This window comes from Alexandromys fortis, unplaced genomic scaffold, assembly GCF_014885135.2.
Source record: "Alexandromys fortis isolate MF-2015 unplaced genomic scaffold, M_Fortis_MF-2015_v1.1 scaffold_2_1_26212458, whole genome shotgun sequence".
In the NCBI taxonomy this organism is placed as follows: domain Eukaryota; kingdom Metazoa; phylum Chordata; class Mammalia; order Rodentia; family Cricetidae; genus Alexandromys; species Alexandromys fortis.
The window spans coordinates 2,265,668-2,407,473 of record NW_026067930.1 but is presented as its reverse complement, the minus strand read 5'-3'; the positions used below and the strand labels follow the sequence as shown (position 1 = coordinate 2,407,473).

General features: G+C 53.6%; 1 protein-coding gene across 2 annotated transcripts; it reads left to right on the top strand.

Annotated features, from left to right (window-relative positions):
• Positions 1 to 69,590: 69,590 nt before the first annotated feature.
• Adgrb1 (adhesion G protein-coupled receptor B1) lies at positions 69,591 to 139,539 on the top strand. Of its 2 annotated transcripts, XM_050145326.1 has the most exons (31): positions 69,591 to 69,720; positions 81,506 to 82,516; positions 91,193 to 91,354; positions 92,072 to 92,182; positions 92,578 to 92,742; positions 92,837 to 93,001; positions 93,230 to 93,427; positions 93,951 to 94,115; positions 94,217 to 94,318; positions 95,697 to 95,803; positions 95,953 to 96,147; positions 96,764 to 96,832; positions 97,396 to 97,504; positions 99,882 to 100,025; positions 100,540 to 100,615; positions 100,805 to 100,907; positions 102,213 to 102,256; positions 114,458 to 114,599; positions 120,298 to 120,401; positions 121,948 to 122,050; positions 122,670 to 122,820; positions 123,488 to 123,557; positions 124,751 to 124,817; positions 126,483 to 126,568; positions 131,223 to 131,394; positions 132,924 to 133,019; positions 134,376 to 134,415; positions 136,721 to 137,421; positions 138,106 to 138,141; positions 138,308 to 138,415; positions 138,764 to 139,539. In XM_050145326.1, the coding sequence occupies exons 2-31, from the start codon at positions 81,733 to 81,735 to the stop codon at positions 138,959 to 138,961; spliced, it is 4,773 nt and encodes a 1,590-aa protein (XP_050001283.1). In that variant the 5' UTR covers positions 69,591 to 69,720; positions 81,506 to 81,732; the 3' UTR covers positions 138,962 to 139,539. The 2 variants fall into 2 exon arrangements, with proteins under 2 accessions (XP_050001283.1, XP_050001282.1); XM_050145325.1 differs by lacking the exons at positions 69,591 to 69,720; positions 81,506 to 82,516; positions 91,193 to 91,354; ... (3 more) ...; positions 93,230 to 93,427; positions 93,951 to 94,115 and having other exon boundaries at positions 94,285 to 94,318; positions 134,376 to 134,430.
• Positions 139,540 to 141,806: the final 2,267 nt, after the last annotated feature.

Here is a 141,806-nt window from a genome sequence, read left to right as displayed (position 1 = left end):
CACAGCGATCCTGAGAGCCCAGAGCCTGCCTCAGCAAGTGGCCTCTGAGCAGCATTGCCTGCACTGTCCTCAGAGACATGTGGAGATGTCAGCAGATGAGACAAAAGAGAGAAACGGGCTCAAATGAGACTGACCAACTAACCAGGAGCAGACAGCAGTGACAAGGGACAATGGGGGGACACTCGGGGGCTGCTACATCACTCTATCTCTTTTGTGTATGTAGAAGTTACCATAACTATAAAGCTAAGAAGCAAACATTAAATACACTAAATTAAGGAAGACTTTCAGATTTTGCTTTACACACACACACACACACACACACACACACACACACACAAGAAACTAAATACATGTGTATACCAGCAACAGATACTTGGGAAAAAATTAATGTTCAGAAACCTACCACTGATAACAGCAAAAAAAGGTTTTATGCTGTTTTTTAAAATTAAGATACAATGTATAAGATCTTTATGAAAAACTGCAGGGGGCTTTATTGAAAGACAGAAGACTCCACTAATACAAAGGCTGAAGACAGAATGATAAGAACATTGTTTTCCCCCATGCTCACCCAGTGTATATACAGTCCCAATCAGACCACCGATGGCCTGAGAAGGAGACTCTAGGAAGCACCCACCCTTCTCCGGGCCAAAGTGGCTCTGTGTACCTTTGTGAGGTTTAGCAACAGGAGCTGTGATGGCAGGAAACAAAATGTCACCTAATGTCTCTGGGGTGTGGAGAGAGCAGAGTGGACTCAGCTAGCCCACAGCAGAACTGAGGACCGGGACAGCTAACGCACGACAGCTGAGCATCACACTAACCAGCATCAGAACAGGCATGGAAGCAGCAAATCAGACCGATGTGGTAGCCGATCCCATTCCATAAAGCCCCAAAGCAGGTCAAACCCAGCAGGATGTCATTATGGAAACAAACACAGGAAAATCAAACTAAGAAAAAAAGGCAAGCAAGGAGAAATGGAATTCAGGACCAGAAATGAAAGAACTGAGCTGGAAAAGGCCAAGTGATGACAGGGTGTGCATGTCACCCGTTTTTAAACCAGGAGCACGAACTGTGAGCATCTAAAGAGCGCACACTGCATAAATGTACCATCTATACACTCAGCATCCCCCAAACACAGTAACCTAACACCCCTGAAATCCAGCTCTCTCTCTATCCTGCTTAAGCCTTCACCTGCTGCCTGGTTTCGTGGAAGGAAGCGGGGGACCTGGTGCTGGCCCTGTGCCTTTCCTCCCAAGTATCCCCTAGTTGCCCCCTCCAAGTGTCTGCTCCCTCCCACCCAGTCAGCTCAGCCTTTGTCTCTGGTTCTCAGCATGCATACAGGTGGCCATCTCAAAAAGTCTCCCAACAGAATAGTCCTTAGGTCCTGGGTTCACCTGTTTCCTCTGTTTAGGCCCCAGCACCTAGAGCCCAGCCTAGAATACAGAAGGACCCAGCATCTCTTTTTGATAGTAGCAGTATCATGAAGAGGGGGCATGCAGCAACTGATGTCTTCCCTGACACAATGCACACCCTAGCACAGCCAAGGTAGAGCCCAGCCACCCTTAGATAGGGAGGTGCAAAGGAAGCAGACTAACCCAACTGGGGGTCCTCACCTAGCTGCAGAGAGCCTAGGGAAAGCTGAGGAGAGAGGATCCCTCAACCCAGAAGGGCCCTGAGCTCAGTGGAGCAGGTGGGACCCCTACTTTGCAGCAGCTACTAGACTGAGTCCAAACAGACCCCAAATTCAGTGTCCTCCCTGCTCCAAGACAGGAAGTCTCCTCTAATCAGGGGCTGGGCCAGATGGGGGAACTGCAGCTATAACACAGCCTCATATAGGCCCCAGATGGAGCAGGGTACCTTCCAGGCCAGACCTGTAACAGGGGAAGATGGCAGGAAAGGCAGGGAACTCAATGAAGCTCAAACTCAGATACCTACAGTGGGATCCTAGCTCTGCAGATAACAATCCCAGAGAGTGGCTTATCACCCAAGAACCTAGGTGTCCCCCGCTTTATGCTATGCAAAGCACAGCTGCTCCAACCAAGATCATCCACCCCTCAGCCATATCCCCAAACACCTAGAACATTCCAGGAGGGTGGCAGTGGAACATGTTCCATGCCTTATAGGAATGACAACTCCTAGTCCCCTCCCCCATACAGAGCAGCCCCCATCCATCCTCTCCCAGGATAGCCACCCTGGCCTCAGCAGTCACGGGAGCTGATCACTCCCTGATGAAGAGCACTCACTGCCACTGTGGGGACCAGCCATGATAAGCCAAGTATGGGCAGGTCACCCAAAGGAGGTTCTTTACTTCCAACCATTATCACCTGCCAGAGTAAAACTCGGCCATCAATAAATTTAATAAGAGGCCTGAGTCTTCAGTAGTTTACCCTGAGGCAATACCTAGTTGCAAAAAGAACCACAAACTGAGATTACCTGGCATCACCCAGAGCAGACTATTCAAAGGAAATGCCTAGTATTCCAACCTCTGTAGATAGGACCACCTGCCGGCACACCCCACCAAGACACCCCTAGACAAATGTCAGCCAATCAGGGTTTCTAAACCTCAGAAACTCCTCATCCCCACCTTTACTACTATAGAAATCCAATTCTAACTGAGCTCGGGGCTCTCCGGTTATTCCAATACGTTGGACATGCAGAGAAACTGAGTTTGCAAACTTGATTAAAATAAAGGCTCTTTGCTTTTACATATGGGACTCGGTCTCCTTGTTGGCTTTTGTGGGGACTTCGCGGATTTGGGCAGAACACTACCACCTTCCAGCCTCTGGGTGCCCCCTGTGCCATTACCTAGGGTCTAGTAGCCTTTTCTTGAGGGTTCTTTAAAAGGGTCATGGCTCCCCAGGCCACCTCTGTTAGTGATGGATTCATAAGATCTTCTGGAGGGCAGGAAGCCTCCTTGGTGGATTGGAAAAACAAAATCCCAGAGGGACAGGGAGTGAGAAGAGGCAGGAATGGAGTTCAGGTTCAGGGCTCAGAGCACAAGCCTATCCAAGCCCATCTGACACCTCTGCACCCACTCTTAGGACCACCCCAGGCTTCTCACCAACCCCAGACCAGTGGCCTCCACCAAATGGCCACTGTAGAGGGCTGTTTGCTTGTGCCTGTGAACAAGAGAGAACAGTGAAAAAGGACCAAGAAGAGGGTGCCCCATTTTCTCTCTCAAAAACACGCTGGCCTCCTCTAGAAAGAACACAGAGAGGGAAGGGCTGGAGAGTTGGTTCGGCAACAAAGGGGGCTTGCTGCTTTTCCAGTACCCAGCACTCACATCAGGCAACTCACAACTGCCTATAACTCCAGCTCCAGAGGATCCAACGCCCTCTTCTGTCCTTCATAGGTACTGCACTTGCATGTACAAACACATACACACAATAAAAAATAAAAAAAGACCTTAAAAAAAAGTTTTAATTTTAGCCATTCTGACAGGTGTAAGATGGTATCTTAAAGTTGTCTTGATTTGCATTTGCCTGATCGCTAAGGAAGTTGAGCATGACCTTAAGTGTCTTTTGGCCATTTGAACTTCTTCTGTTGAGAATTCTCTGTTCAGCTCAGTGCCCCATTTAATAATTGGGTTGATTAGCCTTTTACGGTCTAGTTTCTTGAGTTCTTTATATATTTTGGAGATCAGACCTTTGTCAGTTGCAGGGTTGGTGAAGATCTTCTCCCAGTCAGTGGGTTGCCTTTTTGTCTTAGTGACAGTGTCCTTTGCTTTACAGAAGCTTCTCAGTCTCAGGAGGTCCCATTTATTCAATGAGGCCCTTAATGTCTGTGCTGCTGGGGTTATACGTAGGAAGTGGTCTCCTGTGCCCATGTGTTGTAGAGTACGTCCCACTTTCTCTTCTATCAGGTTCAGTGTGTTCGGACTGATATTGAGGTCTTTAAAACCGGACTTGCTGAACATAGCGGACATTGAGGACTACTGAGAACTCAAGAACAATGGCAATGGGTTTTTGATCCTACTGCACGTACTGGCTTTATGGGAGCCTAGGCAGTTTGGATGCTCACCTTACTAGACCTGGATGGAGGTGGGTGGTCCTTGGACTTCCCACAGGGCAGGGAACCCTGACTGCTCTTTGGGCTGACAAGGGAGGGGCACTTGATTGGGGGAGGGAAATGGGAGGCGATGGCGGGAAGAGACAGAAATCTTTAATAAATAAATAATAAAAAGTTTTTTTTTTAAAAAGACACAGAGGAGCCAGTAAGATGGCTGGACAGGTAAAGTTGTTTGTTATATTGAGTTCAATCACTGGAACACACGTGGTAGAAAGAACCAACTCCTGCAAACTGACCCCCACATGAACTCTGTGGCTCATCCCCCCCCCCCAATATATACAAAATAAAAAATGTAAAAACAAAAAAATGCCCACAGTGGGAGCCCTGCTCTCCTTGCTCCTTGCCCCTGCAGGCCCTCCCAGCTCACACAGGCTCCCCCAGGTCCTCACGGGCTCCCCCATTCCATCCACTACACACATGGGCCTGCGCTCAGGGTTAGACAGGAGAAGCTCCAACCATCTCAGTTTCCGGACCCCAGCACACAGCTGCGAATCAGAAACCCTGGAAGCTCCAATTTGTGCAATTCTACCAATAGGATTTACTGTTAGGAACTAAAACAGACTTCTTTTCAATTGCATATTAGTTTATTTTGAAGTCAATAACAATAAGCCCATCGCTGTTAACACATACAGCATATTCATATGTAAAATAACATCTTCCCAACAAAGCTACTGTGACAATAGTAGGACATTGCCCTTCAGGTAGCTTCCCCATAGGCTGTGCAGGCACTCACACCTGCTTCCAGGGCAGGCTGCATGGCTCACAGCTGCAGCCCAGGAAGAAAGCCGGCCCCACAGTGAAGACAGTTGGCAGAGGAAGGCCTTGGGGGGCTCCTGAACACTCAGGAATCCTCTCACTGTGGGCCCCTTAAAGCCTTGTATCCTGGGACCTAAATGAAGTTGTCATTAGGTGTCCCTTCACTTTCTAGATGCTTCTGGAGAAGGGACAGAAAATAACTTCAATGGAAGAAGGTGGTAGAGATCTGTTGGTATAAGGGACAAGGAACCAGAGGGCCCAACAGCTCTAAGTGTCCATGGAGCAGAGTGGTCCCCTTGGCAGGACTGCATCAGGAGAGCCCCTGACATGGGAGACCCAGAAGTGGAACAGAAAGGACCTCACTAGAGAAAGCAGGAATCACAGCAGGTAGCAGTCTGCAGTCAGTGCACTTTGCAAGTGCAGGCAACTGAACTTGGCCTTTCACAGGCTCGGCCTCTCAGCTCTGATGGGCAGGTATGGACATGGAAGTTCAAAGGAAGGATGGCCTGTCTGTCGTAGAATATTGCTTTAAGATGTGTTACTTTAGTTTATGCTGCATTTATTTAACTCTGTGACGCTGTGCTTCTTAGCCTGTCTAAAACATCTGATGGTCTAATAAAGAGCTGAACGGCCCAATAGGGAGGCAGGAGTAGGATAGGTGGAGCTGGCAGGCAGAGAGAATAAATAGAAGGAGAAATCTGGATGAGAAGAAGCAATAAAAGAACAAGGGGGGGGGTAACATTGGGGCCAGCCATCCAGCCACCCAGTCACCCAGCCACCCAGCCACCCAGCCACCCGGCCAGCCTCAGAGCAAGAGTGAAAGGCACACAGAAGAAAAGGAAAAAGCCCAGAGGCAAAAGGTAGTTGGGATAACTAAAGTTAAGAAAAGCTGGCTAGAAAAAAGGCAAGCTAAAGCTGAGCATTTATAAGAAAGAATAAGAGTCCGTGAGTAATTTATTTGGGAACTGGGTGGTGGGCTCCCCCCAAAACACAAAAGAGTAAAACATCACACAAGGTTTTGGGTCCAGGCACTCTGGTTCCTGCACCCAGCCCTATTATGTCACACAAGAGGAAGAGACAGGTCTGGGGGTCTGGCTACTACATTTAGTCCTACTGTGTCAGGCCCCAGAAGAATGCACCAGGGCCCTTTAGCCCCATGAGATTAGTGGCAGATTCCATCCAATGGCTAATGAAAGGCTGGCTCAGACTGCCAGAATCCACATAGAGGTGACAGAAAACCAGAGCAACGACTGTGACTAAGCAGGGTGAACACTTGCTGACCAGGTCCTGCAGAAGCTTCTGGAGAGAGATTGCAAAGATGAAAGATGGCGGGACCCTTGAGTGGCAGGAACTTAAGACAGAGAGAACTGGAGGAGAGACTCAAGGCGAGGACCTGAGAAGAACATAAAACCTATACACACAGAGGCCATTACAAACTCTGGGCAGGGCCAGAAATGAGGCAGAAGACGGAGGAGACAGATGCCTGTGCCTCCGCATGCTGTGTGTTGTTATGTACGCCTTCGCCTTCACCGTGTGCGAGCATGCTTGCGAGGGAGCGGCTGTGGGAGTGCGCATGCCTGTGAGAGGCGCAAAGACCGGAGTTCTCATCTCGCAAGTCAATAAATAACGTCTAAGTGATTTTTAAAAAACTCAAGTAGCAATACAGCACATCATTTGGAGAAAAGATAATATCAAAGAGAAAGAAGCTCCTCTGGGGAGGCAGCAGAGAGGCACTGGGGATTACGCTGCTCTTAATTAATCTTGTAGAACTCGTTTACTCCCTAAATTCTCTGCATGTATAACTTTAAAGTATTAAGCTGCTTGTGTAAGATTCCAACAAAACAGCAGCCAGACAAATGTGTCTGGAAAGAGTGGAGGCTGCACAGACATAAGGAGCCAGGAGCCAGGTGGGGAGCCAGGTGGGAGACCAAGGCCCCTGGTCCTTGAGAAACGTAGTCTGCTCAGGGTAGCTGTGTGGACCCATCCCACAGACTGGCCCAGCACATCTACTGTGCACAGGAACCATGTTGATAATGTTCCCTGGCCTCAGAGAGAGCTGGGTTGAGGGTTGGAAGAGTACAGGTAATCCAGGAAACTGGCTGTTGGCGGAAGAGTAGGGGACTGGTCAGACTTCCACAGGTGCTGTGACCTCCTCCACCAGGAAGGAAAGAGTCATGCACACCACACAGGGAGGACAGCTGACTGGACACAGAGTGGAAACGGTCAGAGAAATCACCTAAGGGAGAAGCCACAGAAGAGAGTAATGAGCCAACCCAGGTCCAAACAGGAAAGCCAGGAGAAGCAGAAACAGTCGCCATCTAAGACTGCAGAGCGCAGGGCAGTCTGGCAGGTTCCTGGGGAGGCACAGCAAGCAAAGGTCCATGAGCAGCAGATTGCCTGTTATAGGAGCAGATGAACCTTTAGAGGAAAATGAGAAGGTGACTGAACCTCAGACAGGCCCTCTATGCCAAAGCTAGGGCCTCTGTGGTCTGAACCTAGGTGGGATGGCTGGGAGAAGCAAGGGCTGTCTAGGAGGGTGCAGGCTAAGGCATATGCACGAGCTGTGAGAGGAAGTTCCCCGGCTCAGATTCACTATTTCATTTTGCTGTACTGAACTTGTTTGCTCAGAGGCTGAGAGGAAGGCCAGCAGGTGACAGGAACACAGCGAACTGAGGTGCTGCAACAAAAAGCTGATCTAAGAACTGGAAATATCCTCTACCTCCTCGTCAGCCATTTCTGGGCTTCAGGTGGATACTAGGACCTAGCAGATGCATACCTGTCTTAGTCTCTATTGCTGTGACAAAACATCATGGCCAAAAAGCAAGTTGGGGAGGAGAGTGTTTATTTGGCTTATACTTCCACATTGCTGTTCATGACTGAAGGAAATCCAGACAGGGACTCAAGCGGGACAGGAACCTGAAGGCACAAGCTGATACAGAGCCCATGGAGGAGTGCTGCTTACTGGCTTGCTGCCGCTGGCTTGCTCAGCCTGATGTCTTATAGGGCTCATGACCACCAGCCCAGGGATGGCACCACCCACCATGGGCTGAGACCTCTCACGTTTATCACTAAAGAGAAAATGCCTTACAGCTGGATCTCATGGAGGCTCCTTCCTGTCTGATGACGATAACTTGTGTCACAGAACCAGTCAGTACAATGCCCATCTCTGGAAGACAGCAAGATGCAGGGCACTCTCTTGCACCAAGCAAAATCACAGGCATGCTATAGCTTTTGTACTAAACTTAAGCCCTCTACCACCCCAAAGTCAACCAACATGGTTCAGGTCTATAGTCTGACTGGCCCAGAGCCTCTCGCTGAGGTCTGCAGGCACCAGTGCCCTCAGTGGCCTCTGGAAGTGGGACCACTGCATCCTGAGTGCCTCCTGTACCCTCGTCTGCTTTCTGTGGTCCCACCCATCAGCACCCAGACTGTCTTCCACCCAGTGCCTCTGCCCACACTGTGTCCTCAGCTTCCTCCCTGTCTCTGATCATTACCCTGCAACCAGCCTGCCCACACTCCTGCCATGCCTCACCTCAGAATCCCACGTGGGCCCTCATCTATCAGGCATCTCTGTATTCTAGAATTTGAGTCCTGCTGCTGGGCAGTACACTGCCCTCCTTGGATAAACTGGGTGTCATCTAGAGTCACCCCTCCTAGAGTCAGCCCCATTCCAGTGCCTCAGCCAACCGCCCTGTGCAGTGGTCTCGACTGGGGACCACTTCTGCCATAGTTCAAAGATGAGCCAATGCTTGTCCATCCCAGAATCATCCCTGATCCTTTACGAGGTAAGTAGCAGTATGGGAACAAGGTGGAAGCCGTGATCTTAGAAGCTGGGCACGGTTCATGTCACAGGGTACCCTCAAACTCTACAAGGCCAGTACTCACATGAGTCCTATTTACAGAGAAACCAGGAAAGTCCAGATGCAGAGAAAACATACCTGGATCCGCGCCTAGGAAGAGGGGACTGGAGATCAAACCCATGGGCCTACTTGCTTCTGCTCTAATAAGTTACCTTACCTATATTAGTGATCGTAATTCTCATAGCTCCCTTGTAAGAAACACAGGCTCTCCTTAAAGAGAGGCTAAGGTTCATCTTGTCCACAGTCAGCAGGCCAGCCAGTACAGAGCTTAGAACATGGCAAAAGGCCCCAGACTCACTGTAGCATGCAGCCTTTGTTCAAGCAAGCACACTGCCCATCACAGACACAGTGACCACCAGGAGGGTAAGTTTGCACCTCCTGCTCTAGCAAACTCCAGCAGGACTTGAGACACCAGAGTCTCTTGAAGCCAAAGGGAGTGAAGTGAAGCGCTGTGACATAAACACAAGGCAGAGGCCAATGGGGGAACATAGCCACCAGGGTACCAGGAACTCAGCTAAGGTAGGGAGGAATCCAGGCTTCAGGACTGATTCTGGGTCTCACTGAGACCTGTCTCTCTTCCCCAAGTGCCATGATACATTTGGTGGCTCATGGTGCTAAATGTTCAGGAACTTGTAATGTGCCTAAGGCCTCCAGAGGGTGGCGGGCCAGAACTGAGGACTGGCCACAGGCAAGAGATGTGGCAGGAGCCAAGGGTGGAGGACAAAGGGGCTAAGTACCCAGAGGATGGGCAGGAGGGGATGGGCCAAGCGTGTGGGCATCCAGGGGCCCCTGGGAGAGTGGTAAGGTCAGAGTGGGCAATGATGAACTGGAATAAAAGCTCAACAGAGACCACAGACCCGTTCACAGCCCAGGCAGGCGGAAGCTGGCAGCAGGGCCTGGAAGGCGGGGAGGGCGGAAGTTGCTAGGCTGCTGTGCCAAGAATGGCCCAAGCCCTGAGGTTGCCCCAGTGAGGCTAAAGAGAAACCACGGAGACAATGTTCACTTACTCCCTGGGAGGCCTCCTACCACACGGCTTCTATGACTGCCGCCAAGGCCAGCTACCAGCCCCTCCAGCCTTGGTTCTCCAGGCTGGCGCCACCTCTTCCCAGGGACCCCAAACCCCTGCCAGCCTAAAGGAAGTCATCTGTCCTTGCACTGCCCAGATCCTGTTTACTGGGTGCCAGAGGAAGTGGGGGTGCCAGGGAACGCCCACCTCAGGCCTGCTGCTGCCCTAGGAGCCCAGCCCTAATCCAAGACAAAGCGCTCAAGCCCAGGGACAGTGACACCCCAGCCAACAGACTGCCACCTGCCAGCACTCCCATCCACAGTACCAGGCTAGGGTCCCAGGGTCTGGACCCTAGGCCAGGCTCTGACTTCAGTTTCCATGACCTGGCTTCCAGCCCTTCCAGGACCCATTCCCATGAAGAACCTCCCAACTGGGGCTACCCTTCTCAGCAGCTGACAAGGAACATAATCTCTATGAGGGGGCTCCCCAGAATGGACCCTACCTCTTCACTGAGCTGGGAGGCCCCCTAGTACATAGGGTTTGCCACATCCCCAGAAGGGATGTCACATCTCCAGTTCTAGGTTTTGTCTCTTGTCAGTGAGTAGTGACCTCCCTCCTAGGACTGGAGGAAGAACTCACCCACATTGCACAGGGGCAGGGAGTCACAGCAGAAAAGGACAACCTGGTTTACCGTCCCCTTGGGGGACCTCATCTTCAGGGACAAGCAGAGAATGGCACTACAGTTGTCACACAGATGGGTTGTTGCTAACTGAAACATCCCATAGGGAAGGCACAGCTGAGGGCAGACACTCCCGAGAACTTAAGCCATGGCTCATTGGGTGACCCCTGAGGACCCACACCAATTCCGTATCAGGCCTCTGTGGACATGGCTTATGCAAAGGGTCTATGTATGCACCTGCCATGGGTCCTGTCCTTCAACACTGTGTCCCTGGCACAGGTCAGGTGTAGTTCACATCAGTGGTCTTCATGGTGCTTGTCCTCCCCTTATACTTCAGGCACAAATGGAATTTAGTCTCCTGGAAGCTCAGCTTGGACAGCCTGAAGGGACAATACCTCTACCTTCACCTTTATCCTAACTGCCTCATAAGGAGTTCCAAAGTCATTGCCAAGACAAGAGAAAGAAGTTTAAGGAATGGGACCAGAGTGAGCATCAAGGCCAGAATCAGTAGCTGGGCCAGTGCCACCATTACTGCAGATGGTCTGCACCCCTGGGTCCTGCTGTACACACAGGGGAGACACACACTGCATCCGAGCCCTGAAAGTCTTTCTTTCAAAGTTGATACTGGCAGAGAAAATTATTTTCTAGGCAAAATGAAACTGAAAAGTTAGAGAAGAAAACTTAATGAGGTTTGTCAGAGCCCCAGCATCTATAGCTCAAAGGCCAGTTATGCAGAGCACCTCCACAGGCAGCCATGCCAAGGCTCACTGGCACAGCTCTCCACTTGCTACCACAGACCATCCCACGCCCTACCCACGGTCCTGAAGTTCGCTACAGGAGAGAGCTGACAGCCACACAGTGGGGAACCCCACTAGCTCCTCAAGCAAAACCTGCTATTCCGACTTTCCTGCGGCCTCTATGGAGCCTGCTGATAACACCATGCATCCTGCACTGCCCAAGATGCTTCCAGGCCCTCTGGACTTCTCTGCACAGTGCCTTCCCGGGGCTCAGCCTAAGGAGGAGGAATACAGTTCCAGCCCAGGAGTAGAAATTTCAGACAAGGTTCCCATTTGGACAATGTCTCAGTCAATCCCCAGAACCTGTTCCCCTTTTGCAAAATGGTAGTCAGAGGGGCTAACACAGGGTAGCCATCTATACCAACAAAATAAAGTATGAGATTCAGTCTGTCCCCACACAGAAGCTCCAGGCATTGACCACCCCCAACTTCATGTTCCAGCCCTTACCCAGTCATGATCCCAAGCAGTTCACAATCCCAAGCAATCTCCCAGCTGCCACCTTGTGACGGTGTTGCTGCCTCCCCTGGGTCTGCTAGAAGTGAAGAAATGGTTGGCAGGACTCTCCTGCACTCTCTTCCACCCTGGTATGCTATGGTGCAAGCAGGGAGTCATGAGAGCCCAGGCTGCACTGCTTCCCCAGGGAAGGCCTGGATGCCTGGTACCTTCCTCCTAGGATGGTCCACATAAATGATGAACTAACTCCCGAGCAGCCTCCTAAGCCAGGAAGAGGTCATGACTCAGGCCTTGCCAGAGCCTCCAAGCTGTGACTAATGCGATCTGGACCCCCACCTCCCTCCATTAGCCAATGTCTCCTCAGCTATGATTGCATTTTGGGGGACATGAAGCCACACAAAGAGATCTTATAAAAAGACCAAAAACCTCACACAGGACTAGGTGACCTGCCATAGTCACCAGCTCAACCACAGGCTATAACTTGAATCCACTCATGCTTACTCCTGAGACTGCATTGTAATGTGGGAAAATGTCTACTCTAGAGTCAAAGGAGTCTTGGAGGGCAGCAGATGTGCCGCATGAGGCAAGTGCAGGGGCAGCGGCACCCATATATACATTCTCCAACGCTATTCAAAGCCCAGTGTCGCAGGTAAGGAAAGGGGATCTAGGGAAGAAAAGTGCAGAGTCACAGAGATGGAAGGGACCTGGGACAAGGTCCCAGTATATCACACAGTGGCATAGGCTGCAGTGTCTCCTCCACTCCCTGCAGCCCACATCAGTGTTTTCTACAACAGACTTGAAGGTCTCCAGCGCACCAAACAGTGACCCAGAAGCTACACGGAAAGAGAACGTTCTCTCCCTTGCCACATCACTCTGGCCAAGGTCTTGCTCATTTCCAGGTGAGGAACTCAGCACCTAGAGGGACTGGCATGCATTCACCGTGTCTAGTAGGCACAGAGAAATGCAGGCACGGGCTATGGGAGTTACATGTGCACCCCCCACACACATGGCTGCACACTCACTTATAAAGCTGTGCCAACACAGCCACTTCCAAAGCTTTAACCAGCACATCCATCTCAACTCCTACATGTTGTTCTTCAATAAAAGAATAAGAGGAATAGAAACTCCTGAGAGAAGTGACCGATTCCAGGGCTGCAGTGGAAAAGGAAAAGAAGTCCTAAACTTCCCTCATAGGAGCAGAAAGAGGGGGCTTAGACAAGGTCAGGGCATCTCAGGAGGACATGAGGGCTCAATCAGGGAGAACAGATAGCATGAAAATAAATAATGGCGAAGTTCTGGCTTTCCACAACTGTAACAAAATGCTTGAGTGAAGCAAACTAAAGGATTGATATGGGATTTCTTTCTACTCATGGTTTCAGAGGTGTCATATATGGTCACGTGGTGCCGTTATTTCTGGGGAAGAGAGTGTACAGGAACAACTCATGGTGTAAGTAGAGAGAAGAGTGGTCATGCGATATACACTTCCCATGCACCCAGTAACCCTTCCTCCATCTCCTAGTAACGCCGTCCACGTCTGAGTCCACCTACAAACTCGTCTACTTGTATGGTGACAGGTCTCAGGGGCCCAGCTGCTTCCCCAAGTGACTCTCCTCTGAGGGCTGCTGCACTAGGGACCAAGCCGTCAGCACATGAACACATATGGAAAACATTAATCCACCGGAGCCAGCAAGAATTCTAACTGATGAGGTGGGTACGGGCAGGAGGAAAAGAAGTCTAACTCACTGACCAAGACTTACAAAGAAAGAACCAAGAACACCTGAGGAGGAGATCCGCTAACGGCTGTGGCGAAAGGCAGAGCTATCGTGATCATGAAGGCACCCGCCTTGGCAGGAACGTCCCTTGAGCATGAAAGCCAAGGAGAGAAAATCTGCACAAACAGGACACTTACAAGGTTTCAAAATGCGTTCACCAGGTTATCTTTCCTTTAAAGCATCAGGGAGCCATCCAGACATGCACTTGAGAGACAGACAGGAGCATTGCTAGGCCTGGCCTTCACGTCAAGACTCCATCCCAGTAGGCTTGGGGCTTCGAAAATGCCACCAACCTTAGAAACAGGAGCAAACTGGCAGCAGCAAGAGTGTACACTCAGGGATTTACTAAACCAAGAAGCCCCTCCCACCTAAACTATTTATTAAACAATCCTCGGGAGAAAATAAAAACTACAGAGGGAAGAGAGGTGATCGCCCCCCACAAGGCACTAAGGTCAAGCAGGTGGGCAGGTGGCCTGAGGGTAACTGCTGGCCCATGGCCTGGAGCATGCAGGGCACCCACGGGTGTTAGGAAAAAGCAAAGAAGGCCCCCTGAGCCCCTGGGAAGGGGGCAGGAAGTCTTTGTGGGAGGAGGGGCAGAAGATACCACTCCACAACTCAGAAAGGAAGGAACTGCTAAAAATAATGACAATGAAAATACTACATTTAGAAATCAGTAAGACAGATTTAAAGAAGGAATCAGGGGAAATGGCTAGCTCTAAACAACATATAAAACGTTTGGAAAAAGTGAGAACAGATGAACTCATTTTTAGCTCAAAAGGTTAGAAAAAGAACAATGAAATAATTCAAAAATAGCCACAAGGAAAGAAATAATGCAAATAAAAGCAAAAACCAATGAGGCAGAAAATAGAAAACATGGGACCTAATTAATAAATCAAAATGTTGTTTTCTAAAAAAAAAAATTAACAGAGAGACAACCACCAACTAACTTAATCATGAAAACAGGCAAGGGCTAGGATTTGGCTATGTTGGTAACATGCTTAGCATCACAAGGCCCAGGGTTTGACCCCCCAGAACTATGTAAAGTTGGGTTCAAGGACCCACACCTACAGTCCTGGCACTCAGGAGATGAAGGCAGAAGAATCAGGAGCTCAAGATCACTCTTAGTTATGCAGCAAGTTCAAGACCAGCTAGGGCTACAAAAGACCCTGGCTCAAAACAAGAAGAACTGAGAGAAGCACAAGCATGCCACGTAGAAGCCAAAAGAGAACACAACACAGAAACGTGGAATTGGGAGCCCCGAACTCGAGCAAATGGGTCACAAGGTCCAGAAGGAATGGGAGTGCAGTAGGCAAGATGCTTACCCTGGGACCCACTGAAGATCAAAGTTTTTGCCAGGGAAAGGATAGGAAAATGATCAAGACTTGCCCTGAGAAGGGACTCTGGGACAATGTTTCTAGGACGCAGCCAGCTTCTTACTGCTCATGGCTTCTCATGGCTCCAGACCACTAGGAACAAAAAGTTCTGAGTGTGTGGGATTTTATGAACTATTTTTAATTCTTTGAAACGTTTGTTTTATGTGTTTGGGAATGGAAGAAGATGGCACACACACACACACAACAGTACACCAAACAACTTGCAAGAGTCAGTTCTGTCCCCAGGGATTGAGCTCGGGTCATCAGTGTTGCAACAAGTTCCTTTACCCACTGAGCCACCTCACTGGGCCTGGTTCTGTTTTATGACACAATGACATAAACATGGGATAAACGGTCCAAAAGAAAAAGAAAATCACAAATAAGTATAACTATCAATTGGGAAACCATAAGTTAAATACTAAGAAACAAGATTCAAAGACTTGTTGGTTGAAATTTTTTCTAGGAATGCACAGTTGGATCAGCACTTGGAAATCCATCCAGGTGATGTCATCCCTTCTTAATGGGCCTACACGAGAGTGCCCATGGGGTTCTCCACGAATGCCACAAATGTACACACAAAACACTCATTCCTAGTCAAGGAACCAAGAAGCCATCTTAAGTGATAAATATCTGTCCCCCTTTAAACAAGCACCTCATCTAACAGGGAGATACCAGGCACAGCTCCCAAAGCTTGGGAAGACAAATGGATTTCTATACGGTCCAAGAGCCTCTGGGTGGACCAGCCAGAGCTGCAGAGGTGAGGAAGAAAGAAGACTCACATAGATAAAATGAAGCTCAGTGTCTGCAAGTAGCAGCACAGTTTGGGTGAAACCCTAGAGACACAAAGTTAACATCCAAACACCAAGATGTAAAATTAATATGCTGAAACCAACAGCCAGGACTGGAGAGGTGACTCAATGGCTGAGAATCTTTAACTGGGGTTCATTCAGTTCGCAGTCCTCACGTTACACATTTCACAACCACCTGAAATCCAGCTCCATGAAATCAAAAACCCTCTTCTGGCCCCCACCCAGCACCTGTCTAGCCTCTCACAGACACACAGGCAAGCACATAAATAAAATGACAATAAATCTTAAAGGAAAGGAAAAAGCCTTCGCGCACAAATTGCCAGCTAGAGGAGGGAACGAAGGAATCCCCACTCCAGCAGGCTCAGCAGTGGACCCACGAGGAAGTGCAGCACGAGACTGGAAAGGAAGCCCAAACATAGCTCCACAGAGACACACTCTAGTCTTTGGACGCAACAGCTCTGTTTCTCAAAGACACTGATTCTCCCACCACACCGAGGGAGTGCGCCAGCAGCATCTTTCTGGAGCTAGACAAATTGACAGGGAAGTTCATGTGGGAAAACAAATGCATGAGAACATACAGGAAGACACCAAACAAACAGAAAGGCCTAGAACTGGCAGACTTGAGTAGATCCTAGAGCAGAGTGCTGGCACATGCCACCGCGTGGGTGGATCCTGAATGCCTTCCACAGCCAGGCACCAACAGCTCTGCGCTGTGCAGTTCTGCCTGCATGAAATGTCCACAGCATGCAAACCCAAGACACAGAGAGGAGCTGGAGGAGGGCACGGAGAGGCTGCTAACCAAGATGGAGAATGTTCTAGATTTCAGTAGTAGCGACGGGTGCGCCATTCTACGAACAAGTCAAACCCACTAAACTGTACATTTGAAAGGGGTGAGCGTTAGGTATGTGGATGACATGACAATGGCAGTGTTATTAAAAGTGCTAGAAAGCCCCTGTAATTAAAATGCCGCGCATGGAAAACACAAACAGACCAGGGAATAGGGAGGGTCTAAAAATAGGTCCCTGCAACTGTGGAACCGCAGTGCGAGATAAACGAAGCACCCAGGATCAAAGACGAGCTTTCCCTAAGCGGTTCTGGGACATCTGGCCAGCCATGTGGAAAAATAAAAATCGATTCACGCCTCACATAATAAAAAGGAGTATCTTCCAAATGGATCGCGGTTGTCATGGTGGGAAGCGAAGCAGCGAAAGTGCAAGCGCGAAAAGAAAGCATTCCTGTGGGAAAGGGGAAGTGTCCCAAGAAGAGGCCCCAAGAGGAGAGACGGGGCACAGATAGCCACTTAAGGAGTAAGCACAGTCCAGGCACAGGGAGCAGCGCTCCGGGCAGAAGCTCTGAGCTATGTAAGCCACAGATAAACAACATAACAGCGCCAACGTGAGAGCACACAGAGACTGGGCAAGCAGGAAGACAAGGTTGTTGGTCTTTCAAAGAATGCTCATGGGTATTACACAAAACTGAGGCTAAAGGACACGACCAAACATCCACATTACCGTGAACTGGAGATGTGCAGTTCAGAGCCAAAGAAGGCTCCACCCTTGCTGGTCACACAGGAAGCTCAAGAGTCACCCTTACCCAACAAGATGAAAAGCCACGCGCCACTGTCATTTTCTAAGCATTGTCAGAACCTGTAGTCCATGGAGCAGCCTGGGGACACAGCCACACCACCCTCCTTTTCATGAGCAGATGGAGCAGAACCCCTAGGGTGCAGGGACAAGGACTGCTGTAGCCTTGTCGAAGTGAGGTTCCCTCTCCCCTACAATGCCAAAGCTGGGCTAGTGATCTGAAGGCATCATCCGCTGATCACTGGAAAAAGAGGACACCCATAGACACCAGACAATAAGAGCAAGGAATGTCCCCCTGCCCTGGAAAGAAAGCAGGAGGCCTTTGCGGGGACAGGGAGGGGAGATCGCCCCACAACACCAACAAGAGCCATAGTACAACTGGACGGCCACAGTGAAGGTTCCAGAAAAGTCCACAACCAGACCAGACCTGCCATGACCAAAGCTGCAATGGGACCACCAGGATCACGAGCACGGATAGCCAGGCAAAGCAGAAAGTAGAGAGCGGGGCAAGAGGGTGGAAGGAGAATACCCACCTCTGAGGCTGAGGCCCCCAGGAAAGCTATCACCAATATGCCCGCCCCAAGCACAAGGTGAATTCAGAAGAATATGAATCTGGGGGAGGCTGAGGAGAGACACTGCAGCAACACAGCAAGCCACCCTTCCAGCAGGACTCAGTCCCATACAACAGCCAAGCAAATAGGATGTGTCCATCTCTGAGCACGAATCCTGCTGACCTCTGACACCCGGTACACAGTCAAAGTGAACCGAAGCAATCCAGCTCCATGAGACAGTCGAGAGCATGGGGCCAACTAGAGCTCGATCTCAGACTAAGAACCTAACATGACCAGGACACATCACGGGCTCTAAGGGGGCAGACCACGTACTGGAGCCATGGGAAACTGCACAGAGAAATGAGAACTCAGAACCATGAAGGTTGGAAGTAATAAACACCAGCAGCAGAAAGTTAGAGGCCTTGAGGAGCTGGTCAGCAGGTTGACAAAGCTAGGCGACAAGGTGCTAGATCCCCTACAGAAAAGCACGCGGACAGAGAGAAGGTGACCAGGCAGGCGGACAGATGGCCGTTAGAGCTCCCAGACAACAGGGGCCCCAATAATACTTACATGGGTAAAAGAAGCGAGGAAAGAGTAAGAAATAATAATTAGACAGGTACATAAATAATAAAAACATTCAAAAGTTGTAAAGGCCTGGAAGTGGACAGAGAAGAGGTCTTCATGACCCTGTCAATCAGAAACACAAGTGGGAGTAACAGCAGACTTGCCTGTTAGACAGTGGTGGTGGGGCTCTCTAAGGAGGTGAGACAAGGATGCCAACCCAGAACCCTATTCCATCCATCGACAACACTCCAAAGAACCCAAGGGGAGCAAAAGTATTGACTAAGCACTTCCAGAATAGTGTCCTCACTGCAAGCGTCAGGCACAAGACGGGGCCATGGCGGAATGCTGCTCCTAGTGAGCACATAGGAATGTCACTGTCACCGTCAGAATCTAGGGGTAGCCAAAGGATGAGGTGACACTGTTCCTAGCAATCACAAGCACTGTGAGTCTACCGACTTAGATAAAGTCAACAACAAACCCTCTCGAAGACACCAGGACAAGCTTACCCAAGAACGAGAGGGCAAACAGCGCCGCCTGCCAGGCTATAAATCTACTGCAGTCACTGGACACTTGGAGCAGTGCTTTTGCTTATCTGGGATGGTAGGTAGGCACTGTAGTCTCCTCACTGGCAGTGCCACCATCAGGGTGACAAGAGTGGGACTGGGGATATAGTTCACTGGTAGAATGCTAGCCCAGTATCAGGTGCTGGGCTCAGTCACAGTGCTGAAGGGACAAGGGGAGCAGGCAGGAGGAGACAAAGACAGTGGGACTTTCTTTGTTCAGGACTGGGCAGCTGTGAGTGCCGAGAAACCACCTAAGTGGAAATGCAGAATTGGAGCCCAGGGATAGGTCCACACTGATGGACACTCAGGAGGATGGGTGCCAACAGGGCCTCTAGAACAGATGCTGGGCAGGCAGGGCAGCAGTGGCCAGGGAGGGGGCTCGGCAGTGGCTCACTGCAGCCTTAGCTGCCACCATGGGCACCTGGCTCCACGGCTGGGGGTTCCTCTGCGACTGTCTTTAGAGTAGATAAGAAAAACAAAAGTGAGCATCAGGAGGGAGAAGAGGAAAGCTGGGAGGACAGTGGGGCACCCTCCAACTGGCAGTATGTGAGCCACTCCACGGGCTCCATTCTGGTCCTGTCTGTATCTCGCTTTCCCTCTGAACCCTCTCCCCACTCTTCCCCCCTCCCCACCACACCCCATCAGGCTGCCTCTGCACCCTGCTCCCAAATCCCTCGTAGACTTGGGAAGACAGGGCAGTGGGACAGTTCCCAGGACTTGCCAATGAGCACATGAACCTAGTCCAGTGCTGAGCCCAAATCCCTTGGGAAGCAAACCAGCTGGTCTTTGAAGACACCATAGGGCAGAGACCTGGCCTGAGGCCATGGGAGCTGGCTCAGGCCTGGCCACCTTCAAAGGACAGCTGGGATGGTCTTAAAGGCACATGAGGTCACAACCTATACCAGCTGGGCCTCATCCACAAGGGTGGAAGTGGTGGAACAGACTTTCCATCTACCTCCACCTGGCTCAGGAAACCAGGACCCGGGCTCTAAAACAAAGGTTCTTATGTGTCACATACTACACATTTACATTACAATTCCTAACAGGAGAAAGATTACAATAGCAATGAAAGTAATTTTATTGTTGGGGATCACACAACATGAGGAACGGTATTAAAGGGTCACAGCATAGGAAAGCTGAGAACCACTGATCTAAAACCACTGGGCAGAACACTGGGAGGGGCTAGCTGCTCTCTTCCAGGGACTCCTGCCTACCACTCCACAGCCCTCCCTGGTCTCCTAAATGAAGTCCCCCACATATACCCAGGCACAGCATGAACACAGTCTGAATTGGTGGGCAGCCTGAGAGCCCTCCAAACAGTGGCCTATCATATGGGGTCCAAGACTACCACACATTGTCCCAACAGCAAAGAAACCCTAGCCCTGTTCTCTGGAATTACCATTCCAGGCTGGGCAGTGATGGCACACACCTTTAATCCCAGCTCTTGGGAGGTACAGGCAGGCAGATCTCTGTGAGTTTGAGGCTAGCCTGGTCTACAAGAGCTAGTTCCAGAACAGGCTCCAAAGCTACAGAGAAACCATGTCTCGAAAAACCAAATAAATAAATAAATAAAGTGACCATCCCACCAGACCCCCACCACAGCCCCAAAGGATGAAGACTGGGCAGGAGGCAATAGTCAGTCCAAGAAGGGACTTGGCACCAAAACCTGGCCCAGAATCACCCAGGCATCTGTGAATCCAGGGGCTGGAAGATAAAAACCTAGGTGATGGCAGGAGTTGGCTCAGCACACAGTATCTGAAGCAGAGCAATGACAGACCTTACCATCCAAAGTTATCTAGGAAAGGAAAAAGGGTGTACACCCACAAGATCAAAACAGAGACAAGGTGCCTGGTTTGCAGTCGGTGCTGCAGCATTGGGGAGGCTGGTCTCCAGCAGTTCCTGCTTTCCCTCGGGAAGCCCAGAACCTGAGAGCAACTCCGGTACTCAAAGACTGTCCCCAAAGTCACATGCTGAAACTCTTGCTAAAAGTCAGGGGTGAATCAAAAGACTAAAGACTCACAGAAGTCCCGACTTACAGATAAACTGCTTTAGAAGTGGGGGAATCCATGAAACTGAGATTCCTGCAGAGTTCTCTCACATGTGAACAGTTTGTGATGGGAACGGAGGGACCTAAGAAGTCAGAAACTAGAAGGTGGCAGGGCCAAGACAGAAGGAAGGATCCTTGGGCACTAAGGCCTAAGGATGTATCCTGAGACCTCTATATTTATATGTACATGCGCGTGCATGTGCGTGTACACACACACACCAATGCTATTGCTGGGCTAATCTACATTTGGCAAAATCCAGTGGACCTCGGGCAAGGTTACTGAACACCAATAGTTCCTGTACTTTTTCCTCCGATGGGGCCATAAGCTGGCTGGAGAGAGGAAACCCAAATTTACGAGAGCCACACATCACAGTTACAGCAGAGGGGTAGCTCTCCCCCACCAAAAGTGGCTTGTGAACATCTGAACATTCATAGCCTCACAGATAAGGACTGGAGAGTAGCCAAGAGCAGGGGAGCAAAAGGGGACACCACAGCAGCCTGTGGGTGACAGAGAGGGGCATGCCCCTAACCTTACACAGGCAAAAGTGAGACTGGCAGGGGACAAGACAGGTCCAGGGCGCACAGGGTTCAGCCCGCTGAGCAGTCTTCAAGGCGCTGCCTGGTTAAGTTACAGTGTGCATGGACCCATCTCACAAGCCTTTGACCATAAACTGGCAAATCAAGTCACTCAACAGAAACACAGATTACAATCCCACCAGCACCCACAGCACCCACCTACCAGTCAGCCTCACACACAGAGATACCCAGGCAAAGTAGCCAAAGTCCCACAGAAGCCTGCTTCCTGCCCATGCCACTGGCTCCTCATCCAGTCCTAGCCGACATCCCAGAGCAGGCTGCAATACTGAAGAGCTGTGGAGGCAGAAACGGAAGCAGGGAGGAGGAAATGGATGGCTGGGATAGAGAATCTAATACCAAGAGGTGGGCAGCAGCAGGAGGGCAGGTCTGCCATGGCTTACCCCACCCCAGGTCACAGTCTTCTCTGAGTAACCTGCCTATTCATTGTGGCCCACGTGGAAATCGCTGGTCCCAATGGAGGTGGCAGCGGTTGAGGCTGCAGAGACAGCCAGGTCTGAACCCACAGTCTGTCTTGACTAACAGGCAACCTGGAGAAAGTGCCCTCACCTCTCCTCGTCACCACACTACATGAACCCACATGTATGGAGTTCTTAGAAGAAGGCAGGACATGACATGCCTCCCACAGAGGGACATAGGTACCTTGTCTCCTATTCCTCTCAAGAGGAACCAGAACCCAGAGGGCAACATAGTGCCCAGTAGCTCTGGCCTCAGATTCACAGAGAAACCAACTCCCAGGACAATGGTCTGAGAACGGGAGCCCTGAGAAGTAACTAGATTAGAGAATGGTGTCAGTATGGGATTAGTTCTGAGTACCAGATTGCTTGCTTCTTTCTGCCTCTACTGTGTAGAGACACAGCTGTCACTGCAGCCAGGGGTGGGGCACCCAACCCTGAAGGCACCTGACTTAGACACCAAGCAGAAAGGGTTGCCCTACTCAGCCTGGCCACACTTCCGGCAGATTTCCACACAGCCTCAAGCAAACAGCAACAGTGACCCAGACGAATGTTGCCGACTGTTGTTGCTGGCAGAGCATAGCGCCCTACACGCCGGCAGCAATGCACGGGCCAGGCCTCCCGACTCTTCTGCTGCCTTCCCGCCCCAGCTCCGCTCCTAGCCAAAGGAGAAAAAGCAGCCCAACCTCCAAGTCCACATCTCCACTGCACCTCCACCCACCCCTCATCACTCCTCATTCAGATTCAAAGCCCAGAGGAGACTCCAGTGAGTAGACTGGGGAAATGGCAGCCCATTCTCCACTCATAATTTACATCCAGGTGAGTTCCAGATGGATGAAATGGTGAAATACTTGAAAGGTAATTGTAAAATAAATCATTAAGAAAACCCAAAGAAACTACTCAGGTGTGAAAACAGTGCTGCATGTGCATGCGCGCTCATGCACACACACACACACACACACACACACACACACACACACAGGGAGAGGAGAGAGGGAGATATTTGATTTAATTCTATAAACCAAAATACAATCTATGAAAAGGCAAAAGATAAAGTAAAAGTATTTGCAATGATATGATGATTACACACACTGGAGCAAGGAAGGGAGCAGGCATGGCCAGGGGCCCACAGACCAGCAGGAAGGGACAAGTCGCAGCCATCTCTGCCTATCTGCCAGGGCAGTGGATGGCCCCAGCAGACCATCAGCTGAGGTCTTGCTGCCCTCCTACCTCACTCAAGACTTCTGCACCAAGAAATCCTAGAGGACATCAACAGAAGTCAGAGCACTGAAAAAAGTGAGGAGCAGCCAGGCAGGGTGGTGAGCAACTGCCATCCCAGCACGTGGACTGAGGAGGGGGATCAAGACTTTAGGGCCAGCCTTGCGTGACATAGAGTTCCGCGTCAGCCTAGGCGACATAGTTAACAGGAGAAAGTGAGAAGCTGGTAATAACCTACAGAAATCCACATTAAGCCACATACCCACATTAAACCCAGCAACCTCACATCGTGAGAGATTCACTTAGAAAAGGGATATCTGTTCAGAGGACATCAGAGTGAGAACAGAGGCAGAGGAACATCAGTCGCCCCAAAAGAAGCCCAAGGAGCTTGTGTCTGGCCTGCGGGTACATGATGGGGTCAGCATGCCACAGAATCATCTAGTAGCCTCTAATAAAGATCACCTGCCCTGCCAGGCACACTGGCATTCAACAAGAGAGTTGTAAACATGCCTCTCTGTTCAGAACAGCGCTGACATGACCACTCAGCCCAGACATCCATGAGAGAGGAGACAGATTAGGAGGGAGTGCATTGGCCCCAGAGCCGCAGGCAGGTCTCATAAGTGTCCTGAAGCAACAGCGCAGAACTAAAAACACTTACCATGCTAGACGTAGAAAGAAACTGATGGACTCTGTGATGTGAATTGCAGGAAAAGGCCAAGACAGGTCAGCTCCACACAGGGAAAGGCCAGCAGGGGCACAGAGGTGTTCTAGGCATCAGCTCATGTTCACAGGTGCACCAAAACCACACAGTTGCCACAACTCAGCATGCTGAGCACCAGAGAGCACAGTGTCTTCTCAATGCACTGGCAAAACTGCCCCGTCCAAGGCAACCAGAAGGAAATGGGTTCCAGTGCCAACAAGGAGCTGACAGACACCCTCATGGAGCAAGCCTTACGACTCCCAGTCCAGAACTGACAAGTGCACAGAGCTGACCATGGCTGCCAGGCTGACCAGGGAGTATGATTAGAGTGCACGCTTGTGGACAAAAGGCTTCACTCTGGGGTGCTGGGACTGTTCCTGAGTTAGAAGGTAGTGATAGCCACCATCTTAGAGTACTAGAAACACAGAAGCAGGTGCTCTAAGAGGGATCTCATGGGTGTGTAAATCAGACCTCAGAGCTCTGACACACCATCCAGAGTGGCTGTGATGTAGGACAGGCAGGGGAAGGACACAGACTACAGGAGGATGCTTCCTTGGAATACTGCCCCTCATTCAGGACCCTGACCCCAAAGAGGTACCCAGATGTTGCTCCAGAGATGCTCCAAATTCTCTGCAGCTACACGTATCACTCTCTACAATCAGGAATGGGGTGAGGAAAACTCAAACACAGGCTAGGCTGTTACTGTATGCCCAGGACCTGCAACAGCAGCACACAGCACTTGGCAGTACCCATGGACCAGTAGATGGTCCCAAGTCATCCTGATTCTGCAAACAAGCTACTAGGTTTCCAAACCTGGGATGGCAGCTACTAAGAGCAACTGTCACACACACACACACACACACACACACACACACACACACACACACACACACGCTGTGCTCTTCTACCTTCCTCCTCCATCCTTGCCTCAGCAGACACACTCGGAGCTCATTTCTACTACCCAGAGCATGGGCTGACAGGGCTCACACACTCGGGTGAGGCTTCACCTGAAGGAAAGTTTCCACCTACCCCTAGACAGCTGGTAAAGCCCTGGATCCACAGGCCCTGGATCAAGTCACAAGTGAGTCAGTCAGGAGGCAGCCTGAGCCCTGGAAAATCCTGACTCCTTCACTCCTAGACTCCAAGGCCCTTGGTCTTGCCCCTTCCTTCATCCGTAACAAGCAAAGAGTAGTGTCTGATTCCAGGGTGGCTACGGAGCCCATCGCTTCATCTTACACCTCATTTTCTATAGCTCTGTGGAAGTGTTAGTGTGTTTTATTTTCTCATCTGCAGACCTGTGGGAGTATGTTGGTGTGGGCAAGTGTGTTCGTGCTTCTGAGTACTAGGACAAACACTTTGCATCAGGTTAAGTGTGCCACCAAGGCTAGAAAGTGGAGTGTCCTCTTTTGTCATCTCCAGTGTGTTCTGCATCTTGTCCCTGTGATCTAGAAGCTCCCAGTGGAGAGTGGGTAGGAGTAGGTGCATGGAGCACTAAGTTTCCTCCCTACTAGGCAGTGGTACAGGGGTTGCCCAAACCTGGGAGGGCAGGAGTGAACAGCCTGTCCTCCCCCAGGGACCACAAGGCTCTGCCTGGGCCTCATGCACCTACAGAGGTTCTTTTCACAATGATCTTGTTGGGTCAAAGTGGGTATCCCCAGAGGCTGACTGTAGCCATCAACCTGCAGCTGGGACCATCCTAGCATGGGGAAGCAGGTGGCTGAATGTGGTCCATAGGGATTGTGGCACTGGAAGTCTGCTGCCAGCCTCTGCCCGCTCTTCTCTCTGGCCAGGGATAGCTGCAGGCATGTCCCCCTGCAGGAGAAAGGGGTTTTCAAGGGTTTGGAGGTGCCTGACTCATGTTGGGCCCAGAGTGCAAGTTTGAGTGGGCCTCCCTGCCTTGGGAATTCTGGAAGGAATTATGTGGATGCATTCATTTAGGAGCTATGAGCCATTTTCCTTTCCTGGTCTTCCTGACCCATGTGCTCCATGGCAAGTTATCCCCTTGACACCTGTCTCCCTTGTCAGTGGCTTCAAGCATGAATAAGTCACATCTGGATTGTGGAATGCTATTCCTGGCTGTGAAGAGCAGGGTGGGACCTTCAAAGCTGGAAGGAGGGGTTGTAGACAGTGGCAAGGGAATCGACCTATGTTATAGCCATGGAGACACTCACTCTCTAGCACGATGCTGTCTCTGAGCTTGATGTGCTCTTAAGTCCATTGCACAGATGGCAGGAAGCTCTTGGGATGAAGTCCTGCCCCTGCCCACGTCCAAGGTCACATTCTGGGGCAGGAGGACATTGTTCCTCTCTGAGGCTCTACCCTGAAATTGCAAAGCTGATGTTGGTACTTGGCTGGCAGCTCAGGGATAACACCACAGTGGACCAGGCTAGGTATTGATGTAGAGAGGCTGTGACCACCTTAGGTTGTGAACAGCTCACGCTTGGACACTGTCGTGGGATGGACCTGAGGAGACAGCACCAGCTGAACAACAGGCCCAAGGCCCTAGGATATCAGCAGTGTGGTCCAGCCTGGCTCTTAGACAGACCAACCAGAAAGGGGAAACTGAAGCCACAGATGTCACACTATGGGGTGTGAGGGTAGAGGTGAAACTCTGGGGGATGCTTATGTGTCTGGGCTTCATATCATGAATCATAGAGACTAATGGAAATGAGTCCATGCCAGGAAATGTTCCAGAAGCTGTTAAGAAGACAACCCTAAGGGTAAAAGGAGAGGGGGGAGGAAGAGAGGAGAGCAGAGAAAAATATATAGCTCAATAAAAACAATAAAAAAGAAGACAACCCTAGGCCATGTGTTCCCTCCCTTCATCAATACAAACCACAAGTCCACACCCTGCTCTACATGCCTACAGCCTAAGCCCTTCCAGCTCCCCAACCCAGGCTAGCCCCACTTCAGAAAGTAGTCACCAGGTGATGGCCCCTGCTCAGGGCCATCTCTGCAAGCCACCCACACATGGGAAGGTCCTGCCTGTCTTGCACAGAAATAGCAATGCAGCAACAAGCTGCATGGCAGATACCAACAGGAGGGGGAAGAAAAGAAAGACTGGGAAGAAAGTTTTAGAATAGAGAGAGTGATTACCACCAGGGGATAAGGATATGGACTTACTTCATTCACTTATGAATGTTCTATAAGGAAGAAGTTCTACTTTGAAGGAATTGAGATGACGTCCTCCCTTTTTAGTATATGGGGGAGGGGTGCACAAATGCATGTGGGTACAATCTGTTTGTGGGTGAGCATGCATGCATATGTGCATGCACTGAGTCCAGAGGATTACATGGAGTGTTGTTCCTCAGAATTCATCATCTGCCTTGTGGTTGTGGTTGTTGAGGCAGGGTCTTTCTGGTCTGGGGCTCATCAGGAAGACTACAATGGCTAACTAGAAAGCCCCAAGGTTCCTCCCATCTTTACCTCCCCAGCACTTGAATTACGGACGCCTACTATATTCCCCAGTATGTTTTAAACGGATTGTAGGGACCCAATTCAGGCCCTCATGTTTGTATAGCAAGCACTTTACCAGTTTAGCTCTCTTTGCAGCCCCCTCTTTTAAAAACTAAAGGGTAAAAATGTGTCAACACTTTCCAGTGTGCTTCCTTCCCACTCTCACACCCATACACATGTGTACATACATACACCAGCCCAGCCAGCACCTAGGACCTGGCTCTGCCTCACATGTAAGCATTGCAATCTTGAAAGCCCTAATGCACCCAGGCTCAGCCTGTTCGGGCCCAGCCTGAGCATCTGCCAACACCCCAGTGCCTATTGCTCATGTTGCACACAGGAGACGCTGAGTCAGAGCACAGCTCACGCTAGCCCCATACCTTGGATGTGGAGTCCTCCAATTGGGGAGCAGACCATTTCCCATGCCTCTGGTACCGGATACTCCACAAACAAAGGTCGCATGCCCTGAGGCGCAATGCCATGGTAGAACGGGAGGCATATCCACACCCAGCTCCTGGCCCTCTGCAGCCTCCCGATCATGTGCATGCACAAGCAAGTGTGCCTGTATGTGCAACGGAGAGCCAGAGAAGGGCCCTGATGGGGGAGCTACAATTACATGAATCAGTGTTGTTATAGCAACTTCAACCCTGCGTCAAACAGAATGCAGCCAGGCACCCCCAGGCACCTTGCAATGACGCCTAGAATCAGAGGCAGAGAAGCTGGATCACCACCATTGTGAAAGGGTGGTCAAAATGCCAGCAGTGTGCACCCCTCTCCCTCCACCTCCACCTGCCAAGGCTGTCGTCATCACGGCTCCCTCCCTCCTACCCTGAGAAGTACCACAAGAGACCAGGCATCTGTTCCAGCTCTGCCCACAGCCCAGCTGCCTGCCACAGCTACCCAGTCCCTTCTCACTAGGATGGCAGCTGCCGAGAAGCGACAGTGCCTACATCACAAAGGCACGGGCAGAGAGCCCCACTAATACCGCTGGCAAGTAAGAGGGTTGGGATAGGGGTGAAAGGACCATGGGGAAGAGGGAAGTGTGGCCCTCATTCCCTTGGGCACATCCCACTCATGGGGACAACCTATTCCTTAACCACGCAGCCCAGCCTACCAGGAGAATATTCAGAGCCAGTGGGCTATAAGCCTATAGCCACCATGTAAACCTCAGCCCTGAGCAGATGGAGAATCCATGTCACCATATCCCAGCCTACAAGCCTGACCAGCTAGGCCATCTAGCTGGAAAGAGGCCAAGATGGAAACCAGATCCGGGCCCCTCTCCCGCCAAGCTGCACTGGCACTGCACAGGCTTTGGCTAAGTCTTGGAGAATCCTCCGCCATGGAGCTTGAAGCCTGCAAGGCTAGAGCAAGTGTCTGAGTATGCCAGATCCAGATTCCCATGAGGTCAGCAAAGCTGGGCACAAGTTCAGCTTGGTAAGCTATGGCCTGATGGGAAGGCTGCTGTGCACCTGCCATGCCCAAAACCACTCTTAAGGTCTGGAGTGGGACTCCTGAGAGAGGCAGTGTGCCATCTGCATGAGGCTCAGAGGAGGTTCCAACCAACTGCCCACAGCGACATTGGCTCAGAGCCAGAACCTTCTCGGCAGACTTGGCCAGCTCCTGAAGCTTCACAAGGGAAATGCTGGGACAGGGAGACACTGGGATAGGGGGCCAGCCTGGGAGTCCACGGGAGGCTCACAGAGGGTACCAGAGCCCTGGTGCACACTCCACCAGGAGTTCAGAGAAATCCAGACAAAAGACGTGGAAATAAGGACAATTTGGAGAATTTTAGAGACTCTCAAGTTGAGGAGACACTGGTCTTCCCTAGGTTGAAGGGCACACTCTTAGGAAGACAGGACAGCTCATGCACGAGGAAAGCATTTGGAGAAAGGTGCGAGGGGCAGGCTCAGTACCAACAGCATGTCAAGTCATGCACCTTCTGCCTGAGAGAAAGGCTCCCTTCACTTCCAGAGCCTATGTCCCCTTCCATAAAAGGCAAACGGCAGAACTGCTCTGTTCCCTCCAGATGAGGCAACAGTACTGGAGAGCCTGCTTCATCATCATCCATATGACATCCGCCCCTCACACGGCCCGGCTCTCTCCTCTCTTCTCTCTTCTCCCATCGCCCGCAACCTATCAAGAACTCCCGAGACTTTCCAGATCCTGAAAGCATGCCTCAGCCAGCAGATACCAAACAGTAGAACAGAGCAGGGAAAGAGACATCAGGCCAGCTCTGTCCCTATGTCATTCACTCAATGGCCTTCAGGAAGGAGGCCTCAGACCAGTGGCAGCCAACTGCAGGCACCCTCACCAGCCGCTATCCAAGGTTCTGAAAACATCAGGCCTTGAACAACACGCTGGCCTTGTGGCTCTTGCAGCCTGACTGTACCACCTCCACCTCAGGTTCAAGCTCAGCTTCTTTCCTCCCCACAGCCATCACATGGGGACAAGAGTGTAGGTGAGCCTTTGCTAAGCACTTCCGGTGCAGCCTTCAGGACAGGCATGTGAATTCTAAAAGTCAGTAATTCGGGTCATTAAAGAGACACTGATGACAAGTATAAGCCCCTCTGTACATTAGCACGTCTTGCCCCAGGTCCCTCTCGAAACCAAGTGAAAACAATGAGAAAGCCCCTGAACTAACAAAGAAAAACTTTACAAATCCAAACGTCACGTTTATAGAAAACAGGAAACAAAATCTGCAGGCCCCAAGTCAAATGAGAACTCCTACCAGAATGTGGAGAGGGTAAAGTCCTTCTGTGGTGTGGAGAGGGGCATGCCTGTGGGGCCTCCAGGATGGAGTTTGGGGGTGACTGGGAAGCAGCAGGACCACAGAGGAATGGAGCAGCTAGAGGACCTCAAGGCTGAAACAAGGTAGAGGAACATGGCAGAGCCACAGAGACACAATGGGAAGCTTTGGGGCTAGAGGAGGGGGCATCAGGACTGTAGGAGCAACCCTGGTAAGAGTACAGCTTGACCCTCCACCCCTCACTCTGCACCACCCCCTCACTCTGCAGCCCTGCGCCATCTCTAAGACACCGACCTAACAGCAACTGGGCAGCTGTGTAGCAGCAAAGCCTCCTGAGAAGTTGTTGGGCCTGAGCAGCACCTAGAAGGGCCCTGGCAGAGCTTCCTGCCATGCCCACACTGCTCTGGAAAGAGGCTTACAAAGAACTGACCCAGAACAGAAACAATGCTTTCCAAAATAAATGTAAACCAAAGAGCAACTAACAAGACTTCGGATTTCTAGATTTTAAAATCTTCCCAAAGCTTTGGTCATCCAAACAGTGTGGCACTGACCTAAAAACTGACACACAGACCCAGAAAACTTAAAACAGGGAGCCCAAGAGTGAACTCCCACGTGGATGGCTGTGTGATCCTCAGCAAGGGTGTCGAAGGCATCCCACAGGAAGGGACAGATGGTGCTGGAAAAGCACACATCCACACACAGAATGCGACTGGGCTCTTACACCTTGAACCACTGCACAAACTAGCCCAAAATGTGTCATGGAACTAAATGTACATGCTAAAATTATAAGACAACACTGGGGGGACTTCATGACATTGAATTTGGCAATGGTTTCCTAACGATGACACCAAAAGCACAGAAAACAAAAGGAAAACATAGACAGATGGAACTCTATCAAGACTAAGAATGTGTGCTTCAAAGTGCATCACCAACAGGGAAGAGGCAACTCCCCACGCAGGAGAAAATGTCGGCAAAAATGTACCCTTGAGGGCTGACTACACAGAATACACTGTTTTAAACTCAACCAAAAAAATAAACCCTATTTTTAAAAGTATTACAAATATAATGACTAGAGAAGTGAAGAAAATGAGGTGAAAAGAACAAAATTAAACCACTTCTACAGGGAAGAGAATGAGGCGGACATCTCCAGAGTAACCTCTAAAGTCAGGCAGCAGCGAGTGACACCCCCATGATGAGCAGCAACTGGGGACTCCAACCCAACTACACTGTCCCTCTGCTGCCATTGGAACCTGCAGTATTTGGGGACCCTGGTTCCCAGGAGCCTTCTTGTTGCGGGAGGTCCTTCCGCCCCTCCAACCAATAGCTGCTGTGATACCAGCCCATTGGGGCGTGGTCTCTCTCCCTTTAAAAAAAGCAGCTACTTCCTCTGCTCTCTCTCTCTTCACTTCCTGCTCCGCCGGCGACTAGACTTCCTTCCTGGTTGCGCAGAGGGCTGTTGTCTGGGACTGTGATCTGTAAGTTTTTTCCTCTTTTAATCATAATTCCAAACTGGTGTGGCATTGTTCGTGACTTACGCCTTCACCTTCTTAAGAAATGCTCTAAACAAGCTGTCCCCATTACTTATCTGTCTAGTGGCAGCAGGGGCAGGAGAGACACACCCCCAGCTGTCACCATTTATTAATGTCTAAGGCAGATGGGAGAGCTGTCCCCATGACTTATCTGTCCCTCCCACCTCAGGTGGGAGAGCTGGCCTTGAGGTCATAAGAAAAGGTCTCTGCCCCCATCAGCTACAGCACTCAGGAGAGTGTCCCCCACACCTCAACTGGGCAACACAGTAGTGCTGGCCCTGAAGGCATAAGTGAGGGAGAACTGGTCCTGCCCCTTGTTCATCTCTACAAGGGTGAACTAGCTAGGGCAATGCTGGATAACTTACCTTGGTGGCGAAGACAGGGGAGAGCTGGTGGTCTGACCAACCCTGCAACTAACCAGGCCCAGAACCAGGGTTATATGTTAGCCCACCCCATCTATAATCTGCTAGAGAACAGGTAGCCGGGGCAGGAGGGTGGACCTGAGGACCCAAAGTTACAGGATCTCCATGACACAGGGCAGCACCAGGATGTCCCGGAAGAATCCCAGGGAGGGCCCTGGGTTGATAGTGTAGCAGAGACCAGGGGCTTCAAAGCAAACCTTAAATTTTATTTTGTTTTATTCGGGGAAAGAGGGGAGGTTGCAGAGACAAAAGGCAGATGTGAGGGGATGGGGGATGGGTGGGATTGAGCATGATACGAAAGACACAAAGAATAAATAAAAAAGGAAGTTAAAATCCCTTTAGGATAAGGGATAATCAAGGAGTGCTGGGCTTGGTCACCTGGAGATGTGAGCATAGCATGCAGGTTGGGTTACAGTGACAGAGCAGGACACAGATAAGGCAGTGCCCCGCTTAGGAGAAGCAATGGATAAAAGCCAAGAGGACATGAGCAAAGAAGAGGGGAAGAGCCATTAGCTCACTGGCTCATCATCAAGGACGGAGTCAAAGGATGTATTTAAAGCTGACAGTTCACTAGCAGAAATACGAGGCGATTTCACAGTACAAAGGCAGACAGACAAAATACTACTGTTGACTAGAACCGAGTGCTGGGAGGAAAAGGAGAAAGCAGGCTAATGTGATAATCACCCACGGAAGGTGTGCGGGCTCCCCGCTGCTGCCATCCCACAATTATCACAAACTCAGCTGCTTCAAACACCACATCAGCCAGGTCACTGGGCTACATTCCTCCCGAAAGTCCTGGGAAAGGAGCCAGAGCTTCTCCAGCCCTGCGGCTGGGGGATAGCTGGCAGGGGCCAGAGTGTTCCCACCACACTTCCCCCAGGCAATGACAGTCGTGGCCTCTCAGCCAGACATACAGACAGACAGAGGCTATGAGGGTCTGCCCGGCCTTAAACAGCTGTTTACAGTTAACACTGCAGGCCTCTCTCAGAGATCAGAAAGCAAGACAGTGCAGACAGACCACCCCTCCTTCTTCAGGAACAGAGGCAGAAGGGCACATGCAGCTTACAGGTAAGGGAGGGAACTAAGTGGTTGTGCACATCCAGCCTCTGTAAGCTGGAATCTAACCTTTCTTCCACGCCCTGGCAGAACCTCAAAGAAACAGACACCACAATGGGCCACAAGGGAACCTCCTGAGAACCGAACATGCCGAGAACAACCAACAGGCTCGGCTGTGTGCTATTAAATCCAGAACAAGGGCACAAGCTGGAAACCAAACCCTGTACTCAGGCACCTCCACAACCCATGGACCCAAAGGGGAAAGACTCAAACCGCAGAGTTCTAGGGGGTTGTTGAGAGAAACAACTGTGGCCAGATAAGCCAGCACCGGTGAGGCCAAGCTGGAGATCACAGACCGGCTAAAAGAGGCTGGTGCCAGTCTAGACCCCAGACCAGGAAAACCAGAATCACCATCCTCTGCAGTCACCACCCCACCTCAGTCCCAGACTCTCTCATTAGCACCCTGGCTGTGGCAGGAGGGGAGGCAGCCCGGGGAAGGGAGCCAGACTCAGAAATGAGCTGAACTCCTCATTAGTTGGTGTCTCTAACAGTCTGTGCTAAAAGGATACCCAAGCCAGGAAGGGGCTGCTGGGCTGTGTGTTTATTAATGTCGGGAGACAAATTCTGGACTTCCGACTTAAAAATGTGTCCCTTTTCAAAGACTAGCTTAGAATGGACGATGAAGCAGAGTGCAGTCAAAGCAAGCTGGGGCAGGCGAGGCACTGCACCCTTCTCCTCCTCACCAGTTTTCCAGCACAGACTCCCTGTAGCTCTCGATGCCAGCAAGCCCCTAAGCATAGCCCTGAAAGCCCCCAACTCTCCCAGGATACCGTCATACCCCCGTCAGCATCCCACATTCCACTGGTACAGGCTCTCCTGAACCCCTCCGACTGTACCCAGGATCTTGCACACGTACAGGATAAACACACAGGCACACACAGACAGACCATATGCCCTAAGCATGGCATCAGTCCCACAACCTCTGGTGATGAATGACCCTGAAACCACACCTCCCCAGCCCTAGTTACCATACCAGAAAGCTCATTCATGGAAATAAGATGGGCCCTAGCCTTCCCCTCTCCATCAGATATACCTGCTTGTGGTCCCTAAACTTTTACTACACTCATCCTAAGAATGTCCTCACAGGGCAGAAGGCCAGTGCAATATATCTATATAGTCACTATATATAATCATTGCCATTATCAACACCATCTCTAGTTCATGGGCCCCTTCCAGCCTTTCAGTATGTTGTTTCTTCCTATTTGGACTCCCCAAAAAACAGAGGAGGGTACTAGGGTACATGCAGAGGGGCAGAACAATTAGCAGACTTGTCCTCAGAGTCAGAACGCTGAGGCTCAGGAAGGGCAGTCATCACAGCCCTATGAGAGTGTGGTAACTTACTCAAACACAGGAAGTGTGCAGACCTGCAGTGTTTAAGGGAGCTAACAGATCCAGGCAGATGCCCAGTGGTCAACAGACAGGAGACAACAGACTATGTAGGGACAAATGACAGTGATGATGACCACTTAATGGCCACAGTGATGATGTAATCCACCTAAAGGCAGGCCATGCCCCTAGCCACCGGGACAGAAGACAGAGCTGGTTGTCTGGAGCCGGAACTGGAAAATGGGACAACTCAGAAGATGGTTCAGAAGAGAGCTGCCCCATTGCCTAAGGACTGCATTTCCCTACTGCACAGTCCCCTTTTCACCCTTCAGAACTGTCCTCTGACCCTCGAATGCTGTCTCAAAAGGCTGGAGGTTCTGCATCTCTGGGATGGGCATGATGAGCCCCTGGAAGCTGTGATCAGGTCAACGGTATGAGAGGGCAAGGTTGGGAGCTCTGGAAAGTGACACGGTTAACACCTCACAGCTAAGGAGCTGCAATGTTGGGCTCACACCAACATGTGGAATAAGTGAGGCCTGGGATCCATCCTTGTCTCAGGGGAAATCAGAGGCAGAAAACAAGACAATCTTCCATCGATCCAGTGGAAGAAAATCATAAAGGTTTATTGGGCCAGAGCACTTGGCCAGGGTCTCTCAGGGCCAGCGTGACTGCTTGGCCCTGCTTGCTCATTTCCAGTCAGGAAGGACCGCTGTTTCCAGGAGCCAGCGCACAGCCCAGGGTTGCCAGGATAATGAGCAGCCCCTGCCACGAGTCCAGGAAGGACCCAGCTGCCCCAGATCCACTAAAGGATACATGGGGCTTCTGCACCAAGGGGAGTCTGGACACACAGCATGGAGCCCTGGAACAGACCAACCTGGACCTTGCAGCTCCAGCCACGAGACCCTGTATTCAGTCCCCTCCAGCGAATCTCAGCAACATTCAACAGGCCTTTCTTGAAAAGCACTGACAGTAACTGCCAAGTCCAGGCCTCCCTTCCTGCCCAAGCTTCCCGGGCCACTCCCCATGTACTCTGTGAGGAAGACAGACTGCAGACAGCCCCTCTCTCTTGAACACCAGGTCAAAGCCTCCCACAAGGGCCTGACCACTTCATAGCCCCACAGAAAACTATTCTTCTGTGGCATGGCCCCTTTAGTCAAGGTTCTGTTGGACCCCTGTCCCAGTGGGCAATCTACACCAGGAAACCATCTACCTGCCTACCTGCAGCAGCCACCAACTCAACTCAAGTCTAACAGGTTGCTCCCATGCCCCCAGGTGTGCTCGGTATGAAACCAAGTGAAGCATTATCTCCACCCACCCTGAACTCAGAATGCCTGGGGCTGATGGGAAAATCTGAGAGCTGGGACAAAGTATGGCAGTCTGAAGTGACAGGCACCAGAGGGCAGACTTATCTGACAGGGCACCTTGAACAACGGCCTCAGCTACTCAGGTGAGGTACTCTAGACATGAAAAGTCTCTGGAAAACTCAAGATGCCTGGCTTGTTGGCAGGTGCCACCTGCTATGCCAGGAGCCCTGGTCAAGACAATTCTGCAGAAGGGAGTTCAGCACAGCACTCACAGAAAGCATGGAGAAGTAAGAACAGTTCAAGTTCACAGTCACCTCTGTCACAACCTCTGCTTCCTCAGCAAACACTGGCCAGGAACCCATAGATTCCCTGACCACAGGCCAAAGATGGCTGCAAGGGGGGGTGGCAAGCAGGGAGGCACAAAAATGACTGCAATTGGATGTCGGTGACTTGAGTCTGGACGCGAGTTTTCCTCTCCTAAGAATGTAAACTGTATCTCCTCCCTGCCTGCCTTGGCACCCTGAAGGAGGCAGGAGCAGAATATTCCATGTATAGAGTGCAAACCCAAAGAGAGTAAACAGCGAACAAGTGAAGGCGGTGTGTCCTGGAGAAGACAGCAGTGGCCACGCCTCCAGCCCTTCTGTTCTCCAGTCCCCCATTCACAGATCCAGCGACTGCCTAGGCGCCAAGCAGTGCTGAGCATGTCCACACACAGAGGAATCTGATGTCTACCTTCAGACTAAGAAGCTCAGTGTTACTGGTGAGCACAAAGTCAGAACTCGAGGGGCATAATGAACCACAGCTGGACTGAGCCACGGGCGCTATTCCACTCACAAGACAGATCTCCTAGCCCCAAGCCCACCCACCACATGTGCCCTGGAAAGAGAAGCAACAGAAGCCTATGCATAACACAGCAATGCACTCTTCCCTAACAATGCAGAAGGACAGACTCCCCCAACAACCTCAGGACTCTGTGTGCCTGGGGTCCAGTGGGAGGCATCCCAGAACCTCACAACAGGAGACTAACCCAGTTCCTCTTTCTGGGACCCAGGCTCTTCGCCTCTGAGATGAAATCACAACAGACCCTCTCCCCAGAGTACCCTTAGCAGCGCTTGGCCCCCAGCTGCTGGGTAGGTGTGGCTGGTATGACCAGTGTTACTCCTGCAGGATGCTCTCATCCCTACAATAACCAACCTGTGCCCTATACCTGGACCTAACTCAAATCCCACAGCATGGGAAGGTCCCTCTTCAGGGATCTCATCACATTACCTGAGGTCATAGGTCAGTCCTCAGCTCCCTGCTTGGAGCTTCCCATAGTGTATGCTTCAACATCTATTCTTCCCCTCCGTGCCTTCTCCTCCTACGGCCTACTCCTTTATCCAAACTTGTCATTTGCCCACTCCGCTTTAGGTGCTTTGCTGGGCGTTGAAGGACAAGCAAGGCAAAGGTGCCTACACCATAGACTCTCAAGAGCATGAAGTAGTGAAGGACATTGCAAATGAGAAGCATAAAATCTACATATAAGTGAGCAAAGACACAGGGTGTGCAGGAAACAAGGACCTGTGCACATGAAATAAAAACCAAAATTACCCTTGCTTCAATCCAGATGCAGAGCTTCAACTACAGGGATTTATGGAAGGGGCATAATGGCATCTGTCTGCCCCCAGACACAGAGATTGGGCCTAGACTGTTGTCCCAGCATCTGCACATGACCATACAGGAAATACCCGGGGAAACTCGACTGGGCCACAGGCTGTTGGATGTGAATGCCAGCTAGCATTAGTCAGGGACACAAGTGACCCAGCTAAAACTCAACCTCCTGCAGGAAATCTCCTGACCTTTAATAGGCCTCCCCCAGTCATCTGGAGTCACGACGTGCTCCTGACCTCCCAGATCCTCGGTCCCAGTACCTGGTGCAGGAGATTCCCACCACAAGCTTACAGTGGATGAAGCTGTATGACTGGAAAGTACAATGTTGCCCCTGGACCTTCACCATTAACAGTTTTTATACCTGCACCTCCACCCTATGAGTGCAGCCACCATGCAGGTACATGCCATGCAGCAGTCCCAGTCCCTGCCTCACAGACACAAAAGGTAACACAGAGAGCAAGCAATGGCAGCATGCAAATATCTGGTGCCGGGAAGAAAAGGGGGGGCAGGAAATGCCCAGAGAGGGGTCAGGAAGTGACTGTGAGCCACTTGGCATCAGGCCAGGGCCTAAAAGAAAGGCAGGCAGGCATGCAGAGGTAGAAAGAAGGGGTGCCAGGGTGTGAGTGGAATGGCGTATGGCAGGATGATGGATAGGGGAGCTGGGACCCAGGGCTCTTCCGAGGAAGATTGCAAAGGTCCCCCTACCTGTACTGTCCAACCTGCTGTGTGGCTCCGAGGCTATTTTAGTTACAGGTGACTAGTGACCGCCACCCTGGACATCTAAATCAAAGCTTCTCAGTGGAGAGAAGGGTGGGACGGGAGTCTACAAACAACAGGTGGCCCCGGCTGGGGAATTCCGCGGGGATACTGCGGATTCAGACCACCTGGAAGCCCCAAAAGGATCCTGCTGAGGCACCGTGTACAATTTGAAGAACAGAATAATAAAGAGAGGCACACAGGATCGTGCTCTCCAGTAAAGGTTCAAGAGCTGATCTCAGAATCTCGGGGAACGCCTCTTGCAGCTAACAAGTGAGTTCGCGGACGCTGCAGATGCAGTGTAGTCCTCTAGAGTGGGTAGCGAGGACTTCAGTCAGACTTGGAGAGACTCTGCCGCCAGGACCGCCCTCGCCCACGCGGTGCCCAAGGCAGTCACCCTAGCCCCGCATCCGGGATACAGGTCCTCTCATCTCGTGCTGAGCACCAGGGTTCCAAAGTCGGACACTCTGGTTCTGCACCCGGCCCCGCCCACTCGGGAAACTCCAGGCTCCGCCCCGCCCTCTCCCAAGGCCGCCACCTCACCTGTGTCACCTGCTACCACCTCAGGGACGCTCTCAGGGAGGCGAACCTCAGGCGGGCACCCAAACATCACGTGACAAAGAAACCGGCCAATGGTGCGCGGCCCCCTGCACGCCGCCTGGCGGACTGCGAGTCCCAGTGTGCCCTGCGCGGGGGTTGGAGTTGGGGGGAATCGATGCGACGGCGGCTGGTCTGGCCAAAAGATGCTGGCGGGGAGTTTATTCTGCCTCAGAGCCAACAAAATTGAGCGTGAAGCGAGAGAAGAAAGCTGGACCCGGCCTCAGTCGCGCCTAGTCGGGAAGACTAGGTTGCCGGGTGCCTGAGCTTGAATTTCCCGCGGGGATGCAGATCAGGAATTGGAGGAAGAGTGTAGTTGAAGAACCTCTAGCAAGGACTATGCATGGGAGCTGCCTATTGATTCGGGGTGGCCCCTTGGGGACCCTACCTGGATGGCACTGAGCTTCCTGAAGGTTCCCCTCCATTCCCCAGTGGATACACAGGAGGATACTCGCAGACGTGGGAGAAGCGTGGGCCAGGAAGTGTCACCAGCCGATCACCTCTGACGAGCCCCACAGATGAGCCCAGATCATGCGGGGGCAACAGAAGACCATGATTTGCCCTGGCCCTTGCTAATCACGTGATCCTACCTAGCGGCTCCTTCTTTGAGCCCATTCCCCAGCAAGGTCAAACGCCTGCTGGCACCAGCTGCACAGACTGCTGAGCTCCCAGCCACTGAGCACGCCCCCTGCAACTTCAGATGATGGGGAGATCCCTGGACAAGTAGAATCGGGTCTATGACCATACACCAAAACTTCCTGTGAAGGGTCTGTGTGTAGCTGGGCGCCAGTCTGTAAAATTCAGTGTCGGCTGAGATTTCTAGCTAAAGTTTGTAATGTGTGTGCAGGGGGTTAAGCCTGTGAATAGGGCGTGCGTGTGAGCACCAGGTTGTTGTTTGTGAACCCGACTGTGTACCTGTGAGGTGTGTGAGCCAGTGCTTTATGTAGGAACCCAAACACCAGCATGTGTTCTGGACACTGAAGTTCTAGTGTGTACGTACACTGTGAACAGGTGTGCAAGCAGACAGTGGAACGAACCTGCACACCAGAGATGGGAGTTCCTGCTGTGCTGGGGCTGAGCATGGGTTCTAGGTCACACCGGGTTAAGTTTGTGTCGAGGCGCATGTGTGGAAAGGGTTGTTCATGGAACTGTTATGTATGAAGAGGGCAGAGGATACTGGGTGGACCAGACTGTGCTGTGCACATGCCCAGCTTGCCTGTGCTGGGCTTCACTCAGGCACTTGGGAGGAAGGGTCACCAAGGGTCAAGACCTGTGTGAGGGTTGGCTGGCCACCCTAGTCCTGCTTCTCTTGTCTCTTCCAGAGTGGGGAAGAGGAAGGAGAGGGCTGGTTGTGTGGTTCAGTGGTTCAAGCCTGGGTTCCATCCCCAACAGCACAGAGAAAGAGGAAAATGAAGTATGCTTTCCACAGGGTGACCCCTCCAGGATGGCTTCCTCCCTTACACCATAGGCTATGTGGTTTCTGGAGGCTGTGGAAGAGTCCCTCTTGGCCAGGAACTACCAGAAGGACTCAATGCTTTCTCTCAAGTCTAGGATAAGGCTATCTTGCCTCTTACAGGGAGACAGGGTGCTCACTCCTATAGACAGAGCATAGCAGAGAAGGGAACAGGAGGGACGGAGGCAGGCTGCCCAATACCTGGGAAGTAGGCTCAGGATCAGAGCTTGCTTGGACAGGTTGGCACATGGTCTCCAGTAGGTCTGGATTTCATTCCCCTGAACACAGACACTACGGAGTGAGTGCCTGAGACTGGACTCTACTACTTGGGAGTCAAGGTTGACTCCTGGCACCCCATATTTAGGACGACAGGTTGGGATAGCTCCAAGACCTTTGGAGAGACCCTGGGTTCAGCAATTTCAGCTTCCTAAGAGGCTCATGAAGACTCCAGCAGACACCTAGAAGCCACATGGATGGCCCTAGCCTAGACTACATCTCCAAACCTAAAAGAATTGGCTGCTCAGTAAGGGTCTCATCTCTTGTTGTCTCTTCAGTGTGCACCCCCTAACAGCACAAGGTGTCTGAGCCTCTCACTCTGTCCCCTCAACAGCCTTCATTCTCTTATTAAATCATTTCAGACCCCCCCCCCTTAGCCTCCGACCAATAGAACCCTAATTTTTCTCAGTACAGAGAGGCACTCAGATCAGTTGGCCGTATGACTCAGTCATGGCTAGGAGTGACAACAGAGCAAAGAGTCTCCAAATCCTTCAAAAGGCCAGGTAGCTGGCTAGCCCACCTCACTGCCTCTTTTCTCCAGCCTAAAAAGTGGACACAGCAATCATTCTGCCAAGGACTGAACAGTCACAGGTTAGGGCCATGGAGTAAGGCCATCACCTTGTCAGACTCAGCCAACACCTTTGTCCCAACCCTACCTGACAGTGCCTTCCCACCCAGTGTTCTGTCTCCACACCCACTTGGGCACCAGCCCTAGCAGCCGTTACTGTGTCCCTCCAAGTTGTATAAGAGCCTACCCTCTTCTAGCATAGAACTGACCCTATGGCCTTCTGACCCCGAAGTGAAGCTCCTATGTAGTGGCCCCTAGTGTGTGAGTATTTTTTATAGTGTGTTTGCTGAATGAATATATAATAGATCAAAGTGACTGAGCAAGAAGGATGGAGATCTTCTAGAACAGTCTCAAGAAAACAGACCAGAAGCAGGGAAAGGGCTGCAAGACCACAGAACTCCACCCCACCCCACCCAAGTAGAAGTACAAGTCCCCAAGGACTGAATGCCTCCTAGATGGCCAGCCACTTCCATGCCCCAGGGTTCTCCTGCCTTCAGCAGCTGCACTCACTGTTCGTCTGAACAAGAGCCCAGCTACTCTTTCTCCATCCTGACATTTGTTTCTGAATGAAGAGCAGATAGGCAAGGGCTGAGAGTGCTGGGGGCACAGGCCTGGGACCCAAACACCCTCATCTTGTCAGTTCTGTGAAGCCTGTGGGGGGACCAGGATGTGCATGAAAACAGAACCATCAGGTATCTTGGGCTCCTCGAGTGCTGTAGGAAGAAGATAACCCAGGCTAAACCTCAACTAGATGTGCCCCTGTACCCTTTATGGGACGCTCTCGGGATCTGCTACCCATAGTAGCAGGTAGTAGGAGAGGCTGTCCCGGTGTCGGTGACACCACTAACCACGGGACTCTGCTCTCTGTCTACCAAGAAACCATGGGAATTACACAGAAAAGAAGCCACTGGTTAGCACAGGGTGCAGACCCAGGACAGATAGGACGGTAACAGGCAGATAGATCCTAGAGCTGGGCCTCAACAGTCACTCTGTGACTATTCTGTTCCCTACCCTAGACAGTCAGGCCGGGCTGATGTTTGGTGACAAGTCAGAAGGTACGAAGCTTAGCCTAGAGCACCAAACAGTCCTGAGTCTTAGGCAAGGGCACTCCTCGCATCCCTATCCTTGAAGGAAAGAATTTTTGGTCTTTATTCTGTTCCTCAGTGGGAAAGGTAGAGGAGGCTATCCTGACTGGGCCCCGGTCCCCTTGCTGAGTGTCCCACATAGACTTGAGACGCAGAGACATTGCTCATTCCTGCAAAACCAACTCCAGGGTCTCAAGGACAAGGCCATACACTGTACTTCTAGGGTCTGGAGGCTTCTGCCATCTGTGATCCTATCCCTGTGAAGGCAGAAGGCTCCTGAATAGGCCCACACTCAAAATATCTGTGCTGTAGGCAGAATAGGCAGAATCTTCAGGCAAAAGGCCATGAACGAGGGTAGTGCTAAGGAGTTCCCAGCACCAACCTGGCAAGGCTGTAGGGATTCTCAGCCTGTCTCTGTTCAGTGAGCCCATGCAGGAAGACCAAGTTTTCGCTTCTCCCAGACCACAATGCTAGGGCCCAGCCTTGACATCTCCACCTCACCCTCGGCTGCTTCTCCTTGACCCGGAGCACCTCTTCAGTGTTTGCAAAAATCTAATATATCATTGAACCTTGCTGGCGTTCCAGGCCCCATCCTCCCCAGGTGCATGGCCACAGCAGGATCACACATTTGCAGAGAGGAGGGAAGTTGCTTGCAGGTCCTTCAGTGGAATCAAGGAAGAACCTGCCTCTGCTGACTTTATTTTGGAGGTCAGAGCCCAGATCTTGGGTGTGCTGCAGAGTGGCTGCCCTGCTAGATCTTCAGGAGACTGGTAGCCTTCTGGACAAGAAACCTTAGAAGCCCCTCCTTTTGGCATTGAAGTTTTCCAGTTGGAGACCTGCATCTCCAGCTCCCCACCCAACAGTGTGAAGAGAGCTTGGGGTGGCAGGAAGGAGGCTGAGAAGCCTCATGGACAGAGGCTTGAAGTGGACTCCAGCCACAGCATCGTCATGACAACAGACAAGTGGCCCAGTCTTAGCTCTGATGTGACCAGTTGGTTTCATTGCCCAGCCCAGCCTGGCCTGAGGAGAGCAGTGGCCACTCTCGTTTTTCAATACTGTGCAGCTGTGGGCAGTTGCTGCTCTCGCGGGGCCTCAGCTCCATGCAGGAGAATCACATACTTGAGAGCAGCATGGACAGATGCTTCCAAGGAGCCCGGGACAGTGGTGAGTGCCACACGGGATTGGCTCTTAGTTTTCGTGACTCCCGTCTCATCCCACACCCTTAACAGGCCTTTGAGTTTGCCTGAGGGACCATTTTCCACCCATGCCATGATGGCAGTGTGGGGCCTTTCCATCTACAATGTGGGCTAAGGCCCTCTTCAGGTAGCCTGATGGTGTCACCTCCTCATTCCTTTGGATTTTGACCGTAGCTCCAGACTCCAGTCTCGCTGCCCATTCACTTACTTGGCAGGTGTCTGTCTGCAAGCTGCAAGCCATCATCAAAGCCCTAACCTGTTCTCAAGCAGGCACTACAATGAGGGCTGTGTTGCATACACCCAGACATGTGCTTTCCGTGTCTCAGGCAAAAGAGCCAGGACCCTGAATCTCCGGCACAGAAAAACGGGCTCCTATGTGGTTTGCTCCATAATAGATGGCAAGGAACAGGTGTAGACTGCCCGCCAGGGAAAGCACAAGGATCAGGGCTGAGTACCTAACACCCCCATGATGTCTGCTTCAAGTCTGCTCAACAGCCTCCCCCGACACCACCCCCACGACAGTGGGCCAGCACCAGGGCGGGAGGCGTTGGGAGTATTGACGGTATCGGGCGATCGTCGCTGTATTTATAGGGTTTGGAGGAGATAAAAATAAAGTGAGGAGGAGCCCGCTGAGTCACAGCAGCCTTTGCAGTGTGGTCTCTGCTTCTCGCCTGATGCTGAGCCTTGGCCAGGGTGTGCGAGAGCACAGGAAAATGAGACCGGCTGGTGCATCTCGGTAGTGATGGGTTCCGTGGGTGCCTGTAGCGAGCACCCCACCAAGCCCCGAGCCAGGTCTCCGCAACCACAACTTCTACTTCTTAGTTTCAAGGTCCGGATCAGTGGGAAGCCCCATAAGGCACTGTCTAGAAAGTGAGCAGGGTCAGTGCTCAGTGTGACCAGGGTTAGGGCTCAGGTTCTGGCTAGGGTAGAGCTCAATTAGTGGCCAAGGATAAGGCTTAACTTGGCCCACGAGTAGGAGACACAGCTACAGCACTGAGCCCCATGTGGGGTCACGCCTCAGGTTCTGTTCCTGTAGCCTGTCCAGCCTTGAAGTGTCCCCTCTACACACTCTCACAGTGTGCAAGGGTTTGTTGCCCGTGCCACCAGGTTGTTAGGAGAACTTGGTGCACTGCCAGGGAGCTGTGCCATCATGAGATGTGTCTTAACCTGTGAGGCCTACCCTGTTATTTTCCCCATGGGGCCTTGCTCTCTTCCTGTGCCCAGAACCCTGCTGCCTAGTGGCTCCAGCTATAAGGTGATCAGAGTCTCTACTGGAGCTGCCTCGTGGGAGTGCTCAGAAGCCCCTGCTTCTGGCTCCCATCCTGTCCCCTCCTTGGCTTCAGAATTTAAAGTGTCTTCACAGGGATTGCTGATTCCCGTCAGGCTGAGGCACCTTCCCAAAATATAAGTGTTTTCAGCTCTCAGCCTCAGTGGATCCCTTGATGGACAAGATCTGTGACAAAAGGAATCTCCTTGCTAGCCATAGGACAGCCCCACCCAAGAAGAGCTAGTGTCCTGAACCTGCCCAAATGGATCCCAGACTACAGGACTGGGTTCCCAGGATCCTCTCAGGTTTAGAGAGACCTCAGGACCCCAGCACTAGCCTTTCAGGGTCTCCTCTGCCTTTCCAGCATCTCCAATGAGCCACCAGTAAACTATGCCCTCAGCACTTGCTTTCACAACTAAGAAAAGTCTCCATGTCATTATTTGGGAGCTGGCTGGTAGACATAAAAAGACACTTCCTGATAGGAGCCCTTTTTCTGTGCTAGCCCCTTTAGTGGGCTCTTTCCTAGCCTATTCAGGCTGCCAAGAGATCTCACTGCTAAAGCAAGCAAGATGATACCAAGATAAAGACGCTTGCTGCTTAGCAATCTGAGTTCAATCCTTGGGACCAATGTAATGGACAGAGAGAAATGACTTCACTTTGGACTCCACACATACACCTGTAGGCATACTACTCCACCACCCCAAAATAAGAGAAAAATGAAGAGAGAGAGAGAGAGAGAGAGAGAGAGAGAGAGAGAGAGAGAGAGAGAGAGAGAACTGTTTGTTTTACATCTTTCTGTAAGACATTCATCACTTTGAAATAAGAAGAAAGGAGGGAAGGAAGGCAAAATTCATAGACAGATGCTTCACCAAAGGGGATATTGGTGAAGTGTTCAGCAACATCAGTCATTGAGACTTGTAGATACCAGCCACAATCAGAAACCATCTCACACATTTAGAAAGGCTGAAATGAAAACAACTGAGCTGTCGGCACCCACGTTTGCATGGGAAGGCAGAACGGCCCAGTCACTCGGGATGGTTTGGTGGTTTCTCGCCACACAGTTAGATTGCAGTGCCCAGGAATCCCACTTGAGGCACTTCCCTGCACGAAATGACATCTGTGTTCGCAGAAACGCACACAGGGACCTTCACAGTGCCTTTGTCTGCAGTAGCTTGAGCCTAGGACTGCCAGCAACTCCTCTCTGCAGGTGGGTGGCTGAGCAGACAGCAGCGCATCTGCGCAGGGCCCCAGTGTAGAAGTGCATCAGTGGCAGAGAAGCTGGCCTCCATGCATGAACAAGGTGGTGGCTGTCAGTGGACTAGGAAGTCATCTCAGAAGGTGGCCCTCTGCATCATTTTGGTTGGCAGTCTCAGAGAGACAAACCTAGCCCAGGAGAACAAAGGAGTAGCTGCCAGGTTGGGAAAGCAATGGCAGGGAGGGTCGGATGTGACAGAGGTCTCTGTTGTCCTGACTAGGCTTGCCATGATATATAAAAGTACAAGGAAGCCCATCGAACCCCACGTTAGGGTTTGCATGTGAGGTATCCCTCAGGAAGGCTCATGTGTTAAAGGTTTGGTCCCCAGTTGGGGGTGTTGTTGAAAACTTGCTGTATCAAAAGGGTACTAGCCTAGCAACAGGTTAACCCATCAGAGAACTTGTAACCCAACTTGAGGATAGGTTACCTCCTGTGTCCCAAGTCAGGTCCAGCCACCTGTGCTCAGTAGCAAATTAAAAGAGTCTAATTCAAAGTGGAAGGCGGGAAAGGGAATATTTATTGAGTGTGGCCATATCAGGAAGGGAAACAAAGAAATCCCGGGAACACTCCAAGTCCATCTTCTGGGTCCTGAAGTGAGAACTAAGGACATGCACATCTAAGCAGTCCTGGTCATGGTGTGGTCCTGCCCACCATTGGCCCATCCTTGTCTGGGCTTCTGTCTCATCATGTCAGGTGGTCTGGGAAGCTTTTAGAACTATTAGATCTTTTCCCAGGGAACAAGTTCCCATCCAGCTGCCACCCTTCCCTTCTCAGGAGAGATTCCTGGAGAAAATCCCAATTCTTTGGGGACCCTTCTTTCATTGGCTTGGTAGTCAGATTAAGAGACACGAGCGTCTCTTCTGAACATCTTCATTTCTAACAAGCTGGCCGTGGTGGCACACACTAATCCCAGCACTTGGGAAACAGAGGCAGAGGCAGGTGGGATCTCTATGAGTTCCAGGACAGCCATGGCTCTATAGAGAGACCTTGTCTCAAAACAAGCAAAACCAGAATTATCTTCATTTCTGTCCTGCCAGTGACAAACTAAGAGCTGAATGAACCATTAGGAGGACCATTAGGAGGCCATGTTTTGTCCTTGACCCCTTCCTACCTGCCTCCATCTGCCTTGCCTGCCCCACCCAGTCACCACTACCACCACACACTCCACACCACCATGATGCTCTGCCATGGAAGCAGCGCTCACCGAAGCCTCTGTAAGCAAAATCCTTCTTCCCTTAAGTTGTTTTCTAAGGCATTTGGTTACAGCCATAAAAAAAAATGTATAACAAGGCCCACAGGGAAATCAAATAGTTTCAACTGCCGAAGTCGCTAGCCTCAGACGAGGGAAGCCCCAGAGAATCTGGAGCATTCCTAGGGGGTGCTAAGGGAGTCCTGGGGTTCTAATTGTTCCGGCACCATGGATGCTGACACCACCTGTTCCCTACCATGATGCTCTCAGCCTCCACCTCTGCACCCTCCCAGGTTACCCTGACTTCTCTATGGTCATGAGACTGGATTTCTTCCCAAGGATTCTGACCTACACATACCTTGAGGTGAGTGAGTGTTGCCAGGCCTCATAGATGAACCCGGCAGGCAGCCAGAGGGTGGGGTTGTAGAACAGCACCTGACTGGAGCTTGAGCCCGGTATTGGCCCCATCTGTTATGCTACGTCTCTCCTCTCCTAGGCCAGTCCTCCACCCGCTATCTACTCTGACCCCATCAGGGCACTGTGGATGCTCAGGGTCACTGAGGAAGCATAGGGTCACTTAGGATTGAATTTGGGGTCACTGTAGGAGGTCACAGAGGGCTGAGGAAGGGCCAGTGAGAATGGTAGGAGCTGAAAACCAAGGCAGGAGTCCCTCTGTCATTGGTCACTGGAGGTGGCTTTTTTTTTTTTTCACGTGCGGCTCCTGTCTGCCAGGGGCCATGTGTAGAAGGCTAACTAGGTTGTGCTAAAATCCCTCAGGTGCTACAGTTGAAGACTTGCTAATTAGTTAAATGACACTTCAGCGCCACCATTTGTGGCCAGTGAGTGTGAATGGCCCTGCTACTTCCAGGCATCTGGGACAGCACCCAGGGATCTAGGGCGAGACAGAGGGCAGGAGTGTGCAATGTGGGTGACCACAGACTCGGGGTAGGAGGAGCTGTTCTTGTCCCTTCCTGTCAGCTTCATGGTCACTTGGCAGGCAGCTGGTCCGTCCTGCATGGTTTGTGCACCCTGCCTGCTGTAGGCCACTGTCCCTTCCTCTAAACAATCTGCCTTGTACCATAATTGAAGGACAGCCACTGACATATCTGCTAGTCACAGCCTGGGCCAAATGCAGGTTTTTTTTTCATCCAGGCACTCTCTGCCTGCTGCTCCCATACAGAGCAGTTGCCCTGACCATGAATGTCCACAGAAACCTCGAGACTCCACAGTGACCCTGAGCATCTACTGTGACACTGACCTCCTACAATGACCTCAACCTCAAGTGTCTGCCGTGACCCCAAGCATCCTTGGCAACCCCTAATGTCTGTAGCAACCCAAACACCCATGGTGACCTTGAGCTCCTTCAGTGCTCCTGAGTGTCCATCTTCAGTGACCCCATGCATCCATAGTGACCTTGAGCTCCTTCAGTGCTCCTGAGTGTCTATCTTCAGTGACTCCAAGCATCCACAGTGACTATTAGCATCCTCAGCATGAGTTTCACATCCTCATGTCCCTGGGATGCTCACTGCCCTCTGCCCTGCATCCAGTCTTATTTCTACCTCAACAGACTGGGTTGACAGAGATAAAAGGTGTTCAGGTCACCCAGAATCTGCCACTCTTAGCAGATACTAATAAGGGTGCCAAGACCCAACTGCAAGCTGAAGCTCTTCACTAAGGCCTCCCTGTGTGCAAGAACTGTTCCAACTTACTGTCTGAAGGCCCTCCTTGTCAGAGACAAAACTTGGGTAAGAAACTTCTAGAATGAATCCACTGCCTCCCAGCCTGCCTTATGGCTGACCAGTGAAAATGGGAGGTAAACTTCAAAAGCAGTATGAGCCTTTTCTTGTCCCTGCTGCTTCCTGATGGTCAGAGGAGACATGGGACAGCTGGAGCTCCAGAAGCCTTGGTGAGCCATGAGGCACGAGGCACAGGATGAGTAAAGGCCACGGGGAGCTTGGGAAAGTCAAGGTCACTGAAGTCAGTCTGCTCCAGGAAGGGCACCATCATGAGAACAAGTCAAATCATGCAGATGATGCAGACCCAGGAGAGCCACCAAGTGACAGAGATCCAGCACTGAAGTCTCTGTTTTCTCTGCCAGTCTGTTCCCTTGCTGGTGAGCCCCCTTGTCCTGTGTTTCCCGTCACAGGCCAAAGACACATGTGTCTTGCTCAGTGGTCCTGTCATCATGGAGGGACCTGAGGAGGGAAAGGAGCCTTGACACACAGGGTTGACTTTCTACAGAGGAGAAATGCCAGGTGGATGGCAGCGGGGGCCTCCATGCAGTGGGGCAAGGCTTGGCCAGGCAGATCCTGGGCATGTCCCCAGTCCCAGTGGGATCTAGTGTGACTGTACAGCCTGGAACCGAGCTGAGTACCTGGCAGCCCCAGGGTCCCAAGCCAGGGCACCTTGCTCGTCCCATTTGGCTCGATTTTATATCCTCAGGTAGCAGCTGGCTTGCTCCCACCCTGAAGCTGTGAGTGACACACAATGGCCCTTTTAAGTCTTAGGACTGCTACTTTTGCCTCCAGCCTCTCTGGATATACACATGCTAAGCTCACACAAAAAGGGTACACAGAACCATGGCACATAATACATATCAATGAGTATGTATATGACACATGTGTACACTATATGCATGCCGTGTGTTTATACATGTGTGGTGTGGATAGACACACACATTGATGTGTGTGTATACAATAGGGTGCATGTACATTCATGAGTAGCACTTCACGGGTTTGTACATAGTTGAGGATGTGCATACATTGAGCCCACATTTAAATGTGGTGCACATACACAGGGTACATATGAAGCCACATGGCAGCGCACCCCTCACATTCATCAGGAATTGAAGCCCTGGGGCATGAGATGGAGACAGACTAACTGACATGGAAGCTAAGGCCAGCAGCAACAGTTGTGGCTCCTGCCTTGAGCTCCAGCTATTATACCATCTCAGCTTTTCTCCTGCCTCCCTCTCAGGCTTTAGGAAGACCAGAGGTCACTTGGGGTAGATGAGGGTAAGTGGGTATGTGTCCTCGGTTCACAGTGCTGCCCAGCCCGTACCCCATCCACTCCTGAGGAGATGCCCTACTCGTGTGTCTGAGTCTGACCCAAGACATCCAGAGCCCCTGAGTGGATGTGTAGAGAGTGGGATGGACCACAGGCATTCCTGAGATCTTGCATTAGCCTAACTCTCTTGTCAACGTCCTAGAGATTCTGGTACGGTAGCCCGTCCAGATCTTGAATATCTCTATCTGGCTCTAAAAGAAATCAGTTGGGTCCTTCCAGAGCCCAAGGAGACCTCAGGCCGAGTGTGGGTCTCTGTGAAAAGACCTCTCCAACGTAACTCAGACCATCTTGGACAGGTCATTTCCCAGCAACCCCACTACTCAGGTCACCTGACACTCAAGGGACAACAGTGCTGGGTCAGGGGCGAGGGTTAAATCAAGCAACCTCAGTTCAGTCTAAGAGATCAGAATACTCCAGGTTCCCATGGCTGCCCTTCCTCCACAACCAAGAACAGGGGAAGGGGATGGGTGGATTCACCTCTTGTACTGTTCCTTTCTTTAGTGACAGTGGCCTTCCCCACCTTCTAAGGGTTGGGGAGCTGCTGTTCTTCACGCCATCTAAATCTGGGACCCACAGGTCTCCACCATCACAGGCACTAAAGAGGTCAGCCCAGGGGGCTGAGTTATACAAGCTGAGCCCAAATTCCTGACCCACATCTCCTGCCTGTCCCTTCTGGCTTCATACAGGGTATGATGCTAAGTTGCAGGGCATGTGTGGGTGGGTGAGACTGTGTCTTTGTCCCCAAGGGCACGCATGCCCTGACATGCTGTCCTTACAGACTTTATCCTTCATACCAGGCCCTTGGTGCTCTGGGAACAACACAGAGCTTTGCTTGCCCCCCAAAGTCCTATATACAACCCTCCATGCCACCTCCCAAATGAGTCAGCCCGCCACATCCCCACCACCCACAGATCCTTGGATTCATCCCTAAATGTGACTTACTGACTGAGAGTGAGACCTTGGGGGAAGAGATTCTCAGAGAACTGCGTGAACTCTGACCTTGAAAGGTTACCACTGGAACTGGCTGGACAGCACAGCGTAGTGGCTCTTCCCATGGCTGTTTCGCCTTGGATACGTGTCTGTGCCTGTCACTGTAGGTCCCTCACTGTGACTGGGCACTCCCCAACAGCCCAGCCACCTCCCTTTTCTAATTGTCTAGCTCTAGTACCAGCTGGAATCAGGGAACACCAGCACTGAAGAAGTCTTTCTTTCTGTTCTCCTCCAGCACCGCAGCAGACCACTGGCCGTAGCATGGTCTCCCCTCCTCTGTGTCTCCCTCTTGGCCTCCATGAGCATCATCAGCCACCACATTCATCCTTGGCCTTGAACTCACCTGCCTGCAGCTAGCCTTGAAGTTCTTGGGGCCTGTGATGACCCTATCTAGGTGGGACTTGGCCTCCCAGCTCCAGGGCTGCAGGTGGAGATGCACAGGTTGGCTCTACAAGCAGCTAGCTCCCCCTTGCTCATTTGCTAAATAAACAGTAATAGAGATGCTCAGGCTGGCTGGGTTGGGCTTTGTGGACTGTTTATTTTTTTTCCTCTTTGCTTTGAATTTCTTTTTTTTTCCCTCCCTCTAAATTGCGTGGTGCGGGGAATTTATAATTCGCCCCCCTCGCTCCCATTCCGGCTCTCTTCTGCTGCTAATTATCTAATTTGTAATATTCCATCTATCCTCCCTTTCATCTCCCTCCAAACACCCCGACCTGTTCAGATAAATATGTATTTTTAATTTCAAGGCGCCTAATTCAATCTGGCAGACAGCAAACCTCACTCTCCAATGGGCCCCTCTAAGTATAAGTTGCAGCCCCCGTCTCCAGGCCCACTCTCCTGCTGTTCTGCCAATGGAGACAAGCAGAGAAAAGTCTGAGATCATGGGCCTGAGCAGATGGTTTCTGGCCTGAGCCCTGGGCCCCAGCTGGTCTGTTCTTTCCTTCCTTCTTGTATCCAGGTTCCAGTTTGGGGAGGCAAGAAGCACCTTCTGTGAATGTACCAAAGCACTGTAATAGAGTAGACCAGACTCAGTCTATTCAGACAATAGAATGTCCTACTAACCGTCTTCCCACCACTCCTGGTTTCCTCTGTAGGCTGGACCCAGGGGACTGTTCCTCATACTATCCCAGAGCTCACTGCTGACAGTCATACCCTCCCTAGAGACCATGCCCTTCCTGCCACACACACACACACACACACACACACACACACACACACACACAGAGAGAGAGAGAGAGAGAGAGAGAGAGAGAGAGAGAGAGAGAGAGAGAGAGAGATCCATCCTCGGACATGATGTGAGCTCCAATACACAGGCTGGAGAATTGGAGTTCCCGGCCTGCCTCCCAGTCACCCGCCACCCAGCCTACTTAGGAACAAGGATACCTGTAGGGACAAGGAAGCTGAAACTCCCATCCTGTGTCACCTGATCGAGTCTGGCTTGAGGGGGCTTCTCTAGGGGAGACCTCAGACTCCACCTGCCACACACCTGAAGCCACCTTACCTAATGGATGACATAAACCCCCCAACTAGGTGAGGGCTCACCTTTAAGTGAAGTCTCTGATGACTGGGCTTTGCATTCCTGAACTCTTCATTTGGCCAGTTCATTTTCCTCCTCTGGGGTATGTCTGGCCAAGTGAGAGCTACTCTGGAAGTTCAGAAATGAGGCATGGAAGATGGCAGTCATCCAACATCTCCGAGTCCCAAGGGCTTGGCCTGGGGAGAATGGGAGCATCCTTCTCTCTGAATGAACAGGGCTACTGTCTCAATTGATGTACATCAGTACATCTTACATCAGGCTACACCTATGCCAGGCCCAGACCTCCACTTTTTCCTGTACAGCATGGACATTAGGGTCTGCTTACGTGACCCTGCTTCCCCCTCAGCTTCTGAGACCAGTAGAAATATCAGATGAGCATAAACAGATAAAAAGGGCAGCAAGGTGCATGTCCACACCCTCTGGCAGAATTGTCTAAAATAGAATACAGCAATTGCCAGACGTGGAATGCTACTCACATGCCCTCCTGATGGAGTGTCGGCAATCTCCACAAATTCAAGGGGCACAAACCCTTACACCCAACACTTTTGTGTGCCAAAGAATCCCAGTGTGGATGAGGGGTGGGTGAGGATGTGGTACTGTGAGCTCTAGGGAGAGAAGCAGATGTGGAACTTGGCGACAGAGATTCATCCATCCTTAATGCACCATATATGATAATTGACTATGTTTGTGGGGGAACTGGTGGTGTTGAATGTGTAAGAATGGCATCAGGGACTGAGCTGGGTGAACGGATTGGCATGCTTTCTCACAATGGAGTACAATTTGGCCACAAGAATGAATAAGCATAGAGCCATAACTTTGCTGGGAATATATCTTCCTATAAAGCAGATACTACAAAAGGGCCAGGTGGAAAGAATGTGATCTTGATGCCTATGACCATGATTCTTAGGAACTTGAGAGCTCATCCTTGTGTTCATACATACCAAGATGCAGCTTAAGGAAGATGCAAAGGAGACAAGGAATGTTCCAGAGCCTTAGTCAAGGCGACAGGAAGAGAGACTTGAACGCCTTAAACCCTTAGACTGGAATGAAAAGTGGGAGGTGGGCTGTGCAACTCACTTGCTTTTCCATGGAGTTGAAATACCATGTGAGCTTCAAAAGATAGTTTGTACTCAGTGGTCCAGAATTGTGAGAATTTCCTACCTGGGGAGACAAATGTCTACTCCCTCCTTATAAGGCTCCAACAACAAACCGAAGTACAGTTTCATCCAAATTTACCCTTGAGTTTATTGGGCTTTCTTACAAAGTGTGGGTGAGAGGATGCTTGCAGATGCCTGGGTGATACTAAAGCAGGCACACTGTAAAGTCTTCACCGAGTATGGATGATGGGTACCCATAGCCACATAGATGGAACCCCTTCTCAATTCCCTGGCCTATAGACTCGAAAATCTCTGCAGATTCAGGCCACCAGCAGTTAGGGAAGAACTGCATGAAAACAGCTCAGAACAACTGGAACTTGAGGTGAAGGTCCAACGCGCCTGCCTTCTTCTGTGAGGGAATGTTAGCAGTCAGTAAGCCGGGTGGGAATAGACCCTTAGCAAGCAGGCACATCTTTACAAACGGGTGAAGATGGTGGCTGTTTCGACTAAAGGATTGCATTCGGCAGCACCCAACACACTCCTGAGTCTTGGCAGGTGGGTATATGCCCTGAAGAGGAAGATGTTCCTGGGATCCTAAAGTGTCTTACCACCTAACAATGGGAAACCTAGAAGCACATCTTCCTAGACTTGGTGTGAAGGACTCATAAGATTATACACAGGGATGTCCTATTTCTCCATCACAGCCCCTTGAAAGGACAACAACTTTAACAACCTTGTCTCCCTCCATGTGCTGCCTACTTACAGAAGAATTTGGGTACCTCAAGCTCAACAAGACCCTGCTGCATCCAAGTATCTCTCTCTCTCTCTCTCTCTCTCTCTCTCTCTCTCTCTCTCTCTCTCTCTCTCTCTCTCTCTCTCCCTCTCTCTCTCCCTCTCTCCTTCCCTCCTTCCCTTCCTTCCTCCCTTCCTCCTTTGTGGAGTCATAAGGTAAGGCAGCACCCATCTGGGTCCTTCAGATATGCAAAGCGTTGAAGACATGTGAGATATTGTGGGTGGGCAGGAGCCTGAAGGGCAGGGATTCAGGAGACATGTATGATCCAGGCCATCCTCTCACCTGCATGCCTGTTCACGTGCATACATGAATGTATGTGTGAGCTGTTTTGTGCACCTTTGCATGCTCGTATACATGTGCATCCTTCTCTAGGCTGTGGAGTTTCAGTTCAGAATGAGCCAAGTACAGGCAGATGTCCAGAGGCTCTGAGGACCCGCGGAGCCCAGCTCAGCTGCTTGGGCTCGGTTTTATTTAAGGACAGATAAGAGAAGAAAGGACCCGGCTCTGTGTCATAGCTGAAGAGTGGTGGCTGCGGAAGAGTGGAGCACCATGAGGGCTTGGGTTGGCATGACTAACCCCTGCCTGGTGATATCTGTTCTTATTCATGTGTCAACTACTCTATGGTTGTTGAATCAGATGACCTTGGACCCAGATCTGTGCCAAGGGCTGTGATAAATGCAGAAGTAAGGGCATTCCTGTCCAACTAGGGGTCTGCCAAGGGTCATGTGAGATTAGCACTGAGCAGGGGCCATCAGACTGGGGAAGAATATGCTGAGGTAGCCACAAGTAGAATGACAAAGGCATATAGGAGAGCATCAGACTCCCTGTCTGAGCTCCCTGGGTCACGCAAAGCAGGAAGGGTCATTGTTTTTAACATTTTTGAAAGCAATGTCATCACCAGCACCACTATTACTGTGACTATCACTACCATCCATCACCACCATCATCACCACTACCATCAGAACCACAGTATCACTGTGATCGCCACACTGTCACCATGATTACCACTATCATCACAAACACCACCACCACCAACAACAACAATACCACCTCCACCACCTTGTTCCCCAGAAAACTATGAACAGAGAACTATATAGACCTTCTGGGGGTCTGTATGGCCTACTTGGCAGCTTGGTCTAGAAGGACACAAGAGGGTTGCCAGGCTAGCTGATTCTCGTGTGACCTTGAGCACTGCTTTGCTATTTCTAAACCTCAATTTTCCCACTTTTAATAGGAAATTATTCTTCCTGACTTTGCTACTTTCCATGTTGTTCTGAGAGTGAAATAACTGGAATTGTCTGGATGTGTTCTGTGAGCTCTAACGTGGCACGCAAATGCTCCGTATTTTCACCCTCCCAGGGGAAGGCCTTCCCCAGCCACACCTTTCCCCAGCCCCTTCTAGCAGCCACTCGCTTGTCTGTCTTCGGAGGCTGTGGTTCCAGGAATCAAATTCAGAAGCGGAAAGATTGATTCTGCCTTTGACTGGAATGCAAACAGTATGCAAATGAAGGTGCAAACTCTCTGCAGTCCTTTGGGAGACCAGCGTGGTCTTCTGGCATTGGCTGTGCTGCCTCTGGTAGAATGTCTGTGAGGAACTGAGTTGGAGAAGTTGTAGGAGGAAGGAAAGGGCTTTGAAACCTTGGTACTTGGCTCATCAGCTGTCTTCACAGATGTCCAAGCTGCTCTTCATTGTCTCCAGTGCCCTCCTCCTCCTCTTCTTTCTTCCCACCTCTCTCCTCACCCAACCCTGTCCATTTTCTGCCCTCTTCCATCTCCAGCCCTTGCCAATGTCCTGAAAGGTCTTGCATTTTCTATGCCAGTGGGAGCTCTGACATGGGGGAAACTGAGGTGGTGCCACCCCATTATTCCACTCACAGTCCCACCCACAACCCCACCTCCAACTTTAAAGTCATGTGGAGATATAGAGGCCAAGACCACATGCCTCAGAGGGAAAAGGAGCCCTCCTCCCAAGACATGGGGGCACAGGGAGACGGTGACTTGCCCTGGAAGAACGCATGGTGGGGAAGACACTTTAGCTGGGTTGGGCCTGGTGGCTGGTGCCTCTCTGGAGCCTGCCCTTCCTCACAGCATGCGTAGCTTAGGGCAGGACACCTTTCAGATTTATTTCTTCTTTTTCTCCTTTTTAAAAACAAGATCTCTATGTGCCCAGGACTTGATTTTATGATCCTCCTTCCCCAGTCTCACAAATACTGGCTTTACAGGTCTGTGCCAGCATACCTAGATCCTGTATGTATGTATGTATGTGTGTATAGTGTGTGTTTATGTGTGTGTGTATTATGTATATATATACATAATGTGTATATGTGCTTGTGTGTGTGTGTGTGTGTGTGTGTGTGTGTGTGTGTGCAGAGCCTGTGAAGGCTAGAAGAGAATCTTGAGTCTACTGAGATTAGAATTGCAAGTAGTTATGAGCTTTTTGATATGGGCTCTACAAAAGCAAGAAGCACTCTTAACTGCTGAGCTATTTCCCCAGACCCCTGTATTTTGCTTTGTTTTGTTTTTAATAGATCTTTTTCTAGAGTAATTTTAACTTCCAGCAATTTTGGTCTGGCAGGACAGGGTCCCACCTGCTCCCTTTGTCCCTTGTCCTTTAACTTTCCTTACTTTTTAAAATTATGCTCTCTCACTTTAAAATATTATTTAATTTTATGTGTATGTGTGTGTCCCTGAGTGCCCTATGTGTGTGCAATACCCACAGAGCCCAGAAGAGGACCTTGCATCCCCTGGAACTAGAGTTCAAAGTGGCTGTAAGTTGCTATGTGGGTAAGTTGCTATGTGTGAGTTGCTGGGAGTCGAACCTGGGTTTTCTGTAACAGCAGTAAGTGCCTTAGCTGCTGAGCCATTCTCTCCAGCCCCTGTTATTTATATCTTATATTTGCGCAGTTCATCCAATATGATTCGCCATGAATACATGAATCAGGGTTCACAGTGGATCTGGGCCTCCTAGGTCTGGACACATAGACAAGGACTTCTTGTCTATTATAATGTCACATGGAACAGTCTCAGTAGCCTGTTGTGATCCCCTAGTCATCCCTTCCTGCCCCAGACCCTGGCAGTGACTGATCTTTGCACTGTCTCCATAGTGTTCCCTTTTCTATAACACTGAAGGGTTAAGATGGCACCGTCAGAAACCTTCGCATCAGCTTCCTTCACTTCACTTGGCATTTGCATGTAAGGCTCCTCCAGGTCCTCTCATGGCTTCGCAGGCCCTTCTCGGTGCTGAATACTATCCCATTATCCCCATCAGCAGCGTCTGCTCACTTCCCTACCACAGGACATCTTGGTAGCTTCTGAGTCTGAGCCATGATGGTTAAAGCTGCTATAAACATCTGTGTCCAGGTCAGTGTGAATGTAAGTTTCCAAGTCCTGTGGTGTATACCAAGGAGCACAGTCGCTGGGTAGTAAGGAGGTTCAGCTCTGTAGCAAACTGCCAGGTCTTCCTAGTAATTTTTCCCCTCTGCCGTCATCACATCCCGGGCAACACTCAGCAGCGGTGTTCCCAAAGGCGGACCTTGTCACAGATTCACTGTCTATCCTTCAGTTCTTTAGCTTGCATTTCCCAAGGGCATTGGCTTGACAGAGACTTTCCCACCCCTTCTCAAGGCCAGGTCTCCTAAGTACTGTTTTGCAACTTGCTGGGTAGACCAGGCTGCTCTTAGAACTCATGGTGATCCTCCTGCCCCTACCTTCTTAGTGTTGGGCTGCATTACGTCCAACTGACAGCTGCTTCTGTTGTTGTTGCTTTAGTGGTTTTTCCTTGTTGTTTTTTGGATGTGTGTTGCTGCTTTGATTGGTTTTTTTTTCTTATTTTCCAGCTGTATGCTTTTTTTTTCAATCTCTGAAAACTTGCTCGTTCTTAAATTATTTTCTTACTCTTGAGTGTAAGAGGTGGCTATGTCATCCTTATGTCCCCAGCAGATCTTATCAAAGATGTCTTCCCCTCCCCCGAGTCTGTGACTTCCTTCATTCTCTCTTAACCCTGTGGCTTTGGCAAAACAGTTTTAATTTTTTTAATTTTTTTATTTGATTATTCTGGGTTACATAAGACCATTGTCATGCAACCATATAATAAACTCTGAGCCTGGTACCCTCCCCTGTGTACACCTCCTCCTTCCCTTTAGGACTCTTTGTTCCCAAGACAATTTTGCTTCTACCTCCTTTGCCATCTATACGTATACGACTTTTTTGAATTTATAAAGTCTAAGACCCACGGATGAGAGGCACAGTTGCCTGAAACCGACTTCCTTCATTTGTTATTGCTGGCTCCAGTGGCTTCTAGTTTCCTACGAACAGCATAGCTTCCTTCTTCTCTGTGGCTGAAAGGAAGTTCCTCATGTGTGTGGATCACATTTTCACTCCACTCCTCTGCTGACGGATAGTGAGGCCGGTTCTGTAACTTGGCTGTTGTGGTTATTGCTACAATCAACACTGACATGCAAGTGTCTCTCTGACATGTTGCCTTGGAGCCCTTTGGGCAGATGCCCAGGAGTGGTGTCCCTGAGTCACACAGTAGATCTACTTTTAGTTCATTTAGGAAGCTCCAAGCTGATCCCCATAGTGGCTGGGCTATATTTGCCTTCCTGCCAGCCATATATAGGGATTTCCTTTTGCTCAAATCTGTGCCAGCATTTGTTGTTATTGTTTTTTTGGTGCCTGCCATTCTGATCGGAGTAAGAGTAACTCTCAATGTAGGGTTTTTTGTTTGTTTGTTTGCTTGCTTGCTTTTTGTTGTTGTTTGGCTTGTTTTTTGTTTGTTTGTTTGTTTTCTAGATAGGGTTTCTTCTCTGTATAACCCTGGCTGTCCTGGAACTCACTCTGTAGACCAAGCTGACCTCAAACTCACAGAGCTCCACCTGCCTCCATTTCCCAAGTGCTGGGATTAAAGGTGTGTGCCACCACCGCCTGGCTGTATTTCATCTTTTGAGAACCATCTTATCTCATTGAAACGTCTATTGCTTGGATTTTTCGATGCTTGGGTTTTTTAGTCCTTTGTCTATTCTAGATATTAATCTTCAGGCAGATGCATAACTAGCAAAGGTTTTCTCCCACTTTGTAGATTGTTTCCTTACTTCTTTTGCTGTGCAGCACTGTTTTAAGGTCACGAGGTTCCATTTGTCAGTTGATGGCACTGCCTGACTAGCTGGACTCCTGTTTAGAAAGTGCTGTTTCCACATGGGAGTTCACATTTTCACCTGGCTGCTCCAAGGGCTCTGTTTCTGTTTGCTCATTTTTTATTTCATTTTGTTTTTGAGATAGGGTCTCTCTTTGTAGCCCTGGCTGTTCTGGAACTCAGTCTGTGGACCAGCTTAGCCTCGAACTCACAGTGATCCACTTGCCTCCTGAATGCTAGGTGGATTAAAGGTGTGTACCACCATGCCTGCTATGTGCTAGGGGCTCTGAACGTGAGTGCTTCAGCACCTGAGCGAAACTACAGTGCCCAGGCCATTATTACAGTGCCCCCCATGGACATATGTGTTGATGGCTTCAGAGACATGATTGGATAGCGAGGATTCTGACCTCATCCGTGGGTTAATCACTGATGGTACCTTGGATGCTTTGTCACTGTGGCAAGATACCTGCCACTCAGAGAGAAGCAAATTTATTCTGGCTCATAGCTCATACCATCATGGTGTGGAGGCCATGGTGGAGTCGAGCAGCCTACATCATTCTGGCCAGGAAGCACCGACAGAGAACCACCAATATCCTGAGTGCACTTAGCTAATCTCTGAGGCACCTCTCATCCCAAACAAACCGAAGATTGCTGTTCACCATCACAGCTTGGTTGGCAATCAAATGGGCCCCTGAGAAGTGGTAGAAGCTGCAGGTGGTGGAGCCTAGGTAGACCCGTGTCCCTCAATTAAACACATGTGTGCTTGGCATGGTTCTTGGGTTTTTTTCTGTTTTCTGTTGCCACCTGCTCTGCCTCACCTTGTGGCACAGGTCTAGAACTGGTCCACCAGGGACTGGAATCTCTGAAATTGTAAGCTACACAAATCTCTCTTGCTTCAAGTTGGGTTCTCTCGGGTACTCTCACATGGAAACACCAAGTTGGCAAACACTGGTCACCTTGCCTATGGGAGCAGTGTCAGCATCATTTTTGAAAGACTCAGTCTTCTAAATTTTAGACACCCAAACTTCTGACAGCCCAGTCCTACTGTCAATCACCGTCTTGCCTAGAGTGGGGAGGTGTTTCTGGGCTCTCTGGCCTCCTGAAACAAGGGGTATCTCATACCTGGTTGATTTTTGCACCTCAATGCTCACCTAGGGACAAACTATGCTTGGTTCAGCCAAAAAAAGTGACTTTCTCAGGAAATGGGCCACCTGTGGTCATGTGTCCACTTCCGATCAATGAGATTGTTAGGTAGATGCCCCATGGCAATCACTGGGACCTCACACCCACACACTGGGGACTCAAACCACAGAACCTCATGGCCTCACAGTTCTGGAGGTTGGAAGTTCAGGGTGAGGGCGCCAAGATGACTGGTGGGCTGTAGGGAAGAGTCTTGTCCTTCCTGCCGGTCTTTCGTGGGGCTCAGCTTGCAGGCACCCCAGTTCAGCATCTGCTCGCCGCCCTTCCAGAGCCTGCTCTGTTTCCCTGCTTCAGTGAAAACTCATCTCACTACCTCATCCTGAGGTAAAGTCATGTCCTTGGGGACCTCGGCCTGTGAGGTTCAGCCCAACACCTCTCCACCCTGGCCTGTCCTTCCAGGCTCTACACTCCTCTGGTTATGGCTCTCAGTCTGGCTCTGGCTCACCCTCCATCTCCCTTTTCTGCCCTAGAGGTGGGGGTGGAAAGGTCAGATGCTACCGCCCCACAACTACCCAGACAAAAGTGCAATTCTGTGGAAGAGAAGAGGTCTGGAGATGTAGAGACCCCCCAGGGAGGCACTACGGTCCCCTGGTTCTTTGTGTTTCACTTAGAAAAGTCAGTTCTTTGAGTCTTAGCCCCCCAGCCTGACCCTACATCTACTAAATGTAAGAGGACAGAGGGTTGCCAGCAAGGGAAAGGATATGAGTCTGTGGGTTGTGGCCCTCATAGGGGACCTCACCCAAGCCATGCCTTTGCAGGGAGGTGTCCCAGTTGTGCCAGACCTCTAATGGGTGTCCCTGCAGGTATGGTCACACACACTACTATAAGGCCAATTCGAGGAGAGGTCTCCCTGTTAAATGTGGGAAGGCGAAAGAAGAATGTGTAGGGCAAGCAGAGGTTCATGGTTCAACCCAGTACCTAAAGCTATTCCCCCCAACCTACCCTCAATTTCCTATCTCTAACGGAAACAAAAAGACCCTATTTGGGTGCTATCTATATATGGCGGGGTCTCAGAGTCAGGATCATAAGTACATGGAGGACCTAGGCTGTTCAACCCAGGCCAGCAGGAGGAGGGTAGATGGGAATGGCTAACCACAGGTCCGCTGAAGAAAAGGACTTCCCGTGAGTGCTGATGTCAAGGGCACTTCTCTGACCCAGGCACTGCAGATGGATGTAGATGCGCTACACCCCTCCTCTGGCAGATGACTCTGGAGCCCTACCCTGACCATTGTCACATCCCCAAGCCTCATGCTTAAGCCCTCTCTTTGAAAAACCCTAGGGTGGAGACTGTGCCCACCTCTGTCTGTCTGTTTAGCTGCCACCCAGGCAGTTGTGTTATGATCTGGGATGTCCAGACCAGCTCCCTTCTAGGACAGCTGAAGACAGCACAATCTCTTGGTGAACTGCAGGTTAGGGCTCAGCCTAGAACTGTGGGAGACAACGTGGCTTCCCCAGTGGTGTGGACAGTCTTCTATGACAACCCTGGTCACTGTGTAGGTGAGGGTCACACAGCTGTGCCAATGCAGGCGAAAGGAGGCCTGTGCCCACGGGAGGCTGACTGGCGGTGCACACGTTGGCAACCCATGCAATGCCAAGGCTGAGCAGGTGAGCACACAGAACCAGCCAGGCCCACCTCCAGCCTGCTCCTGTTGGCTCCCAGACCTCTCTTCCTGCCTGTATTGATTTTTCACTGTGCTGTTTATTAAATGCCTAAACTCCCTCCAACAAGAGCTGGCTTGGCATTCCATATTCCTGGGGGCTCACCAAGCCCAGATGTGGGGCCTGAAAGGGCAGCTAGGGAAACTGTTTGTAGAGGCCTTGAAGCCCACAGACTCAGCTTTAGGGACCAGGGTGAAAGGTTGCCTAGTGTGGGCAAGATGCCAGGCCCAAAAGAGAGGCTTGATAAGCTGTATGATCGCAGTGGGTGCCTATCTTCAGGCTGTGACAACAGTGAGGACAAGGGATCCTGGACCAATAAGTAACCTACATTTGGAGCTCAATAATAGGTGCCCAGATTTAGATATCAAGGTAATTATACACCCAGAGATCTGGGATCAGTACATACTCTGCACCGTCTTAATCAGTAGCGAGAAGTTAGGGATTAGTAGAAGAGTGTGGATCAGCATGCATTCCAGAGTCAAGGCTCAGTTAATGAACATGAAGCAGAGTTTGGTCTATGGACAGGGATTGGTAAAGAACCAGGGATAAGTATGCGGCCAGTGCCCAGACTCAGACAGTCACAAGGTCAGAACTTACTCTAGGAACCTGGAGACATGGCTCAGTGGTAGAGTACCCGTCCAGCATTCACAAAGCCCTGGGTTCCATCCTTAGCAACACACACACACACACACACACACACAAAGCTAATTTCTAGGAAGAGGGTAAATGTTCTGAGCGGCTGCTGCATAGGCTGGGAACAGCTCTCTGAAGTGCCTCCTGCTCTCCCTGGAACATTTCTCCTCCTTCTCATTCTGCCCCAGCAGTCTTGAAGACCTCCTTCAAAGGACAAATACATGACTCAGAGTGCAAACTCTGGAGTCTCTCCTAGACCCTGGCTGTGTAACCTTGGGCAGTCATCATACCCCCTCCCTGACTGCAGTTCTACCCAAGTTAAAAGGGGGCCCTTCCTGCCACCTCTCCTAGCTGTGTGAGGACAGAAGGAGGTGGTAAACAAGACAGACAGACTACTGAAGTTGCTGAGGAACCCTCCAGAACATATGTCTAGGCCTCACCATTTGCAGGGACCTTTATGGCCCCAGGCACCCCTCCCCCAGCACACTCCAGGAGGCCTAGGCGCTTGCCACCCCCACAGCTTGGCTGGTGCCACCTTGCCTCTCCCTGACCTGCATTCAATGTGCCTGGGCCCCGAGGGGTGTTGGGAAAACCCGCTGATCACACCTGGTTTTCACTCTAAGAGCTGTGACAGGGACTGGCTGGAAATAGCTCGAGTTCTTCGGGGCAGGTGGAGCAGGTCCTGAAGCGTGGACAGGGGTCACTCCGGTTATACACATATTGAGTCCCTCCAGGGAGGGCACAGCTACACCTGGTAGCCCTGACCCCTTGGAGAGGGTCTGTGCCCTGGGGACCCCTAGTCTGGGTAGGGCCTGTTGCAAAGGCAGTTGGCCTCATAGAGCCTGCCAGTGGCCAAGGGAGAAGTGACTCAAAGCACTGCCCCCATCCCTCCAACAAGTGTTCATGCAATTTCTCCTCCTTTGTCTTCCTCCCTGCCAGAGTCCTGGTCAATAAGAACCCATTGTTGGTCCCACCCAGGACCTTTCCCTCCCTGACTTTTTTCCCAATGTGCAAAAGTATGTCACTCTTCAGCTGGACAAGGACAGCGGGCCAGCGAACAGACGTGATTGGGTAGAGCCCTGGTCAGGACTAGCCATGATCCCTAGAAGCCCAAGCACAACCTTGTGGGCATTGAGTGCCCCAGCCAAGGCACCCTTGGAAGCACATATCCTGCCTAAATCTTTCCAGGCTTGGTACTCTATAGAAACCCTGAATCCTCTATTCACAAGGTCAAGAAGTTGTCCCAGGACTTGGGGCAGGAGCCCTGGCTTCTCTTGAGTCTTTCATAAAGGAGCCATGAGGGTGTTATTCATGCAAGGCTAAAGTACAGCATTTGGGCCATGCAGGGTAAGCTCCTGAGGGCCAGGGCCCCCCAAATATAAATAAATAAATAAATAAATAAATAAATAAATAAATAAATAAATAAATGCCGGAGCTCTGGGGAATTCTTTGCCCGCTTCCTTTTTTGCCCCAGGGATGTTCAGACTCTACCAAGGGGGTGGTCTATGGGGCTGGGCATTAACCAGGAGGGGAGTCACAGTTCCAAGGTCTGGAGGTGAGTGGAGGCAGGGAGTCTGGGTTAGGCTGGAAGAGAGAGTAGACAAAGGCCATTTGCTGCAGTTATGTCTGCTGCTCAGAGGACCTGTCTGAGTCGGGCAGACAGGAGGGCTTTGCGCACTAATCAGAGACCTGCAGCTATCTGGAGCAGCCCCTCTCCTGGACTCACATGCTTGGACCAGAGAACCCATGTGCTCAGTTGGTCCTGTCAAAGTTCACACAGGGATGCACGCATCACTACTATCCTTGTTTGCAGATGGAGCCGATCAAGCGCAGAGAAAGTGAAAAACTTTCCTGAACTCATAGGACTGGAAAAACAGAAGAGCCAGGACACAGCCCAGCTGGCTGTGAGACTCATTAAGATATCACATCCTTACCTGGTTGTCCTGATGCACGAGGGAAAATACCTAGGGGCTGCTCCTGCTCAGCCACCTGAAGCCATAGGATGGAGATAGGGTAGAGATAGGATAAATGCCAGGTCTCTGCCCTGCAGCCCTGTGAGAAGGGGGTCCGATAGGGTCAGTCCCAGCCGGAACACTAGTCCAGCAGGCACCAGCGATGTGACACATGTGGCTGTTTAAATTTAAATGAACTGAAAGTCAGGAAAATGAATTTCTATCCTCAGGCCACAGGCGACATTTCCAGCTCGTAGCCTCTGTGGCACGTGGGGCATGCCAGACAGAGTGGACACCAGGAGCTGTCACCGTCACAGTGGGACCATGTCCATCTAGAGGCAGATGCTTCCCTTGATGCTGGGATCCAAAGAACGGGTCTTCTTTGCCCTTTGTCACCCTGGGATCTGAGGTCAGGAACTTGGGAGTGAGGCAGTGGAGCTGGGAGGGAGGATGGGGCCACAAAGGCCAGACTCCTGCCTCCGCACTTACTGCCCAGAACCCTGAGATGGTGGTTGCAAGGTGACCACCTCCTAGGAATTGCTCTTACCTGAGTAGGGATGGCCCCAGCAAGCACCCCTGTGGCCCCAGTCTGCCTCTGCCCTGGGCTGGTGGTAGCAGAGATGAAGAAAAATTCTAAGATGTATCATAGAAACAGAGAAATTGGACAATTGTTCCTGGAGGCCCTTGGTGTGTCTTAGCTGCCATTAGTCCTGGCTGGCCTCAGGGTTCAGAGCCTTTTCTGAAGGGTCTGTCACCACTTTTCTCTGGGCCCAGGCATAATCTGAGGCCTTTGGGCAGAGGGACCAAAAAGGTTGCAGAATCTAAGGTGACTGGTGGCTGGGCAGAGACAAAGATGCCTGTGAAATGCCTGGAGCACATGAGGAAGCCAGGGAAGCTTCCTGGAGGAGGATCTCAGAGTTCAGAACCTTGTTGATGAGGGAGCTAGGAAAACCCTGCTCTTAGCTTCGGTCCCTCTGATGTTTTCACAGTATGGAGGTTTTAAGGCTGAGCTCAGTGTGTGTGTATGGGGGGGACAGGGTATGGGGGGACAGAGTTGGCAGAAGGTAGGGGTTTACACCTGCTGAGTTGTTGAATGACAGCATCTTGTGACCTGACTGGAAAGGCATTATCATTGTTAGATGCATAATGGCATCAACAGTCAGTATGTTGCAGGATCACGACTCAGGCTGACTAGGGTCAGGGTTCAGTTCATGAACAGGGTAAGGGCTCTATGCAGCCTTTGAGTCCTGCTCAGGATTCAAGTCTGTGAATAGGGCAAGGGTTTGGTGTGTGACCAGGGTTGGCGTTCAGGCTGTGAGGAGAGTTTCGGGTCAGTGAATATAACATCATGGTTGAGTCTAACTGTGGTTCAGAGTCTGTTTTCTGCCACAGATACCAAGAGTCTCATTCTCTCTAGCTGTATGAGGAGACTCCTGGTTGGGGTCCAGCTGCATGGGGATTGCTTGGTAGGCCATCACTTCTAAGCATTCAGGGCCTTTCAGCAAGGGCCTCACCCTTAGAAGAAAATAGATTTGGGCATGGACCAGCGCCTGCTGGGTCTAGACTAGTGTAGGTATTGGGGGAAAGGCTACTGGTTGTAAACTGGTGGCAAATCCCCTGGAATAGAGTTGTAGGATCCTGGAGCAGTTTGGCTGGAGGAATTATTTAAAGTCTCTTGTGTTGAGGAAAGGGGGACAAGGGTGACAAGGGGATGGGTGACCACTGAGGCTGCAGCTGGGTTGATTCGCGGACACTTCAGGGTGGCATTCCCTGCCTCTGACATTCCTCTGGTCTGCAGAGATGTAGGGGTGCCCAGCTGAGGTCTTACCTTACCTTGTATTCTGGATCGGAAGCTTGGGTGAGGGGGAAATTGCTGAAAGCAGCAGGTCAGTGGGGGCAAGAATGGGTTCCCAGGGAAGGAAGGTTAGACGCCTTATCCCCCTACCCACCCCACCCAAAAGCCCCAATTTGGGAGGAAAGACCACTTTACCCTCATGGCACAGTTCAAGGGAGTCTCAGCCTTGCCCGAGGAGCCTCCAGGGCAGATGCCAAATCCCTGCCAGGGAGTTCTGCTGCCCTCCCCCATCAACAAGAAACAAGTGTAGAAGGCGCGCTTAGATCCTGTCTCACAGCCTCTCTACTGCTTAGCTGCCTCTTGGCCTGATATCAGAGGCCCCCTGGTGACCACGGGCTGCTACTGCAGTGAGAAGACCAAAGCAGGACTAACCTACAGACTGGAAAGAGGCAAGAATAGATGATGGCTGTCAGAGGACACCAGGGACAGCACCTCCTTTTTGTGATTTCAAACGCCTTGGGAAGAAAGCCCTTTCCCAAGGAGGCTACATGGATATGGTCCGGATGAACAGGATGGACTGGAAAGGATCTGCTAGACTTTGATGTGGCCCTGCTATCAGTACCTCAGGACACCTTACAAGTTGAAGCCTTGCAGGAGTAACTGGTGTGTACAGAGTGACACGTGCAGTGTGCTTGGGATCCTAATTGGCTTGAGGTTCCCACACACACACACACGCACACGCACGCAGTGGCGTAGCAAGAACGATGACTATGACATTGATGGAGGACACTGATCAGAGGGTTTGGTAGGGGCTACGGGACAGCAGTGTGAGTGCTGACACCCAGGGGTTGCGATTTTGTGTTGTTGTTCGCAGTGGCCCTGGGGGAGAGGTCCAAACAGCTGGACCAGACGTGTTATTGAGTAACAATGGTACCAGTGGTCTGCTCAGACGGAGAGTGTGGAAAGTAGTGGCTCCTGCACTTGTGGTTCAGGATGGACCACAAGTTGTGAAATAGGAGCAGGGGGCTCCATGTAGAAGCATCGTGGCAGAGGTGGACACAAGGCTCTGGGATTCTTGCTGTCAGTTTAGACTCAGCGGTGTCCAACCTTTTGACAACCTTTCTTTGTTTGTTTTTTGTTTTGTTTTTTTTTTTTTTTTGAGACAGGGTTTCTCAGTAGCCTTAGAGTCCATCCTGGGACTAGCTCTTGTAGACCAGGCTGGCCTTGAACTCACAGAGATCCACCTGCCTCTGCTTCCGAGTGCTGGGATTAAAGTCATGCACCGCCACTGCCCAGCTTCAACAGTCTTTTGACTGGAATATGACATTGTAGTCCATCAATGTGTAGGGTCACACTCATCGCTATCCTGGGATGCATGGAGCTGGTGGGCTGCAGGTTGAGCATGTCTGCTAGAGGGACCCCTTTGGGCACCTAACAGAGGAAGACACGCAGCTGAAGTCTGCTTCATAGATGGAAACTGGTATGCAGGGTCAATTTAAAACCCACCTCCTTTTGGCTCTCTCCCTGGCTAGCACCCCTCTCCTCAGCATCACAGGACACGAGGTCCTCTCCTAGGTAAGTCTAGACCCATTAGACCCAACTGAAACAGTTCAGCGCCCCACCCCTGTTTTTGGAAGGGCCCCAGTCCCTTTCTCTGACTCCATCTCTTTGCCCATCACTCATCCAACCCACCCACCCACTCATCCACCTATCTCATCCTTCCCATCTGCATGACCCACCCATCTATGTAAGCCTCCCCCTAGTGCCACCAACCAAATCCACTTTTCCTACTCACCCTCACCCACCTCCACTATTCCAACGACCCTGACCCAGACCATTACCTGTCCATTCATCCACCCTCCCACCAGCCTCTACTTACACTCACCTGCCTCCACCCACACACCTACAGGTCTGTGCACAGCCCCAAAACTCCTCTTCTTCATCCATTTGTTTGTTGGACCATCACCTGTCACCCTGACGGATGCAGTCACTCCCCTGCTGGAAGAGAGCACAGTCCCAACTCTTGGCTTTCCTGCTGCGTGGGGCAGGAGCCGGCTGTCTTAGGTGCGCGCGCCGGTGCGTCGCACCCCTTCTCCGAGATCCCGTTCCCCTCCCCCAACCCGCCCCCCGCTCGCGCTCCCCCTCTAATGTGTGATCTGGAAGCTCTATAAAGCCTGATGTAATCCGTAATGCAGTCTCTGGCTCCCGATTCGGGATCCAGTTTCAGAGAGCGAGAGATTGGGGAGCGCCGGCAGCCGGGCGGGGGAGCAGCTTGCCTCTCTCCTCCTCCTTCCCCGCGTCCTCGGCCTCCTCCTCCTTCTGCCCGCGCCGCCCCGCCCCCGACTCCGTTCGGCTCCCCCCCCCCCCCCAGGAAGGGGAAAAAAGGCGAGAAGAGCCGGGCAGGCGAGAGGACCGGAGCGGCGGCGCGGTCGGAGAGGGAGCGGCGGGCGCAGGCGGCGGCGGCGGCAGGCGCGGCGTTGGCGGTGGCTCCGGCAGAGGGAGCGGAGCGGGCGAGCCAACGGCACAGGCGTCCGCGCCGCGTCCTAACCCGGCTCCGGGCCCATGCGCCCCGCATAGCCTGCAGCCCGGGCATCCAGACCCTCCCGGCGCCCGGGGGGCTCCGCCAGGCAGGGGGTGGGGAGGAGCCTGCGAGCGCCCGCGGGGTGCGCTCTTGGGAACGTCTCGGCGGGGCCCGGAGCGGGTCGGGGGCGGCAGCGACAGTAGCCTCGGGTCGGGCGCGCTGCTCGGCCGCTGGCGACGCGGTGCGCTCCGGGGGCTTTGCAAGTCGCTGGATCAAGTCCTAGCCCGCGGGGCCTCTACTGCTGGGGAAGGTAAGAAAGACTTCGGCGGGGGTGGGGGCGCGGCGAGAGGGGGCGTCTTGCACTGGGAGGTGGTCGGGGGAGGGATGGCCTCCAGGACTTCCCAACTTCGCCGTTTGGGGCTTCTCAGCACCCAGGTTTGGGCTTGGAGCTTGGGAGTTTGAACAAGCCCCCCCCCCTCCCCAGCCCCCTTCCTCCTCCAGCGGCGGCAACGGAATCTGGCAGGTCCCTGCGCGCCCGCATTGGGCGGGCTGAGGAGGGGGCGCCCTGGACGTGGAAGAGGCTTCTTAGTGCTCCTCACCTCCCCCTCATCCTCACCAGGCAGAGCCGGGCCAATCTGGCAGGCTGGGCCGAGAAAGGGAAAGGACCCCCTGCTCTAACACCAGCATAGACCCGGGGCGCGCTGGGGAAGGCGTTCCCGCGGCGCCCCGACACACAGATGCTGACATGGGTCTAAGGGAGCCCCGCCTGGCTCTCTATGCTGGCCCAAGGAGGCTCGCGAGAGAAAACCCGATGTGTCCCCCATTCCCTGGTCTTGCCCAGAGCCCGTTACATTATTATAGGGCCCCACTGCATCTCCCCCACCCCACACACAGAGCTGGAGGCAGGCAGAGAAGCCCCCAGACTCCCCCTCACAGTTCTCACCTACAGCCCCGACAATGGCTGAGAGAGGAGACCCCCGGAGGCCTATCTCCAAATTAGGAAAAAGGGCTATCCTCGTGCCCCCACCATCACAACTGACACACGCAAACGCCCCAGCTCGTTCCCTCCCGGTGTTCTTTCCTGTTCGGTTGGATTGGCGAAGCAGATAGGCTGCCTTGAACTTTAGGTCGGCCCGTTGCCCTCACCAACCGAAGCAGCGGGGCTGGGCTCCTAGCACTCCCGGTTGCGTTTCTCCAGTGGGCAGAGGCCACCAGCCTCCGCTGCCGCTGCGCTCTTTCTGAGCTGCGTGCCGCTGCCTCGAGGAATGAGCACGGCCCCCGCCCCCTCCTGAGAGGCCGAGGGCTGTGGATCCTGCCGGGAGCCCTTTCCTCTGGTCCTCTGTACAGCTTAAGCTGGGTAGAAAGCATCCCAGACCTAGGGAGAAGGGCGGCGTAACGGATAATCGCTGCGAAGCGAGGTGGCTCGAGGGCTGGTCCGAGGCTGCGGCTCTGCTCCGGTCCCTCCGCCTGGCCGCGTTGGCTCCTGCTTGGTCACTCCCAGGCAACCCAGAGAGCTGCACCAGCCTAGCACCCTCTCGGGCCTGTTGGGCACCCTTACCCTTTCCACTTTTATTTTGGGTTTCCAAGTTTCTCTGAGCGCGCAGACCGGGCTAGGACTAGACCAACCTTAATACACTCCTTCAGCGCCCCTTCCCTCCCTGCAGTCCCCATCACGTTCCTCTCCCTTGGGCCTGGGGTGCAGATTCCTTAGCGGCAACTCCGAGGGAGTTGAAAGGCATGAAGGCGCGTGGGTGGGCACGGGGCGCGCACTCCCGCCCCAGAGGAGCCACTTGGAATACGCGTTGGGGAGGGGGTTGGGAGGTCTGCGTGTCTCCTCCACTCTGGGGACCCAAGGAGACCCTCTGCGCCCTGCTCTGTAGCCACAAACACACGCCCCTCCTCGTGAGAGCTACTGCAGGGGCACAAACAGCAGGCGGAGGCGTGGGGAGAAAGGCTGGGGTCGTTTTCATTATCTGAGAGGCGGTATCCCGCATTTGAGATCCGAGAAAGCAAATGTAACATCTCCCGGAACCTTCAAGCCTTCCATTTCTCTGAGACCCTTCCAGCAGCCGCAGCAGCAAGGGAGGTCGAGAAGGTAGCTGTTTCCTTCCAGATCGCGGGTGGCCTCAAAACTCTGCGCTCGGATGCCGCCGGGGTTCCATAGGGTCTGGCTTTGAGTACCCAAGCAAGGTCAAGCAGTCAAAGGAGGGGGCAGAAGCTCCTGGGCGCGTCCCCGAGCGAGCAGATTTGGGGCCTTGGAAGGGGGAGTGGGTAGCCGCCGAGTCAGTCCCGCGAGCCTGCCGCCACCTCCCGGTCCCGAGAGGTGGACATAGCGCGAGTTCGGGGATCCCGGAGCGCCGAGTGCCCGGCGCGGGGCCCTGCACCCTCCCTCTCCCCTTGCTCGCAGCTGTTCAGCACTGCCTTCAGACTTGTTGCGCCTCGATCTGGGGACTGGAGACCGGCGGGGTAGCTCCGGAGCTCGGGAGGCCGGGGCAGAGCCCCAAGGCCAAGGGATGCGCCAGGGAGACGCGCGGACGCGCGACGCGCTGGGAGAGCGAGCAGGGAGTTTGCTGCCTCGGAACCGAGAGAAGGACGCTTGTCCCCGCCTCGATCCCGAGCGGGGGCGGAGAGGAGGCGATTTCGTCGCCTTCGGCTTCATACCGCACTCCTATGAACCTTGAGCCGCGGAGGGGCCGCCGCCAAGTTGCAGAGCCCTTCAAGACCCTTCTATTGCTCAGAGGCTCTTGGGCCTCGGTAGCTGAGACCGCGAAATGGGAACGCGCATTATTTTCTTGGAACGCCCCGAACCCTCGCACCCATCCAGGGATTCGACGTTCCGGGTCCGCAGTGTGCTGGGTCTGCAGCGTCCAGACCAGCCGGATTCCGAGGCGGCTCTGCGCCTGCGGACACAGCGGTTAGGCCAGGGAGCAGCGGGCCCCAAGCAGGGCCCGGCGAGCGGCAGGGGCCTGGGCAGTCTCCTATGGAGCCCTGGTCTCCTGGCTGCCCGCCTGGCCCAGTTCTGCCTCCTCAGAGCGGGTCTGGGGACGCGGAGTCAGTCCCCAGGGGATGCCGCGGGCTCCAGGCCCAGGCGACGGGCGCCGGGCTGCGGTGGTGGAGGGCGGGAGGGCCCGGCGCGCTGTCGCGCTGTCGCGAACGACCAAGAGAGGGCGCCCGCGCTGCGCTGCGCCGCGCCGCGCCGGCCCTGCCCGCCCCTTCCGTCTCCTCCGCCGCGGACCCAAGCTCCAGGCCCCATCTTGGGCAACCCCCAGCCGCCCTGTCTTGTCCCTTGGCTCCCGCAGCCAGAGCCAATGACGCATCTGGTGTTTCAGACTGAGCCTGCATCACCCTCTCCCAAACTCGCCTGGCCTGTGTGTGCAGTGCACAGGCATGACTGTGTTTCTGGGCACGTGTACATATGTGCCAAGGGATGCACGTGCGTGTGGGACAGTCTGCAGGTTGCATGCAGCTTTCCATGTGTGTGCATGTACTCCTTCTACATGAAAGGGGCCCTAGCACTCTCCCTCCCCAAGCAAGTCTGGACCTGAAGGGTTCTGTGAACCCCACTATTCCTGAATGTCCACCCTTATGGTCCTTGTGCCACTTGGGGTACAGCTGCACCAAGGCTTAAACTGTGAATTCTGGATAAAGACTGGGCCTCTGGGGCCTTGTGCACAGCCCACAAGCACACAGAGGTGCCTGCCCATCATACAAAAATGCTGGAAGTATAGGTGAGAGCAAAACCAGCTCCCCCTCAACAGACACAACACAAGTGCTTGGCTTAGTGGAAATATAGGACAGGGGCCTGACAAAGTCCTAGGGCCTGAGATAACCCAGAGGTGTAGCTCCTCTAGGGGAGTCCTAGGAGTGCCCAAACTCAAAAGCCTCAGAACAGGAGAAAAGCAAAGATAAGATCAGAAAGATTTGAGAGGACCCTGGGAGTATGAGTGCAGCTGTGAGGGCTAGACAGAAACTGAGGGGGGAAAGGGAAGAACAGAACCCAAGAACCCTAAGGGCTTTGCCCTGTATGCTGAAGCTAGGAGGCATCTGAGGGCCATCCATAGACACTTGGTCACTTGGGTTGATAGACATGCCAAAGAAATGGTGGCTATGCCTTTGGACATTGGGTCTCAGGGACACCAATCAAGAGACAAAATGCATGCTCTATTGTATGGGGCTGCCACACTCCTGATTGCCATGACACAGGAGGTACAGGTTAAGTTTGTCACACAGGAGAGTGCCTAGGCTGATGTGACCCAAAGTAGTCCACGTGCCAGTGTGCAACAGACACAAATATTCCACAAAGAGACATGTGGCAGGGATGGGGGAAGGGTTCACACATCACTGCCCAAACCACGTGCCCACTGTGGGATCACTGGGACTCATGTTGGCATAAGCAACACAGCAAGCGGAACTTACTTCACATGTGACTGTGTGTAAGGGGGGATTGCTACGAGGTTCCAGAGATAAACTGATGGTTGGGAAGATCCATGTTACTCTTTCCCAGAATATCCAGGCTGGGGAAGAGCATGCCTCTGACTTCCTGCACCCTCTGTCAGATAGACTGATTGTTTGCATTACACAACCCATACACACACTCACCCCCTTGTCCCCTCCCCTCCCTCCTCACCTCTGGTCATCATCAGATGGCATCATATCGGTCTCTGGAGTTCTTCATCTCACCTCACGCAGCGCCCCTACCATCTCATGCCTTCAGACAAGTGCCCACCACTGTCCCACACCATCGCCCCTCAATCCCTCGGTTCCCAACTTGCCTGCCACCTAACTTCTCACTCCCAGGAGGTCTATGGGTCCGTGTTAGGTCAAGAGTGATGGGGAACCCCTCAGCCTGGCTACTATAGGGCCTGAAGCTGCTGTCAACCTGCAGGTGCTGATCTTCCGAGCCCATTGGTCCTTTCCAGGGACAAGTGACATTCTGACTTAGCCAGGACAGGTCTAGGAAGCTTAGAGGCAAGGTTAGACCTTAAGAAGAGCCCAGGAAAAAGATGGCAAAGCCCTCATGCATGTTTGACCTGGCGGCCAACCACTGTGGGGGATTGATTTTCAGCTGAGACATTGGATTGAAAGGCATGGGCGTGACAGAAAGTTAGAGGAAGGGTTCCTAGGTATGGCCCTTGGGAATCCTCAGGCCGTGTGAGGGCAGCCTGGACAAGCTTGAATGTGAGGATACTGATGGAAGAGCCCCAAATCCCAGGCTTACCCACTGACATCCATGCTCTGACTTTTCCATGCCCCTGTACCCATAGTAGGCCAAAAGTCATATAATGGGAACCTCACCAGGCTTGTTGGCACTGTGACTTTAGACCAGCCACTATCCTGTCATGGTGGGTTGGCGAGGGGTTGGTCAGAGTGAGATTGGCAGAACATGGGCTTACAAGGTGCCCAAAGAGAAGGTGGAAGACCAGGCGTGGTGGCCTGGACCTCTGGGAGCTCATTTAAGTGTTTCAGAAACTGAGTGGGAAAGAATATGGCTTCAGTACTGGGGAGACAGCTCCCTGAGTCTGTGCCCTGCCTGTCTTCCACATGCTCCTGCTACCCAGCCTGAGACCCCAACCGTCATGCAGCCCAGGTCACCATGCCTGGCATGCATCCTTCTATGAGCATAGCACACTGACCCCCATGATCACAACCTTGCCCCTACATGCCATGGCCTTGTGCACGCCTGTGCTTCTTGTTCCCACTCACTTGGCCACTCATGTGTACTGTTCGGCATACTGTGTTTGCCCACTTGGACTTACACACAATGACATGTGCGTACCACACTGAACACTCACAAAGCCACAAGCACACTGCATACACAATACTCACACATGAGCAGGCCCACAGATTTATCACTCAGGGAGCAAATCCTCACTGTCCACACATACATACAGACACACATCCTCGTATACGTATGTGCACCCATATGCTGTGTGACTCATGCCCTACCTGCACATGTGTACTAATGTACACACACCAGGCACACACATCTTGGTTCCTCGGTGCTTAGCTGCCCGTCTGGAGAACACTTTTTCTCTTTCTCTGCCTTGTCCTCCCAAGAAAGCTGCTGCTAGTTGCCCTTGGAGGTGGCTGGGGTGGGTGGGGCCTGCTCTCCAGGACATAGCCTCCTCTTACATTCCCCTCTGAGCACTAGCTTAAGAAGGTGATGTATAGCTCAATAAAATAAAAAAAGTATCAAAAATACAGCTGGCTTTCAAAAGAAATGATGGGGAAAAAGGGACAGCATAGACAACAACAACAACAAAAAAGGTGACTCCTGTTGCAGCTGGAGAGGAGTGGCCACTTAGGAAATTTGCCAAAGGTCCTGGCTCAAGATCATCGTCCCCTCTTTCCCCTACCTAGCACCTGAGCTCTGCCAGCAGGAGCCCTGCTTGTCTGCCATAGCCTCAGACCTGTCCTGGATTTCTTGGGCCTGAGCAGCAGGACCGAGGCATGGTATCGGCACTGGCCAAGGGAGTTTGGCATATGGAGTGCTTTCGGTGCCAGGTGGGTTGAGGTGATGGGTACTGGACAAGAAGGGGTGCAGTAAGGCAGGGGTCAAGCTGCAGTGAACAGTGGGAACAGAGTCTCTTCCTTCCGAAGGGACCTAGGGCTATTCATCTTCCCTGTGATGGAGGTGACTGTTGTATTACTCTCTCTAGATAATCCAAGTCAAGGTGGATTGTACACTGGCCTGGAGAAGGGCTGGGCCCGGGCAGAGCCCCTCCAGACACTGTCAGAGTGGCCCCATGTTCTGTCTGATCTTTCCTCCTGGCAGTTCCGCCTGGTTTCCAGCCACATCCCCTGAATTACTCCTGTGTCATGGAGGGGAGTGGCCTCCTGGGGCTGATGAATTGGGTGACTCCTGCTTCTGTTTCGGGGTCTTCTGTCCCCATATCCCTTGTGGGACAGTTGCATGGGCCACTCCACTGCTCTGCTGTGGGTAGAGCTTCAAGAGGCCTTGCTGGCCCGGGCTGCACCAGGCAAATGGGCCTGAGGCCATGGCTGGGGAGCAAGCCATACAGATACCCCCTCTTTATGTTTGTACCTCCGGGAAGGGGGAGGGTTTCCCAGATGCTTGGCCCTCTCTGGCCCTGAGTCCTGAGGACTTCACACAGGTTGCCTTGACCCCACATTAGGGGCCCTGCCAGAGCCAGGTGGCGATGCCACCTCTGCAACTGGTGACTGAGGTCCGGGAGACCCATGGGAGTGGGGATATAGGGAACACCATGAGCAAGGAGGACTCCCCCCCCCCCCCCCCGTCTCCTAGACAGTCCTCAGTGCCCAGGGCGCCTGCCCCTCCCCCATTGCAGCCTCGTCTAATACACAGGAGGGCACTGTTTAGAGGCCCCAGGACTACAGAGTGGCTTTTGTAGCTGGTGTCTAGGATGCCATTGGCAGCCTGGGGTGGGGAGGGGACACAAGGCGCAGGCCCCTGGTTGATCTGTTGATCTGGGACTAGGGCAGGGCCTTGAGAAAAGATGGACACATGGAGGCTGGAGAAGGGTCTCTGACAGCATCCTATCTATACTCCTGAAGCATGATGTGGAGACCAAGTTACTGGGCCTGATTGTTGTGAGTGTGTGTGTGTGTGCACGTACGCGTGTGTTTTGATTGAGTTTAAACTGGAGTGGTAAACTCCAGTGGCGTTTACACTGGAATTTACACTAGGCTGGACTGGATCTAGATGGGAATCTCTGGTCTTCCGGTATGGCTTGGATCAGTTAACTCCGCCCCCAGTGCTCCAAAGACTTGAATGGTCATGAGGGGCCATGCTTATTCTTGCCTGCAGGTGGCACTCAAGGGGCCAAGTCATGGGTTCCCCTTCTCCTCTTCTGATTGCTGCTCTTCGCCCCACTTGCTAAGGCATCATTAATTCCATCAATGGGACCTCCCCACTGACACCTTGCTACTACTTCCTCCCCTTTGAGACTTCTCTGGGGGCTCTAGAAGATGCTTTGTCATATCGAGGCGAGCCAGCTTTCTCAGCAGAACCTAGTATCTAGACACTAGGAAGTAAACAACCGGGCCTTGAGAAGGGTGTTGGGAGAAAAGAGCCTGTGGAGGATTTGGTACAAATTTGATGCTGCACTGTCTTTGAGAACCAGAGTGGGTAGAAGGGTATATATACTTCCCAGTGTTACTCAGACCTGGAGATGGGACTCTACCAGAGAGGCGGTCAGTGGTTGGGCAGGGGCAGATGCAAGATAGTCACTCCCTTTTCTGGAGAGAGAGCCAGTGACAGCCTTATATTAAGTAGGGAACATTTAGCCTGAGGATCCCTCAACACTTGGGATGGGAAGCATGAACCATCTCTAGCCGATCTTGAAGCTTGTAGGCTCTAAAATTCTGTGGGCTGCCCATGCCAGGCTGCCTTCCTGGGTCCTGATGGATGCTTGGACCATCTCTGGGGGATGAGGCTGGCAGGCACCTGCAAGGTGTGCCAGGTGTTCACTAGGGAAGGACAGAGCATGGCCTTGGGAAGTATGGAACTCAGAGTGCCCGGTCCAGCCCAGGAACCCTCTCAAGGAGCAGTGTATGGACTGTGGCAGAAGGCAGGGACCCAGGCTAGGTAGAGCAGAGGATCTCTGTGCATGCTACAGTGTCTGCAGGGCCACTTCCTGTGGGAGAGCATCTGACTCAGCTGTCCTCCTCCCCTAGCTCCTGGTCATCATGGTTTTCTGAAACTTGCTACCTAGGTGAGCCCATCTTTCCCAGCCTGACTGGTTCATCTTCCTTTGGACATCCAAGTGGGTGTACCTCTGAGGCTGGTCTGTCCAGCACATTATATAAATACACCTTTCCTGTGCTCGTATAAATGAGTGTATGTGTGTAGACAGGGGTTATACAGACACATGTGAATGCCGTCACACAAGGGACACATGACCTCTCCACTTTCCCATGGCAGTGATGGCCACCAGATGCCCCTGCTTGCCCACCAGTCATTGACTATGGCCTTCTGTCCCCACTGATAAGGGTCTCCTTCCTCTCTCCATGCTATTGTGTCCCCTGACATCACAGATGCCTCTCATGAAGATTAGATGAGGCTTGAACCATAACTCCCAGCAATCCACTTGGGCTTGTTGTGCTAAGGAGGAGGAGAGGGACCTTGTGGGAGGAGCCGGGCAGGGGGCTGCAGGCCCCTGCCAAAGGGCCACTAGAGGCAGGCTCAAGTGCAGGCAGGGGACCAGTGCGTTGGCACCCAGACCCTCCTGTGACAGAGGACAGCCAGGCCCTGCTAAGGCTCTCTCTTATGTTGATTGTGATACCTCTGGGCCAGGTGTGCTTTTTCACAAGCAGGAATGAGGCAAAGGTCAAGTCCAATGTTCTCAACCTGTGGGTTGCAACCCCCATGGGGGGGTGAGTTCTGTATATACTATATTTACATTGTGATTCATAACAGGAGCAAAATTACAGTTATGAAGTAGTCTCAAAATAATTTTATGGTTGTAGGAGTCACAACATGAGCTGTGTTAAAGGGTCGCAGCCTTAGGAAGGTTGAGAACTGTGGGTGTAAAGAATGCCAGACTACCTGGAAGAGACATGAGCCTTACCGCCTCCCTCCCTTGGTGTCCCTCTACAGGAGTTTTAAGAACCTGTTTGAGGAGTCCATAGGCAGTGTTTGTTGAAGACTTTGGGGGTTTCCAGGAGTATGGTTGCCTGACAAGACACTGGACAGTGCTCTCGTCTGCCCCTTCTTCTGCCTCTCACTGAAACCTCCTACATTCTTAATAACCAGTCCAGAACTGTTCCGTCTCGGTCTCCTCTTAGTTGGCTCTGGCTCTATGCCCTTCTTCCTGCTTCCTCCTTGGTTTCTTTTGCCCCCGACCCCCAGCCCACAAGTGAACACCTGCCTGTCTGGTGGGCTTCTTTAAGGGACAGCTCTGTGGCTATACTGCCACTGGCTTCCCTGGCTACCTTCTGCCACTGGGATAGACATTTGGAACCTATGTCCACGTCTAATACTCAAGGAATAGTTGGTCATCCTGCAGGAGTTGACCAGTGACAAGAGTCTGGCCAGCAGGGACACTGGGCAGACCTGCACCCAACTAGTGCCCTGGGTTCCTGGGATGGTGGCAAGCGAGGGCAAGGAAGGGATCCTCTGTGGACCTTGGCCATTTGTGACGTGGATCCAAAACAAGAGTCCTTAGGCTACTCACTGCAATGACAGAGTGTGGGTACAGGGCCGTGTGTACCATGTATGGTCCTTCCAAGAACTGGGGTGAGCTTGCCTGTGTTTGTCACCAAACTGACCCTTAAAAGCCAGTGCCACAGTCCATATGTCTTTAGGGACATACCACTGATACTGCCACACTGCCTGGCTAGGTTTCCAAAGGGATGCTAGAGGCCTGAGGGTGCTTGTATTTGTCCTCAGATTCGGAAGTGGGGCTTCAGAACCAGTGTTGTGGGGAGAGGGCCCAAGGAGCCAGTGGTCCTTAGAAGCTATGCAGGCCCCTTGGTAAAAGGTGATTTAGGGGGTGTTCACAGCTGTGAGTTGTGGCTCCCGAGATGACCTAGGTTTCCCAAGTGCCACTCGGGCTGGCCTGGGTTTGTGTAATGACAGCCTAGGAGACTGACCCAGGCTTAAGTGAGTGTTTCCTCAAGACCTTACCAACATTACCCTGGGCCTGGTGCTGATCCCTGCTTTTCATGGGAGAGAGTATGCACCAGGGGTGGGCTCTGCTGAGGGACTGGTATCAGGAACAACAGAATGAGGGGCCGGCTGAGACCCTGGCCACAGCTTCTCTGGTTCTGTAATGGGGAGGACAGTCAGGGAGACAGTGGGAGGCCATAGCAAAGGTCATCCCTAAGGATGTTTACCTTGAGCTGGTAGAGGTAGGAGACCTGGGAAGTGCTTTCCAGGGTGCCTGGAGGCACCAGGGTTAGAAGTTAGCAGAGCAGGTTTGGACTTTTTAAAGACCATGATGGGGCTGGAATGTGTGTGCTTTGACCCTCTTTCTGGGAGTAGTTGGGGTCCTGCCCATTCTACAGATGCATAAACAGAGACTTTGTGAGGAGTGTCCATCTTCAGCCATCCCGGCTTCCATCAGCTCAGAACCTCCACCCAGGCTGGGGCTGGGCCTGGAGGCTGCTGTCCAGGAGGCAGTCCAGGAAGGACGCCAGGATGAGATGCAGAGCTGTGACTGACCTTGAATCGCTGGTCAGTTTGGGCCCAGGCTGCGTAGAGAGTCCCTGGGGTGGGGCCAGGCTGCTACACATGCAGGGTCAGCAGAGCCAATGAGTCTGCTCCCAGAGGCTGAGAGGGCAAGGAAGGAGAGGCTTGGCCATAACCTCCCTTCTTCCCTCAGCTGTGGAGAGACAATGGGGAAACTGATATCTTCAGCAGAGCAGATCTGGGCTGGCTGGCACAGTAAGCATGCTGAGCCCAGACTAGCTTTCCAGTCCCTGCCCTCAGGAATGCACAGGGAAACACCCAGTGGTGCTGCTCCTGCGGATGGAAGTGTTCCCCAAGGCACTCGCTCATCATCAGTCTGGGGTTTGGGTTGTAGTCTATTACCCACTCCCTGTGACCTTGAGGAAGCCCCATATTCTCTAGGCCTCAGCTTCCTCATTCTGAATTGTGGGGGTGACTGTGTGGCCATTCAGAGCTGTGGGTAAGGGAGAGCCAATGAGGCAGGTAGTAGAGGGAGGAAGGGCATTCCCAGCATGGAATTCCCAGCCTGGTATGCATGGTGCAGGGTTTGCCATGGATGGGAAGCAGGCTGTGGGTGCTGTCGTAGCAGCACCGTGTCTGAAGCCCTTCATCTCCAGGACTGCCTCGTACCCCCTGTTACGAGGTCCATACCCGTTCCAGGTCTGTGGAAAGGTATGGAGTCTTTGGGGAGCCCTGGAGATGCCATGGTGACCTCTCTTCTCTTCCCTCCTGCCTATCTGATTGTCAGATTCTCAGGAAGGAGGAAGACCCCTAAGAAGGGAGTGGAGGTCAAGAGAAGGTCTGAGGGAGCCAGGCCTCTTCTCCCAGGGTCATATACTGCTCAAAGCCTCATGCCTGGCTAGACTTACTGAGCTCCTGCGTCTTCAAGTCCTGAGCCCACGCCCCCAGAGGCTTACACTATCCCTTCTGCTTTTTCTTCCAGCTACCATTGGAGGCCACAGGCAAACACCAGGAGCCTGGACTTTAGGAGTCATCGCTGCTCTCACTGTCTCCTGAGACCCTGCCTTGTCCCCACCTTGCCTTCACCCAGACCCTGCCTCAGGCCCACTGCTCTGGACGGCCCTGTTTGCTGCCGGACCCTGGCATGTCAAAGCCTGGCCTGCACTTGCCTGCCCAGCCCGCGGAACCCCAGCGGCCCCGCGAGCTAGGATGAGGGGCCAGGCTGCCGCCCCGGGCCCCATCTGGATCCTTGCTCCACTCCTGCTGCTACTACTGCTGCTGGGGCGCCGGGCACGCGCTGCCTCTGGGGCAGATATAGGGCCTGGGGCGGAGCAGTGCACCACGCTGGTGCAGGGCAAGTTCTTTGGCTACTTCTCGGCAGCTGCTGTGTTCCCAGCCAACGCCTCACGCTGCTCTTGGACCCTTCGCAACCCAGACCCTCGTCGCTACACGCTCTACATGAAGGTGGCCAAGGCACCCGCACCCTGCAGCGGTCCTGGCCGCGTCCGTACCTACCAGTTCGACTCCTTCTTGGAGTCCACGCGGACCTACCTGGGTGTGGAGAGCTTTGACGAAGTTCTGCGGCTCTGCGATCCTTCTGCACCCCTTGCCTTCCTGCAGGCCAGCAAGCAGTTTCTACAAATGCAACGCCAACAGCCACCCCAAGATGGTGACCTTGGTCCCCGGGGAGGGTTTCCAAACTCTGGTGACGACTTCTCTGTGGAGTACCTGGTCGTGGGCAATCGCAACCCCAGCCATGCTGCCTGTCAGATGCTGTGCCGCTGGCTGGATGCCTGTCTAGCTGGCAGCCGCAGCTCGCACCCCTGTGGCATCATGCAGACTCCCTGTGCCTGCCTGGGTGGAGATGCTGGAGACCCTGCTTCCAGCCCTTTGGTCCCACGTGGGGATGTCTGCTTGAGGGACGGCGTAGCAGGTGGCCCTGAGAACTGCCTCACCAGCCTGACCCAGGATCGGGGTGGGCACGGCTCAGCAGGTGAGTGGTGGAAAGGGGACTCTGTACAGTGTGGCAGCAGAGGGAGTGAGGGCATGGGGGAAAGTGCGGTCCCCAAAGCCGGAGTCTAGCCAGCATTACCTTTGTCATCTGGGTTGAGAAACCACGCATATAGTTCAAGTTCACTGATGAGTCCCTGTTCCCAGGGTAGGAAGCCTAGCTAGCCCACATAGGGTCGCATGTGAATGAAGGAAGGAAGGAAGGAAGGAAGGAAGGAAGGAAGGAAGGAAGGAAGGAAGGAAGGAAGGAAGGAAGGAAGGAAGGAGGAAATGATAAGTAACCAGTTTCTTCCTCAGTTTAAATCTTCCCACTGCAGGAGGACACTACTTAGCCTCAATGACATTTCCAACCATCTCAAGGCTCTGGGAGCTGGTGCCCGGGGACTGAAGTGGAGGTTGTTGCTCCCCCAGGGTAGAACATGGGAGCACTATAGGCAGTATTCATAGGGCTGTTTCCAGGAGGTAATGTTTTGGGGTTCAGTGTAGCATGTCCACAGCAGCTGCTGCTGAGGTGTGGTAATGAAGCAGGGGCAAAAATGCCATCCTGGTCTTGTGGCTACAGGAAGGAGGATGACATCCCACCCAACAGTATATAACCATCTCAGGCAGAGCCAGGGTGTCAAGGACACCCAGAAGCCATTGTCGAAGGAGCCACTATCCTAATTCAAAGCTAGAGAGGTCCCAAGGGCTGGAGACCTGAGGGCAGTGACCCATGGGGAAGGATGACAGGACCCAGCTTGATGGGGATGGGTGGGGTTGACAAGTAGTCATGGAGCTATTGTGTCTTTGTGAATGCCCTGTCCACTACTGGAGGTAGGGTGGGCCCTACCTGCTGTGAACTGGGAAAAAGAGAGGTAGGGGCCTCCAAGATTTGAGCTGGATACCGGCAAGGGGACTTTGAGGTATGAGAAGTCAAGACTGTTCCCCACCTGGTGTGCAGGGTCAAGGCAAGGCCTAGCTGAGAGGACTTGATGCCAGGAGGGCCAGAGTGGGGTGGTGATGCCCTTGGAGTATTTCTGAGACCATGAGGTCATGCAGGCTGCAAAGGAATTTTCCAACCCTGAGCACAATCTGGTCAAAGCCCTGTGGCAAGCCTTGGGTCAGGACCTCTGTGAAACTGAGGCTGAGCTGACCTCTTCAGGGTGCGCAGAGGGCATTCTGGACGCATCATTATTGTGGGAAGGGGGTGGAGGACCAGCCTTCCTGCTGGGTAAGCTGGAGGTCATTGTGACCTTGACAAGGGCAGGTTTCATCGTGTGGCCGGAATGGGAGTGGGCTCAAAGGGAAGCCTGGAAGAAAGGAGTGCTCACTGGAGGACTAGAGAAACTGGGTGGGAGGACAGGGCCAGCTGTCACAAACGGAGCTGGCCACGTACCCTGCTCTACCACGCCCCATCATTTAACTGCCCTGGGCCTTGGTTCCTTCAGCTGCAAAACGCTTCTCGGGGTTGCACCATCTCTTTTGGTTCTTTCTATCTCTGGCTGGGGCCACACTCATACCCCTTGGGCAGGAGCCTGTCCTCTGTGGCATATTAGGGCAGCTACTATGCCAGGGAGCTTCTGAATGCTGCTCCAAGCACCTTGGCACAGCTGCCAGGAGCCAAGACCTCTGGGACTGGTGTGATAGATGCTGGGGGCACCAAAGGAGGTGCTTGTGTGCTGTGATGCTGAAGGAAGTGTTGACCTGCATTTATTTCCATTTCCTGAGGACCTACTATTTGAGGCCCTTGTTGTGGAGTGGCCGGGCCTCTCTGTGGAGTGTTTCTATGACCTTGGGAACAGGAGGACTTTGGGGCTTAGTGCAAAGGATTGATGTATCTGGGCTTCTCACGGGAGCCAGGATAGGGAGGTGGCTGATGTCGGCCTGGTCAGGGTGCAACAGGAAGGGGGGGTAGGGCCTTTGGTGCTGCAGATGGACTGTGGATGAAAGAGTGCAGGTGTGGAGGAAGGAAGAGCAACTGTGGCTTCCAGGATCCTGTCAGGAATGAGGACATCCATGTGGGACAAAGGGAGAGAGACTGCAAGACACAGCTTGAGGGCGATTCTGGGGTCAGGGTAGCACTGGACGCTGAGATGCTTGTGACATAGGTCATGGAGTATGTGAGCTCAGCCTGGTGAAAGAGGACAGACCCAAACTGGAGCAGTGGCCTTGGAACCCCACTTTGGAGCCTTGGGCCTGACCCTGGCCCACCTGTGTTGCTAGGCCAGCGCCTCAGCTCTCCTCCCTGGAGGCCTGAGAATGCCTTCTTCTGTCTCTGTGAGGACAAGAAGTGGGATGGAGCCGCCAATAATGAAGAATTGGTGTCCTTGTTTATAGCTCAGCAAACTCCTGGGGTCTAGGAGTAGATGCAGGCAGACAGGGGTGTATACAAGTTGAGCTTGGGCAGTATGGGCTATGAGTACGGATTCCAACAATGTCGGCAAGTGATACTCAGAGGCAAGCAAGAGGTGTATGTGCATGAGTGTACATGTTTGTATTATACACGTGTGTGTATAGGTATAGTACACTGTCTGTGTACACATATGCACATGTATGCATATGTCAATGGTGGCTGCATCCATGTGTGTATACATGTGTGGAGTGTGTTGCACACATGAACTCACATGTGGACATGCATGACACCTGAAAACCTATTGGTATACTGATTGTGTTTGCATTTTTTGCATATGTGTGTGCACTCTCACACATGTATGTGTCATCACTGTGTGAGCCCACACATGCCCTTCTTTATTGCAAGGCAGACCTCTGTGTATGAATGAGTACATGTAAACATGTAACACATTGTGTTCATGCTTCAACCCATGCAAAAAATTGTATGTGTACACTTATGAACACAAGTGTTCATGTAGCACATTGTGGCTGCGTGGCTGTGGGTGTATGTATGTGTCCGCAGTATATATGTATTGTGCATTGAGCATGTATGCTCGTGTGTGTGTGTGTGGTGAATGTGTGCTTGCGTATCCAGGGTAACCTCCATCTGTTTGATTTGCAAAGGCTGCTGGTCTGTTCGAGAGCACAGAGATCAGGCTCCAGCATATGAGGCAGGGAGCATTCCTGTGTAGGGTAGACCATGGCCACCCATGATCAGATCAGGGGACTATGTCCTGTGCCCGGAAGACTCTGCCACTTCCTGGCTGTGGGAGGGGAAGGAGGCCGGTAGTGACAGCAGTGGCGGATTGGTCACTGAGTGCTGGGTGTTCTGGAAGGGTCACATATGGATGAGTTCCCCCTTCACGTGGCCATGAGTCAGGCCCCAGCCGAGGCTGTCCCTGCCTTGCTCACACCTTCACAGCGTCTGTGCTTCCCTGGAATGCTCTCCCTAGACCCTCCTAAACAATGATCTTTCCTGGAGCCCTGCTTATGTGCGTCCAGCGAGGCACTTAACCCTTTCTTCCCTCTCAGACAAGTATCACTTCCAAACATGCCATGTAACTCCCCCAGTGGGCCTCTTGCTCGCTGCCTGTGTTAAGACGTTAGCCCAACAGATGATGGGCATGTGCCCCATTCGCTGACACTTTCTTAGTGTGGAGGACAGAACCAGGCCCCAAACAGGCACTCAGTACATGCTTGTGAAATCAGGCCCAGTGATATCAGGGTGGGTCAGGTCACACAGCAGGGATGGACAAACAACAGACAGGTGGGTGGCGTCATGCGCACTGAGCTCTGCTTTGGGTGGTGGCAGTGGCTGAGGACACACACGAGATGGATAGCCCTTCAGCAGAGAGGAAGCTGTGCCAGGATGTGCAGCGGATGCCCTGTTCTTACCTGCTCTGTGCACCGGGCCTTCGCCCTCCTTGTCTTTGGGAGCAGGCAAGCCTGGACACCCATCCCCTCCTAAGACAGGCAGAGTGTAGCTGAACCGGGGAGCCAGCAGGCAGCCCACTGAGCGTGTGGCCCATTTTCAGTCCTGTCCTTCCACCAGGCCTGTCCAAACGCCACATGGCCGTGTCACGCGTTGGATTCCGTAAGCACTCCTCGGGCTAGGGCAACTGTCCCTCCTGCCTAGTCTCTCTGAGGCTGCCAGACTCTGGCACCCACCCTGATCTCGCACAATCTTCAGCTCCCTGACTCTCTGTTTCCTCCTTCATCTCTCTCCCATCTCTGCCTCTGGTGAGATGGACCGTTTCTCTCAAGGGTTGCTTTAAATATTCATGCTTTAATTAAAGAATATTACAGAAGTGACGTGTAAGATAATGAAAAAAGCAACATTCTGGGTGTGGGAGCCTGTGCGTTCCTGTGAGTATGTGTACCTGTGTGTCTCTTTGTGTCTCTGTGTGTTGTTGTGTGTGGTTCCTATATCCTGTGAACACCTAAGTATGACTCATAAACCCTTGTGAGTTTATGTGAGTTGTCCCTGTGAGTGTCCTGTGTGTGAATCCCTGTGGGTGTGGCTCCATGAGTCCCTGTGAGTGTACCCTATGAGCTCTTTTGAGAGCGTCCCTATGAATGTGTCCCTGTGAGCATGAACCCCTGTCTCTGTGTGTGCCTGTGTGAGGCCCTGTGAGTCTCTATGAGGGTGTTCTCATGAGTCCCTGTGAATATGTTGTATGTGTGTTTCCTGTGTGTCCCTGTGTGTCTTTAATCATCTTTGTATGTTCCTGTGTGAATATACCCATGAGTTCCCATGTGTTTTCATGAGTGTGTCCCTGTGTTACCCTGTGAGTGTCCTTGAGCTTATGTCTCTGTGAATGTGTACCTGTGAGTGTATCTCTATGTCCCTGTGTGTGTTGCTATGTGTATTTGTGCATACATGTGCGTCCCACTTTAAATGTAGTGTTAAATGTGTCTGTGTGTGCATGTGTGGGGTAGAAGGCTGGATTGAATCTGCATATCAGGGTGTATACACATGCTACACTTGTCTGGGGGTCCTGGAGTGCTTGGGGGGCTCATGACTTTCCCATAAACTAGAGCTGGTCTCCTCATCCTGATCCTATTTGGCCAGTGATCCCCCAATCTCTGTGAGGCTCAATCCCCCAACACACCCAAGAAGAGGGGAGGCATCACATGGAAGTAGGGGCTGGGCTTGGGGAGAACCCCTAGTTGTGGTTTGGGATGCAGTGGAGTTGTGGGGGTGATAGAGAAGCACCAGGGTCCACCATGGAGATTCTGGTGCCATCTTGGCAATGTAAGTGGCTGTGTGTGTGTGTGTGTGTGTGTGTGTGTTTATGTATACATTTTAGAGAAATCCAGAAAACTGGCTTCAGTGCGCATCACAGACAATACTTCTAGAAGTGAAGAACAAGACAAGGCCCTGTGGAATTGCTGGGTGTGTCACCGTCATCCTCAGGGAAATTCCCATGTGCCTTAGCTCTTACTGTGTCACCTGCCTCAGCTCAGTACCAGATCTGCAAGAAGTCCTTGTGACCTAAATTGGGTCATGCTTCCCATGCTGAAGGGAGGGTCAGCAGCCTCTCTGATAACTGAGGACAGAGGCCACTTGTCTATAGTCTCCAGCATGGACTAAACATTTTGGGCCTTTATATAAGATACCTTCTCAGGACAGGAAACATCCAGCAGCAAGAATTCCCTACAGATGTGGCTTGCTTGATCTTCAGGTGCCTTGGTTTCCCCGCTGAGAACTGGGGTTAGGACAGTACTCATTGGTAGAGCCTGTTTGAGGCCTAAAGGAGGCTGTGCAGCGATGGGATCAGGGAGGCCAGTGCTTCACAGAGGACAGTGAACTTGGCCACTCGGTCTGTCTTGGAATCTGACTGCCCTTTTGTAGCCCTGATGGTTGCTGGTAGCCTGCAGATGGTGGCTGAGTCAAGACCTGCCGGGTGAAGGAAGGGCTGTGGAGGAACTATGTGGACAGGTTCCTCAGCATTCCCTGTTCTGCCCTTGGTGTCTCCCTTGTTCCTGGTCCAGGAGGTCTAGACCTAGCTGTTGGTACCAGTGCCTAAGCACTTCATGATAGTCTTGCTCCAGCTGGGTCCCTGGAGAGGCAGGGGTCTTGCTAGCCGCCTGGGCAGGGACTGTCCCTGGACCTGCCATGAGAATCTGTAAAGCTGAGTGGCATTGTAGATGAACCAATCTGCTGCTCAACCTGCTGGAGTAGGGGGTCCATCTGCTGGAAGAAGATGGAAGTGCATGCTTCTCTTCCTCCAAAGGAGATCCCTGGGACTCCTAAGAGACTGGCTGGGGGAAGGGATCTCCTTCCTTCCCCCATTTCAGACCACTTGGGGTGCAGGATCAGGGGAACCCACTACCCTCAAACCAGGACATTAGGGTGGGGAGGGTACCGGAGCCCCCTCACTGCACACCCTCCCTCCCGGGTGGCCAGCCTGCCTGGCCAATAATTGGCTCTATTCATGCCTGCAATGAGATGGAAATGAGGCCGCCAGACAGAGGGAGCATTGAGCAGGGGAGAATGACAGCTTCTTTCCGGGCCTGGAGGGGCAGCCCACCCCGGAGCCCTGCCTGCTCCTTCGCTGCCCCCTTGTGCCCACACAGCCCCGACGCACCTCTGTGTCCCCCCCCCCCCCCCCCCCCCCCCCCCCGGTACCCCTCACTTTCGGCCCCAGGACTTCTTCCTTCATAATGCTCCCTCTGGCATGAATGCTTTCAGTCTGGGCAAACATTTATCATGTCAGCTGTGTGTGAGGACACACATTAAAGATGAAAATGATAATTAAAAACAGCAGTTACCATTTTCTGAACATTCATTAGTGGAAGGAGTGTGGCCAGCATTGGGGAATCAGTCTGTGGCTGAGATCAGGGCCCAGTCTGTGATGGAGGATCGGGGATCCGATGCCTAGGATCCTAGGTCTGTGATAACAACTAGGGATCAGTGTCACCGAGATCAGATATTGGCCTGTGACCAGAGCGAGGAATCAGTATATGTCTAGGATCCGGGATTAGTATACTACCAGAATGAGGACTCAATGTATGAATAGGGTTAGGAATCCGCATGTGGCCTGAATCAGGGTTCGGTGGGACCAGAGTCAGGGCTGGGCCAGAGGAGGGCATCCATCCTCTCCCCCAGCTTCTGAGATGCCCCACCTCTTCCTTCCCCTCCCCCTCCCACATCTTCACCACCTGGGTCACCAAGGTAACCAGCCCCGAAATAGTGGGTGTTTTGGCAGCTGAGGCCTAACCTGGGTCTATCCTGAAAGGCTGTGTGCTGCAGCAGTTGCCATGGGAACTGAGTGGCATCCTCCGATTAGCCCAGCTTGGACACCCTCTCTCCCACCCACTGCCAGTTTCCACATCACTCAGGCTTCCTTGTGGGGGCTGGGCTGGAGCAGTGAGGGGGCACAGGAAGGATCCAGAACCCTGACCCCACCCTGGGCCTGATCAAAGACTCCCCGGCTCCTTTGTCTGGAATCATGAGACAGGAATGGCTGAGGCAGGTGAGATTCCTGAGGCCAGAAAGCTGGGCCTTGGTTGGTCCTGGCAGGTGGCGTTCCTGGGGCTGGTGGGTGGGGCAGAGATCTGGAATCCTATTTGGTTCAAGACCTGGAGTCTGACCTGGTTGAGAGCTGCTCCTGCTTGTCCTGAGTTAGAGCATGTGACCAGCAGCCTCAGAGCGGCCACCTGGGCCCGGTCTGTGGACAGCTGCTGTCCTGCCCTACCTATGATGCACATGAGGCTGTGCTGGAGACGCTCTGCCCTCTCGCTCTCAACTTTGTCTTGGTGGGGGTGTCACTTCTTACCTTTCCCGTATCCTTGCTATGCCCTTGCCCCCACCCTTGGGGCTCTGAAGCGAAGATGGCTTTGAGACAGGATCCTCCGTGCTTAAAACCATTACTCAGATCTTGAAACCCTGACTCCCTAGCTCAACACCTGGGCAGACTGGGTTTTGGGGTCTCTATAACAGGCACAGGGGCATGGAAGATGGTGGGTCCTTCCCAACCTACCCATCTCAGAAGGGTGAGCCCCCACGAAAGGGCTGCTTACTCCCTGGGAACCCAGCGCCCCCTGCTGGTGCAGCCAAGCAGAGGCAAGGGGAGAGGCAGGCTCTGGCTGCGGTTCTTTCCAAACCCTGAAGTTGACTGTCCTTGAGATGATAAGACCGAGGTCCAATGTGCTATCAGGTGGGACTGCTCTGGGACCCTTCACCTCTGAGTTCTCACCTCACGAGATGGGGCCTCTCCCTTCCCATCACTATTTAAGCCAGGTGTAGCCATGAGTATCCTGGACTTATTTATCCTCACCTTGCTTAGTAGGTGGGCAGATCTGTCTAAGGAAGGTTTCTAGGCTACCAGTTACGGGAGTGGCTACTCTCTACCTCATGCTCTGGAGTGGAAATGTGGAGGACTTCGCAGGTTCTCACATAGACAGGAATGTGAGGAAATAATTTGAGGGCCCTGGGGGGGCTGGATCTGTGTGTTTCTGAATGGTGGCCGACACTGGTCTCCAGGCCTCACACTGTAGGGAGCATGGGTGGGCAGGAGGTGACAGTCTACTCAGCAAGGCAGCCCGGAACAGCAGTGTGTATTTGTCCCAGGCCTACCAAGGACCCTCTGGCTCAGAGCTGACACAAGCTCTCTAGAAGGAGCCCTGACCTAGGGGCAAAGTTCCCCATGGCTTCACCCTGCCTTGCCGTCTTCCCATCCAGACCTGACCTCTGCTTACGCTTTCAAAACCCACAACCACCTCTTCTGGCCTCCGCTGGACCCCAAAGATGGCAGGACTCCGAGTCTCACTCTTGTTTCCCCAGGTGGCTGGAAACTGTGGTCCTTGTGGGGTGAATGTACGCGGGACTGCGGTGGAGGTCTGCAAACTCGAACCCGTACCTGCTTGCCCACCCCTGGCGTGGAGGGCGGAGGCTGTGAGGGCGTTTTGGAAGAAGGGCGTCTGTGCAACCGCAAGGCCTGTGGCCGTGAGTGGGCAGGGCATGGGTGGGGCTGACGTGGTGGGCGAGACCAAGCCTGGAAGGGCCAGGGTAGGAAAGCTAAGCTAGGGCATCAATGGGAAGAAGGTGGGCGGGGCTTTGAAGAGCTGACAGTGATTGGGGCCCTGGTTGCTTAGAGGCAGAGATTTGACCCAGGAGGAAGCAGGGTACCTGGAGCTACGTGGGACTAAATAAGGCTTCCTTATCAGATGGGGGTTGGGATTCTTGAGGCTGCCCCGCAAGCGTGCTGCAGCCAAGCCAGTCAGCTCCAGCAGGATAAGCCTCCGGGATGTATTTCTCTAATAAGGCTTTCTAATGACCTCATGCATTTTTTAGCTGCTTCCATAAAGTTAAATCAAGTTCTAATGAGACTGTCACTCTTCAGGTTTTGTTTTGGTTCGTTGGATGCACTTTCCAGAGGAGACAGCTCTTCTCAGGAGCCTGGGGAGGCCCATGCTTATCTCACAGGGAGGAAGGGATGGGATGTTGGGTAGAAGGAGGCAGGAGACACTCTAAGGGGTTGTCCTTCCTGTGGTCCTGTAGGGACTTCACAAAGGGGCCCATAGTGAGCTGAAGAGTTGGTGCCATGGGTGGGGTCCCCCACTTGTCCATTGGGGTTAAATTGTTCTGGTGACAGTGGCTAGCCACCTGTAGCCAAGGGCAGAGGGAATCACACAGGGATGCTGACCTGAACCCATCCCACAGCCACTGGGCGCACCAGTTCACGGAGTCAGTCTCTGCGGTCCACGGATGCGCGGCGGCGTGAGGAGTTCGGAGATGAGCTGCAGCAGTTTGGGTTCCCATCCCCCCAGACTGGTGAGCTGGCAGGATGGGTAGGACTGGCCTACACACAGCCCTAGGCGGGGAGAGGGGGAGACAGCTGGCTTCTGGGGCCAGGTTAGTAATGGCTACTAGTTGCCAGTAATAATTCTAATAGCTTATTGCTCATCTCTTCTAGTTGGTGCCAGACTCCTGCTCCATGCAGACTGGCTTAGGGGAGCTGATAGGAGAATAGAAGCCTGCCCCAGCCAGACCCAGACCCTGGGGCTTCCAGCCATTGGGGAAAATAGGCTATCTTGAGACACGGGCCCCAGCCTGTGGCCTGTTACCCCACAGCAAGGTCCTGCCTCCCCAAGTGGGCCTCCAAATCTGGCGCCGCCTTATGGGAGGGGGCATGGCAGGCCCATGATGCTGCAGGGCTGGACCCACAGGTGACCCAGCAGCCGAGGAGTGGTCCCCATGGAGCGTGTGCTCCAGCACCTGCGGCGAGGGCTGGCAGACCCGCACCCGCTTCTGCGTGTCATCCTCCTACAGCACTCAGTGCAGTGGGCCTCTGAGGGAGCAGCGGCTCTGCAACAACTCGGCCGTGTGTCCAGGTGGGTGGAGCCGAGCACGGGGCGGGGCTTGGGGTGGCAGGGTGGGGCCTCTGGGCTGGGGAACAGCCCGATGGCTTCCCATCTCTCTCCACAGTGCACGGGGCCTGGGATGAGTGGTCACCGTGGAGCCTCTGCTCCAGTACCTGTGGCCGTGGCTTCCGTGACCGCACACGCACCTGCAGGCCCCCGCAGTTTGGAGGCAACCCCTGTGAGGGTCCCGAGAAGCAAACGAAATTCTGCAATATTGCCTTGTGCCCTGGTAGGTGAGAGGGAGTGCGTGGCTGGGGGTTGGGGATGGGCCCAGCAGGCACTGGCCCATCCAGGGACCCAGCTTGACCCATTTCAGGTTCACCTCAGGGTGCTGAGGGGTTAAAAATTCAGACTATGCTAGGTTGAAATGGGACCTTGTGGCATTCCTTCCGCAATCCCAGGTGGGTGTTTTAGTGTGTCTCAGGCCAGGCCTTGGGGTGCTGGATATTCACACCAGCTTCCTGTTCCCTTCTTCCCCCGGGCCGGGCAGTGGACGGAAACTGGAATGAATGGTCTAGCTGGAGCACCTGCTCCGCCAGTTGCTCCCAAGGCCGCCAGCAGCGGACTCGAGAGTGCAATGGTCCTTCCTACGGAGGCGCTGAGTGCCAGGGCCACTGGGTGGAAACTCGAGACTGCTTCCTGCAGCAGTGCCCAGGTCAGGACGCCCTCGGGGGGCTCAGGGAAAGGGCGGTGGGTATAGGCTGGAAACGGGAGCATTAGGATGCGGGTTAGGGTATTAGGATGGAAGTACAGGGTGGTGGAGGTGGGCTTGGGGTACAGGGTCGTGTGGGGCTCAGGTCAGGGTGCTTGCTAGGGTGTCGGAGTCGAAGTACAGGATGGAAATGGTAGGGACGAGTGCAGTTCAGAGTGGTGGGGTTGGCTGAAGGGTTAGTCTGGTTCAGGATGGAGCAGTGGAGTCGTGGTCAGGTGGCAGGGTTCAGCTGCACATGCCACCTGACTTCTTTTTGAGTCAAGCTGGTTTCAGACCTCTCTCTTCTCCATTGATCTCAGTTTTTCTGCCTCCTCATGGCCCTGCCCCAACACTCCTGGGGCTTTTTCCTTGTCTTATCTGAATACTGTTTATGTCCCCCCTCCACCTCTGGCCCCACTTCCCTACTGATCCTGGGTCCCACCTCTGCTTCCTGTCACCTGTGTCCTCTGTTTGGCCACCCTTGCAGTGGATGGCAAGTGGCAGGCCTGGGCGTCGTGGGGCAGCTGCAGCGTCACGTGTGGGGGTGGCAGCCAGCGACGGGAGCGCGTCTGCTCCGGGCCTTTCTTCGGGGGAGCCGCCTGCCAGGGCCCCCAGGATGAGTACCGACAGTGTGGTGCCCAGCGATGTCCTGGTGAGAGCCTTCCCACTGCATACTAGCTCAGAGGGACCGGGAACAACTGTCATGGCCCCTCATCCCAAACCCTGTTTGCCTCACTGTCTGGCCCCTCGCAGAGCCCCATGAAATTTGTGATGAAGACAACTTTGGGGCCGTGGTCTGGAAGGAGACCCCAGCTGGGGAGGTGGCTGCAGTCCGGTGTCCCCGCAATGCCACAGGTAAAAATGGTGGTCCGAGAGACCCTGCTCTGTCTCTATACAGCTGCCCTCACAGACCTGGTCTGAGACCTACAGCTCATGCAGCCCTTGGGTATGCTCTTGCCAGATGGCACCAGATGGGACATCATGGCAGCCATTGTGTCTTGAGTTCACAAGGGTCAGGGCACATGCCGTGGTCTCTTCTTGAGAGGTCCCTTTGAGCATAGACAGACAGCTCTGTGAACCTGATGCCATTGCCCCTGTACTGGTGGGAAGCAGGCATAGGGCGATCAGCATACCTACCGTGGGCTTACATTCTGTAGGAGAGAACACAGGTAGTTATAGTCCTGTGTCATCCCTGCAGACTGATGGGGTACTTTCAGAGGGCATGAAAAGCGGGGTGGACTCCATAGGGAAGAGACATGCCCACCCACAGGCATTGGTCTTCTTCACTTGGTTTGAAAGAGTGTGAGTAGTTTTCATATCTGGGAGGTCACAGGGAAGGAGGTTGGGAAGCCAGCTCAAATCCCAGCTGTGCCCTTTTTTGTTATATTGCTTTGGGGAAGTGACTTAGTTTTCTCTGAGCTTCAGTTTTCTCTTCCATGAAATGAGGACTTCAGGTGATCCTTTGTGTTGGGCTGCTGTGGGCAGTGGGTGAAGTGACCAAATACGTGCAGGGGAGGTGATAGGCGCTGAATATTGCGAGTCATGCCTTCTCTCCCTATCCGTGGTTACACTGTCTTGCTGGCATATTGCAAACCCCGAGAAATAGTGAAAGACAGCGCCCATCCCTTACGGTGTCCTTCATAGTCACTGCCTTTCCCTTGTTGTTGCTCCTGTCTAAGTTCGTAGCCCAGACTTCTGTGTCAGGCACTCTATGGCTCCTGTCTGGTGATAGGGCTGGAACCATTCCATGTAGCTGTCACCGTGTATTTATTTACTCTGCTGTCCCTGCTCAGAAATCTTTCTGGGAGTCCTCTGAGAGCGAGCTTGTGTTTCAGGCTATTGATTTTTTTATGCCAAGTGGCCCCAAGAGGCTGCACCAGTGTCCAGGGGCCAGCAAGGTCCCTGAAGACCTGTGAATGTGCCAGGGCATGGCAAGGGGCTAGAGAACAGCTGTCCCTAAGTCTCTAGATTGCAAGACTCCAAGAGAGGCTCTGGCTGAACCCAGAAGCCACTGCTTAGCTGAGGATCCCACCTCCACCCAGCAAAGTTCCTGAAGTTCTGGTGCCTGCTGCTCTCCAGGTCTCCAGGGACCTAGAGTAGGACTGAAGTATGTGGCACATAGGCTTGCCTCGAGGTCCCTAGGGTCCCAAACAGAGTACTCCTGCCTGAGAGTTGTGGGTGGGACCCCAGAGCTCCTTGGTGAGCAGTCATATGAGGAGTAGAGTTTCCCCAGGCCTCATCCTGCGCCGCTGTGAGCTGGACGAGGAAGGCATTGCCTACTGGGAGCCTCCCACCTACATTCGCTGTGTCTCTATCGACTACCGGAACATCCAAATGATGGTGAGGCCGGCCCCAGGGGCTCCGGGAAATGTCCCCACTCTTTGAACGTGAGGTTGGGACTGTGGGGGCCTCCAGGCATTAAAGCCCCTGGCCCCTACCTGCCTGTGACCTGCAGCAGTGACAGCATCCAGCCCTCTCCATCTCCCTAGACCCGAGAGCATCTGGCCAAGGCTCAGCGTGGGTTGCCAGGGGAGGGAGTCTCGGAGGTCATCCAGACCCTGCTGGAGATCTCGCAGGACGGCACCAGCTACAGCGGCGACCTGCTCTCCACCATTGATGTCCTGAGGAACATGACAGAGATATTCCGCAGGGCCTACTACAGCCCTACACCCGGGGATGTGCAGGTGACTCCCAGGGGCAGCCCCAGGGGAGAAAACTTGAGGAAATATCAGAGGAACCAACCCAGATCCCAGTCAGACTAAGTCCCAGTGTCGTCGAGTGTGGGTGGGGCTGTGACCCCACTATGATAGTGAGCTTTAAACATGATTGGTTACATGCAGAATCCTGACCTGGACATAGAATAATATCTGATCCAGATCATATACTGAGTCCCAATCCAGTTTGCATACTGAGTCCTGATCCTGGTCACAGTGACCTCTGACCCTGATGATAGACTGAACCCTATCTTTGGTCAAAGACTGAGCCTTGATCCAGACCATACTAGTTATGGATTAAGTCATCATCCTGGATCCTGCTCACACACTGAGCCCTGGCCTTGGTCACATATAAGTCCAGACCCTGATCACACACTGAGCCTTGATCTGATTCTGGCTACGCTTTGTGCTCTGACCCTGGTCCCACACAGCTTGGATCCTGGTCACTGACTGAGTCCTGATTTTGGTCACTCACTGAGCCCTGGTTCTAGTCTAAACTGAGCCCTCGTCCTAGGCCTAGGCTGAGCTGTGATCTTCATCACACACTGATGCCTTGGTCCCTTTCTCTGGCCCTTCCTATTCCTAGAACTTTGTCCAGATCATCAGCAACCTGCTGGCAGAGGAGAACCGGGACAAGTGGGAGGAGGCGCAGTTGGTATGTGTGGAGGTCTGGAGCCACCGTGTTAGCCATGGGATCAGGATAGGGGCAGGCAGCTCTAGGCCTCCTACATCCCAGGCCAGCCATGGTAGGGCCTGGCTTTGGTAGACTTTGTTTCTCCACCCATGAAAGGACAGTGGCTCTTCCCTGGGACTGAATGAGGAGAACAGGAACTTTTGTTAACATCACTGAGCAAGTCCAGAGGAGGGGGTGTGGTGACTCTCCCCAACCACTCTCTCCCTTCCAGCTGACCTCAAACCTCTTATCACACTAACCCCAAGGCAGTAGCCCTCATGGTGGGTATTTGGAACACTTTTCCTTCCTACATTGTAGGAGCCCCTGCCATGTGCCCAGCAGCAGGTCTGGGCCTCTGAGCTTGTGGGTAAAATGCAAATGGGCACTCAGAGGTCAGCAGCCTGCTACCCTGCTTTGCAAGGGAATGACCCATAGGGCCCAGAAAAAAAAGAGACTGCAGAGGAGGGGAGGAGGCAGGAGGACAAGGGAGGGCACAGGCTCCCCCCCCCCCCCAGCTTGAGCTCCTCCACCTTTCCCTACCCCAGATGGGTCCCAACGCCAAGGAGCTCTTCCGGCTCGTGGAGGACTTTGTGGATGTCATCGGCTTCCGCATGAAGGATTTGAGGGATGCCTACCAGGTGACCGACAATCTGGGTAAGCCCCCCCCCACCATGGCCTGGTTCCATGCTTCTGGTTTTCTGCCTTATTTCTCTCATCTGTAAGGAACCAATGACCCCACCCTTCTGCAGCCTCTGATTGGCATTACTTACTAGCCTGGGGCATCAGTCAAGTTCAGAGGGTTCCTATCAGGAGCCCTTTGGGACCTGGAGATCCCATGCCAGGGACCCATGCAGGAGTCCAGCCACCCGTGGGATTGAGGCTCACCTCATCCTGCCACCCCGAAGCCACCTCTGCAGCTGCTGTTTTACTGCCCTCCAGCCTATAGAACCTTGGTGCAGTGGGGCCGGGGACTAGCATTTGCCTGGTTGCAGTTTCCTCCTTCCTGTTATTGTAAGAGTGAAGCTGTAGACTGGTCAGTGGGCCTGAGAGTAACTGGTAGCTGTCCTCACAAATCCACGCCAATGCTGAGATGACCCCCTATCTGGGCGTCAGCTCTGCATCCCCCCGAGGATGTGATCCAGCCTCCCACTCTGAGTCTTCATCTTCACTAGTGCCCACTCTTCCAGCATGAGGCCCCTGTCCTCTGGCCTTGGAGTCCCCACTCTGCCCTAGACTGACACCTGTCTCCTCTCTAATTCTCCCCCCCCCACCTCCACCTCCACCAGGTCAGACTGGCCCTTTGCACTTCAGGCTGACTTTACCCTTCTTCGTCACTGGGCCTCTTGCTTACCTGACCCCTCTAGCCTAGGCCCCAGGCTCCATCAGCCTTCAGTGCCATGCCTTCCCCCAAGCTCCCAAAAGCCCCAGTGTCCATGTGAGCCTGCCATCCCAGGTCTCTAAAAGCCCAGGTCTGGGCCCGATGCTGCTTCCCCTCACAGGACCTAGGAGTCACATGTTTCTGCCTCTCTACCTCCCTGCCTTCCGCCCACACGGCCATCTTTCAGAGGGTTGCGGTCACACTCATCTCTCCCTTTGCTTTCTGCCACTTCTAGATTCTTCCCTCCCTGCCCTCTCCTCTCCTTGGGACATGTCCCTCTTTTTCTTGTCCTCTGCAGGAGGCTTGTCTGGCTACTCTGTATGGGAACATCACCCCACTTTATTGCCACTACTGACAGGCCATGTCCCCATTCCGTGAGCACCCCAGAGGGCTCTGCTGCCCACACAATCTCCTCAGCACCTGTAATGGCCCTGTGTGCAGTTGGGACCAAAAATATGTGTCAAATGAGGTGGTGTGCTCATTCCCTGGGAAACTCAGCACTGAGAGCCAGCTGGGTGCTGACATTCAGAGGGAGGCTTGTCTCTGTTCCAATGGCCTCTGTTAAGGCAGGGGCACGCCGTCATGGTCCCAGGAGGGCAGGGCCAGGTGGGGAGGCTGCTGAACCTGGCCAGGCAGAGTCGGTGGGACAGAGCAAGTGGACACAAGGACCGTGCCTGGGGTGCATGGCCTGGAGCTCAGCAGCTCCCTCTCTCCCTCATCATGACAAGTAACCCCAGGCTGTGGCAGAAGTTGAAGGGTGGAATGTGTACCCAGAGAGCATAGATGAAACTGGAAAAGCTACCTCACTTACTGGAGCCCTCCCTTTGTCTCTCAGCCCTGCCCCCTGGGCCCTTGGATCACTGGGCCAGTGCACATGCGCTGGAGGGAAGTGGGGTGGCAGGCAGGGAAGTCCTCTAGGATGTTCCCTGAGGTGGAGAAGGGACCGTCCTGCTGAGGTTGGTGCTAGGCTGGAGCCTGGTCCTGAGTGAGCTGGGAGAGCCCCCAGGGACTGGTCTGCTGCCTGGTGGAGGCTTGCCAGGCTGGGGTACAGGACAGTGGCATCCTACCTGACTACACTACCCAGAATTCTCCCTCCACACCTGCTGCTCCTCCCACCCAAATAGAGAGATCTCATGCCTGAAGCTCAGCCACCCACCCTCCTTTATAGAGAAGAGTGGGTCTCAGAGCTGACTCATGACCCCAGTGAGGTAGGGGGATGATGGGAACCAAGATGGCTGCCTAGCTCCTGTAGATCCTTCTGTGCCCACACCTTTTCCTGACCACAGTGGCTGAGTCTGAGCCTCGGTACTAACCAGGACAGACAGGGCCTGGTCGGATCTGAATCACCGAGAATAAGACTTCCTGTAGGGATTCTGGCCTGATGTCTCATACAGTCCCCACCAGCCAGCCCTAGGCTCTGTGGTTTTCGCTCATCTGGGAGTAGAGACCCGTGGAGGAACGAGTGCGTGTGGGTCCTAGGGTCTACAGGCTTGAAGCTCGTGTGTAACAGCAGCCTGGCTGTGTGGACCTTGCCCGCCCCTCTCCTCAGGAAACTTGTACCATCCTCCTGCACCAAGGCCTGCTGCCTGGGTCCCAGCTGACTGCCACTCCGGGCGAGTGATGCTCTGTTTGTGTTGCTCTCCCCCGCCTTAGTGCTCAGCATCCACAAGCTTCCGGCCAGTGGGGCCACCGACATCAGCTTCCCTATGAAGGGCTGGCGTGCCACAGGAGACTGGGCCAAGGTGCCAGAAGACAGAGTCACCGTGTCCAAAAGTGTGTTTTCCACAGGGTTGGCAGGTGAGGCTTCCGAGTGGGATGGGCCTGTTAAGAACCAGGGTCCCAGAATCTGAGGATCATCATCCTGGGATGTGTCTTGTAGGGTTTTGCGTGTTGTCTCCAGTGACAGGGAGCATCCCTGGTACACCTCGTTATTCCTGAGGTCATCTCCGTGCAGGAGCCTCTTCCTTTCCTCCATAGGAGAGTGCCTGGGACACTAAACCAGAAGTATAAGCAGACTGGAAGAGACTGGGTGGATCACACAACAAGGATATTGGTTCCCAGGGAAAGAAATGTATCTTGCTTCCCCATATCTCTTGTGGGGTCCCTTGGGGAGACTATCTAGTTCTCTCTACCCATATAGATCCAGACTAGTACCCCAGATCCCAGGTGCACCTCAACATCTGTGGTGGAATAGACTTTCTCTTGTTGGTACCTTGGATGTGAGCCAGTAGATAGGACTGTGGGGACCATTGGGATGAGGTCCAGGCTACTGGGCAGTAGCAGGGTTGGGGTAACACATGCTTCCTTCCAGAGGCCGATGACTCATCTGTGTTCGTGGTTGGTACTGTGCTCTACCGAAATTTGGGCAGCTTCCTGGCCCTGCAAAGGTAGGTGTCATGGGAAGGGGATAGCTAGCCTGGGTTCCTATGGGAGGTCAGGAAGAAGCTGGTGGGTTGGGCATGGTGGTGACTGGTAGTGTGGGACAAAGCACTCCACTGGGACGGAGGGCTGGGGTACAGGGCTGGCTCAGTGCCATTCCACACCTCTGACAGCCTTTGATGCTTTGATGTCCCCAGGAACACTACCGTCCTCAACTCTAAGGTCATCTCCGTGACTGTGAAGCCCCCACCCCGATCTCTGCTCACGCCCTTGGAGATCGAGTTCGCCCACATGTACAACGTGAGTGCTGCCTATATGCATAGGTACACGGGCACTTCCATCAGTTCTGAGTGCATCCCTGCACATCCTTCTTGGGCACAGTCGAAGTGTTCTCATCTAAATTCCAAGTGGGGAAACCAAGTCTTAGAGTTAGGGACTCACCCAGGGCCACACAACAGGTTCATGTAGATAGTAAAATTCAACCCCTTTCGGACCTGCCCCCTGACTCTAGCCCACTCCAGACCCTGATCCCTGAAAGGGATCCGCTCGCAATTCCCTATGCCCACGGCTCAGGATCCTCGGGAGCTGTGTGACAGGCCATCCACCCCAAACTAAGTCTCCAGACTCCCTTCCCAGTCCACACTGCTGGGAGCATCTGAGAGCCACCTTCTGCCTGAGTCAGGGCTGATCAGCAGGCCATGTCATTCAGGACATCTGGGATGGCCGTGCCGAGAGCATCCTTCCCAGATTCCCAGGACTCCAGCCCACTACTGCTGAGCAACCCTGGCAGGTCCCCAGCTCCAAGAATTCTTTGATGGGCACAAGGAAACCGGGGGCAGGGAAATCAGTCCTCTCCTATGACTTTTCAGAGACTAGAGCTGAGGCCCCTGCAACCCGTTGTTTCTGCTTCCCGGTGGGTTGAGTAAGAACCCCAGAGGAGCAAGGCAACAGCATCACTCAGCCAGAACATGGCAGTGCCAGGCCCCAGGCCTCGGACCAGAGGTGTGGGAAGCCTCAGGAAGAAACCAAACCTGTCCTTTCCTCCTGGGTGGCCTTGGGGGAGCTGCTTACCTTCTCTACGTCTTGGCTTCTTTCCCTTTCCAAACAAGAACAAGTAACTCTCATGAATGCTCAGGGCATGGAGCTACTGTGAGCATAGACAAACCCCACCGTGGCCGTTCCCATCTCTCCAGTGCTGAGCCCAGTCAGTAGCCCTCTTGGGGATGGTGCCCTGCGATGTTCTCATGGTCCTGCTTCCAGGACCAAGGACAGCAACAGCGCCTCTTCCCTTTAGGAGCATCTAGCCCCTTCCCCTTCAGACAGGGCTTTGTCCTTCAACCCAGCTCTGTCATGGGGTCTGAACCAGAGAAGGCACAGGAACTGTTTGAAGTCATGTGTTGGGCATTGGTGGTGGGGAGAGGGTGTCAAGCCAGGTCTAACTAACCTTGATCCAGTCTTCTCTGCTTGAATTTAGTTTTTTACGTCACACGATGCAGTCTTGGGGGATGGCGCCAGCAGCATAGGTAGTGCCCCCATGAGTGTATTCAGTGACCCAGGCTATGACTAAAGGCGGCAGTGGTCCTGACTCCTCTCTCTCTCTCTTAGGGAACCACCAACCAGACTTGTATCCTGTGGGATGAGACAGATGGGTAAGTTCTTTGGGGCTTGGTGGCCCCAGGGCCCCTGGGGTAGCAGGAGAACTTGCAGTATGGTCGGTGTTAGGTAGTGGTGCCACTGTTCCCTGGTCCCCTGTCCACGGGTACACCTGCATGGCTCTCCCTTTCTTTCTGTACAGGTCTATGGCCAGCCATCCTTATTATTCTAGGGAAGTCCATGGCTCAGGGGAGGAGGGGAAGCGAGGTGTGTCCTAGCTAGATGCTGAAGTGGGGGCAAGCTGTCCTGTCCTAGGTTTGGTTTGGAGCAGGTATCAAGCATTAAAAATCAGAAATGTGTCTGTGTGGACTAAAAGAGAATCGGGGTTGAGGATCCCGAGATTCCAAATAATCAGTCGGGGCAAGGACCCCAGGTGTCTCTAGCAACATCGTATGACCCTGGACCCTGAATTTAGACATTTTTCAAGTGCATAGGGGCATAAGCCTGCTCCGGGGCACTGTCACAGAATGTAGCCTCGTGACTGGAATAAGATCCCACGTGAAGTGACAGGGAAGTGAGAAGGGGCCTCCTGAAGGGGAGGAAGTATGTGGAAGGCTGGAATAGTGTTCACGGAAGCCAGGAAGGTCGCTGTGCTTGCAGTGAAGGTTTACAAACTGGAGGCCTGGTGGTGGGCTGTGCCCGTGGGCCTTGGTGTGTGCTTAAGATGGTTTGGTTGGAAGAAGGTACAGAGACCTTGTTGTCTTCCCTGGGCCGAGTGCCATGAGAGCTCAAGTGGGCCCAGGCACTGTCAGGTGTATACCAAGCCCCAGTGCTGTGGGCTGTGCGGTGATGGACGTGTCCTAGGCAACAGGGAAGGTCCCCCGAGTGACTGTCCTGGGAAAGGAAGAAGGTTCCCAGAGAGGTGCAGTCAGAGCACCAGCAGGAAGGCTTGAAAGGCTCAAGGAGTCTGGGAAAGCATGGACCGAAGGCATCATGGAGAGGCAACGGTAGGAAGCAGTGGAACTGTTGTGTGGGAATAGTTATCTACCAGCCATCAAGTGACCGTGACCACTGGTGACTGTCCTGTGAGGTCCCAACCCTCATTTCTTCCATGCCAGGGAAGAGAAACAGTGCATAGTTTAAAAAAAAAAAAACTGGTCCAAACCAATGTCAAGTCCTGTCCTACACCAACAGGGTTCAGAAGGCTTTGCAGTAGTGTGGTACCTTTTTGAACAGGGACATGGTGGTCTCTGTATGTACATGTTGTGATTTCAACACAGAGTTCCAGTGAGCTCTGTGTGGCGCGTGACAATACTTGTGGTGACAAGTATCTCAGCAGAAGGAATAGCCATTGCCAAGGTCATGTCATGAGTGCAGAGTCAGGCCATGCTGCCTCACCTGCAGGACATGGGCCTGTGTGCTGCGGATGTGTGCTACAGATTCCTGTAGCCTGGAAGGCCAGCCTTAGGGTGTGTGTGTTCTTGCTGTCTATGGATTGCTGCAGGTGTTGTGAGTGACATGTGCTCTTTGGATAGGAGATCAGAGACGGATGCAAAAATGAAAAGTGAGAACGGTTCTCAGTTCTTGGCTTGCAGCTTCACCCTGGGACTGCCATGGGCATGTTGGGGCTTTGCAATTCACAGCTGGAAGTGACCCCTTGTGGGGACAGCCAACCTGTTCACCTTCTTAGTCCATATTGGTGCCCTGCAGAGCCCTCCCTCTTGCTAGTAATAAAGACCAGCCTCCTAGTGGGGACAGCCCCATCCATGTTTCTGACTTCTCTAGTGAGTCAAGGACACTGTCCCCTGCAAGGCCATAACCCATCAGACACCCCTTGAGTTGAGTCTCCCATTCTTGGAGCTGGCAGCTGCCTGATACTGGATGGGATCAGGGCTGTTAAACTACCATGGTGAGCCCTCAGATGTTACAAGTTAGAGTGGCCTCCACCAGTCCTGTCTCTGTGGGCAGTGACCTCAGTCACCCTAAGCATGCTGTACCCCAGCCATAGAGAAGTGGACCATGGAAGGTCAGGCCCTAGAACAGCAGAATAATACCTATAATTCAGTTTAGTGGCCCGTGCCTAAGTGGAGACACAAGTCCCCCCCCCCTCACCCCATCGATTTACAGGTCGCAAGGCCTCCAAAGGCTGTAGCCAGACGAAAACCCAGTGGTGGCTGAGGAGACTGCTCGGAGCAGGCAGTTAGAACCCTTAAGCTGAGGCTGGAGGGAGGCTGGATGGTGGATAGGCTGGCTTCTGTAACTTCCCCCGGCCCTGGTCACTCCTCTGCTCTCCGTTGAGTGGCTCTTCATGTCACAACTGGTGGTGGCCGTTGCGTTTGCTGTGACTGTGGCTTGTGAACGTGAGTGCTCCACCTTTCGTGAGTGCTCCCCCGTTGTCTAAAGTGGGATGAGTGGCAGAGCACTGGCCCACTTCCACCAGTGCCTGTTGGCCAGTGTGCCTGACCTGCCTGCTGTGTGGCCTGTGCTTGCCCTGCTTGGCTGAGGAGAGGACTAGGGACCAAGGAATGGCCTGGCCACTAGAGGGAGAGGAGCACTTCCTGTGACTGTCACCAGATAAAGGGTAACCTTTTTTTACTTTGTGACACATAACCAAATCATCCTAAACTAGGGTAGAGCCCATCCCTAGCCGGAAGTGGACTGAGACCAGACACTAGTCATACCCCTGAGTCCTGACTCTAACTGCGACATTGAGCTATAACTCTGATCAAATGCTGCTCATGGTCACAGGTTAAGCTTGCTGGGACTCTGGTCACACACTGAACCCCAGTCCTGCTCTGACATTAAATGCTGACTTTCATTGCAAACTGAGCCCCTGACCCTGGTCACATGCTTAGCACTAGTTCTGCGCGTGAACTGAGCCTTGATCCTGGCCATACACTGAGCATCGATCTGGCTCACACACTGAGTACTGACCTGATCACTTGCTGAGACCTCACCCTGGGCGCACACTGAGTCCTGATCCTTGTCACACACTAAGCTCTGACCACAGCCCCACACACTGGATGCTGACCCTCATATCACATACTGAACCCTGATCTTGGTCCTAGGCTGAGCCCTGTTCCTTGTCTCTGTTGGAACCACTGTATTTGTTGACATTCATTCATGCTTAGAGGATCACCCTGTTGTTTACATGTGATAGTGGGCAGTGTGGCATGTTCATATGGAGGACAAGCCAGAGGCCTCCACCTACAGTGTAGCTTCTCCCGCCTTCCCTCCAGGAGGGAAGACGTCCACATTGGAGACATCTGTCTAGGCTCCTTAAACGTTTGTTCAGAGCCTCTGACGTGACCCTAGTCCTTTATGCAGTATCTGTCACCCATGTCCCTGAATCTGGGTCTTGAACTCTAGGTTGGCAATAGGGTTCAAGAGTTCTGTCTCTTACCCCCCTATAGAAGCCTGGCCAGTGGCTGTGAGAGCCTGGGGTAAGAAGTGGGGAGGAAGGGGGTGATCCCTGCTGCAATACACTACTCATGCTGCATCCCCACAGGGCCCTAGCTTTGTGTGCCTCCACTGAGGGGGGCAGTGACAGTCACCTGTGTATTTCCAGAGTCTCCTGCCACTGGTTAGGATGAGGAATTATTCGCGAGCGGGTGTAGGCAGCAGGAAGCAGGGCTGGGCGGGTGAGTAGGTCATGGTAGGCATTGCTAGGCAAAGAGTGAGCAAGGTAAGCTGCTCAGGAGTGGGGGAGCAAGGTGTGGACTGTGGGGGTACAGGGTGAATGACTGAATGGGGATGAGATTCAGAGGGCAAGCAGGTGCCCGAGGAAAAGGCCAATGTCATAGTAAGCAAGGGCCAGCTTCTTCTGGCTACTCTGGCAGGTGTGCAGAGTGCCGCAGTGATGGACAGTCATACCAACTGAACTGTCTCTCCCTGTGCACGAAGGCCAGAGCTCCAACCTCAGGCATTGGCAGGGCTGTCCCTGTCCACAGAATGCTCCTTTCCAGATTCTAGATCCTTTCCTGGGTCGACTGCCAAGTCCTACTAGGTCCACCCATGTCCCTCAAAGAGCTTCCTACTGCACTGTCCTTTGTCGACCAGGGTCACTGCCAAAGAGCCTAACCGAAGGCTCAGAGGCGCCCACTGGGCCCAGTACTACCTCAGGGACCCTTTCTGGACACTGTCAAAAGCATATCTTTCAAAAGTCTGCCCCCTATTTTTGTTTGTTTATTTATTTGCTTGGTTTTTTTTTTTTTGACACACGTTTTTTCTGTGTAACCCTGGCTCACAGAGGAAACCTGATGCCCAACTTACAGCTGCTACCCTTAAAACATGGCTGAGTAGGGGCTTCGGAGTGGGTGGAGGTTTGAGTTGGGGCAGAACAGAGAGGCTTTTCCACCGTCCTTTGCTACTTCAGGGAGTCATTTGCTCTACAGATCCCTACCTTGCCCCAAGGTTCTGGACTCTTAACTGCAGTGTCCCCCCAAAGCTGAGCAGTAGGGCTCGTGGGCTCATAATGCCCACTTTAAGCAAACCTGGCCTGTACCTGCACAGAGGTCTTGTCTGACCACCTGGTTACACGGGCAAGCTTCCATCATGTTGAGCCTTGGTTTCTCCATCTGTGAAATGGACTGTTGTCGTGGTTGACAATGTGATGGATGTCAGGATTGTCCCAGAGACAACAGTAAGCCACGTGGACACAGTGCCACCTCACAGCTCTCCGTACTGACTGGAGTGCACCTTGGCAGGAGGGTGTGGAAACCCAAGGCCACAGCGTGGGGGGCGGGGGGGGCGTGTGGAGACCCAGCAGGGTGCAGCTGGAGTTGCAGCAAGTGGTCCAAGGAAAGGGAGGGAAGGAGGGAGGGAGGGAGGGCGGGAGAGAACCTGTAGGGCAGGGTGGTGGCCGTCCAGGCCATATGGTCCCTTTCTGTGATCCCAATACCTCTTTTTAGGTGTGGAGACCAGGCTCTCTGTCCTCAGAAATGACCTAGCAGAGGTAGAATTGGCGAGTATGGGTCCTGTTTTCAGATTGCAGGGCATGTGGAAAGGCAGGCACGGGAGAAGGAGGCTTGAGTGATGCGGGAACCTGCTCCTGGCCCTTGCCTAGAAGTGGTGGGATGGCGGGTCAGCTGGGTCAAATGAGCAGCGCGGTGAGCAAGGAGGGTCGTAGGCGCAAAGGCAATAGAACACTTTAACTGGCTGTCTGCTCTTACCACCCCGGCCTGTCAGGGAGCACACTGAGGCTCCTGAGAAAGGGTCCACCAGGGTGTCAAGCTAAAGACTGCTGAATTCTGGGGACAGTGTCTATCCTGCAGACAGGCTGATGTTGCCGGCAAGGCAGCATGCCCATGGCGAGCAGGTGCTCACTGGTTCCTATGAAGGAGGACATGTTGGGTAAGGTGGTGCTGTCATGCTATGGAGCTTCAGCTGGGGCAGATGGTCTCAGCATCAGCGATACACACGGCTGACTGCCTTGGTAGGCATAGTGATGATGTTGGTGCTGGTGTGGGTGATGCTGGCGCTGGCCTGGGGATGTGGTGGTGAGGGAGGAGGATTGTGTAATGTCTACGGTGATGGGGACTGGATAGGGCTGCTGTGTTGGTGCACCGAGTGGGAACAGTGGGGGATGGGGCGGCGAGAGGGGCGCTGATGACAGGGTGGTGGTGGTCATGGCTCTGTGGTCTGTGATGCTGCTGGTGGTGAAACTGTTGCATCATCCTTCGTGATGGCGCTGTTGTGGATGGGAGTGAGGGTGGCATGGCGGGGCGTGTTGATAGATAGCATAGTGAGAGGTAATGGTGGCGCCAGTGCTTCTGTTGGTGATGTCGGGGTGATGATGATGTGGTGATGGTGGTCATGGTGATGGCATTGACAACGTCAGAGGCATGGTGGAAGTCACAGAAGTGGTGTTGGCAATGTGGGACTGGCCATGCAGGTGATGATCGCTACATGATGGCCACAGAGGAGTGTCAGCAGCCTGGTAATGGTCATGGAAGTAGTATTGGTGATGCAGCAGTGGCTGTGGATATAGTGGCATGGTCTGGCTGTGGTTATGAAGGTGGTGGTGAGGTGGTGGGTATGGATGTGACATCAGAGATGTGGTGATTATGCAGGGGGTATCAGTGGCGCAGTGGTGGTTGTGGAGGTGGCGGTGATGACACGGTGGTTGTGGTGGCCGGGAGGCCGTGGTGGTGATGATATGGCAGAGGCTATATGGGTGGCAGGAATGGTGGCAGTAGCCATGGAGGTAGTGATGGTGACGTGGCAGTGGTAATACAGTGGTAGCTGTGGAGCTGTTTTGGCGGAGGTAGTGGGAGAACACTGGGGTAGGGATGGCGGCTGGTGGTAAAAACTTACTGACTGCAGATGCTATTGACCTGGGTTTGTTCACTGTCTTGGTGGTGGTTCTGAGGGTGAAGGTTGTGGGCATACGCATTGTGGGAGGAGGCTGCATCTGGAAAGATTGGCAGACTCCCTGTGGGTACCATCTCCCTTCCCCTACGGCATAGGTCATGAGTCAGGCCACAGTAACCATATGCATGTATGTGTCATACCATAGGTATGTTAGGGCAAGTCTGAGATGTTTTGGAGATGAGGCTAGACCAGTTAGGGTGGGCATGAAGTGTGCATCATCTTGAACTGGGGGAATACCATGAGGGCCCAGAGCTCCGCAAGGGTCTAGTTCAGCAGGCATCAGAATGGTAGTGCATGAGAGCTGTGGAGTCTTGGCAGTGCCCTCATGACTGGCGGTGGGGGCGTGACAGGCCAGGTGGATGTGTCTGTCGGAGCCATAGACAGGAGCCTAAGAGAGAGGCAGGGGTTTAGGGCAGGTATCAAGTACCTTCCTGAGCCAGGCTGAGTCAGCTGGACCCTGTTCAACAGGCCAGGTCACTTTAGTCAGGCTGTGGAGCCAGTGTTCACTGTCCTCAGGTTCCTCTCTCTGTCCCACAAACAGCCATGACCTATGTGTCCTGCCTGAGTAACCCGAGAGGAGCCCCTAGGCATAGAGGGGAACAGTCTGAGACCAGAAACCCCACTGCAGAGTGTCTGGCGCCAGATGAGAGAGAAGAAGAGATTGGTGTCTGGGTGCTGGGAACAGGAGAAGACTCAAAGGCCCTGCACAGACTTGAGGTGCAAAGAGGGGCTCAGATGGTGCCAGCTTCATAGTTAAGGGCACCAGAGCACAGGATTTCGGAAGCCTAGGCCAGGACTAGAGTCTCAGAAACAGGTCAGGAGGGGTGCCAACCAAGCAGCAGGATTGAGTGGCCAGACAGAGGTCGGACACAGGAGTCTGGCCCTCACAGGAAGAGCAGACAGAGAACTTGGGCATTCGAGCAGGCCTTCCAGAGGCGGCAGCATCTGTCTCAGTGCAGAGTGAGAAGTCGGTAGGTGGGGCAGGGAAATGGGCACTCCTAATGGAGGAAGTGTGACTAAACAGGCGGGCTCTGGGGTGGCGATGGATCAGGGAGTTGATTTCTGGGGTGCAGGTTGACATTGGCTCATTAAGGAACTCCAAGGCACAGTTGAGATAGTCTTAGCTGCAGAGGCTTCAGCCCCACCCCTGCCCAGAACCTAAGATCCCCCACTGGGGTGCGCTGTGCCCACTCCTGGCTGTTTTATACTGTGTGGGTGGATACCCTATGAGTCACTCATACTGGGGTGTGAATTAGCCCATCAGATCCAAGGGGACCCCGACAGGCACAGTCCTATAATAGCACCTGCTCGTGGGCTGGCGGGAGGCATCACGATCCAGTGAGGGCCCTGGCTCTCGGTATGTGGGAGGTGGGCTCCTTGCTCTCTCGGCATACTGTCCCCTCATGTTCCTCGAACACACAGGCCCTGCAGGCTTTATCAGTCTCCGAACAAGTACAGGTGACTGCATACCAGGAGAACAGGGCTAGAAGCTGAGTGTGTGGCCAGCTGCAGGGTGCAGGGCTATCCTCTCGGTGGTCCACCTCTTTTGGGCACTGCTGGAGATGCCTGGCAGGGGTTGCTGGGCAGTCAACTAGTAATGGCTTTCTTGGACCACCATCCCTGAGACCTGGGGATAGGGTTGTGACCCTGCTCTTGGAGCTGAGGGTAAAATCACTAAGAGTTGTGACTGCTTCCAGGTTTAGGGAGAACTAGACAGCCTAAGTATGGCTGAGATCGGTGCCCGTCTCCAGTGGTCCTGTGTGACTGTGGGGAGCAGTACGGCCTTGGATTTGAGTGAGGGCAGAGCCTGGGGAAAGTTCTTTGGGCAGAGGTTGAATGGTGTGGGGGCAGGTGGAGAGCTGAGCTGAGGCTAAGCTGGGATGCAGGAGCCAGGTGGTGGTGGCTCCCAGCAGGTTCCCATGGGGGCCAGGCCAACAGGAGGCTGCTGGGGCAGGTGAGTTACAACAGGTGCAGGCAGGGATGGGGAAGTGGACACAGTTCCCGCAGACGGAATAAGTGAGTGGTAGCCACAGAGCCTTCATCCTCCCTGCCTGCCATACTTGCCTGGGGTCTGTACTGGGTATCCTACCCTGCAGATACGCCTGCAAGGCAGGGGATGACCGGGGTCCGTCAGGACCTGTGCTTGGGGTAGAGGAAGTTGAATCAGGCCAGGGGGATCATCAGAAGTGGAGTGATGGGACAGAGACTTGTCTCCACATATGTGCTGGCATGTGTATCATTGGGCATCTGGGCAGGAGCTAAATATAATTTCCATGATAGGGAAAGGTCATTAGTAGCGTGTAGAGAGATGGCCAGTGTCCAGACCTGGGGTGCTGGGACTGGAGGCCCTTCCCTCGGCCCTGTCTGAGGGTTGCAGGCCTCCACTTTCAGGAAGGGGTTCCTTGTTAGTACCCCAGACCCTTGCTACTCTGTGTTCAGGAAGGTGTTATTGACCCAGCCCCTTCCCTAGGCTTGGATCTGTTGCCAGGACATGGGGGCAGGTGTGACTAGCCCAGATTCTTTAGCTCTGGTCCAGGATAGGGACCTGGCTGGGTGACCTAAATCACGTTTCTGAAGCTCAGAAGAGAGGTGGCAGTAGCCACTGTGGGAGCAGTAGGCAAGTAAGCAAGCAAGGAATGTCTGTGTGTGCTGCCATTGAGAATAGACAGCCCTGCAGCAGGATGTCCTGCAGTCAGACTGGGGGAAGAACTTCCAAATCTTAGGCATTGGGAACTGAGTATGAGAAGATTGCTCACATTTTGTGAAAGGGAGGCTGAGGGTTCACCCCCACACACACCTTCAACATGTGGGGTGTCAAAGGTACAGGTGAGTGTCCACTCAGTTGGGCAGACACACTTAAGCTGAAATGGCTAAGGTACAGGGCTTCAAGGATGGCTCCATGGCTTCTCAGACTTAGCTCTCCTCCTGGCTTGGGGTCAGTTAGGATTCCAGGTTGCTGAAAGAGCCTGATCAGATCTGCATTCGGCCAGGGTTCAGATGGGGACGGCTGGGGGTTAGCAGTAGAGAAGAACTGGAATCTAGGCCCCGCTGCCATCTTGCTGTGTGGTCAGCTGTACCCACAGCTCCTTTTTAGTGTCTACAAAGCTGACCTGAGGCTGTGGAATAGAATGGAAGATGAAACACACAGGCGCCTCAGAGCAGAGCGGAAGCTGGGGAGGGAGGTGAGGAGAGGACCTGTCCCTGGGCTGCACGTGGGGTGCCCACGATACTCCTAACACACGTGGCACTTGACTGGAGGGGTGGGCAGGCAGAGGCGGGCCCGTATGGTAGTCTGGGCAGCTTACAGAGGCCAGCTCTGCCCTGGCTGGCTGGCTGGCTGGCTGGCTGGCTGGCTGGCTGGCTGGTTCTCCGGGCCTTCTCTGCTCTCCACAGCCTGGGACTGGAGAGTCTGGTCCTGGTGACCCTCAGCTGGGTAAGGCAGCAGCCGCTCCTCCCCTGCCCCTGGGAGGCTAAGCTAATTGATGCCACAGCAGAGGTTCTGGGCAGCACTGGCTCTCAGGCTGGCGGTCTTCCAGGTGGTGACCAGCAGCTGTCAGCCTGGCGCCCTGTGGACCTGACTTGGGCTTCTGGGAAACTGCCAGGCTGCCAGCCCAACTCTTGTCACCCTGTCTCAGGGTGCTGTCCCCTGAAGCCTTCCCAGCAATCGTCAGGCAGGTAGGATAGTTGAGAGCTCTATGTCCTGCTTTAGAGAGAAGTCACATGGCCAACAACATGGCCAGGCCAGTGGTGGCACGCAGGCCCAGCACACAGGGCTTTCCTGGAATGTGTGTGCGCTGATGACATTTGTTAGTCTGTGTCTGATCTGTCGTTTGTGGCATGGGACTGCCCCTGTTCCACCCCTAGCCTTGTGGGAGGGTACAGTCAACCCGGACTCCATGGTTCCTGACCTGGAGTGGGCATGGAGGGAGATGGGCAGAGGCTTGTCTGGATCTTAGAAACCTCTGGGGATAGCACAGAATCTGGGGTACTGTTCAGAGAAAGGGTCTTTCTGAGAAACCCACATTCCCTTCTTTCCCTGTCCCCTTTGTATCTTAGCTCCTTTCCCGTAGTCTTCCTCAGTGGGGAAAATGTGGTTTTGCCCTGGGCTATAATCTGGGGGTGTGTAGTGTGAGGTATGCCAGGTGGCAGGCTGGGGAAAGGCTACCAGAACAATAGGTTCTTGGAGTTGGTACTGTGGCTGCCCTTTGGGGAACCGCAAAGTTCTGATGGGACAGAGTCTCGGGGCTCAAAGGCTTTCCTGAGAGCAAAGATCGTGCAAGAAAGGAACCTTTCCTTGGCCAATTTCTACTTTGTATTCTTCTCTTTTTGTGGGAAAAGAGGGCCCTTGGCATTCTGGTGACCTGCACCTCAGAGTGAGCTAACAAGCGTAGGGGATGGAGAAGGGGAGTCACACAGCTTAGAACACTGATGCTCCGGAGCTAGCCCCTGACCTAAGACAGGCTTCTCTGGAGTAATTATTTCTGAGGAACAAAGGGACCCTGAGGGAGATGCAGATGCAGATGCTGAGGGTCCTGTCTCCATCGACCTGACTCACTGAGTTGCTGTGGAGAAGGGAAAGGAAGTAAGGCATCATCAGAAATTAAAGGAGGGCTCAGGTTCCTGACATGCTGTGATTGCCAAGCATGCATTTCAGCCAGGCACTGAGTTGTGCAGAGACAGGGAAACTGAGGCAAGGGGATGAAAGCAACCGTGCTCCGGCAAGTAGGAAGCAGCTGATTCGGACCCAGGTATCTGGCTAGTCTTTCGGTTCTTAGCACGCATGTGTTGGTCAGGGCTGTGCACAGGACAGCTCTCCAATACCACCAGGGAAAGAAGCCAGACAGAAAGAAAACCCACTTACAGTGTAGATAGTCAGGTCCATTCTCGTCTGTAAAGCCTCCGCTGGCACTGTGGAGGTGGCCTGGACGAGGCATCAGGCCATATCGTCCTGGCTGGGAAGGGAAACTACAGCCTGAAGGCTTCCTGGGTGCAGAGAGGACCTCTGGGTCGCCTTCCAAAGCCTTGGGCTGGGAAGGGTTCAAGAGACCACTCCCACCTGGCACTTTAGTAAGCTTGAATCCTGGGGTGCTTCTGGGACAGGAACAGAACTGAGTCACAGAAAGGTGCCTCCCGGCACTTCCTGCAGGGCAAGCTCAGCCCCAGGGCGACAGGGTGAAGGATGGAAACTGACAACTTTCTGAACAGGGAGTGTCTAGCTGGTAGGTCCCAGGGGAATATGGCTCAGTGGCGATAGAAAGGGGAAGAGGGGGTATTTGCCGGAACCCTTCAGATCCTGATGTGCCCAGAACATAGCTAGCACTTTGCTTTACTGAAATGGGGCCAGTGGAGGCCTGGAGGCAGCAGGAGGGGCCAGGGTCAGCGCACAGAGGGAAGTTTCCAGCGGCGGGCCGGCTCCCTGCAGGGAGAGCTGCGCTAGTCCGGGACTGGAGCGGCAGACACCCTGGCGGCCTGGCCTGGAGGAGGCTGCCGCGCGGGATGGAGCCGTCCCAAGGTCACCAGCTCCGAAGAGCCCCGGGCTTTGGGGCTGGGGTGCTCCGGGGCGGCCCCTCGCGCGCCTCCGCGCCAGAGCCTCGGGCTCGCGCGGTCTCTGCCGGGCAGGCTGGCGGGCGGGGCGGGCGGGGCGGCCGGGCCTCGGGCCAGCTCCCGCCTCCCTCCCGCCGCTCCCGCGGGCCGCGCTCCCGCGGGCCGCGCTCCGCGTCTCCAGCGCGCGGCAGGCGGTGCAGAGCGCGGCCATGGGCGCCGGGGCGGCGGGTCCCGGCGGCGGGGCGGGCGCGCGGCGGGCGCAGGTGCGGGCCGGGCCGGGCCGGGAGGGCGCGGGGCCCGCGCGCCGCCGCTGACGCTGTCTCCCGTCCCGCCGCCCGCAGACCCTCCTCCTCCGCCCCCCCGCAGCTCGGGCCCTGGTCTTGGCGCGGCTGCCGCACGGTGCCCCTCGACGCCCTCCGGACGCGCTGCCTCTGTGACCGGCTCTCCACCTTCGCCATCTTAGCCCAGCTCAGCGCCGACGCGGTGAGACCCGGGCGGTGGGGGGCAAGGGGCGCGGGCGGGGACGGACGGGCGGGCGGGCGGGCGGAAGGCGCAGGGCCCGGCCCCCCAAGGGGTCCCAGCGTAAGGCAGCCACGGTAGCCCGTTGAAGTCTTGGAGAGGGTGAGTGGGAGCGTGGTGGGCGGCAGTGTGGAGTTAGAGACCCCCAGGAAGTGACTGTCAAGTGGGCCCAGTCTCCACTCTCCTTGGAGGCCTGGGCCTTGGAGACCTCAGAACTGGGGCTAGGAGGTGGGCCTGTGGACCCCTTCGCTTCCCTTGCCAGAGAACAAGGGGAAGAAGAGCTCCTCATACAGCGCTTCTGCCTGCCCCCGCCCCAGTGGAGCTCGGGCTGCGGAGGTGGCTGTGTCCCCAGGCAGGGTTCTGGGGGTGGCTGAGGCTGCTGGGCCTGGCCCAAGTCCCTAGACAGGCCCCATGGTCTCAGGGGCCTCCTTTTTTGTTCCTGTGATTCTTGTGGGGGCTGCTGGTTTCTATGGTGACAGCATCTCAGGCCAGCTTGCTGTTTGGGGCTCTGGGTGCTGGCCGAGCCCTCTAAATTGGTGGGCTTTGCTGTCTTACAGCCTCAAGAAGGCCAGGAGAGTGGGGAGTAGGGGCTGGAGCTCTGGAGTTCCTGAGCCAGACTGGCCCAGGAAAGGAAAGAGCCAGGGTCTGAGCTCTGGCCCCCAGCCCAGCCCTGTTGTGCAAGGGGCCTGGGGCTAGAATAAAGGATTCTGAAGAGAGGGCTTGGCTCTCCTTGATGTGGGCAAACAGATCTTGGCCCTCTCAGAGTTCAGACTCCATGTAGACGAAGCTCAGGACCTCAGAATGCTTGGCCACCCACCCCCTTATTCTCTGGAAAGTAAGGAAGGCACACTGTCAGCTGGGGTCACAATGGGGAAGGGGTCAGAACCATAGGGAGGGACCTCAGTTCCTTACTACCAAACTCCTTTTGGGCAGTCATGGAATCTGAGGTCAAGAAGGGCCAGCTCCAGGTCCTAGGGTGAGTTTGGGATCTTAGTACTGGCCCTTTGTGCCCTCCAACTGGGCAGCTCCTTCCGTGGGACTGCCTGCCTTGTGTTGGCAAGGCAATGGGCAAGGTGAGGAGCCACCCTAGAAACTCCCTTCAAGAGGTGACTTCTGTATAGATGGCCAATGCATGACCATTCCAGGGTTCCTAGAGGCTGGCCTGGGCAGCATAGGTCCAGCCTAGTTTCCTATGCTGCACACTTTAGGACATGGAGGCAGAACCAGGACAGAGGGAATGGCAGAGGCCATGTCCCCACTTCCTTTCTCCAAGCCCTGGCTTAGGCTATGGGAGGTCAGCGTGGTAGACTGGAGAAAGGAGCTTGCTCCTTCCACACAACACAGCATGATCCTGGACTGGCCTTCTGTCTGTTCATCCCCATTTTCCTTAAAAACGAGGGGGCCCTTTGCCCTTAGGGAAGAGCACAGTTGTTGGGAGCTGAAACCCAAGAGCATCTGTAACCGGGCGTGATGCTCCTGACCCTGGGAGCGAGCAGAGTGGTTTGGGTGTGGGGGCCTCGCAGGTCGAACTGACCATGACAGGTGACTGGGATAGGGAGAATGAGGCCACCCTGAGGGGGAGGGGTGGGTGGACTGCCCCAGCTCTGCTTTGTGTGGCAGGCATCCATGGATGCCCTGGGGCTTCTAGTATCAGGTTAGTGGTCACAGAACAGTGTCTCCGCAGGGTGTTGTTTCAGAGCTCCGTCTCTGTAGTCCAGATAAGGCAGTAGATGCTGAGTTCAGAGCCAGGCAGTACCTCCTGGGGCCTTTTCCCTCTCTAGTATGATGAGATAGGATCTGACCTGCCTCACTGCAGGGCTCCACCAAAGGCAGCCTATCTTGGTTCAGTGTGGGGCTTGAGGGAGGGGACTGGGAGGTGTGGCTTCTGCTTACCTCCTCCCCGAACCCCTCTTGGTCTTTCTCTCCTTCCCACCTGACCCATACTGGCTATCCTGGGGTTGATACCCCACTTAAGATGCTGAGAGAAAGGGGACCAGAACTTGAGAGAGTACTCCTGTCAGGGTGATCCTGGTTTCTAGCTAGCTTGCTTGGCCTCTGCTGACATTTGAGTGCCCAGGGCTGGGGACTTGGGCAGACCTTGGTGGTGCCCTGCAGTGCTGGGTCCTTGCTCACATGGCAAAGTAAGCAAACAGGAGGCGAGGAGGCTGTGGAGGGGGGCAGAAGCAGCCAGCAGCCTCTTTCCCGAAGGCAGCGTCTAGAAGGAGTATGTAAAGAGGGGGTTTAGAGTGAGGTCTGAGGGGTCCACAGGGGTTCACTAGCCTAGCTTGGGGTAGGAGGTCATAGCCATCCCGTTTAGGTGAGAAAGGCATAGAGATACCAGTGATATGGGGAGGTGAGAGAGGCACAGGGGCAAGGACAGGAGAGTTAAGGTAGGCAAGAGGGGTGTTGGGGGGTTGGGTGGCACTCAGCTTCCTACCAACAGAAGGAAACTCGGGAAGGACAGGGAAGAGAATAGCAGTGGAGACATGAGACCCTGGAAGGGACAAGCAAAGGACAAAGCTGTCCAGCTTCAGAGAGGTGGCCAGGGCTGAGTTAAGTGGCTGCAGAGAGAATCAGGTGGTCCTCTCCCTGGCCGACAGGGCTGGACCAGCTAGTTGGAAGCATAGGTAGAGACAACATACCTGAGACATGGTGGCTCAGGGGACTCTTGTCTAAAGGACTCGAAGCGGAGGTAGAGTGAGTGGCACCCAAAGCTGGGGTCGCAAACTGGTCAAGGCATGATACGAGCGAGACAGACCTGAGAGCCAGGAGCTGGCCGGGAGCCAGGGTGTGGGCGCAGATGCTGCTGGGATGCGGCTGTGGGAGGTGAGTAACTGCTCTGAGTCACACCTGTGAGTGGGATGCACCACCTGCCTGAGCTTTGTGGATGGACTAGGCGATGTGTTTATGGTGCCCGATACAGCCTGGCCGTAGTAAACAGAATGTGAGGCCAGTCGCTGGTTGGCGTTGCTTCTGGGACGTGCCTCAGACTTAGCTGGTAGTGGACCAGGCCATAGTCTTGTGTGTGAGTAACCAATATTGCTATCAGTGAGCCCCTAGCTCAGGACTTAGTATGTCACCAGGATCAGGGCTCAGCGTGTGACCAGGATGAGTAGGGTCAGGACCCAGGTACTGTGGGGTCAGATATCAGAGCATAACCAGGATTTCACTCAGAGTATGGGCAGGGACAGGGTACAGAGCCTGACCAGCGTCAGGGCTCAGAGTGTAACCAGGATCGGGGTTCAGTGTGAGTAGGGTCAGGATTTAGAGTGTAGCCAGGATCGAGGCTCAGTGTGTGTCTAGGATTGTGGCTCAGCCTGTGACTAGAATCAGGGCTTAGTGTATGCATGGTCAGAGCTCAACTTGTGACCAGGGTCCGGACTCGATATGTAACCATGGCCCAAGCTGATATCTGTACTCAGAACGTGCCCTAGATCAAGAAGCAGAGTGGGACTATGGCTGGGACCAAGACTTAGTGTGTGTTAGTGGCGAGGTGCGATTAAGCTTAGTCTCCCTGGTGGGGTTAGTTTGTGGGTACTCGGGAGCTGTAGACAACAGTGCACAGAACAGGAGGAAGCCAGCATTGCAGGACAGAAGCGACTCTTGAGGAGGTGTGTAGACCACATGGAGACTCAGAGTAGGGAATTCATGGGGTGCAAATTGGCAGCAACTGTGGGAAGTGCAACCAAGGCAACCCCTTGGTGAGGTGGGCAACCATTATCCAGAGTGCCCAAGGGAAAGTGATAGGCAGAGAACCAGAGGCCGGTTCAGATGGAATGTTCCGAGGGTTTCTAGATGGCGACTTCTTAGATAAAAGAAAGCCAGTAGTATGAAGGTCAGAGGGACAGTGCTGGGTTTTGGGAACAACCTGTGCAAAGGCCCTGAGGCATGCCGAGCTTGGCCTTGGAGCTGGCCTCCCACAGTGGGCCAGCTTCCTCCTGCCTCCTCTCTAGGATTTGGGGCCTGTTTCTTGTCCTTGGGGTCTCTAGTCAGACCCTCCTAATAAGACCTGGCATTCTCTTAACACGTCTGCTTCAGAGATTGCTGCTGCTCCCCACCCTCCTAATGTGCAGAGCTGAGGCTGTCATGAGTGACCCTGAGCCAATTGGGAGGAGCAAGCAGGCTAGGGGTGTCTGACAGCTGCCAGACCTAATGAGGGCAGACAAGGCAGATGGCCATAGAGGTCGAAAGTGGAGTCAGTCATGGCATGGGTGTGAGCCACTTGCTCAGTTAGCTGTGACTTTCCCAGAGCTCTGGAATATTTGTTAGCTACTCCCCCTCACCTGTCCCTGTCACCTAGCCTCCTCTCAGTTTGGACCCAGGTTCTCCATTGGTAAAGCTAAGTGCAAAAGGACCGTGATCCTAGAGGGCTCACGCCTGGAGGATGGTGCCCACCAGTTCACTGTAGGGGTACAGTGCTGTCCACAATTGCTCTTCACATTTATAGCTAGAAACTTTTGAGGTTGCATAGACGCATGGCTGGTCACCCAGGTCTCCTGCAAGGCCCAGAGGCCTGGGGTAATTAGAGGGGCCTGCTACTTCATACGATAGGAGTTGGGCCTCTCTCCAGAGTAGGCTTGGCTGGAGCATAGGTACCTAGCATATACAAAGAGTGGGCTTGGTGTTAGGGCCAGGGCAACTCGTGGTAGGCAGCACGAGTCTGCCTGCTTGTGCCAGGGGTATGTGGGTCTGTATATGTATCGGGTAGGTGGGTGTCTGTGGATGTGCCAAGCATGTGGCCTATGTCACCCTGTGGGTAGAGCCTAGTTAGGTCAGCCCAGACCTGTTTTCATTCTGGAAGAGGGAAAGGAAGGTGGCAGGAGGAGCTGTGGGTGGTACAGAGGTTCTGCTAATGCCCCTATGACCTATGACCTGAGGCGCTGCCTGGCTTATGGTGTGAGCCATGGACTGTGTCATCATCTGTCCTGAACATTCCCTTGTGTGAGCAGGGCAAGCCTGCTGCCTCTGGGTTGTGCTGGGCCTGTGGTAGAGAATGGTGGTGTCCATGGGCCCTGACCTGTACTAGGATGAGCGAGATCAGAATAACCAAGGCCCCAGTCTTGTGGAGGTGGGAAGTGAGTTTGGGGAACAGGGAATCCCAGGTGCAAAGACTCTGAGGTAGAAAATAGGCATCTCAGTGACCTTTGCAACAGACTGGGGGCACTGAGCCAAGCAGGGAGGGGGTGGCCAAAATATGAGGTGAATCATGGTACTTGCAAGAGCCGGGGCTGGGGAGAAAAAAAGAGGCGCTTTGGTGGGGCAATGAAAAGTAAAGCTGTGGGAGGAACATTGGGCTGGATGGCCATAGAGCTGGGGGTGTTGGCTGGCTGCCCAGTTAGATACAGTGGGAGCTGGGGGTGGCACCAGTCTGTGCCTCCCTCACCATACCTGTGATGTGGTGTGAACCCTTCCGGAATTAAGGGACTGTGACATGAAGGAGGGAGGTGAGGGCTACTTTCAGGCATGGCCTATGACTGTCATTACATTGGGGAAGGTTTGTTCTCAGCGAGGGACAAGAACTGCTCTTAGGAACAGCCCAGCAGAGGAAGTCAGAGAACTGGGGTGGGAGGTCACAAGACCCTGGGGATACAGGGGGCCATGGTCAGACCTCTGTTCGCCAGTCATGGGTCCTGTCTCACTCCCTGTCTTCCCTGCTGCCCAGAACATGGATAAGGCGACCGTGCCATCCGTGACGCTCATCGTGGGCTGTGGCGTGTCCTCCCTCACCCTGCTCATGCTGGTCATCATCTACGTGTCTGTATGGAGGTGGGTGCCTGCTCCAGAGCCTGAAGATCCAGCCCTCCCTTGCTCCCTTGTACCATCCACTCTTGACCATGCTGCCCGTGTTCCCAGTCAGGGTTCCTGATTGCTGTGTCACTCATGGGCCACAGAAAAGGGATGGGGTGGGGAGCATGTTGAACATACAGATCCTTTTTCCTACTGTCACCTGGCTACACCTTTTGGTAGACACTAACTCCGAGCCCAGGCCCCAGCTGGACACACAGAACAGTTTTCCTTTGGTTACTTGAAGTCTTCTGGCTACCCACTATCCCCGTGTACCCTCATACCTGGACCTACAAATTCCCCGGGGTCAGAAATAACTTCCTGCACCAGGCTACCAGCAAGGACTCCCTGTGTCCACCTCAGGCCCTGTCAGGCCCTGTCAGGCTATGGGGTGGTACAACCTGTTTAAATCTCAGGCAAACTATGGGTATAAGAGGATTGCATAGTTTGAATTCTCTTAATGTCTGAGCCATTAGGAGCCCACTCAGGTCACAGATGTGTCTAGGCAATACCCCCAACCAGTAGGTATATGTAACCATGGGTATGTGCCAATGGGGTGGCTCTCTCCCTGCTTACCAGCATCTAGCCCCTCCCAGCAGTTTGCAGTGAGGTTTATTCAAGGTCATTGTACACAGAGCTGTTCTCGGGCTCCCCATGTGATGGCTGGCCCCCGCGACTGGCTATTCCAATTCTCTACCCTGTGTGATGGTAGCCGATAATCGAAACTGATGTGCCAGCCTCTGCCTGCAGTCAGGCAGCAAGGGATCGATGTGACCAGTGGGAGAGGGGCCGTCTGTGCAGCCTCCAGCACCAGCTGCCCTCTTCTCTCTTCCCAAAGACAGAGCATCCAGATCCTTTCTGTAGGACTCCTGCTTAGCAGGCCTTCAGGATCTGACAGCATCTAGAGCTTGGAGCTCAGAGGCTGAACTCAGCTCTGACCTGGAGAGAAGGCTATTTGGTGTTACAGCACCTCCCTCAGTGAGCACTGATGGCATCACTGTGCCCTGTGAGCTGCAGACAGGGACTGTTCTGATGGCTGGTTAGGGAGCAGGGGCCAGATTAAATAAGCATTGTGCCTACACCAAGCATGTCAAGCCCCAGGGCTTGCTGAGGTTGGGTCTCATTTCCCAATGGCTGGTGATGGTTCATGGTGCTGATGATTAATGATGACGATGGCAGTGATGGAGGCCATGGTTGTGGTTGTGATGGCCAAAGTGATGGTGTTACTGTTGATGACAGTAGTGGGGATGGTTATGATGGTGGTGGTAGTGCTATTGATGCTGATGGTGATCGTGGTAGTAATGGTGATGAAGGTTATGTTGCCATTGGCTGATGGTTATCGTAGTGGCAGTACTGGTGGTGATGATGGTGGTAATGATAGGGATAGCGATGATGATGATGGTGATGGCGGCAGTGGTGATGATAGAGGCAGTGATTTCAGGGAGGAATTGGAACACTATTTCTTGGATAGGCCACATGACCTTGATCCCTGCTAGGTGCTGACCTCAGGCCCTGACCCCTCTCACAGGTACATTCGCTCAGAGCGGTCCGTCATCCTCATCAACTTCTGCCTGTCCATCATCTCTTCTAACGCTCTCATCCTCATTGGGCAGACCCAGACCCGCAACAAGGTAGGCAACCTCTTGTCCAGCCCTGCAGAGCCTTGTGTTTCCGGGTGTGATGAAGATGCCCCGCACCCTGGCCAGCTGTGAGCTGGGCAGCTCGGTGTGAGAGCCCTCTGTTGACCCTTCCTAGGACCCCTGCCTCGCTCCCACCCTGTGATCTCCGTACCCTGTCCTGCAAATGTGACCCAGAGGCTAGGCTTTGGGAGGGATCTTCATGGGCTACCCTAATGTATTGGAGATGGAAAGAAGGCCTGGCCTAGACATTGCTGTGCTCCGTGGTAGAAACTCATAATCACAGCGGGCTCGCCTGTAATTCAATGTGGGTCTGAGGGTGTGACTCCCCTGACCCTCGGGCCTCAGTTTTTTCCCTGCTGAGGGATAGGCCTGACTGGAGTTTCTCAGTGGGCCCCTGACCCCAGTTTGCTGGCAGCTGGGGGAGGAGGATTAGCATCTAGTCCACGCTTTAAGTTTCAGTGGTCCATCTCAGGGGGGAGACCAGGTTGCTTCCTGCCCAGGATCTCGGCTGGTCTCAAAGTCACTTCTCCCAGCTGTTGCCACATGCTCATAGGGGATGGGTGAGAGCCAGCGAGCACCTGCCCAGTCCCCTTGGCCCCTGCCTGCCCAGGTTGTGTGCACGCTGGTGGCTGCCTTCCTGCACTTCTTCTTCCTGTCCTCCTTCTGCTGGGTGCTCACCGAGGCCTGGCAGTCATACATGGCCGTGACTGGCCGCCTACGGAGCCGGCTCGTCCGCAAGCGCTTTCTCTGCCTGGGCTGGGGTGAGCAGGGCAGTTGGGGTCGGGAGGTGAGGGTGGACTGTGGCCAGGACCGTTGGGGTATAGATCAGCAGCTGGGAATGAGGGCGGGTAGTGAGCCGGGCTTAGTGGCCAGGAGGGAGGGCAAACAGCTCGGGAGAGGATGGGCAGTGGGCGGGCATTAGTGGCCATTAGTGAGGGCAGACAGCTCAGGAGAGGGTGGGCAGTGGGCTGGGGTAAGCAAAGCATCAGGGTATGGGCAGCTTGAGTAGGATGATGGGCTATCTCTGTTCTTGGCGTTCTTGTACTGGCCTTCTACTTATTCCTACCGCTCCTAGAATCTCCATTTGCCACACTGGCTTCTCCCTTTGGGCCTCCAATCCTTTATAAGATTGCCGGAAAATGCAGCCCAGCCATGCCCATTAACATTCAGATGATAAATCACAGTGCACTGTAGCCTGTACTGGGGACATATGCTCTGAAAATGGTCCCCTTTTCCTATGAGACTGATCAGTAGCAGGCCGCATCTCGCCCTCCAGTCTGCACTCCTGCAGCATTCTCCCAGCCCTCACCATCCGACCCTGTCCACCTATTTCCTGTAGCGATGCCCTCATTGCTTCCCTCTTGCTGCTTGCCCTATGTGGGCAAGGGATGGCCGGACTGACCACCCCTTCTTCTGGTCCTCTTCTAGGGCTCCCTGCACTGGTGGTGGCCATTTCCGTGGGATTCACCAAGGCCAAGGGGTACAGCACCATGAACTAGTGAGTTGGGCAGGCGGGCATGGCATAGCCTTCTGCAGACCCAGGAGATGCCCCACCTTGCTGGCCTAGGAGGGTGGGTCCTTAGGCAGCTCCCTCACTCCTAGGCAGTTAGGTCCTGTGGGCAGGGAGATGAAAAGAATGCCTGGGGCCTCCTGCTTCCTCATTTGGTGATCTTGATGGCCACAAACTTCTGGAGTCCTCACCCCCTTGTGTGCAAGTGTTGAGAAGAACGCCAGAGGACAGCAGACGCACCCTTGCTGTGGGCATTATAGGAATAGGACCCCAGGCTCAGGATGGGGCTAGAAAGAGGAAAAAAAAAAAACCCTGAGGGGTTAACTGGCTCACACTAGTCAGGCTCTGGGTGGGGATGGTGGCTGAAACCAGCACAGTGTGGGGGTAAGAGCAAACCTAAATTATTCTGGAGCCCCAGGGAGGTAGGTGGTAGGGCTCTGGAACCCCTGTATCTGAGCCATGTTGGAGACACTGATGCGGGATTCTGAAGAATGGAGAGGAGTGCATTGAGTAGCGTTGGCTAGAATGCCCAAGCCAGAGCTGGAGGCAAGCCTGCAGCATGCTGAGTATCCTCTATGGCAGTGATTCTCAACCTGTGGATCATAACCCGCACAAGTTCACACACAGATATCCTGCATATCAGATATTTACATTTCAACTCATAACAGTAGCAAAATTACAGTTACAAAGTAGCAAGGAAAATAGTTTTATGGCTGGGGTCACCATAACAGAAGGAACTGTATTAAAGGGCTGTAGCATTAGGAGGGTTGAGAATCACTGCTCTATGTGTTTGATCTCCTGTGGGTACCATGGATGGTGCCCAGGGGCTGATGAAGAGCTAGGCAAGTGAGCATAGGACTATTGACCTAGGCCAGGAACCTAATGTCAAGGAGGGCCTGCTAGAGACTCTGAGAAAGAATCAGAAAGGACCCCACTCACATAGGGCAGAGGGGAGCCCCAGGGCTTCTAAGAAGGCGTGCCCTATTCCGTGCCCTGGGTTATGCCTCCATTTGTAAGTGGAGGTAAGGTGGCTGCATGGGGGGACTCCTGGGGATCCAAACCAAAAACTTGTGCAAGTTTCCCTATTTCTTCTATAGTCACCCTGTTCATATACTTCCTCCTGACGCACTAGTTGCCTAGTGGGCACGGGGCTGGGTACTGACAGCTTGTCTCTTCCCCAGCTGCTGGCTCTCCCTGGAGGGGGGACTTCTGTATGCCTTCGTGGGACCAGCTGCTGCAGTTGTGCTGGTACTGACACAGCCCCTCCCCTCCCCTATCTCCCAAACTGGATCCCTGGGTCTTTATCTGCCCCGTGGCTGGCCTATGGGGGATGCTCGCCAGCTCCATTCATCCCGCTCCCCTTGCTCAGTGTGCTGCACTGTCCTCCTCTTACCTCCATGAGCATGACTTGTCTGGATGTTGGGCATTGATTATGTACCTGCCAGGAGGCCCTTGCAGGTTTGGTGAGTAACAGGGAGGTGGGGGACAGATGGACAGATGGACAGCTGTAGCTGCAGGGATTGAGCAGACATGGCCCAGGTCATGCATGTCCACCATAGCTGGCAGCCAAGAGCTAGGGCTGCTTGCTTCCTGGTGTCAGAGGGATGTTGCCTTTCCCTGGCCCTTCAATTGACATGCCCATTTGGAGAAGAGTCCAAAACTACAGCTGGAGACTGGCCCAAAGCCAGGAATGGCTTGGCTCAGCATGGGAGTAGATGCTCTCTCTCTAGTCCTTGTCTGCCTGTCTCACCCTCTGTCGGGGAAGGGTGGTCAGGGAGCTTGGTGCAAGTCAGTCTAGCAGACAGGTGACCCAGGAGCAACTGACCCTACAGAGTGCGAGCAGTGGGTCTGAGGAGAGTGTGTAGGTGGTAGAGAGTTGGATGACTGCCAGAATCCTTGTTCCTTACTCCTCAGAGGCACCCAAATGGAAGGCCAGATGAGCATCACTGGTCAGTGCCTCGGGGGGTGGCTGCCAACCAGTTGGGCTTAGGTGTTGTTTCAGAGCGGGCTCCAGGGTCTGCATGAGGGACGGTTGAGAAAAAAAGCTCCTACCCCTACTTGTCCTCATGTATCCAGGATCCTCTGCCCGGGCCACTCTTTCTGTGACAGCCAATCAGAGCCTGTTGCAGAAGGGTAGCCTGGCCTAGAAGGATACCTGCAACACAGCTGTATGGTCAGCAAGCTAGGAGGCAGGACTGCACCAGGAGACGGCCCTGTGTGTGGAATCCATAGAAATTGTCAGCCCCTGGGCCTCTGGGCATGATCCCTGGCACAAGAGTTTAGAGTGTCTCCCCACCTTGACCTTTACCCCTTAGGGCCAGGCCAAAGCCTTGGGGTCCTGGCAGCCTTTCTACAAAAAAGGAATTACCTAGGGGCTCTCAAGGATTCTCTTGGAGTGGGGATGATAAGTAAGATTTGAGCAAGGCCTTGTCCCTTGTCCCACATCCTGGCAGAGAGAGCCAAGGAGAGGCAAGGTGACAGGGACCCCAGGGCATGGAGACTGACTATGGACTTAGGAATGACTCTTAACCTTGTATAGTAATTTTGGCTAGGAGCTTAGAGATGCACCTGAGGCCCTAAGAAGCCCTCAGGAGGCACCCAGTGGAAATTGTTAGTGGGGTTGAGGGTTAGTGGGATTGGAGGAGATCAGGAACAAGGGGTGACCAAGATCAGCCCGTGAAACCATCCTTGGCCCTGGGCTAGGAGCTCACCATCATCAGGGGTCAGGGGAGGGGTGTTGGTGGTGTAGGGTACATTGAAGACAGGGCTCTGTATGGATCCGACTGGCCAGCACTGGGGTCTGAATTGTGGGGGCACATGAGTCACCCTTGGAGATCTATGGACATTCTGGGCATGGCCGTTGCTGATCTGGGCACCCTTGGGCTCTGGCCCACTCCTGCCTCTGCCCGGCAGGTGAACATGGTGATCGGAATCCTGGTGTTCAACAAGCTCGTGTCCAAGGACGGCATCACGGACAAGAAGCTGAAGGAGCGGGCAGGGTAGGCCCTGTGGCCCTGGCACCTTGCCCTTCTTGGCTGGAAAGACCCAGAGCCCACCCACCATTAAGTCCCAAATCCAGTCTGAAAGTTCAGGTGTCCTGGAACAGATTGGGAAACTGGGGCACAGAATCTAAAGGCTTTTTCTAGCCGGCCAGTCTCTGTTTTGCTCTGTCCCTCAGTTTCTTTATCAGACCTGTAACAAGATGGGACCCTATAGTGTCTCCAGAAACATTTCCAAGCTCATTTCTCAAAGAGAGCCCCCTCTGCTGGGCTCAGGCTGGTGGGAGGGCACCCCAGGCCCAAGTCTGGGAGTGCTCTCCCTGTCCCCTGAATCCCATAAGAGGCCTTGCCTGTCTGGTGCCTTCTTCACTGGAGGACAGCTAGGGACAGGTGGGACAATGCTCCTCCCACACTACTCAGGTACCTACTCTGTGAGTTGTCCTGGGAATGAGGATGACATGAGCGTCACTGCTGCCTCAGCTTAGGGACATTGGAGGGTCCTGCCCAGAGTTCTCCCTCTCCCACCTTCTACATCCTGCAGCTGGTGTACTGGTGTCTTTGTGGGGGTCCTACCCCTACCCCTCCCCTCTGTGCCTGTCTTGCTTGGTGTCTTTCTCTGTCTCTCACTGTCTCTCTTTTTCTGGTTCCTCCTTCTCTGCCCAGTGACTTCTCTGGGTGCATGGTTAGAGCCCTTACTTAAGTGGGCTGAGGGGACTCTGTCACTGTGCTGGGTGCTCTTCTGCCTCAGTCTTGCTGTCTACCCCAGAACAGTGGGCCCACATCAGAGTCTGAGCCTCACACACATGGGCTGAGCTGTGGCTGGAGTTGTAGGTGTGAAGGTTTCCTTGGACTTTGCAGCACTGGCCTGCTTGATTTGCTCTTAGAATAGCCACAAGGAAGCTGCCAGAGTAAACAGAAGTATAGGGAATGGGGAAAGTTGGGAGAGCTGGAATCAGACCCCAATTATGGGTGTCGTGAACCAATGTCTAGATGGGAAGGTGTACATAGATGCTGTGTGTACATGAACACAAATCCCTCCCCCCCCCACGTGCACGTGCGTGCGCGCGCGCACACACACACACACACACACACACACACACACACACACACACAGGGCTGCCATACAGCTCAGCCTATTTCTGCTGTCCTTGTGAGGCCTGCAGGTGGATCCTCCATGACCCAGAACATGTGGGAGGAGGAAGGATATCAAGGCCTCCGTCAGAGCTTGCTGCTCTCTACACTTAGTGACCAAGGCATGCCGTCAGTCAGCAGATGCTGGCAGTCTGCTGCCCATCTTGTTCCTTGCCCTAGGCTTGGGTCCCTTAGATGACAGAGCCTCAGGCTACCGTTTCTGCTCCTCGCCTCGCGGTTTCGAGGGAACCTGTTTGCTTTTGTTTCAGCCTTTGATTTCACTTGCAGTCAGCTGCCCGTGCCCCCCCTCGGGCGTGCCCTCACGTGTGCCGAGTGCGGAGTCCTCTCTGCTGCCGAAGCCACCTCCGACGCCACCAGTAACGCCATGTTAGTGCCCTGCTGCCACCTTGGAGCAGCCCTGCATGGGCTCTGCTCTCTCCTGAGTCACATTTGTTTGTTTTATGTTTTTCTTTCATTTCTTTCATTTCTGCCGTCCCCTCTGGATTTCCAAGGCAGCCATGCCCTCTACCTGCCCTCTGCCTGCAAGCTCGTCTCGCCCAACTCAAGGCCTGGTTGCTATGCAGCATATAAGACACTTGGGAGTCAAGGAGTGGGTCAGCTAAGGTATAGAGTGGGACTGAGTCCAAGGAGAGGTGGAGTGGGCCTGCACTGCTTCCTGCTGCTCCCTGACTTCCCCTAACAATGCTGGCCCAGAGCATGGCCTCAGCCCCCACCCCCACAAGACAAGTTGATAGGTGATAGAGTCACGTGAGTGTGTATATATGAGTGTTTGGCGGGGAGGGGGCAGGTAATGAACCTGTGCGCATCGCTCACATAGAAGAGTAGCTGGATATGTATACAGTATGTGTGTGCCACTGTGCATAGGGATGGTGCGTGTGTGGGAGTGGGTGTGCTTATAGATGTGCATAGAGGTTTCCATATGTGAGAGTTGCTGGGTGTGTGGACAGTGTGCTGCTTTGCATGGAGGTGCCCATGTGTAAGAGTGACTGGTATGTGTGCAGACAGGGGGAAGAAAGTGTGCAAGTGTGAACAGGTGAGTAGGTGTGAGTATGTGTGTGTGTGGATGATTGTTGTACCTGTAAGCATACAACTTTAAGAATGTACCTGGGCATAGACAAAGGTGTATGGATGTATGTTTAACTGAGATATGTTATCCCCAGTGGGTATGAATGTTGTGTGTCTGTGTGGGTACTCAGGAAGATACGGCCCTGGGAACAAGATACAAAGAACAAGGGATATTGAGCTCTGACTTGGCTGTGACAACATAGCTGTGTTCAGCATAGAAGGCATCTTATTTAGGTCCCTGCCTCCTTCAGGTCATAGCAGTAGCAGAGACCCCAAACACTAACCCTCTCAGGTCCTCATGCTCAATCTCTGAGTAGGCACTGGAGCCCAGGACTCTTGGTGCCTCAAGCAGATATGAGAGCCAGGTTATGCTGGACGGGTAAGGGGATGTACATGGTATAGGACCCAACCAAGAGAGTAGCCTGTTCCGATGCTGGGCCCACACTGCTGTGAGCCCCAATGACCACTTTTTGGATCAGCAGTCTTTCTGGGTGGAGTGCAGAAGAACTCGGGTCCAGCCTGAGCTAAACAACTGAATCCTGGAATCTTAAAGGTCAGGCAGCAGCTGGAGGTGGTGACACCAAGGTCTCCAGAACTCTTTTGGTGATCTGGGGTATCTGAGTCTCTAGGGAGCTTGTGACTCCTCTTCCTCTAGGTTCCTGGGGAAGTGATTTGGAAACTGGTGGACTGGAGGAGACAGAAATGGCAGGGCTGACCTTGTGGGAAAACAAGGGATCTCTGCTGATGGGGAGCCCTGTTCCTGCACCAGACACAGGTGACATGAGGTGTCAGGGGTCCCTGCTCAAAGAACGTCTGCTTTGAAGGGAAGGGAAGGGGTTACTGGGCTCAGTGCTGTGGTGGAAACAAGGCTAGAGCTGAGAGTGGCCCCACCAGTGACAGGAAGTCATTCACCAGAGGGCCAGCCTGCCATTGTTCTGTTCTAGCTTCAGGGACAGGACAGACTGGGGTTGGGAGGGGGAGATACTTCTGCAGCCATGAGGGAGGGAGGTGGAGTAGCTGTCAATTTGCAGGGAGACTCCACACCGTCCTCAGCTCCAAAAGTATGGGTGGGGTTAGCAGGGAACCAGGAGTTGGGGCTTTGTGCCTCCCGTGGGATTCCCTCTAAGAAGGGGGTGATAGGTTGTATAGTGACTGGAAATGGAGACTGAGGTACAGTTTAGGAGCCCACGCTTCAGGGCATTGAGGGAAAGGTGGGTCATCAAGATGATTCCTGGTTTGGGCCTGAGCTGGGGAGGGTGAGCCGACAGAGATCTGGGCGGGGCTGAGAAAGCCAGTCCTGAGTGCCCTGGCTACAGGTGGCTGCTATCATGTTCGCCAAGTGATGACAGCTGTGGCTGGGGGCAGGAAGCTCCCTGGGGTCAGCATAGCATGGCTTCATGAGGCACAAAGGTAGGCCTGGAAGAGGCCGTGGTAAAGGGCTACTGTGGCCTGAGATGTGACCTCAGAGGCCAGAGAGGTGAAGGTGGTTGTGCCCTTACAAGGCCAGACCCCAAATAGGACTCCCGCCAGGGCTATACTCTGGTTTGGTAAGAGTTTGGGGGATCCTCTGCCCAACTGGTTTCTCCCATAAGGCATGCTTTTCTAGATCCCACTCCGTGTTCAGTCCCCTTCTCCCATCTGCTCCTTTGTGGGGGACAGTATGACCCCAAGAGAGAAGGAATAAGTGATCCCCATGTCCACCTGACTCCTGGAAAGGATGGGATATAGACAAGTCACAGTGGCTCCTGGGAAGCACAACAGTGCTGAGGCTGGGACAAGGCACAGTTCTCAAGCAGTCACATGTCCCATGGCCTCAAAGCAGCAGCATGTCCCCACCTGAGCATGGGGGAAAGCTCGGTGGTTGCAGGCCAGATACTGATGGAGGGGATGGAAGGCTCAGGCTGCTAGGCTCCCTAGGCCAGCCAGGTGCCAAAGGTAGGGGTGGCTCAGATTGGGGCCACAGGAGAGCACTGAGACTCAGGAGGTGAGCTGCAGCCCCGGAAGAGGAAGAACACCCTTTGTGTCTGTTCTGTCTGTCTTGGTCTCTTCTCTGACCCTCTGGCCTTGTCCAACTGTCCACTGTCTGTCCTGTCTCTCCCTCACAGTTTCTCTCTCTCCTTCTGTTAGTACTTCCCAAGACTCCTGTCTCCCACAGCCATCTTGTATTGCAGTTGGGGCCCTGGGTCTTAGGGTCCAGGGCTCAGGGCCTGGAAGATGGAATCAGGGGCTACCTTGCTCCGAGCATCTCTCCCGTCCCTCTGCCCTTCCTGTCTGTCACCCTTCTGTCACCTCCTGGACAGGGTCCAAGTTCTTTCCCAAAGAGCTCCTCTATTTTGCTGGGTCCCTTGCAAGCCCTCAGGCCTGGGGATTGGGGAAAGGGGTGTTCTCAGGAGAGGTGGAGCGCCCACGGGGCCGCCCTGACGCCCTCCATCCCCAGGGCCTCCCTGTGGAGCTCCTGCGTGGTGCTGCCGCTGCTAGCGCTGACCTGGATGTCCGCCGTGCTTGCTGTCACCGACCGCCGCTCCGCCCTCTTCCAGATCCTCTTTGCTGTCTTTGACTCACTGGAGGGTTTCGTCATCGTGATGGTCCACTGTATTCTGCGCAGAGAGGTGGGCGCCCTGGGCCTGGGATCTACCTGTGTCCTCTTGAGGTGAACCTGTGCCCAGCATGTAGCCAGGGTTGCTGGGAATGGCTTCCCTTTAGGGGATAGTTTATTTTTAAAGATAGTTCATCTGCTATGGGAGGTCTGTGGCTGACAGGGCAAAGGAGGAGAGCCAGTACTCAGTGTTTGTAGCATTTTCTGAACCTTTTCGAAGGTGAAAACATGAGGTTCCTATCCAACTATGTCCGGATGGCCACCAGCAGGAGACAATAAAGAGACTGAGAGGCTGTCCTGATCTCAGAGAGGCTGCACAGTGGACGGAAGTGCGTCTTACCTCATCAGACCAACTTCTGCTCCAGATAGAGTCAGGACATGGCTGGGGGCTAGAAATAGCCTGCTGCCTCCATTCTTCCCAGAATGTTCTAGACTGCTGCCAAGGGATCTGTACTGCAGCAGGTACAAGAGGAAAAAGCCCCCTGTAGCCGCAAGAACCAGGGACCTCAGTGGACAGAAGAGCCTGGGCTGGCAGGGCAGTGGTGAGGTCAGATGCTGCTGATCCTCTAGGGAGGCTCCTGAGGAGCACCCTGAGAAAGAGGGCTGCCTGAATTTGCAAAGGTATTTGTGAGGATATCACAAAGCCTGTGCCCACCTTCCTGCTTCCGGTGCTAGTCATGTGTCACTCATTTGTGGGAAGCTACCTTGCAGCCCCATTGCAGCGCACAGGGAAGAGTGGCTTCTGAGCCCTGCCCCTTGCCCTGGCTGCCTGAGCACTGCATCCACACTCTCAGCTGCCCTGCCCTCCAGGTGCCTTGACTTGTAACGCACGGGCAGGTGAAGTCTAGCCTCGTATTGTAAGGCCACTGATCTGCACTAAAGTCACACTCTTGCCCTCCGCTCCTCCCTCAGTGTTCTGGCTTCTTCAGCCAGCTGACACTCCAGGAAGGTTAACAGGGCAGATGTCAGCAGCAGAGCAGAGCATCCCACTAAGATGTGGCCCTAGGACTGGCATCCTCACAAAGCCTTGTCAGGAAGCTGAGATGTGACCTATAGCCAGAGGGCTCACAACTCCATGTTGGGTAGGGTGAGCACATGAAGCCCCCTCCAACCCTTGTGTATGGTTCCCGCTGCAGGTCTCAGCACCTCCCTGCTGGCTCCAGAGCCTGGATTTCAGGATAGTGTTTGATCCTGCGTCCTTCCTCATACTGATTCTATTATCCTGGGTGATGAGCCACCTTCTTCGACTTTTCTTGCTGAAATGTATGCTGGCCTTGTGGCTGGTCTTAGCCTTGTCCATCCAGCCTGCAGTCAGGATGGGTTCTGGGGTACTGACTGGCCCTGAAGCCAGGTACCTGCGTTAGGCTAATGTTCTTACAGTGACCTCCAGCCAGTGGAGTCTGCAGCTCCTTCCCAGCATCAGAAACTCCAAATGTCTTCATCTTACATCCTCTCTCTGCACTGCCGTGCTACAAGGAGGCTTCTTGCAGAGGGTGCCATGTGGGGTCTTGACTCTCTGCTGACACGCTTCCCCTCCTCCAGGTTCAGGATGCCGTGAAGTGCCGTGTGGTGGACCGCCAAGAGGAGGGCAACGGGGACTCAGGGGGCTCCTTCCAGAATGGCCACGCGCAGCTCATGGTAGGACTGATTGCCTGGGAATGTAAGCTCTAGGTTCTCCCTGTGCCCAGAGTTCTTCTGGACCCTTGTAGCCCTATTAGGTGAACTCTGAGCCCAAGTTGAAATCCTTAATCCAGGGTTTTGAGCTGGGAAAGGCTGTTGGTGAGTTGGGTGGTGAGTTGGGTGGGGGCTGGTGTGCTTCCTTGCCTTCTTCAAAGCTGGCCCATCCAGAACTGTGCACAAGCTAACTGTGAGTTTACCCATACTGACTGCTTCAACTATGGGATCTAGGCATAGTAACTTCTGAGCAGAGCCCTGGGCTCTGGCTGGCCAGCTCCTCGCCCCTCTGGCATCACCTGTGTGTTGTCCCAGATGTCCTGTACCCCAGGGGTGAGACACTGGGGAGCATCTCCAAGTGGTGTCTACACAGGGCCAACCCTCTGGGTCTCTGCCACCATCTAGAGGGAACAGGTGTCAGCTGGAAAGGTACTTTGTCGTTTGGGGACACAGCTTTCCCTCCTCTTGATGTTTCTCCTGGCCTGACCTCTGACCTCAGGGGAAGACTGCCACCTTCCCAGCATCCTGGCTCCTGCATTTCAGGGAAAGACCTCCAGTTTGAGATTAAAGGCCAGACTGACCCCCCTGGAGCCCTGTGGCCTCTGGATGGGTCTTCTAGACCCAAGCTCCTAAGGTGGTCCTGGGTCACCACTATGGCCTCCCCAGCTGCTGTCCTCAGAGATGCAGTGGGGACCATGTTTCTGCTCTAGGGGAGGCTGGTGCTGGCCCAGGTCTGTGTCTGTCCCATGCTGTCTGTCTTGGATGGAATGGCAGAGGCTCTGGAAGCCCTGGCAGCTGCATGGCTTTGGGGGAGCATGGCCAGAGGGGCAGAGGCCGGCTGCTCCGTGATGCCTTGGAGGGAGAGGACGCATGGTTGATGCACGCACACACAGGCAGACACAAACACATGCATGGAGAAACGTGCATATGCTCCTTCACATAAATGCATAGTGAACTCTGACTCATGTGTGAGTCATACACACAATACTCCTCTCAACATACATGTTCACGCTCACACAGTACAGTCCTCTGCCCTCACAAAGGCACATGTACCACGAGCACACAGAAACACGACCACACATGCATGTGAATGCTGACAGACACATCCATGCTTGCATAGACAAGCATACAGATGCATGGCCACTTCATGTGGCCCTTGGACTAATAATGTGAGCTGGGGTTCTTGGTGACAATATCAGCATACTTGTGACCTCTGAGGTGTGGGTATGGCTTTGGTGGCTCCCTTCCTACTACCCTGCAGGTTGCAACCCCACCAGCTTCAGCCTTACCCTCATCTTGCCCTTGGTCTCTGTCTTGCAGACTGACTTTGAGAAGGATGTGGATCTGGCCTGTAGATCAGGTGAGCGCCTGACAGGTGAGAGCCATGGTGGCCAGTCGGCCCATCTGCTTCTTTCTTTATTCCCAGCATCTGTGTGCCCTACCTGTCCCCATCCCACGCCCGCTGCCACATGGCCCAGCCTGGGCTCCATCCCCTGCCCCCCGCCAAGTCTTCAGGAATCCTATGGGTGTGAGCCCCAGAAAGCTGCTGTGGAGCCCATGCTGGGCTGGGACCATCTTTGGTACCCCTTCACTTGTCTGTCTGTCCCTTTTCCCCTCATAGGCCACTTCTGTGTGAAACCCTGCCCTGCTCCTGCCTCTGCCCATACACTCCATTGTCACCTGCCCCTACCTGCCCTCCCTCAAGCACCTGTGTTCTGTGTTGTCTTCGTTTCTTCATTGTTAACTTGGGGTGGAGGAGGGGCAGGTTGCACTTTGAGAATGGGAGACTTCAGTAGGGGGAGGAAAGAAAGGGATAGGACCTGCTACTGGGACCCTAGGCTAATGCTGAGCTTCCAAGGTCAAGAAGGGACTCAGTGTCTCCCCATGTTGCCAGTGTCAGGTCATAGTATCTGAGGACCAGGAGCCAGGGCAATAGCAGACAATCTCTGGCTATGGAGGTGCCATCTGGCTTTACTCCATCTGTTTCCCAAGTGAGCATTGTCAGCTGCTGCCTGGGTGGGATTCTTTGAGGAGATAACCTTGGGATGGGGTAGAGAAGTCCTTCCCTGGTCTTCGGTGATCCAGCTCCACAGCCTAACCAAGATATGACCCCAGCCGTGGGGGTCGGGTGCTGGCCCACCCTGTTGGTATGCTCTGGGCTCCCTGTGCCCAGCGCTGTGCCTTATAGAGCACAAGGTGCTGTGGGCTGAATGTAGCTGATGGTACATGATAGTGTAGCATGTATCATTACATGCTAGGTGTCCATGATAGGCAGAGTCCCTGCTGGGAGAGGTTGGGATGAGCTATGTGCAGGCTGAGGAGGTCCTTGCGATGGTGTTGACCTTTGGAGATGGGCATACAGATTGGTAGAAAAGATGGCTAGTCTACTGCTGGGGTGTTGGGGAAGGGCTGGAAGAGGACAGTGCTGGGTGTCTCGGTCACTGTTCTATTGCCGTGAAGAGACACCTTGGCCAAGGCAGCTCTTATGAAAGAAAGCTAGTTGCGGGCTTACCTACAGTTTCAGAGTTTTAGTCCATGATCATGGTGGGGAGCATGGTGACATGCAAGCAGGCGCTGGAGCAGTAGCTGAGAGCTACGTCATGATCCATCGGCCAAGAGACTGGGCATGGGATGGCTTTTGGAACCTCAAAGTGCACCCCCAGTGTCATACTTCCTCCAGCAAGGCCACACCTCCCGATCCTTTTCAAACTGTACCACTCCCTGGTGTCTAAGCATTCAAATATGACCTATGGGGGCCATTCTTATTTAAACTGCCATGCCGGCTGATAGTCTGGAAGAGCCAAAGGTTGTCATTGAAGGTGAGCTGGGAGTGGGGGACCTTTGGCCTGAGAAACTAGGATGTTGTGAATGACCATAATTGATGAGATGGCAAGACCTGCTGATGGGCTCCAAGGCTGGGCTAGATGTGACCAGAACAGTGTGCAGACCTGGGCCGAGCTTCCTAAGAAGGGGGTGTGACCTTGCTCTAGAGAGTGCCCAGGAGAAACCAGCGTGCACGGCTGCCTTGGATCAGAGCTAGTCTGGTACTCTACTGGCCAGTGGGGCTAAGCCGATGCACGAGTGACAGGTGGGGTGTATGATGAGCTGGAACCTACGGCAGATGTTCTACGTTTGGGATAACTATCCCAAGAGAGGTGGACGGGTGGGGACTTCAGGAAGGACTTTTTCAAGGCGGAGGGACGACCAAGGGCAGGAGAGCCCTTCATAGGGGTTGAGCTCATGTGCCAGGTCTCTTGGTCCTTGGGGCTGATGTGCCTATGGCAAGCACAACCTCCCAGCAAGGACTTGTGTGCTCTGAGTACTACAGGGGAGCCTGGACTCAATAGAGGAAGCTGTTCCTGTGCTTTCCAGCAGAGGGCCCCCTTGCTTGCCTTTCAGAATTGCCGTGAAGGGCTGTGTATGAGTGACTGTCTTTGGTTGTCGTGGGAGACAGGCAGACACACTCACGGGCCAGCCTCATTGGAAAAGGCAAAGGAACTTTCTGGCTGTCCAAGTGCCAGCATGGGTGGGGTGGGTGTCAGGGCTGGTGTGGGTCAAGACCAGGGCAGCAGTATTGGCCAGGCTGAGCCCCTGCTGCTGCAGACCAACCTCACCGCTCTGATGCCCTCTTCCTGTCTGCTGTTTTTTCCGATGCTCCCCATTAGTACTGAATAAAGACATCGCAGCCTGCCGCACAGCCACCATCACAGGCACCTTCAAGCGGCCATCACTGCCTGAAGAGGAGAAGCTCAAGCTGGCCAAGGGCCCACCCCCCACCTTCAACAGCCTGCCAGCTAATGTGTCCAAGCTGCACCTGCACGGTTCACCCCGCTACCCCGGTGGGCCACTGCCCGACTTCCCCAACCACTCCCTCACCCTCAAAAAGGACAAGGCCCCTAAGTCTTCCTTTATTGGAGATGGGGACATCTTCAAGAAACTGGACTCAGAGCTGAGCCGGGCTCAGGAGAAGGCTCTGGACACGAGCTACGTGATCCTGCCCACGGCCACGGCCACACTCCGGCCCAAACCCAAGGAGGAACCCAAGTACAGCATCAACATTGACCAGATGCCCCAAACCCGCCTCATCCACCTCAGCATGGCGCCTGATGCCAGCTTCCCCACCCGCAGCCCACCTGCCCGGGAGCCCCCAGGTGGTGCGCCCCCTGAGGTGCCCCCTGCCCAGCCCCCACCACCTCCACCTCCACCACCCCCTCCACCCCAGCAGCCCCTACCCCCACCACCCACCCTGGAGCCTGCACCCCCCAGCCTAGGGGATACAGGGGAGCCTGCGGCCCACCCAGGGCCCAGTTCAGGTGCTGGGACCAAGAATGAAAACGTGGCCACCCTATCAGTGAGCTCCCTGGAGGTGAGGGTGGTTCGGAGTCTGCAGAGCAGAGATGGGGGAACCCCCAGACAAGGGCTGAGGGCATGTCAGAAGTGGGTAGGGCTAGCCCAGGGCCAGAATCTTTATGTACTCAAGCCCATTTCACAGAGCGATAGTCTCTGTGGCTAGCCTAGTGCTTGTGCCCTGGAGCCTTGTTCAGCCCTTAGGACATGGGCTTGAGGTCAGGATGGGACCCTTGGGGAGTCCCTACCCCCCAAGGATTTGCCACCATCTAGCTTTCAACCTCTTAGGTGCAGCTAGCACCTTGAGTTCACTTTTAGGGGTTCAGCCTTGTAGCCCCAAGATCAGCTCTCCTTAACCTGTGTAGCCTGGCTAAGCTGGACCTTTTAGAGGGTGGACAAGGCCTGGAACAGGGAGGGGAGACCTCACCGCACACAGAGAACTTGGGGTAGCATTGGAGTAAGGACTCTGAGACCCCACCCACATTTCATCATTGTCAGGGGTTTCCCAGAGCACACCCTCTGGGCCCAGAGCTGGACCTGTATCCCAAGGGAACAGGCGACCTTGGGTTCTTCATAGACTCTCAGCATGAACCCTAAAGGCAGGCTGGTGTTTCCCCAAATGTCAAGCAGGAGGGCCTGGACATGTGGTCTAGGCAATTTTAGGGAACTTAATATCCATGCACACAATCCCTTTGTCCTGCAGCGGCGGAAATCACGGTATGCAGAACTGGACTTCGAGGTAAGTGCAGATGCCTCTGGACAGACAGGCTGGGTACTAGGGCCTTTTCAGCAAGTGGGAGCTGGGGAAGGGCTCGAGGTCAGAGCCCAGGGACCAACAGCAGGTGGGACAAGGGGGTGGCTGTGGATGCCCATCCTGGCTCAGGACCCGTGGCCCCAACCCACAGAAGATCATGCACACACGGAAGCGACACCAGGACATGTTCCAGGACCTGAACCGGAAGCTGCAGCACGCGGCTGAGAAGGAGAAGGAAGTACCAGGCGTGGACAGCAAGGTCAGAAGGGTGGGCTCTCTTCCAACCACCACCAATCTCCCTTCCTTCTCAGCCTCACTCCCTGGAGTCTTCCCTGTGACGGCTGCCCCCTCTCAGATGTGCACAGGGCAGGGCAGGAGGATCCTGAGCCTGGCCCTGCCTTGTAGGTTCCAGACTGTCCATTCCCACAGCACTGACCCTGACCCCATCATGGGAGCTGCAGCTCCTGCCAAAACTGGGGTGGTGGGATGCAGGGGTTGCTGCTCTTTGGGAATCCCTCCCTCAGAGCCCTCCTCTCTCTCTTCCCTTCTGTCCCATGGATTCAATCCCATTTGCTCCTGCTCTGCCTGCACTGCTGACATCGAGTAGCCAGAGAAACAGCAGACTCCCAACAAGAGGGCCTGGGAGAGCCTCCGCAAGCCCCATGGGACGCCCGCCTGGGTGAAGAAGGAGCTGGAGCCACTGCCCCCTTCTCCACTGGAGCTTCGGAGTGTGGAGTGGGAGAAGGCGGGTGCCACCATCCCACTGGTTGGCCAGGACATCATTGACCTCCAGACCGAGGTCTGAGCGGGCGGGCGGTGGCCCCGCACCGGGCCAGCAGGTGGGATGCTGCTCTACCCGCTCCACCATAGGACGGGCACAGATGCGCTCGCGGTGGCGGGCCGGGTCCAGCCCCGGCCTCAGGGCACTCAGAGACGGCCAGACAGAGGGCCCGCGGTGCTGGGACCAGAGCCAGACACAGGACAGGAGGTGGCATGGCCCGTGGGCACAGGGCTCAAGAGGCCAGGTGGTGCCTCAGACTCTGCCCTCCTTGGGCAAGCCCGGACAGGCAGGCGGGCGGCTGTGGACATGGACAGGCCTGGTGTGGCCAGCGTCCCCAGGATGCCCACCTCAGCCACCACTGCAGAGGACTGCCTGTGGCCCGCCAGCCTGGCTCCGTTTTTTAGACACCCCTACCCCTTGGGAAGCAGCCAGACACCCCCACTCCCTTCCAGGACCCTGGGCCCCTCCCAGACCCAGGCAGAGAGCATGGTCCTGACCCAGAGCCCCGGGGGCAGGACTGAGACCACTCTGGAAAGGAGTGGCGTGGGGAATCTATTTTTTCTCTCCTTTTCTTTTCTTCAATAAAAAGAATTAAAAACCCAGTGCTTTGTGGTCTATTCCTTCTTAGCAACAGCCTGGGCCCATTCAGCGGCAGTGGGGCTGCTCCTGCCCTGCATGCCTACCCATGACCCTCCTTCCCCCACCCTGCCCTGCCTTGGGTGCCTGCCCTCTAAGGGGTCCCTTGAGGCTGACTTACCTCAGTTCTCCACCCCAGAAACATTGGACTCCCTGGCTTCTGAGTCACCTGGAAAGACAGAGTTAACAGGTAGTGATTTTAAAAACAACCTGAATGGTGAAAGGAGACACAATGTGTGGAGCTGGAGTCTAGGGTCCTCCTCTTACCTGCAGCCTGCCTGAGCCCGTCTTGGACAGGCCTGCACCACTGTTCTGTTCAGCCCAGTACTGACTGCCTCTGTCCATCACTAAATACTTCCTGTCCCCAGGCCATGGTGATGAATGTGGGAGGGAAATGTGTCATGGTCAGATCTCCAGAGACCTAACCACCAGTGAGCCACCTTCCCTGATGGTATCCCAAATTCAGCATTCTTGCAATTCCCATCACTTCCAGCAGGGGGCAGCCTAAGCCACTCAAACCCAACTCTGGGACTGCACAAACCTGAACCTTTGCAGACAGAACCTTCAGGTCTCTCCTTCAGATGGCAGCTCGAGCTGGAACTCAGATACAGACCATTGGCCCTGATGGGTATGTGGAGCTCCTAAGACCCCAAAATGCCAAGAGCTGGAACAGGAGTACAACCCACTATGGATTGTTTACGTAACCTCACCTGAACCTTATTACTATGACTCTCACTGTGGTCATGTCTTTGACACACACCTTACACGAGCATCATCATCCTTTTCAGCAGGCAGAGATGGTAGGGATTGGAACTGTTGCTAACAGTGACCATGGTGAGCTCAGGTAATTGTGATGGCCATGCACACCTCTGGGTGCACAAACATGGGTGGGTAAAAGGCAAGTGAGAAGTGACGTCCAAGGATGCTCAGAACAGGGCGTGCAGAGTCCAGCACAAACCCTAGCTACAGACTACAAACAACAACAAAGCATTAACAAAAGAAAAATCCACCAATGTTTTGGTGAGATTTGACAACAAAATACGATCCAGCCTTGATCCAGGCCGTGACTAATGTGAACTGTGCATACCTGTGCAAAAGTTCTGCAATGGAAGGGCTTCTGAACCATATCACAGCAACTCCTGCAGGTTGCATGGAATATCACCATCACTGCACTGCACAGTCTGCACAGAGGACCTGTCTTCCAGACCCAGAGGGCTTCCTGTGAGTTGGCTGGCCATGGTCTCCTTGCCCCTGGGTATTAAGAAATAAAAGAAACTTGGAGGGCCCGTGGGTGCAGGTAGGGAAGGCCCTGAGGTTCCAGCACCTTGCCTACGCAGACGGTATGTGCATGTAGGCCAGGTCTGGGGCTCAGCTATGCTCAGACTTACCACTGTCCTCATGGAGTGACCAAGCATCCTTAGTCAGCTCCCTAACCTCCCTGTCCCTGCCCACTCAGCACCACCAAAGCACAAAGCCACAAGGAGTACCCCAGCCCTTCACACCCTCTACATGAAGGGAGAGACTCAGAATTCTGAGTGGAGACTGCGGGAGTCAATGTTCTGTCAAGATGCAGCATGTGTCCAGAGGCAGCTCTCTCCTCTGCAGGCCCTCCCTCTGGAGAGCTATTTGTGCTAAGAGATGCCCAGGACTCATGGCTGTCCAGGATTCTATCACCTCCCCCTGGAGTGATTCATCAGAGAAATTGCTGTCTACTTCCGGCTATGGCATAGGAAGCTGGCCAGGGAAGGCTCTACTCCAGCAGCACCCCAGGTCTTGCTCCAGCGGGCCTCTCTTCAGCAGGCTCCACGTTCGTTTCAGTCATTTCAAGGGGAGCCCTGTACTGAGTGCTGCCTTGGCCCGGAACTCTCGTGGGGACAGGGACCTTTCCATGGGCCTCTTTCGGTTCCCTTTGTTCTTCCTCCAGCTCTTTGGAGTGCTATGTCCCTGACACCCGGCAAGCAGGGTCAGATCTTATCTCTAGGGAGGAACGAGACTCAGGGTGATTAGAGGATGCTGCTGGTATCTTACAGGGTGGGAGGGGTTGTGCCTGGAACTTGGCTCTCCTGGCACCATTGGCTCCCCCAATAGTTGTCTTTCCCGAGGGCACTGATACCATCCTCGGTTGCTGATACCACCACAAGGCTCCTGCGGTTGTGGTGGCTGGGACCACCACAAGCTGGCTGGGCCTCTAGAGAGATCTTCCTGGGCCCTTCTTGCATGGCTTGGCTGATCT

What these genes read in the sequence shown, in the direction of transcription:
- Adgrb1 (XM_050145326.1), top strand. Translation starts at nt 81,733, where the DNA reads ATGAGGGGCCAGGCTGCCGCCCCGGGCCCCATCTGGATCCTTGCTCCA. An exon ending in GTTCCCATCCCCCCAGACTG is followed by an intron (nt 92,183 to 92,577) that starts GTGAGCTGGCAG and finishes CTGGACCCACAG; the next exon opens with GTGACCCAGCAGCCGAGGAG. An exon ending in CAACTCGGCCGTGTGTCCAG is followed by an intron (nt 92,743 to 92,836) that starts GTGGGTGGAGCC and finishes CTCTCTCCACAG; the next exon opens with TGCACGGGGCCTGGGATGAG.